This window comes from Varanus komodoensis, unplaced genomic scaffold, assembly GCF_004798865.1.
Source record: "Varanus komodoensis strain SLA01 unplaced genomic scaffold, ASM479886v1 scaffold18_3, whole genome shotgun sequence".
NCBI lineage: Eukaryota > Metazoa > Chordata > Lepidosauria > Squamata > Varanidae > Varanus > Varanus komodoensis.
The window spans coordinates 15,531,342-15,671,396 of NW_025335549.1; the positions used below are offsets into that span (position 1 = coordinate 15,531,342).

Sequence of the window (140,055 nt, forward strand, 5' to 3'; positions counted from 1 at the left end):
GAGATTAAACACCTTTGGCGGGGGAAAGCACCCCAGAGAGAAAGAAAGAGAATGTGCTTGAGGTGGATAGATATGGAGATGTATGCAGATTCATGGAGGTAGTCAGATAAATCGCTTTCCGCGGGGTGTGAGGAAGTCAGTGAGAGACTAAAAGCATAACCTGTTTAAGACGTAGAAAAAGAAGAGGTGCGGGGACAGAGGAGGGGTGGCGCACAGCAGGGTGCGCAGAAAGCATTGCCTCCCCCCACCCTCGACTCAGATGGGGCAGAGGCCGCGAAGAGCCTCCAGAGCGAGACCTCTCCACAGCACCCTCCTGCGCAGCCCTGCCCTGGGAGACGCCGGCATCTCTCCCAGTTCCGGGTCCCCTCCATAAGCCCAGGAGTGGGGGTGCAGGGCGCCTCCTTACTGGGGAAATTCGGCGGGGGGGTGGGCGGTGGGCGGGCGGTCTGGGCCTCGACGAGGCACTGGCGTTGGTCCAGGCGTGCCACCTCCGAGGCGCAGCAGTAGGGCTGGCGGCAGCTCCCGCAGCAAAACCTGGCCACATCCTGGGCACCGGGGCGCGGGCAGACGAAGAGGTCGACCGGCGAGGCCCAGCCATGCGCCCAGACGCGGCACAGCTCGCCTGCACAGGCGTGCAGCAGCAGCAGCAGGAGGACCAGCGGGCACAGCAGGGGCCCCGCCATGGTGCGAGGCTGCCGCGCCAGCTCTCCAAGCTTTCCCTCGCCAAGAAATGCCCCCCAGGCCACGGAGAGCACGCAAAGGAGAGCCGCCTCTCTGGGTCACGTTTATATCCGTCCGGGGAAGGCAACCTGTCTCAGCTGGCCTGGCCCCGATCCGTGGGGTCCCTCCCACCATTCTCGCCTCCCCGGCGAGAGGGTCCCTGGTCCTGCCTCCTGACAGTTCCCCCGGATTTACCGAACCGGCCTACCACGCAGTTGTAGAAAGTTGGGTCGATGTTTGTACCTTGCCTTAGGAACAAACCCATGGTAGGATCATGACCGCATGTCTTGGGGATGTGGTTACGTTTCAGTGCACCTTACTTCTATGTAGCAACAATCAGAACCTCGCTCGGCAGTCTCATTTTCTTCAGTGGGACTTACCCTCAAGTAAGTGTGCGTTGAACTCGCAGCAATAAGGCGCAGAGAGCAAACATGGATCTACTTCAGAGGAAGCACACCTGCGGCAGCTCTGCTCCCCTTCTTCTCGGAGAGTAAGTGCCATAAAAGTCAGTGCTGGTCGGTGTAGTCCAGGACGGCCGGGGCTCTCCCTTCCGTCCACCCCTGCTCTACAGGTGTTTGGGTTTCCAATAGAAGCTTCTGGCTCCAGTATTTAGTCAATGTAGCTGAGGAATTGCATCTTCTAGTGCTTGTGGTAGGTGCTCATCAGATGTTAAACAAAATAGTCCAAGAAATCACTATCAATACAAACACTTTATTCATAATATGCATGCATTTTAATATGCATGCATTTGGAAACATGCATTCGTCTGTGCTTAAAAGTCTTGCCACGATACATTTACATCTCGATACATTTACATCTCGGAGGACCACTGTCCAGCTTGCCTTTTTTGCCTTTTCAGAGTTAAAATGCAGGTGTGATCTTCTTTAAAATGGCAGTTTTAAAGACTTGTTGTACCTTGCAGATCACTCCATGCATTATGTAATGTTTCTTGCTTGTCAACAAGTAAAGGTTAAGTCCCAAGTCAGAACAGTGAGGTTATCTATAGGTAAGACAACACGAAGTGTCTCCCACCCACCCACCCACCACTCCAAACATTCAAAAGTGAGGATACCCAGGCATTGCTACTTGGGCAGCTGAGAGGAATTTAATGGCAGTGTCTCCAGTGAAGTGACTCAAGACCCTCCAGATAATTTGGAGGCTTATGGGCAAAACTTCCCAGGTAAAGGAGCAGTGTGTGGGAATCAGGATGTACGGACATTATATTCCACACACCTGCTCCTCCCCGCACAAGATTCTCCCTTTAAGAGGGGGAAACGGATGAGAGGCTGACCGTGTTGGCCTCATGGCCTCCTTTCAATGAAGCTATGGATCGAGCGTATGTGATGTACTTAAGTTCTCATTACTGATCCTTACGGTACAAGTTCCAGAAAGATTCACAGCTTTGCTGGCTGTGGTTCCACCCTGGGTAGCCGCAGGCCCGTGAAGGACATGAGAAATATGTTCTGTTTGAGCCAGCTGAAGCTGATCATTCAGGGTTCTCAGCAATTTCCGGAATCTCAACCAGTCCCGGATACGGAACACGGTGTAGGGCACACAAAAGCTGCAGATGAAAGCAGCAGCCATTGCTGGGATGCCGACCCAGATGTAGTCCAGAGGAACTGAAAAACAGACAAGAGACCAGTCGGTAGCTGCCAGACCCAAACCCTACAGACCCTGGTTCTTCACAAACCTATCCCTGCTCTTAAGATTTCCCTTCTCTGCACGAAATCAAGGTGCCAACCCTCTATGTCCTTAAGAATCTATCAGCCAATTGGTTTTACATGCCGGGCAAACTGGCATGTTGCATCAACCATGTGGAGTGCAGGCCAGGTGATATTTCAGATATGAACCCTGAGGAGGAGCTGCCATGCTGTGCAAGCCAACCTTTTGATCTGTCCAAAGGAAAGCAGCTCTGGAAGGCGGGGAGGAAGGACCTCTTAAGTTCACACAGTCTAAAACAGCTTTCCATGGAGCTTAGAGAGGGGCCAGGTTCCATGCCCCATGCACATGAGTTGGACCAGCCAGCCTCAGGATGCTGGCAGGGTCTCCGGGTGTTCCCTCTCAGAAAGCAGAACGTTGTCCGTCTTCAATATGTGTCCTTTATCTCGCTTTGATCTGGGGAGTTCTGCTTACAGGTTCTCTGGATCTCTGCAACTTATGTGCAACACATATGTCACCCAAAAAGTATTAGGAAACTTAGTTAGAAATGGCATGTTTTAGTCTGCAAAGTGCTTATCCTAAAACCATTCAATAAATTCTTGAAATAGAATCCTGGTGGTTATGAAATACATTTAGACTGATCATAAGGCATGTGTTGATTGCTTGTGTTTGAAGCTTAGCTCATTAATGGCTCTCCATGGCACACCTGGGTAATTTTAATCCTAGAATTAGTATGGTCTTGCTGAGATCACTTTCCGTGTTGCTTTCATTGTGAAGCACACAACTAGACTTCTCTTTGCCCTTCCAATTCTCATTGCAAACTTTAAACTGTCTTCTACATCCCTGATATTAGAAGTAGAATTAGATTAGAAAAACAGCAATGAAACCATTTGCTAACCCTGTTTCTGTTTGTTTTTTTTAATGCTCTGAGCATGTACACTTTTGCATTTAAAACCCAAACAAATCCTAACACCAGCACAATGATAGGAATAGTAAAATAGGAGTTTCTTCTTGCTAGTCCCTGAATGCCAGCGGAGTGGGTGGTATGGGGCTGGAAAGGACCCCCCCCCCTCGAACTTTGGCCCAAGAGACCTGCCTTCAGCATTTAAATTATCTGTCTGCAGCTTCAGAAGGCACGTAGGTGGGCAACCACACTGAAATATAAGCAGGGTAATGGACCCCCCATCTAGATTTGTGCTGTTCCCTCTTTTTTTATGGTCTGGTGGGCCTGCATCCTGGATCTGCTCAGAACCTAGCACCACCCGGGCCGGGGACAGGGCTGTTTAAATAAGGACAGAGCCCCCATAAAATGCAAAAGAGGAGTACAACAGGTTCCCCGCGCGCACACGGACACGTGCGTGCAGCCACCGCGACTAGAGAACCCAGCGCCTGGCAGGGCGCAATCCCAAAGGCAGACCTAGGATCGTGGAGGTCCCCCCGAAACCGCCCTGCAGCCGGTGATGGATACGCGCATCTTACCCACTCTGTAGGGTGTGTGCTGCGCGGTCGTCTGGCCGGCTGGGCACTCCCTGAGCGACGCCTCCGGCTCTCCGGCGGCGCGCCGGGCGCCCCGCTGCGGCCGCGTCTCTCTCGCCCGGCCAGCGGGCGACTTCCCCGAAGGGCCCGTCGGGGACTCCGGCGCGTCCAGCAGCGGCTCGGCCGCCGCGGCCAGGAGCAGCGCCAGGGCGCACAGCGCGGCCCGTCCCATGCCGCGCGCTTGTCCTTGCCGGGGACCCTGCGAGGGAAGGAAGGGGAGGGAAGGTCTGCATTGCGCTCGGCTAGTGCGCCCAGCCGATCCCGTCCGGCTTCAGTTGGCTCTGCGGCGCCCTGAGGAAGCGCCTTCCCCGCCTCCTTCCCATCTTGCCAAAACTCACCTTGCGGGCGCCAGGAAACGCGCCTCGGCACGGCTCCGTCCGTCCCCCGCCCCGAGCCCAACCAACCGTTCCGACCTGCTCCGCTGGGAAGGGGCCAAGGTAGCGCTCGCTCCAAGGGCGCGATCGACGGGCAGGCCTCTCGCGCGGACCGGGCGCCGGTGGCCCTGTGTCCGAAGGCCGCAGCGCCTGGGCACGCTGCTCTGCGGGGGCTGGCGAGGACCCCAGCGCTTCCCCCGGCTGCGTCCCCTCCTCTGAGAGATCCTTCAACAAGGCGCAGGTAAGGCTTGGCAGGCGCCCCACCCCTCCAAATTTGCATCTCTGTAGTCCAAGCACCTTTCCTTAACTGTGCTGTGCCACCTCCTACCCCACAGACGTGATAAGGACAAGGGTCATTCAGAGAGCACATGCCCCTGCTCTCCATGCCTGCACTAAACTAATTAACACATTTCCTTGATGAAATTAAAAAACATTGTGTCCCTATTCAAGCCTCTGGGGATAGGATGGAGCCTGTTGATGGATGCTAATTTGCAGTTTGATGGATGCTAATTTCCTCTCAGCTCCTTCGCTCCATCAGGGCCACTTGGGAACCTCTTTAGAGCGACCCCCTCTCTGTTTAGACAGAAAAAGTCCCACAATTCCCAGCAAACCAGTCATGAGGACTTGCCTGGGAGAGAATTTCAGCATCTGGGCCCAAATGGAGAGATCCCAAGAGAGGCCTTGGTGGATCTTTCTTGACCAGTGGGATGGTATGGGTGCAGGAAGTATTAGGCTGTGCCTGTTTAGGGCGGGGGTCTCTGCTCTTTTTGGGGTGGAGGTCATAGCTGGAATTTCGAGGGTCCCATGGGCACTTTTACGAATTGCCTGAGCATGGAATGATGAGCATGGTGAGCCACGACACACCCATTTCTCAGAAGATAAACTGCTGATAGACCTAAGTTGCCCATGAATCTAAGTACAAGGTGAAGATGGGTCTGACCTCCAGAACAGAAGCCCTCTCTTCTGAACCCAAAAGGAGAGATGTTGCAGGTTGCTTCAAAACATCTCAACGAAGCAAGAAGCAGGTGAGGCAGGGATCCTGGGGGCACCAAGAAAAGTGTCCGGGGAGAGCATGTTGGAGACCCAACATAAACGAGGAACGTGTGGCCCACCAGAAATTCTTGGATGAAGAAGCCCAGCCAATGGTGAGGGGAAACGGTGCTTGGCAGTCCAAAAGAACCTGGAAGACCATAAGTTCCCACCATTTCTTATTTCCCAAATGGTTGTTGGCTCCCAGACTCCTGTGAAGGCCCCTGTCCTGTTCTGAAAGGTGGAAAGGGCTTTCCTGAAGTTTTCTTCTTGAGAACATTCAGCTAAAATAGGTGGACATTTCGGCCGCAGGCCTGTGAGCCCTGCCTCCTACTGTTATGTAGCACTTGAGGAGTTTCTCTAGACCCAGATTTGGTCCAGGCCCCAGCTTGGTGATTATCACTCTTAGCAAAGCCATTGCCAAGCTGAAGCTGAACTGGCTGTTTTAAACAAAAAATTGACCACTGTGAGGAAACCTAGCAAGGGGGCAAACTACACTCAAAAGGAAGGAGAGCCAGTGTGGTGTAGTGGTTAAGAGTGCCAGACTGGGACTCAGGAGACCTGGGTTCGAGTCCCCGCTCTGCCATGGAACCAATGGGGTGACTTTGGGCCAGTCACAGACTCCCAGCCCAACCTACCTCACAGGGTTGTTTGTGCAGGGATAAGATTGAGAGGAGGAAAAGGAGAATTAGGCAAGCTGCTTTTCAGTGGGACGGAAATCTAACAAACAAACAAAATAAAGGCTATTCTCAGCAGATAATCCAGAACTAAGCTCATCTGCCTTGCAAACCAGCCTCCTCCTCTACCTCAGAAGAGTAACAAGCAAAGTTTCCCAGGTACACTTTGACCTGGGAAGGTGGAATCCTAATTTCAGTCAGCCCCGGAGGTTGCAAAGAAGTCAAAACCGAGCAGCCAAGGATGCCAAGTTGCAGCAGCTGAATTGCATTAGATGCTGAACAAATCATTCTGAAACCCAAATGCAACATGCATGTTTTCTTTATTAGTCAACAAATTACTCTTGGAAATATTTGACAGTTTTCTATGCTAAATCAAAACTGGTTCTTGCATCCCAGCAGGATTTAGATTTAAAAAGCAGATGCAGCTGCTTTAGACTTGCTCTTCAAGGTTCATATGCTGATGGGATGCTCCAAAACTCCAGTTAAAAATTCATGGGGTACCATGGAGCAGAACCCTGCCCCTTAAGCAGGTGATCTGCTGCCCTGTGTTAAAAAGTGGAGGATAAATTGCAAGTGAGAAAAAGAACAAAGGTCAAGTTGTACAGGTAAAAGCTTCCGACACGCCCCCACCCGTCACCAAGAGTGAAGACACCAGGGTGCTCCCGGCCCAAGTGTTCATCAAGGCCTGCAGAAATGCTTGCCACATCTTTGCTAGCAGTTTCCAGAGTTTACTAATGGGACGGTTCAGCTATGCAGGAACCTCTGTGCAGAGCTGCAGGGCAACAGCTCTGCCAATTTAGAGGGAAGCTCGGGGGCTTTGCAACGCCCTCAGCACTATCTCAGCATCTGCTCCTTCTCCCCTTCCAACCAACCATTTGGACATGCCAAATACACGCAAGTCATTTTCCGTTATAGACTGTCTTACAGCTCAGAGGCAGGGAAGCCCTCCCAGCTGTTCTCCTGAAAGGGTGGCCTGAATGGCACATCCCTGTTTCCCAGAGAAGGAAGCATTTATTACACTGCTGGGTGAAGGAGCGCTCTGCAGGGGTCCAGACCAGCTTGGAAGGCAATTTCATGTAGCAGTTTCGCCCCAACCCCAGCACGGGAACCCCTCGTTCTTGGGAAGTAATAGTACGAGTGGTGGATCCATTTCTATTCCATGACCTCTCCTGACCAAAGGTCTTGACTGGGTGTCCAGAGAATCACTTGTCCTTACAGGACAGCATTCTGTTCTTGCAACCAGGTGAGGAACGCTCTGGGGAGAATGACCTCCTATAGAGAAGTCAGTCTAGGGGATACATACATGTTAAAAGCATTATCAGAAGGGTAGCTCATTTCCTTGATCCTAAAAGTGTGGCTACAGAGCACGGAGCTGTGCCTGGAGGGCTGGCCCAGGCTCCCCGTCAGGGAGGACCACCAGCGACTTCAGTCACTAAAGTGACGATTCCGCTTCCGAGGCTGGTGGCAAGGCAAGTCCCCAGTGCGCGCTGGAAGAGCCGCTGCGTCCCCTGCCTTGTCCTTGGAGGAAGACAGGTGTCTCAACTTCAATGCAGGGGGCTTGTCTGACGCAGACTGTGCCTCACAGGGACCTGGAGGGTCTTCAGCCCCTGGAGGTGCTGCATCTGTTCCCGTGGAAGCACCAGCTGAGTTGGGAGAGCCGTCGAGAGAGGGATTCGAGGAAACGTGGGCGAATTCTGGGGGCAGCTCCTCAGCAAGGGTTCTCTGAGTTCTCCTCCGGATTCTCAGTGGGTTTTTGATACGGAATGCAATGCAGAGGACACAGACACAAATGAATGATGCAGTAATTGCCAGGAGAGTGGCCCAGACGTATTGCACCCAAGCTGACAAACAAAGAAACAGAAACAGAGCGAGTCAGAAAGGGTCTCCTGAGCCATCTAGTCTGACCCCCAGCTCCAGCCAGCTGTACTCATGACATGACTATCATGTGCATGTCCACCCTCACCGACGGGGCCTCACCCACCACCTGTGGAAGCCCATTCCACACCCTCGGGGTCCTGACATCCAAAGTGAATGTCACCACCTGCACCTCCCTGAATCGTTCTGCCCGAAGCCCCACCCTCCCACACCTGAGCCTCCTGAGTTACCTTCCCTGCGAGGAGGCAGGTGCTTGGTGGTCACGTCCACCTGGTGGCCACTGGGGGTGGTTTTCCACTGGCCAGTGGGGGCACATTGCTGCTGGTCCAGGCGGGCCGCTCGAGACGGACAGCAGAAAGGCAGCCGGCAGGTCCCACAGCAGAATGTGGCATCCGCCCTGTCGCTGGCCCTCGGGCACTGGAAGGGCCCAGCGGGCGGTTCTGTCCCATGCATCCAAACGCGGCACATTTCGCCCTTCCTCAGCCCAGTTGTCCACCCTGGAAGCAGCAGCAGCAGCAGCGAGAACAGTCCGTGAAGCAGCGCCCGCTCCATGGCACGAGCTTGCCTGATGCCAGGCACACTTTCCGCAGTTCCTCCTCCTTACTCTTAGGTAGGCCCACGTGGCTGAACTGCAAGTACCTTAAAGTCCTGCTTCCTGGCCAGGCACCTAGCCTGCCTTTATACTCCCTGATGAGGCCGGGAAATGCAACTCCTTTCAGCTGGCCTGGCCGGGCCTGATCTGCCCGCAACTCCCCTCCAGACATTTCTCCTCCCCAGCCTGGAATGGGCTCAAACGACTGCACCTGCAAGGGAAAACTGAGTGTGCCAGGGCCCAGAATTCAGGCCCGGAATTGCTTCAGCCTGTCCGTACATTCTCGGAAGTGAGACTCAGTCTGGTCAATTTTCTTAGGAACATCCTTGGAATCTGCAGTTGGTTATAAATGCACCCCATTACATTTGGTGGAAGGAAATCAACCCTGACCGCTCCTTAGAAGGCCAGATCCTGAAGCTGAAACTCAAATACTTTGGCCACCGAATGAGAAGGAAGGACTCCCTGGAGAAGAGCCTGATGCTGGGAACAATAGATGGCAAAAGAAGGAGGGGACGGCAGAGGATGAGGTGGCTGGATGGGGTCACTGGGGTGGTGGGTGTGGGCTTGGGTGGACTCCAAGGATGGTGGAGGAATGTTGTCCATGGGGTTGTGATGGGTTGGGCATGACTTTGCAACTAAACAAAAACAACCTTTGGTGGAGTTAACTCCACAGTATGGATGGATGCTGCAGATGGCATTTATTGGCAGGCAGAGCGGACCCTCCACTGAGAACCAACCTCGTTCATTTGTTTGGGCCCTGAAGTTGCTGTCCGGAGCGGGGGTGGTGAAAAGGGGCTGGGGGGGGGGGGGGGGAAGAAGCACATTTTTGCATCTCTCTCTCTGGGTGGCTGTGAAGGGCCCTGCCCCCTACCTGCTTGCAGAAAGGGGTGCATTGGTGGGGCAAAGGAGGGCAATCTGTTTCAAAAAGAAACTTGAGGAGAGCGGTTTCAAGGGCAGAGCAGCAACCCTTTTCCCCTTCACTAGAATTTAGGGGAGGGTATGCCTCAGGCAGGCAGCCTCATCAGGCAGAGATTTAAACTTGTATCCCCCCTGCAGGGAGTAAAGCCCCCCCCCCGGGGGGGGACTTGTCTGCAGTATGCAAAAAACACCCACCTTGATGGCTTTATCTAATCTAGAGGCAAAGCTTTTGCAAGTTCCTTTACTTAAGAAAGCATCTTTAAGAGTCTTTAAGCAACTTTAAGAGAAAGCATCTTTAAGAGTCTTTAAGCAACCCATAAAATGCCATTTTATTCCCCTTTGCAAATTCCTCCCAGATAATTGGGATTTGGCTTTTTCCGGTGGGGTCACTCAAGGCCATATCCAGGGGAACCAGATTACTGAGTTTCTTTTAGGAATAAAGGGCTTGTTTTAGGGACAGTAGTTAAAGGTTCGAGGTGGGGCAGCATTTACCACTGGCAAGATCTCGTGGTGCAGTTGTGAGTTCCATCAACCTAAGCCTCAAGATTTGCTGTTGCTTTTAAAGAACTCGTATATATGAAATAATCCACACCTATGGTTTTCTTTCACATCTGGGTTTTTGAAGTCTATTGTTTGGCCAGAACAGTATCTAGGCCCAGCCAGCCCAGAATCCCGTACAACAAGCCATGGAAAGCTAGGGAGGCATGGCTTTGCCATATATTGCGACGTGGCAAGCTCTCGTTACCACTGGGACACTGAGCAGGACTGGAAACTTTCTTAAATGTCCATCACTGCAAGATGCATTGCATCCAATATTGGAGACAGATGCACAGAATATCTTATAAGGCAGGGTTTAAAAAAAACCAAACATTTGTTTGCCTGTGGCCTAAAGAATTCCAGAAAAGTTCCTTCTCCAGGCTTAGAGAACATTACTCTTAGGAATGATTTGGACCAGGTAACAATACACAACCTCTTTGTCTTAAATACTGGATTCATCATGCAAATTATCTGGAAATTGTTCCCCCTTTTTTGCATGGACCACCCTCCCTCCCCAAAAGGAATCTATAGGAAAAAATAATCGAATACATGTTGGAAAATTTACCAAAAGAAAAAAGAATAAAAGACATTTTGCCTCATGGCTTAATTTTACAAATCCAGAAAGTCCATGTCAATTTCTCATCAACCTTAGAAATCCATTTTGGGGACGGAGTACTGAGAAGCAGCCCACGAGCACCATGTTTAAACCTTCTATTCATCATTCTAAAAGAAAATATTGTACTGTTCAATGTCTCTTGGTGGCTTTTTTGTGCTTGTTTGTTTTGTCAGGGGGGGTGGAAAAGGAAACTATTTGTTCCCTTGGTTTCCCCAGATTTCACAGTTGTATTATTATTATAGATGATGATGATGATGGTGAATACAGTGTATGACCTTAAGCACAGGGTCAGACAGCTCCCTCTTTTCTATCTCAGCCCCATTACATACTTTGTACGTGTCAAGTCACCCATGAACTCCACAGCACCCATTCAGTTAAACCTACAGTCGCCAGCTGTGGTCTAAAAACTGAACCTGCATTTAACCTTGGCCCTAAAGAGAAGATTTCACAACCAAGTTATTTAAAACACCACTTAGCACCTCTCTGGGATTTGGCCACTCTCACAGGAAATTTGGTGGAGGAGACACCTCTCTATCCCTTTGCACAGAATCAACTGGGAAGACGTATTTTACCTTGCTGACTTTGATCGGCATCGGAGGAGGCAGAGGAGTTCAAGCCATGGACTGGGAATGCCAAGGAGCAGCAAATCCGGCTGGATTTTTAACGGAACTTGAATAAACGACTCCGGGAAAAGAGCTTAAAAACGCCACACACACATTTTTTTTATTGATGATTTGATACATACATTTGGAAACACACGCTGGACGAGAGTTCTTTGCATAACAAAACAGCATCTTGCATTTGCCATCAGGAAGAATGTAAGGCTGCTTGCCTGCTTTTTCCTGTTGGGCTCCTTAGACAGACCGTGGTCCTATCTTTACAAAGTTTTTAAAGCCTTGTTTGAAACATGCCTTTGGATGCCTTGTGGTGTAGCCCCATCAGTTAAGCAGGAATGCTGCTGCACTGTGTTAAACGTGAGAGGTAAGATCACAAGGGAGAAAAAACACACAAATTCCTAGAATCACAGAACATCCCTGCCTCTCATCCCAAACACCAAGACAAGGTGTCCACCTTGCAGCTCAACACTACTTCATCAAGCCTTCACTGGCATGCTCAGGACCTCAGGGTCAGCTGCTTTGCCCTGGCTATTCTCTGCGGGGCTGCAAGATGGCCACTCTGCCCACCAGGAGGAATGGCAGATCTCTCTCATTCCATGACCTCTCCTGAACAAAGACCTTGACTGGGTGCAGGGGGTGTCCTGAGCACTTCAGTCCTTACAGCACAGCACTCTATTGTTTGGGACCAGGTGAGGAACATTTTGGGCAAGAAGAGAATGATCATCTATAGAGAAGTCAGGCTAGGAGCTACGGACATATTAAAAACATAATCATCATAGGGTTCCTTGATTCTAAAAGCAAGTGTGATCAAATAGCCTAGGGCAGAGCCTTGGGCTCTTCCTGATCAGAGGAGAATTTCATGCTAGGTTACCAGCTAGACTACTGATTCCTGTTCTGAGGCTAGCTGTACCCTGGGATCCGGAGGATGAGTTGGAAGAGCCGCAGGAGACAAGATGATCCCCGGGTCTTCAGGGGCCCTGGAGCCTGGAGGAGCAAACTCCTTATCATCTGGGTTGTCCAAAGTAGAGTTCGAGCTGGAGGAACTATGCAAGGAAGGAGCATCGATGACCGCGATTTCTGGAGATGAGGCAGAGGGCTCCAGTTGTCCTTCTCCAACCATGTCTCTCAGCCACTTCTGGATTCTCCTCATTCTCCGCTTCTTCATTCGCTCCTTGATCTTCCCCTTGCACAGCATAAGGAAGATCATGTAGATGCTGATAGGAAAGCCCATCGCAGTCACGGCTTGGAAGACGTACCAGATATGAGGCATCTCCACTGAAAAGACAGGCAGAGATCAGGTTCTAGGGGTCAAAAGCTACACTCAAGAGAGTGAGGTTTCGCATCTTCAACCCCACCTTTTAAAAAATAGTTGCTCTGACTGCTGCTGCTGCTGGTGGTAATAGAGCCTGCCTTTCAAGTCCCTCCAACCTCCCAGGTTACAGGGCTGGTCGAATAAGAAGAATACAAGGAAAGGCCTGAGGTCGGACCAGCCCAAGGGGCCACTGAGTCCAGCAGTCTGGCCATCCAGTGGCCAACTAGCTGCACTTGTGAAACCGCAAGCAGGAGAGCAGTGCAGGAGCTGCCTTCCACCCTTGTTCCCAGCAACTGGTGTATGTGGACCTACTGGCCAGAGGCTTCACATGGCCATCAGGACTAGCAGCTTTTGAACCCCTTCTCTCCCATTTCTTTGTCCAGGCTCCTAATAAGATCTATTATGAAGTTTGCCTTTTCACAGAAACTGCATGCTAGGTGGATGTTTTCACCAAGCTGTCCTCCACAACCCCAAGATCTCTTTCTCGGCCAGTTCCTACTTGCTCTAAACCCATCAGTTTGGGATGGAGTTTCGGGAATAGGTGGCAGAGGAGGTTGGAAAAACCAGGTCTGCAAAAATGCTATTGGGAGCTTTTCAGCTGGGAAAAACCTCACTGAGCTGTTAGGATTCGTAAGCAAGCATATTTAAGAGCTTTGAAGCAATTACGACTCATGCTGTGCCGAATTTTTCGGCTCCCATTCTCATTCAATGTAATAGAAATGAAATTGCTTTGGAAAAGAAATTCAAATGAGAAGTAAATCTCCAAGAAATCCTCATAGCTTGTGTTCCCGTGCCTCTATTACTCACGAGGTGGCTGAGGAGCATGCCTGAGTCCCCAGGCTTTTGTTTAACCCTCATCCCTCTGGCAGCCCACAGCATGGTCGTCCTCTCCCTTTGGCGAAAGAACAGGGGAAGACATATGTGGTTCCACCCATTTTGAGAGGAGAAAACACCGGAAACCTTAGAAGTTGCATTGCATGCAGAGATATGGAATAAAAGAAACAACGCTCCTGCTGCACTCCTATTACAGGCATTATGGGTGGGAAGGACAACGCCCTCCCGGGACATGGTGGAGAAATGTCCCCCAAAGGGAGAACCCTGGCAGCCCTCTTGAATGGAAGACGGAAATACCCTCCCAGCAACTGGGAAGCACATGGAGAGCAGCAAAGGGTTCCTGAGGCCTTCCCCCTCTTTGGGACTCCTGCTCCCATCTCCCTGTTCCATGGGCCATGCTGGCTGGGGCTGATGGGAGTTTCAGTCTGAAACATTTGGATGAGGCCAAGTTCAGGAATGCTTCGGGCTCAGGCTCAATGCTGAGAGAGACCTGGATTCCCAAAGCTGTGAAGGCTCGTCACAGGCCAGCAGTGGGAGACGGGAGACAGGAGGGTCCCACCCCACCCTCACACATTACCCTGGGTGTTAGGTGGGCGCCTGGCAGTCACAGCCGCTTGGCGGTGGGTGATGGTTGGCTCCGGCGGGTTGTCGAGGGCACACTGCTGCTGGTCCAGGCGGGCCGCACGAGACGAGCAACAGAAGGGCCGCCAGCAGATCCCACAGCAGAACGTGGCGCTCTGCTCATCGCTCGCTCTCGGGCACTGGAAAGTTCCAACGGGCCACTGCAGCCCGTCCTCCCAGGCATGGCACGTGTCGCCCTTCCTCAGCACGGCCGCCCTTCTGGGGGCCAAGAGCAGCAGCAGGGCAACCAGCAGGGCCCCCTCCATGGCAGATGCTCCTCGCAGCCCCTCCCCCCCGGCCTGGCCCACCCCTCCTGCTCCACTCAGCCCAGGCGGCCCTTTAATATCCCGCCCAGACACTCCCCTTGATTGGACCAGGAAGCAAAAGTCCCCTCAGCTGGCTTGGCCCTGATCCTGCAGCACCCAGATCCCATCTTCCGAGCAATCCTTCTGCATGGCCTTCCGTTTTTCAATCCTTTTTCTAGTTTGCCACTAGGAGGAACACAATTCCTTAGATTGATTCTGTTGTTGTTGTTGTTGTGCTGCCAAAGCATTCAAAGATGTGCATGCAATGTTGTCTACTTTGGAGAATATCATCTCCCGTCATGGCGCCACAGTTAGAAGTGACCACCACAACAGGAGATATTCACCCTGCTGATTGCAAATTTCCCCAATATGTTGTTCTGTTTTTATTCCCTGCTTTTGTCTGGCATCATGCTGGTGCCAGAGCATCAGTTTAAGGGTTGTTCCAAGCCATGTCAGTGATTGTTTATATTGCTTTTTCATTTTTTCACCCATAACTTATCCCATAGGTTTCGTTTATTTGATCCATTTATAGCCTGGTTTTTCCTCCAAGAAGCCCAAGCCAGTGCATAAAATCCTTTTCCTCTCCATTTTATCCTCACAACAAGACTGAGAGTCTTTATGGCCAGGTGTGGACTAGGACATTAGCCTTGCCGTATTTTCGTCTTGCCTTATTTTCAATCCATCTAAGACACAAAATAAATTTACTTGTAAGTGGAAAATCGATCAGGCTTGTGCTCCTGAATCATGGGGGTGAATAGGCAGGCCTTTCTTGTGTTTACTCAGAAGTAAGACTTGGTCTGCTCAAAGGGACTTCTTCATTAGGAAGACCCAGGGCCTAGAAAGTTGGGTCATTTGGTGGTGCGAACTCCAAGATGCTACAAATTGCGGTCTTTTGCTCAGAGGCCCGGGCATTTACTGGAAGGCAAAGATCCACATACCCGGATCGGATCAGAATCAGCCCAGCCGAGCAGACCTTTTCCTTAGCTTGGGCCCTGAAGCGGCTGCCCTGGGCAGGGGTGGTGCTTGGTACTGAGAAGGCCCAGGCCCAGTTAAGAAGCACGAATTTGCATTTGCTGATTGTTATGGAGAGAGGGAGCAAGCATGTCTTTCTTTGAGGGAGCTGCCTCTTCAGGACAAGGCTATCTGGAAAAAGGGAAAGGAGGACCGCAGTGATATGGGGGGAAACCCTCATGCGGAAAGGTTCAAAGGGGGGATCGGCATGGGGCACATAAGGGTGAAGGGGCAGATAATCTTTGGGGTGCAGTGAGATCCTCCCAGGGCCTGTGCCTTCATTTCAGCAAATGCCTATGGAAAGCAGGGTGGCCGGGTAGAAGTCCCCCCCCCCCAGAGATTCGGGGCTCCAAATGGAAGAGGAAAGATTCAAGGCTCCAGTCCTAGCTGGCCATCCCTTTCACACTGGTTCTGGCTCAGAGAAGCACTGGGCAACTTCTATTGCTTCATTAAATCCAGGCTGGGGAAAAATGGATAAGGAGCAGCAAACACACTTCATTGGAGCCCATTTTCTCCCCTGGGCAAGAGCACAGCACCCCTTTCAGCCCAACACCTTGAGCAATTTCACCCATGTTGCAGGTAGCTTCCTGCCCCCAGTTTTCAATTCCGCATTTCTGTTGTGTGGGCATATTTTCTGTCAGTATTATTATTGCATGGCATTTAGATCCTGCTTAATTTCCTCTGGTGAGGAACCCAAGAGCTAACTGAGCTCCATTTTGTCCTCACAACAACCGCCCTGCCCTGTGAGCACCCAGGGAGCCTCGTGACCGAGTGGGGATTACAGTTCAGGGTTCGTTCTCCCAGGGCTTAATGTTCCACACTCTAAACAGCACCAGCAGCTGTCTGGCCACATTTCCAAATGATGCAGACTAAACTTGAAACCCACGATGCACAGTATCTTTTTAAAGTGAGTTTCTTTCTTCTGTCTTTAGGATGTAGAAACGATTATTGCTTGTTTGGATTTGGTGAGAATAGAAAAAAGAGTATTGCTTTTTCCTTTGTCTTCAGCCTCTGAAGCATTACGTGAAAACTCAGCTGGGCTTTTCTATTAGCAAGGAAGAACCTTCATGAGGTGGATCCTATTCCCTGCCTTTGAAGGGAAGGGAATTGTTCCTACCAAGCAAAAGAGGTCTACTGCCTTGGCAAGAGAAACAATTTGCCTTAAAATTCCTGCAACATACCACAATATGTCACACACACACATGGGGGGGGGTGTTGCAAATTCATTAAAAGTATCTGATGTTGAACTCCCCTTAAAAGCATTTATTTAAACCTGGCCCACAGAACCATCCAGCTGCTTGTACCTAGAATTGTACCTAGACCTTTACAAGGTAGGAAAGCTACAGACCTCAGAGAAAGGATATCAAATCTCAGAAGTTTAGGAGAGCATTTCAAGAGACCAGGTCAGAAGTAACACAAACATCTTTTATTGGGGATTCGATTTGAACATGTGGAAACCTGCACTCCACCATATTTGCACAAGACAATGATAAAAACATTTTTAAAAGCTTCTTGCAGCCCAGAATCATTCCAGCTCGGGAAGTCTGCCTTGCTGTTCTTCTGGGTTAATGAGCAGAAGCAGCCACACACGCACAAACACAATAATCACATTTTAAAAAGGTGTTAGAGATATTGCCTAGCCTATTACCCTAAGATAGCCATGCAAACATTTTCTGGTATATGCCACTGAGTCAAAAGAACAAGTCAAAACAATCCCACAGAGAGAAAATTGCATAGATAAACCGACTCCAGCAAAAGCCTCGTGGAATCTAGAGAATAAGATGCTGCCAACCTGAGCTTTTTTTGCGGCTGCCCTCGGGCAAGCCTGGATCATGACATTTTTACGCAGTTCCTCCCTCCACAGGGACGGCCTCATGCCTGCTTAGGGCTCTCGCTTGGAACGGTAATCTGAGGATGCAGGGCTTGTTCTGCGCAGAGAGAGAACCGCTGGACAGCTGTGCGAGGCAACGGGCTGCAGCCCTCCAAACCTCGCCTCCTTGCCAATGTTTCTCTCTGGCCAAAAAGCCATTCCTTTTTGACATGGCGCTCTCCTTTGGAACCTCCTCTGCTTCCTCTAAGACAACCTTCTCCCAGCCGGGGCCCTCCAGCCGTGCTGCACTATAATCCCATCATCCCCATCCAGAACAGCGGTCAGGGATTACGGGAGCTGCAGTATAAAACTTCTAGAGGCTGGGGAAGACGCTCCAAAGAAACGCACTGGCAAGGGGCGGCTGCAATGCGCCAGCGACTCGTTTTCAAGAAAGTGAGGGGCAGGTCGGGGAGGCGAATCCCTTGCGTTTAAAATCATTTATCAGGCAAATTAAAACCACAGCCACGCCGCCCGAAGGGACGCCTCCGATCCTGCCGGCGAGCCTCGCGCGATGCACCCCGGGCCCCCTCTCTGGAGAGCCTCTCCTAGCTCAGGTCCTCGATCTCGAAGATCACCTCCGAAGAGGAGCTCCCTCGGCCGCGGAGGCTCCCCGAGGAGAAGACCACGGCGGTGCTCCGCGCAGGCTCGGCCCTCCGGGGCGGCCCGTGGCGCGCGTACCCCAGGGGCTCCGCGGCGGACCAGTCGTACCCGTAGGGCTCGGGGCGGTCGATGATCTTGGGGGTGGTGGCGATATTCAGGAAGTCGCCCCCGGCGTCGTCGTCGTCCTCCTGCCGAACGCGGGCGATCACCCAGTTTTGGAATCGGAGGTAGTAGCAGAACAGGCACATGGAGAAGAGCGCGGCCAGCAGCCCCGCGGCCAGCACGGAGCATACGCTCCACTCCACTGGGAGGGAGGGAAGGAAGGAAGGCACACAGAGATCATTTTCCAGCACGACCCTCTCCCGCACCTGTCTTCGGGGCTCCCCCAGCCCCCCCCCCATCCCACCCCAGCAAGCCGCGTGCCTCCCACCCCCGGGAAAATCTTGCAGGCGCATCCCAGGCTCCGGTTGTGTTGCCCATAGCGCAGCGGCCTTGGCGCAATGGGGGGGGGGGGATTTAAGTGGGGCGATTTTCCATGGGGGCTGCAGCTGGGGGGACGTTGGTTTCTTTCCCACACGTGGGAACACTCCCCCACCGCTTTGGACAGCCTCCCCCTCTCGCACAGGGCAAAAAAGATTAAAGGGGTTTGGGCTTGGGCAGGCAGCCTGAGAGTGGATCGCCAAGTTTCTTTTGCCAGTGGAGATCACGGATGCAACCACGGCCAGGCAAGGCAGCTGCGCGCCCATGCGCCACCCCAGTGCCTTGAGTGCACCCTGGTGCCTGAGGGGGAAGGCACGCCCGCCTCGCCAGCACCAGCCTTCAGGCACCAGGCAAGGGGCGCCGGGGCTGCTCTGCGGGTTCCCTAACAGACCAACTCCCGGGAGGGGGCCCAAGTACCGAAGTCGGGGAATACATGCAGCACCGAGCATCTGCCGGGCCCCACGGTCCAGGTGCTGCCCGAGTCGTTTGTCACCATCACCGGGAGGGCCGGGGTGCTCGGCGAGGCCAGCTCCATGGGGCACGCGCTTGTCCAGGTGGCGAAAGGTGGGGGGTAGTCAGGTCCGTGGGGTGATGCCTCCTTTCCGAAGCGACCAGCACAGCTGCAGCGAGGTGCCCTCGTGGTCCGACAAGCCTGGCCGGGGAGCCTTTGCAAGCGGGCCGTCCACCCCAGCCAGCTTTTAGGGAAGGGCTTCGCCTTGATGAGGCTGAATTTGACCCAGCTGGCTGGTCCCAATCCCTGCCTGCAAGGCCTCCCCACCTAGGGCTTCCTGCTTCGGTGCTGCTATGCCTTTCCGATCTTTAGCTGCACCTGTAGGTTCTATATCATATTGTTTCATGGAGTTTATCTATTTTAATGTTGGTTTTGTAGTGGAACTATACACCACCCAGAGAGTCCATGTAGGGCTATAGGTGCAGTTTATACATTAAAAAATTAAAAAATGGGCAACTGACACTGGCCCATGTCCGGATACGTGGCCACTTCATTCCCATAGCAGCAGAACACAGCTGAGTTTGCTTCTTGGAACATGCAGCTCACTGAGCATAAGGAAATGTATTGAGACCCGCCATATCCTGCTGGTTTCCTCCTAAGTGAGCGTGGATGGAATGCCAGTTGAATTTCCCAGGGAAGAGCGTTCCAGCCCCGTGGGGCAGCCACCAAGAAGGCCTCCTCCCACATTCCCACCAACCATCCCTGTTAATGAGATGGAACCAAGAAGGCCTCCCCTGAAGATCTTGGGGTACAGGCAGGCAAGTCATAATCAAATGTGTGTCATCTGCACAGCCTCCTCAGGATGTCTGTCTACAAGCAATACCAAAACAGATCAATGGGATCAAAATGAAAATATCAAAACATGGCAGGCCATCAAGATCCATCTCCCATGGCAGCGGTGGCAGATGGTCCTGTGTGTATGCAGGAGACTCGATGCTGCCTGCTGCCGCCGGTTGTGAGGTGATGCTGACGGACACGTCTTAATGACTGGTGCAAAGCCATCAGAGCTCCCAGCTGGTTCTCAGGACCACCTGTTTTCACCCATCTTTTCATATTATTTATCTCATCCGGCTGGATCTGCTGATTAACACAACAGCCCTCAGGACAGATCAACAGACTCCAGTCAGAAAAATGCCAGCCTGCTCCTCTTCAGTAATTTGATTGCCAGAAACCAGATGATTAATATATCTGAATTGCTGTTAGAGCAGCAGCTACAAGGGCAGGGTTGAAAAGTTGGCAAGCCCAGCTGGGACTGGAAGGGTCTCTCAGATGTTGCTGGAAGGGGGCCTCACCAGCACGGCTTGGGTTAAAGTGGATGGTCTGGCCATGTGGCAGCAATTCAGGATGCTAAGCAGCGAGGACGAGAGAGGAGGAGAGTCGGGGGATTAATTGCCTGAACTACTTGGGGAGTTTGAAAATTAAAGGATCTGAGGGGAGCTTCGCTGTGCAGCTTTGGACAACCAAAGTAGAGAACAGATCTCCAAGAAAAAGAAAATCTGAGAGTTGCATTCTTTGTGGGATATTTATGGACCTTCTCTTTGTTAACCTGTTCTCCCCTCTTAGAGCACAGAGCAATTCGCAGTTTAGTGATAGGAACTGCCAGGTTCCACTTTTATAGGGGAGGGTGCAAGGACGAAACCCAGCCCGAAGTGCTGCAGAGTTGAATCGCCTTGCAAAGAGTAACACTGTGCTGGAATCCACTATGGCCAGTGATGGAGGGAAGGGCCACACCCCCAGGGACTCTCTGACCATCGGGCAGTAGAATTCCCATTCCTGTACCTCTCCTTCACTGGCTCCTCTGACTAGGGCTGGTGAAACCTTGTCTCCAACACATCAAGAGGGCCTTAGATTAGGGGAATGTTCCAGAAATGCTGTCCTGCAGTGATAGCACATCACAGTGATGTTTGCAAACAGCACTAAAACGGTGCAAGGATATTAAACAGTAGAGCTGAACAAACCATTTCAAGAGAGCCAGGTAAAAATACGACATGCATTTCTTTATTGCTGATCAGGTACACATACATTTGGAGTCATGCATTTGAGGAGTGTTTGTGCGAAAAGCAGCTTCTTCCGTCTCAGAAGCACGTGATTCAGGAGGCAAAGGTTTCTGCTTGCCTGTTGTGCTCATTCTGGTGAATACATAGAAGTGGACATACAGTTCTTAGTTTTAAAAAGCCTGGGGTCAGGCTGAACCCCGAGAGGGATATGCAGACATTCCCTGGGCTTGTGCCAATATCTGGAGGTTAGAACTCCTTGTGCAGCAGGGTGATTCCTAGGTAAAGTCAGCCAGAGCACAGCAGCGAAGGCATGGCTGGAGTGTTTCAGAAGCACCCCTAAGATGTACTTAGTCACATCTTGGTGAACAACCTCTGCAGTTAAAGTCAGACCCAGAGTGGTCTGCTATGCTTCAGGCTACAGGGGGCTTTGAAATATCCCCCCCCCCCACCACCACCACCAGCATTTTGCATCCAGCAGAAGTCCAACCTATATAAGAGGCAGATTCTTCATCAAAACCCCATGGAACTCAGTGGTATCTGCCTCTTTAGCTGTCCAATTGAATGGAGTACTGCATCTAAATCTGCATTTTGGGCAGAAGATTCGGTGTTGTGTCACCCCCACCCAGCCAAAGATCAAAAATATATCAGGATCAGGTCTGGCTGGCTTGTGCCCAGGGAGCAGACATGGGAAGCAGTGGAAGATGGAACCACCTGCTGGTTCCGTCTTGGTCTTGGTCTTGCCCCCAGGAAGGGTTTGTCTAACCTATGGCATTGACTGGCTAGCCAGGGTGTCATGAGATGCTCATCCCGAGGATGTGCCATACAGAAAAATAATGTGGAACAAGTAGAACATGCATTTAAAAGGGGAAGTCTCATCCATGCATTCTATTAAAAGCATTTCCTTGGACCTAAAAGCAACTATGAGTACCAAGCGGGTTCTTCAGAGGGCTACCAAGCCTTAATTAGAAACACAGGTTCAGATACGTCTCCTCGTCTTCCCCTCCCAGACCAGCCTCTGGGTACTCCAGGTCTGCACCACCAGCTGCAGGCTTCAGCTGCTCCTCCACGTCCCCACGCATTCTGGGCCCCTCCACACAGGGCCCGGGCAGCTCTGAGTGCCCTGAGCCGGCCTCATCTCCCGCAATCTCCTTGGACTTCCCCCTGTTCATGCTGGACCGCAGAGGGGGCCCACAGCCACTGGCATCCCCCAGAGGAACTAGGAACTCCTCGAGGGCCTCGTCACCATGGGCAACATGGCTTGCACTTCCCAGCTGCACAGCCCCCATGTCCTCCAACGCAGGAGGAGCGGCCAAGGGTGCACGGGCGTCCTGCGCACCACAGGATGTGGGACCCACATCGGGAGGGGTAGGAGGGCCCCCGACACAGGACCCTCCCAGAAGGTAACTAGCATCTGTCTGGATTTCTTCATTCTGGAATCGGCAAAAGCACCAGCAGCCAATGATGGAGAGGAATATCGCGGCGACGACTGCATACAGGTAGGGGAGGAATTCCATCCAATCTGGAAGCAGAAGAAGATCAGGCACAAAATGTTACCTGGAATACCATCCCTCCCCCTTCCACTTTCTGCCCATCAAGGCTTCCTTCACTAGGACTCTGGCAGAAGGGCTCCCCTTTGCATAACCTTGGCTGACTCTTCCCCCCTCAGGAAATGTGTGCGGAAAGGAGTGAGCTGAAATGTGCGCTGAAAGGAGGGGAGCAGCCAGACTGGCCTATTCACTAGGAAGCCTGCAAAGCCCCCCGCCCCGTGTTTATTATCTGTGTGTTTGTTTAGCTAAAATTTGTGTATCCTGCCCTTTACAGTGTCTCAGGGTGGTGGTAACATCAATAAATAAGAAAAGCTGGGGAGAGGATTAACAAAGAGCAGGGAGTGTGCATTACAGTGCATTCACACACAGTGAGAGAGTGAAGGAGCCAGGAAGGGAGCAAGAGAGAGAGGGATTTAGGGAAAGTGAAAGGGAGACAGGAAAACTGCTTGCCCCATATCATTTCTGTGCAGGCACCGATGAACTTGCAGTCTGGCTTCCCACCCCCTCTACTGGGGTGGGGATGACCCTGGATATGAAAAGGAGCAGTGGCCCCAAAGCAGTGGGTTTACATTTGGGGTCTCAGAGCTCACTGCTGCCCTGTGCACAGGGTCATGAACGAATGACTGGTCTTTGGCCTCACCAGTGTGGCTTTCTGTGAAATGGGTCTTTTTGGAGCTAGATTCATCCCCCGTGCCAGCCATTTTGGGAGTGGGCACCCCTGAACCTCCTCAAACCACAAAAGTTGCCCCACAGTCCAAAAAGGTTGGGGAGCTCTGACCTAAAAGGCTACAGGGCAGAGCAGAAACAAGGAGATATCCAGCTTGCCCAGTCATTTCCAGTCAGTACAAAGCAGTGCTGTTTCTATGCCTCTTAATAGCCAGCAGTGCCATTTCCGTGTCGCTTAATTTACGCTGCAGGGGCAGGAGGGTTGAGGAGAGGAGAGGAGAGGGGCAGGCAGAGCGGTAGCTCTTTGGCAAGCGAAAATGGCCGATGGCTACGATGCCGGAGTTCTCTCTGACAACATCCCCTGCTAAACCAGCCTGGCCAGAATGAATGCTGGTGGACTCACAGGGGCTCACTTCAGCCCAGGGCTCAGTGTTCGTCACAGCTCGCACAGGTCTCCCATCCTCCTTCGGCTGGGCCCCCGTGAGGCATTTCTCCTGGTCCAGACGCTCTTCCCTGGACGAGCAGCAGCGAGGCGACCTGCAGGTCCCGCAGCAGAAGGTGACATCCGCACTCTCAAGCCCGGCTGGGCACCGGAGAGGCCGGGTGGCCGGCGCCACCCCCAAGCCACACATTTCGCCCCCCTTCTCCACAGAGGTGCCCCCCAGAGCCAGCAGCAGTGCGACAGTGCTCGCCAGGGCCCACTGCAAGATGTGACGTTGCCCCAAGTGGGGGATCGGCTCCAAGGCCATTTTCTGCTCAGCACCTCTGAACCTGCGCTTGAAACAAGCACAGCCCAGAGCAGCCTAATCTGTCTCCCCTGATGAGGCTGGGAAACACGACTCGCCCCAGCTGGCCTGGCCCCAAACCCCACCCACCCAGCACCGAGGCCCTGCCCACTCCCCCCCACCCCACCCTGCAAGGAAGGAACCCAAACAAGCCGCTTTCCAAGTCGGCCCCCTTCGTGCTCTCAATTCATGGCTCGCTTGCTTCTCACTCAGCAGGAAAATCCAGAGGGTTCCATGGGGATTTCTCTCAGGTGAGCTCAGCTTGGTAGGAATTCCTTGCCACGTGGCGTCCGGCCAGGATGTCAACATGCATGGGAACGAGAGGTGGGTGGAGAAGAGGACAGGTGTTGATCTTTCTGCGTAACTGAAGAGGAGTTGCATCAGGTGTGACATGTCAAGCAAACTGCCGTCTGCACCTGCCGATACTCCCTCTGCCGCAGAGCTCTCCGGTGGGATTCTAATGCCAGATGATTCTGCAGGGCCCAACATCACACCGCAAGTGCTTTGAGCTGTTAACACTGGTAGCCTGTATGTTAAAGATTTTGTATTACATTTTGCGTTCCTGAAGAGTATAGGCTACGAGGCTGCATAGAAATAAAATAAATGGGAAAGGTGCACGAACCCTGTTTTTGATGCATTTGGCCTTCCTAAATCCATGCTCCCTTCACCTCAAGAATATATCCTTGCAGGACTGAGAGAACTGGGCATGTTCCACCTGGAGAAGAGAAGACTGAGGCGGGACATGGTATCCCTCTAGAAGTTCCTCAAAGGCTGTCACAAAGAGGAAGGTCAAGATCTCTTCTGGCTGATGCCAGAGTGCCGGACACGGAATAGTTAATTCAAGTTGCGACAACCCAGATTCAGGCTGGACATCAGGAAAAGCTTCCTCACTGTCAGAGCAATGAGACAGTGGAACCAGCTGCCTAGAGGGGGGTGGTGGGCTCTCCCACAGTGGAGACATTCAGAAAGAAACTGGACAGCCATCTGAGTGGGGTGGGGTAAATTGGTGTCCTGCAACAGCAGGGGGGTGGACTTGATGGCCTTCATGGCCCCTTCCAACTCTACTCTTCTATGATTCTACGAAATGCCTCTTTTTCAAATGACATTGACACCTAAATAAATACACCAAGACACTGTAGCTTAAGTTGAAAAAGGAATTAATGGAATTCCATTTTAAAAATGGAATCAAAGCTCATGCACGAAAAAGCATGTGGAAGAGAAACCCCAGGGAGAGCATTCGAAACTGTTGGCACCACTACCAAAAAGGCCCCTTGTTTGTTCTCACATGTCAGAGGATGAGCAAGCTCACGTGCGTGGGCAGAACACTGAAAACCGGCAGTTGAACGTGTGGGCTCTGCTGATCCAATTCATCTTGGTAATGTTTTCATGTTTATGTTGCTTAAATCTACTCTTCTGAGACCATGGGCCTATTTTCTTAATCGAGGAGGTAAACCTGCATCTACAGCACACTCCTAGGGGAAGGGGTGATTTGCAAGGATGCAGCACCAGTTGGATGATGAAAGTATGTTTTCCTCAACCCTCCAGCCCTGCCGCGTTCCTCCACATTTTAACCGTGCGATGGCCCAGCCCTTTGCCTCAGAAAAGCATCATCCAAGATTCCCAGACAAAGAAGGCGGTGACCCTTTTTGACCTACCCTTTCCCGCTCACTGAAGCTACGAGAACTGGTGATGCCAACACATTCTTGGGCCGCAGAAATAGCTCCTACAATTGAATGGAAAGGAATGAAACACCCTTCCAAGATGCCAGGATAAAATGCCACAAACATTTTTTATTGGTGATTTGGTACACATACATTTGGAAACATACATTTGACAAGTGTTCATGCTTAAAAAGCGGATCGGTGCAGATTGGAACTATGCAATCTAGGAAGCGGACATGACTGCTTGCCTCGTTATGGTTCGTACGCGGAAGCAGTCCCGCAAATCCCAATGTTAAAAAGCCTCGGGTCGGAGTTTTACCTGCATTGCCTGTGCAAGCAACCCCGTCACTCAGGCTGATACTGAGAAGTTAAAAGTCTTGTGGAAACATCACACAGCAGAGCTACCCATAGGAACCCTGGCTCAGAGAGTGTTCTCCCTGAGAGAAAAGGTGCACACATGTTCCATACAGAGCAGTTTTACGCATGGTTAGTGCTCAGAGAGCTGGCTTTGGGAACAGCCTCCCTGCCAAGGTATGGACTGACCCTGAAGAACTACTTTGACCAGAGATGGAGGTGGGAGCCCCCTAATGGCATGCAGAGGAGCTGGTCCCATCTCCAAGGGGGATCCTCTAAATTGCTGCATTGGCTGGAAGAACAAGGCATTGTGGGAGTCTCTGCAGGACATCTGAGTACCTAGATTTCTAAAAGAAGGGGGATATCTCTGAGTACGGAGGTAACTTGGAGCAGTGCATTTAAAGAGAAGAGCTTCTAATCTATGCATACTATTAAAAACCAGATGGGGTCATTTATTGCCTTAAACGAAAACCAAATGTGATGATTTCATGCCCAGTCCTGCTTTGGCACATGTTCCAAGCCTGCATACGTTCAACTACATCTCCGAGTCTTCCTCACCTACCCTAAGCCCTGGCTGCATCAGGTCAGGCTTTTCTGTGCTGGGTCTCAGCTGGCCGGCACCTTCCCTAAGCATGCCCGGCTCAGTCAGGTCAAGGTTGACCCCATCCATCCTGGGCTCCATCTGGTCCAAGTCCCCACTTTCTGGGCCAGATTCGGTCTGCCCAGTGTCCTCCAAAGCCATGCGAGGCACCACTTGGTCTGAGTCATCACCCTCCAAGCCTGGCACCATCTGGTCCAAGTCTCCTCCATCCATATCAGATCCCGTCTGGTCCAACTTATCACCTTCCAGGCCAGGCACGCTCTGCTCTGAGACCTCCCCATCCATGCCAGGCCCCATTTGGTCTGAGCTATCCCGTTCTGCACCAGGCCCTGTCTGGTCTGAGCTGTCGCCCTGTATCTCAGACACTTTCGAGTCCACATCCTCCTCATCCAAGCTGAAGTCTTCACCTTCTGCTCCAGACCCCACCTGCACCAAGCTTTCCCCACCTGTCCTGGGGCCCACCTCCTCTGAATCTGCCACATCTGCCTCAGGCTGTCCCTGCCCTATGCCCACCGCATCCCAACAGGGCAACCTCCATGCTGAGTCTTCTGCATCCAGGACAGGCCCTGGCGTGGATCCACAGCCCAGCTTTTCCCCCAGCAGAGGTGCAGACAGGATGGCTGGCTCATCCTCAGGGCTTTCCAAACTTCCACCATCAGGCGTCCCATCCAGTTCAGTCGAGGAGTCACCAGGGTCTGCGGCGGGAAGGATAAGAGGCACCATCTCAATTTCTGGGTTCACCTCTTCCGGCTCCTCAGTTGAACGGGACAGATAGCAGAAGAAGCAACCAAGGGAGGTCACTGTTGCAATGATGGTTCCGAAGAAATACAGGAGGAATTGCTTGATATCTGGAAGCAGAAAGAAGTCCATCACTTAAGGTCATCCCAGAGATTCTGTCTCCTCATGCCTTCCATTTTGGGCTCCTCAACCCTCCCTGTGTTGAGCCTCCCCTCTTGCTCCCAAAGCATCTTCTCCGCCCTCCTAAAACAGGCACTGCGAGGCAGAGGAACATGATCACCTCACACTTAGCCACTCTTTTCTACTTGTGGCAAAGGGCACCTGCGCGAATAGACACCCCCGGCAAACCCTCGATTCGAAGAACGGCATGCGGGGCGGTTGCCTGCTGGAGCCTCCACCGCCACCCTTCACATCTCCATCGGAGGAGGCAGGGCCGAGACTGAGGCCTCTGCCCCCCAGATGGTGTGGGGCTTCTTCCCCACACTGAAGCCCTCGAGGTGTGATGGACCACAGTGACAATCAGCCGCAGGAGTCCAGCACTCTGAAGGAAGTTCCTAGGGGAAGGCCAGCGGAGAGTCAGGATCGGGGCAGGCTGGGAACGGAGAGGGGTGGCAGCCAGGAAGAGCGCCTGGGCACGCTGTGGACTCGCAGAGGGAAGGCCATGTGCTGCCTTGCTCGAGGGGGAGAAAGTGGGGAAGGATCTGCATGCGTGTCTGGAGTGAGGGGTGGGCGTTTTGCGGGGGAGAGCTCAGGGCTGGGAAGCCTTCGGTGTGCAGAAAGTGAAGGGTGAGGAGGAGGGGCGTCCAGGCAGGAGCCAAAGAATGCAGGAGCTCCAAAGCAGTGGATTCGCCTTTGGGGTCAGGGCCGTGGGCAGGTGAGCAGCCCTTCGGCCTCACCGGGTTGTGAAATGGGTCTTGCTGTGAGTGAGCACTCCTTTTGTGAGCGAGTACCCCGAAACACCCTCCAAATCCCAGGGTCACCCACCAGCCCAAATGCACTGCAGACCAGACCCCTGGCCTGAGGGGGCCCCGGCAGGCTGAAGACAAGGAGACGTTCCCTTGGCGCAGCCGTTTCATGGCAGTGCCATTTCGGCGCTCGCCCAACAGCCAGCGCGGCAGCGGAGGGACGAGAAAGCGGGGAAGGTGGCTGCTGATGGCCTGGTTTTCCCCGGATGCTGTAGGGTGTTTCTCCCTCGGTTTTGCTGCTGCTTGTGTCAAACCCCTCCCCAAACCACCCTTGAGTTGGATGTTGGCAGTCCCGACTCACACGGCATCAGTTCAACATGGGGTTCCCCATGTCGCTTTGGCTGCTCACTCTCTGGGCACTTCTCCTGGTCCAGGCGGTCTTCCTTAGAGGAGCAGCAGGAAGGCGAGGTGCAGGTCCCACAGCAAAAGGTGGCATCCTCACTGTCCCGTTCCTCCGGGCACTGGAAAGGCCCGAGGGTCGACTCGCTCACATGTGTCCAGGCACGGCATATTTCACCCTCCTTCTGCATGGACGAGCTGCTCGGGGCCAGCAGAAGCAGCAGCGCGCCCAGGAGTGGCCACTCCATGCTGCAAGCTCGCCCTAAAGGGGGACCTGCTTCTAAAGACCCTGAAACTCTCGAATGGGGCTCGGCCAGCCAGATCTCTCCCTCCACCCCCAGCAGCCCAAGCAGCCAAGCACGGTCTTCACACAAGCCTCCTGCTGGGGTGGCCTTTATACCTGGCCAAGAGCATCTCCTTGATGAGGCCGGGGGAAGCAACTCGTCCCAGCTGGCCTGGCCCCAATCCCCACCCATCTGGCCCCTTCTGGCCGTTCCTGCCCCCTCTTCCAGGAATGGGCCAACCAGGGTCACACTGGGAACCCACTCAAGGGCCGAGCGATGGCAAGTGTCTGCCAGGCTTTACTCAGAAGTAAGGTGATCCTGTGGGATCTTCTTTCAAGCAAGCCTGCAAAGCATTATGGGGGTGCGCCCCACTGAACGCCACTGGGCTGACTTCAGAAGGCGCGGGGGCTTTGCAGCAGTTAGAACACGGGATAGGTGATGGGGTCCCAGTTCCCACGGAGACATGCCACCCCACAGGCTGACTTTTGGCCGTCCTGAACTCTCAGCCTAGCCCACCTCCCGGGGCTCTTATCAGGATAAAATAGAGCGGAGGAGAGACTCATGTTCTTTGCAAGAAAAGAAAAGGGTAAGGTCCGTCTGTAAAGAAATAGCTATGCACATGACTGCATTTCAGCTGAAAAGGGGATATTGAACTCAGTGGGAGCTACTTCTGAGGAAACATGAACGGAACAGGCTGCACGGCTGCAGTCCTAGGTATGCGTCTCTGGAAGGGTTACTTCTGAGCATGCCTATGATCAGGATGCAAACACTCAGGTGCAAGTTGGAAAAGAGGATGCGCTGGGAACTGTGTGGTAGGACAGGGAATTTCGGCAGCTGAAGCATGTCAGGAAAGCCAAGAGCACCTGCATTACATTCCGTGAGTCACTTAAAGGTAGATGCCCTTCTCCGCTTTCCTTGGCCGCCGGATTCCGTGTGAGACATGAGCACGGCCCCAGTTTCCCGATAACCCTGCCAAATGCCCCAGTTATGAATGTACAAGCCGACCAGGCTTCTAAATACCATGGGATGAAGCCGTGCACCCCAGTGCATCCATGCACACACTAGCAAAAAGCAGTTGTGTGGCAGTCGTGTTCACAGCATGCACTAATCGGAGCCGCGTACGCGTACGGTGCAAGACTGCCCGATGTCTGGCTCCGGCAGCCATGGCCAGAGGCAACCCTCTGCCACTCCCATTCCGGCCTCTGTGCCGAAGTAGCCAGCCGCCTCAGCTCTGCCCGAGGTGAGGACACAGCTGCTGGAGGACCTGGATCCCCTTAGGCTTTGCCCAATATTTTAGGATGTGTGCGTGATGCCCTGGCAAAGCACGGATGCTCCTCAAACAGGGGAAGTGGTAGGGGACGGTCGAGCGGGGCTGAGGTCCCCAGGCCTCAGGGATGCCGTGTGCCCCACTGTGCTGTTTTCCAGGGGGCTGACCCTAAAGAAAGGTCCAGGGGCCCTGGACCCCTTGGAGGAGGAGGGTTTTTGTGCACCTGTGCTTCATCACCTGCTGCCCGGCCTTGGCTCTTTCTCTCCCAGGCTTTTTCCCTGAAATTAAATTACCCCAGATTAACTGGGGTTTGGAGGGCCACAGAGGGTAAAAGCCTCAATTTTGCTGGTTAAATTATCCCATTTATGCATTTCTTGGAACAGATGCGAACGCGTGCAGCTTTTTCCAGAGCTAACCACTGGATGATACCTGCAGCCACATAGGGAGCGGAGGAACTAGTGGGTTTTACATAAATCAGCCCTTTGTTTTTTTCCAGTTCAGAGGTAACCGTGTAATCAGGGGACACAATTTGCAAGGAAGAAGCTGTTTTCTTGACACCTCACTGCTTTCCCAAGCATCTGAGAATCCAGAGTGATGCTCTGCAACTGTTTGGGGAATGATTGGGATGTTGAGGGGTGCGGAAACCAAGCCCTATGAGGAATGGATGAAAGGGCGTGGAATATCTAGCCTGGGGAAGCTGAGAGAGACATCATGGCAGTTTTCAAAAGTCTGAAGAGCTATCAGGCAAACAAAGCGGCTCCGTTGCTCCAGAGGGCAGACCTAGAATGACAGGGGAGGAATCGCACAGTAGATTCTGGCTAAAAATTTGGAGGACTTTCCCAACACCAAGAGCTGTTCAACAATGAACCAGAGGTGGTGGGTTCTCCTTCTCCAAAAGTGGTTAAGAGGTTGGGTGGCTGAGATGCTGCCTTCTCCACTACCGATCTTGTACTGACCAGGGCATACAACTTGTTGATTTCCGAAGTTCTGTGGATCATTTACACTGCAAGCTGTTTATGTCTCCTGTTTGTCTTGTTATCTCACCACTCTGCAATATGTTTGTGTACTATGTATACACTATTAAAGAGCAAGGCGCTCTTAAAAAGCAATAGACTGTTCCTGGCCCCCTCTGCCAACTCAGAGGCCAACTCAGACCACTCCAGCTGGGACAGGAGATGATATCAAAATACTGATTTTTATTAATTTGGTACCAAGACATGTGGACACATGCTTTTAACAACTGGCTGCTAAAAACGGCCTCCTGCATCCCAGGAGCATTGCATTCGGGAGGCAAACAAGGAAGCTTCCCTGTTTTGCCTTTGAGGGTTACTACGCAGAGCGTTCCAAAGAATAACCAAATTTGTAAGGCTTTTGACATATTATGTAGCATATGAGCCCATGCAGAGCTCTGCAAACATTCCCTGACTTGTGTGGCTCTGGAGACAGTTGCTCCCAAGTAGGAACAGTCCTGCCAGCAGGACTATTCGTAGCTGTGCTAGAAGCAAAGGCGCCAAGGTGTTCCGATGGATGCCCAGTAGTGTTGTCTGGCCACCGAGGCACCTTGAGGGCAGCTATCTGCAGCACTCACCAAGGATCTGCCTGGCAAACGCAGCAAGAGGTGTTTTCTCCTCTTGCCAAGCAGCTCATTTGTAACTGGAATTGACCCACGGTGCAATTGGTTGTCTGGGTTCAGATGAAACGATACCCTTTGTGGGTCAAAGAGCCCCGAGAGCAAGCCATGAATCGGCAGGATGGTTTAGAAGCCGAGAATAATACATGTGGGAAAACTCCCTCCCACGTTTGCATGCTGTGGCACTTTGGCTTGCAAGCAACTGTGGGTTGTCAGGTCCTGTGAATCCAAGAGTCCTCCAGCTCAGAGCTAGAGAAGTCCACTCAGGTGTGTTTTTTCTTTCTTCCTTTTTTGGGGGGGGGGCGGGGGCTGCTCATCTGCACACTTTAAGGCAAAGAGGCGAATTTCCTGTCATGCAGTGCCCAAATGCATGAAAAGACAGCATGATGAAGCTCAAGGGAGACAGCTTCCTTCCAGGTATAGGATGCTCAGCATTGCAACCCAGAGCATCTCACCTGAGCCACTTTGGGAAAGACTAAATGAATCAGTACATATTACAGGAAAACTTTCATATCCATTGGGAAAGCAGGCAGTCTAGTTAATACTGAGTCTGAAAAGATTCAGTGTATGGGACGGAGTCTGCTCCAAGATCCTAAGAACAAGCCCCCGTGTTCAACAAGGGATCCTCTTGCAGGGACAACTAGACTTGGGTCTGGACCGCTCCCCCTCTGGGCGTCTCCACCAAGGAGACAGGCTGCAAGGCAAGACCGGGCACATTTCTGTCCTCAGCCAGCCCGGCCGGGTTCCCAGCATTTCCCCGCTGGGAGAGGAAAGCAAGCAGCCGCTGCTGCAGATCACCGTTGTCTTCCTTGACCTCGACCACTCGGGGTGGCGGATCGTCCATTTGGTGATAGAAGTCAGCCGCCGAAAATGCATGAGGTGCCGCCGGGCGCTCTGCGGTGTTGACGGGAGCCCAGAAGGGCCAGGACCAGTATTTCTTCTTCCAACAGCGGACCATCACCCAAAGGAGCACCGTGACAGGGAGCAGGATGAGAAACACAAATTCAGGGCCCCATCCTGGAAAAAGAAGGAGAGGACACTCAGTGGCCAGCACTGACAGCCCCCCATCGCTTCCGCACGCCCTTGCTTGCAAACTGGGCTGGACACACACCTTGTGATCCAGAGTATTTAAGCTACTCCTCTCCCTTCTCTGTTCCAAACACCACCACAAACAGGGACTGGAAACATTACAGGCAATTCACTTGCTACACTGAGCTATTATTTCCCTTTTACATGTTCAGGACTGCAAACAAAGGGTTTGTAGATAGAGAGACACACATAGTGGGAAGGATTCTGCACTGAGATGGGAAACCAAGCCCAGGGGCTGGCATGGTGGGCATTCCCAGGGCATAGCACAGGAACCGAGATGCCCAAATGACTGAGCAGGTCGGTGGAGGAAGGTCCCTGGATGACAGCCTGTTTCCAAGGGAAATGTGTCCAGATTTCTGCCTCAAGAAGAGGGAAACTTGGAAGGACAAACCAGGTGAGGGAAGTTAGGTGGCCAGTCAAGTTAGTCCCCTGTGATTCCGGCTGTGCTCAGTCCCCAGAAAGCACTGCAACCGGTGACCGAGCTGACTTACGGAGAGGTCTTTGGAGCGGTTTCCTAGTGGAGGGCTGGGTCATTGTGGGGGCATCCACGATACTGGCCTTCCGGGGACCCACATGGGGGCACCGCTGCTGGTTGAGGCGGGCTTCTCTGTCGGTGCAACAATATGGTGCATCGCAAGTCCCACAACAGAACTTGGTGTCTGCCCTGTCTCGCAGCTGCAGACAGGAGAAAGCTGCCAGCGAAGAGTCTTCCTGGGAGATCCAGTCACCACACATTTCACCCTCAGCCCTGGTGAAGGCAGCTCCCTGCGGCCAAAGCAGAAGAAACGTGCACAAGATAGCCCTGTGCATGGCAAGCCTTTCTTCAGGTGGGTCACCCTTTGGGGTGACTGGTCTCTCTTTCCGAAGGTTTACGGTGCCCCCTCTTGGTTCCTTGGACCATGCGCATCTAACTAGACTGCCAGACTTTGCAAACAGCCACACACACCCTCCCCACCAGGCCTTTTTATGCCTCTAAGATACTCCCCCTGATGAGACCAAGAATGCAACCTGACTCAGCTGGTCTGGCCCCAATCCACACCCATCCATGAATAACAAAGCTTCTGGCCTGGCTCATCATTTGGGAATGAACCAAATTCCTCCAGCTGCAAAATAGCCATTAACCCAATTATGATGCTTCCGCTTTGTGGCCTCTAACCATCTCCGAACTCAGCCTCGGTGCTTTAAATGAGAGATCCTTCAGTTACAGCCCAGTCCTATTGACTTCAAAGCGGGCTCTACTGGCTGTCATGCACGAAAGGGGGCCTGGCTAGACATGCCATTCAAGAAGGGGGCAACCCCAGGCGAGTTTAGACTGAAAAATGGCCTACAGATCCGAGAGTGTTGTGGCTGGAGGCTCTTTTCGGTCCACACTTGCTTAGGATTGTGCAGTTACAGACTGTCTAAGTTACAAAGTGTTTCTTCTTCTTGTTGTTGTTAGTCGCAAAGTCGTGCCCGATTGTAGTGAATGAACTGGTGACATTGAGTTTCTTAGGCGTGCCAGTCACTGGATTTCTATTAGGCCCTGGAAGCTCCCTTCTGTAGCAGGGGCCAGCAACTCATGGCCCTCCATGGCCTTCAGCTCCCATCATCCCTTACCTCTGGCTGTGCTGGCTGAGGTCATTGGGAGTTAGAAGGAGAGACATCCAAACGGCCACAGGCTGGCTAAGCCCATTCTATATTATGCATTAAAGAAAATTCGTCAAATCATCTGGCAGGAGTTATATCAAGCTTATGAAGGTATTGCATGTTATCATTTGCTTGCCATGATTTTAACTTTGGTGATCTTCACAAATTTTTGGCTGTTGGATGATATAGAAATATAATAGCAAGCATAAATATTAGACTCTGCTGAGATGGAAACATTTGTGAACCTAGTCAGAGGCAGTAGCAGATTGGTATTAACCTACGTATCTTTATCATTGTGCGTGTTTGTTACATTTATATCCTGCCTTGGGTCTAAGGAGGAGGCCAAAGTAGCATACTAGATCCTCATTCTCACAACAGCCCTGAGAGGCAGGTCAGGTTGAGCATCCATGACTGACCCTAACTCACCCAGCGAGCTCCATGGGCAATGCCTCCTTCCTCTTTCTGCTTTGAAGGCTTCCTCCAGATCCTGGACTGCTGTGCAATTAAGGCTAATGTTGTCTGAACTGTCCGGATAACATTGAAAACACCTTGAGGCAAGTCCAGGCTGTGACACAAGGGTGTCCTATCTGTGCGGAGGGAAGGGACAGGTGCTGTGAGCATAGCAGCTTGGGACACTCTCACACCTACACTCGAGTTACCCCTCCCACCCTGGTGAAAGAGGAGGACCTGTCTTGAAAAGATAGAGGAACTCTTGGCAGAGGCAGCACATAATGATGCTCCTTGTGCTTGACTAATGCAGCCTGATTGTACTACAGATCTTAGCATACAAAACAAGAGTGCTTTTTATCCTGCTCTTGTTGATCTGAAGGAATTTATGGAAGAGACAGCGCCGCTTTATCACAGGAACCTGCATCTCACAGGGTAGACCCTGGCTCAGTACCACCATCTAGTCCTGTTCTGTTGATGCTGTCCAGGGTAGGGGTTTCCTGCCCTGCCTGGAGACACCGGGATTGCCTTGGCAAAGGATAACGTAGGCTCAACTAAATCCAATAAAATGGAACAATGACCACCGGTAGAACACCCAGCATATTCATTTTTCACTTGCTTACAGATCTGACAATGCGCAAAGCTTTGGCTTATGCCCGCAACTTCTGTCAGCTTTTATCTATATGCTGAGGAACTTGAAGCATGATGGGGGATCGTTTGTTTGGGAGCGATGCATCACACCCATCAAGTCGCCTCCATATCTGTCTGAAAAATGCATAGCACAAGTGTGGGCACGACGAGGGAGACAGGCCCACATGCCCCCCCCCGTTTGATTAGAGCAATGCAAAGACCACCAGCAGCCCCTGTGAGTCCAGGATGCCAGCCCTGCTGCATAATGTGTGGCCATCCAGGGCCCCTCTGGGCTGGCAGTCCAAAGCCCAGCTCAAGCTGTGCCATCTCATTCTCTCTGGCCGGGCCGCAGAGCAGGAAAGCCCCAGGTGAGCGATGACTGCAGTGACCCCCTCTCTGTACCCAGCCGATTCTCCACAGAACAGACCCGGACAGGGAATGAGTTGCTCCAACCCAGGGGAGAGTTTTGAAAGGGCCCCAGATGGAGGTTAGCATTGCCCCACATCTTTGGAGCTGCCTCAGCTGCGTCCATCGTTCTTAATACAACTTCTCCCTAGTGCCAGAAGTGAGGCCAGGACCTGAAGAGCAGCCCCCCTGCGTAGAGACTTATCAGATGGCGCTCAGCAGAAAGTGAATTAACTGATGCAAGAAGGCCAAATACAAACTCAAAACATTCCATAGCTTTTATTGAGGACTGGTCACACACATTTGTAAGCATGAATTTGACAGGAGTCTGTGCTTTCTTTAAAAACAGTTTCGTGTGTCCCGAGGCATTGGATTCAGGAGGTAGCAGTGGCAACCTCCTGCTTTGCCCCTTCTGGGTGAACACAGAGAAGCAATCGAACATTTAAAAAGCCGCTGGGGACTCTGCAGTGCAGAAGCACCCCAGGAAGGATGCAGACATGTCTGGCTCGGGCCCACAGAGGTTAATGCGCCAACGGAAGCAGGCAGATTCCCAGTTAAGCTGGCCCAAAGTGCTGCCTTGGAGAAGCAAAGGCGCTGAGGCATCGACTTCCCAAATACTTCAGACAGCTTCTGCCCGTCTTTCCTGGCAGCGTGTCAGTGTGGTGTGCAAGGGGAGAGGAACTGCTGTGCTTTCAGCATGTTTGCTCGTTCTAATATCTCTACCCAGCACTGCTGATCAAGGGAAAGGCCTAGCAGCTGCGCAATGCAACAGTTTGCCCCCTTTTCCTCCCCACACTGTGCATCCTGGGGGTGATATGAAAGGCCCTGCCTGCCCACGGATCTGTGCACTGTGCTCCCCCTGAAGTGCAGAACCTTCCAGCTCAGTCGGAGAATCCCTCCAGAGCAAGCAACTGGTGTCATCTGTGCACTTTTCTGCTTTAAGGGGAAAACCCTGAACAGCCTGGCATGACATCCCGAAACAGGTGAACGCCCAGCATGTGGAGGATCAAAGCCGGCCACCTTGAGCCAGTGGGTAAAAGAGGAAGGCACGGAAAGGAACATCTCCAACATTCATTGAGGCAGCCTTCTCTCAGATCAAGACAGACAGGCATCTTGTGCCTCCAACAGCACATGGGTGGGAAAGGTGGTTGTGAGTCTCTCTGCCTCATTCCTCAGCAGCCCTGTGCCCTCCAGATGTGCTGGGAGGACTGGGAATCATAGCCCAGCACATCTGGAGTGCATCAGGTTGGGGAAGAATGGTGTGCCCCGCTCTTTATCTCAATTGTCATCTTAGAAGATAACTTATCTATGGGACAATAGTCACTCTCACTCATACCTTTCCTTAAAAGCTTCAGCATATGGGATTGATGTGTTCATGTCCTGGGCCCTAAAAGCAAGCCATGTCTCTTCAGGGTGGGATCACACTGTGGGAGGATAATTAGTGCCAGAAGCTGCTCCCTCCTTTTCCAGGCTCCCCTGGTCTGCTGAAGATTCCACGTCCAAGGCAGGCTGCAAAACACGGCCAGGAATATTCCCGGGCACGAGCGGGAGGACAACGGGCTCCTTCTCCAGGGCCCCGGAGGCATGCACTGGGGCCCTCTCCCTCTGGTCTTCAGCCTCCACAGCACCGTACCGTGGTGCAGCACGGGCCCTGGATCGGCGGAGAGTCCTCAGCCTGACCGACTCACTGGTCTCCTCCCGGCTGAGTAAGTTTCCATACGACCAGTGGCAGTACCTCTCCTTGCAGTAGTAGGCGAGGAACCAAAGCACGGTGCCAGCAGCCACCACGATGAAAACCACAAATCCAGGCCTTTCTCCTGGGAAAAGAGAAGAAAAGATAAGCGGCGGTCCCTGACTGTTACATGCAACTTTAACCCCTTTCCTCCCTCACTTTTTTCCACCTCCTCTTTCATGAGACGCGGCCTCGCAGCCCTTCCAACTAGCCAGGGGAGCTTTGTGCATGCACGAAGCCCTCTCACCCTCCAAATTATTTAGCTGCAATTTTGTTTCTCTATTTACGAATTTATGGGCTGGGGAATTTATAGGGAAAGATTTGGGGCTTCAGCCCTAGATGGCTTCTCTGGGCGTTCAGGACTGGAAAGGGAGGGACAGACTGAAAGATAAGGATACCCTGCGGGAGACCAGATCTGGAAGCTTGAGCAAAATACGCCTGCTACTGCCTTCCCGAGATGCAGAAAACCGGGATTGGCGGGATGGGAGACCATGGAGAGCTTAACTCTCCCGCAGAAGCCCAGCTAGGGAGACCCCCTCCCGGCCCACCCTGCCCTTCGGAAGGGGGATGGGGCCGACTTACTCCAGCGGGGGTCCCCAGTGGAGGGCTGGGGGGCTCGCGGCTCGCTGAGCGGGGTGGTCTCCTGGGGATCTGCGCGGGCAGCGGTGTCCGCCCCATCGAGGGCCTGCGGGCAGCGGAAAGGCGCGGGGGCCCAGCCCTGGCACAGCTCGCCCCGCGGGCTGGCCGAGGCCTCTCCCCGGCGGAGCAGCAGCAGCAGCAGCAGCAGCAGGGCGCTCGGCAGCCGGTGAGCGCACCCCATCTCCTCAGGCGGGGGCCCCGTCGAGCGCCTGCCCACCTGGCTGAGGCTTCCCTGGGTCCGCGTCCGGGAGCCACGCACGAGCACTGCTGCCCTCCAGCCCCCCGATGCCCCTAAAAGCCCTCCTTGACAACCCGAGGGCGCGATTTGCCCCAGCTGGCGACCCGCCTCCCCGCCTCCCTCCCTCCCCGCCGAGGGAGGGCCAAAAAGCCCCACCCAGGAACGGGCGGCTGGCCCACGGGATCCCGGATAGCCTGTCCACGTTTACTCCGAAGCAAACCACCGCTTCCTCCTTAGGGACGGCTTGATCCTGTTGCTTGGCACAGCTCGAAGTTTACTGAGAAATCGAGCTTTCTCCCGAGGTTATAAAAGAAACTGCGTGAATGTATGATGGGCTGGCGGGGCCAAGGCCCGCTTGAGTGCGACTGGACTCACTCCATCCGGGGGGCGCGCGTGCAGCGTGAGAGAAACTGCCGCTCATACCTGCCTTCACGGTGGTAACGGAATAGATACCAGACACGACCATCCCTCTTGGAAAGGGATTTCCAAAATCTTTTGGGAAGAGTTCAGGAAGTGACTTGGTACCTTAATGATTTATTTATTGTAAGCCGTCTCGAGAGACGTTCTGTAGGGGACGGGATAGAAAAGCTTTTAGTAAATGAATAAAATGAATGAATGAATGAATGACTGGAAAAAAGAATAACAGAGAGCTTTGTGTTTGTTGCTTTAATTCTTTGTCTTCTGCGGGAGGAGGGATAGTTTTGTAATTGTTCGCTTTTGGGAGCAAATCCTGCGCATGTGTTCGGGAGCAGAGTGTCCCTAAGCCACACCTGGTTGAATGCGGAGGAACTTATTTTTGAATGAGCGTGCAAAGATTCGGACAGGCATCAGAGCCTGATCATGAGGCCATCAAGAAGCCGGGTGCGGAAGACCCCCTGCTTCTGGGCCTGGTCACCAAGGCCTGCCGTCCCAGCTTAATTGCCGGGAAGGAGCACAGGAGGCAAGCACACCTGTCACTGCTCACCTGCTGGGTGAGGGCAGGTGAACAGAGGAGGCGCAGCTGCACAGGAGTCATTCCCTCGCCCCAGCCCTCCCCAGGTGCCTCGCATTCCCGCCCCTTGGCCCATCCCATGGGTCCCTTAAAGCACAATCCTGTGCCAGCTGAGACAGAAGGAAGGCTCCAAATTCCTGCAAAAAATATTATTAGAATAATATTTTATCTTGATGGCTGTGTCCGTCCCTCTCGATTTACGGTATGAAGGCAAGCATGGCAGTGACAAAAGATCCGGGATGCCAGAAGCGGCGACAGCAGGAACGATGAGCGGCCAAACGTCACGTGGGACAGCAAGAGGGATGCGTCATGCTTTCTGCAGCTACATCCGCATCGAGGTTCTGTTCGGAAAGATTTGCTAGCCTTCTTCTTGGCGTTTACCGTAATCACCTCTCATTCAGGGAGATAAAAGAAGTATGTTCCGCACATAACTGGTGGGGGAAATGTCTTGGAAGAGGACTCTAAATACAGCTTGGATATTCCCATTTCAGGCGAGCTGGTGTACTGGGCAAGTCATTCAGCAAAGGTTGCTTGCCATGGCGATTGGGTGAACCAGGCCATGGTTCTTCCGGTCTTTCATTTTGTGACTGAATTATTATGATCACACGGTTGATTGCTGTCTGCAAAGTCCGCGGTTGTGTCTCGGTGAAGTAGCTCTCATCTGCAAAACCCCTTTCTGCACCAAACACACTGTTTTTGCGGTTCAGATAACCTGCAGGGAGGGTTATAAGGGTATATATATCCCCCAACATATGCAGACTAAGTGGAAATTGGATAGAATGGTGATGAAAAATAAAAACCCTTCCACAGAATCTTTCTCTCCTTCCAAATGAGTTATTCCAAAGGACCACAGCCCTGTTTGAAAGTAAGATTGTTTCCAAAACCAGTATTTCTAGGGGATAGATCGAGTAGCTGAAAGTCACAGACATGGCCTGAAGGTGCATAAGCTTCCACCTTGTTGAAGTTAAAAAGGCTGGATCTGCTAGGACAGGAAACTTTTTGGAGCCATGCGCAGCTGCCTTGAGTTCCACTCTGGAGACAAGCAGAATAAAAATGCAGCTTAAACAGCATAATATAAGCTCAGACTTCAGCTGGCTGCCATGAAAATGGACCACAAAATCTGAGACTCAGGGGCCACAGATGGAGAGCTGGAAAACCTCATCTCAGCTGACTGGCATCCTCCGTCGGTGGTCAAGGTAGGTGGGTTACAGGAGGAAACACCTGTACCATCGGCCGTGGTGTACCAGGCATTGGCCACACAAGGAACTCGGTAGAGATAAGAAAAACACCTACAAAGAGGCCAAATCTCAAAACATTCCATAACTTTTATTGAGGACTAGTCACACACATTTCTAAGCATGAATCTGACAAGTGTCTTTGCTGTCTTTAAAAACAGCTTCTTGCGTCTGAGGCACTGGATTCAGGAGGTAGCTGTGGCAACTTCCTGCTTTGCCCCTTTTGGGTGGACACAGAGAAGCAATTGTGCATTTTAAAAAGCCGCTGGGGGCTCTGCAGTGCAGAAGCGCCCCAGGAAGGATGCAGACACGTCTGGCTCAGGCCCACAGAGGTTAATGCGCCAACGGGAACAGCCCTGGAAGCAGAAAGGTTCCCAGTGAAGCAGGCCTGAAGTGCTGCCTTGGAGGAGGCACTGAGGCGCCATCCTCATCTGCTCATCAGCACTTCAGCCCTGTCTTCCCTGGGAACATGTCAGTGCGGTGTGCATAAGTGTGTGTCCACGTGCAGGGGGAGAAGAATCTGTGCACTTTGCCTGTGTGGTGGTTTCCTTATAGATCCTTAAACGGGCAGCACAGAACTAGCTCTGCCCACCCAGGCAAAGGAGCAAGCAGCAGGTAGCTCTTCTCCCCATCAGCATCCAGAAGGAAAATGCAGGCGTCTTCCTATCTATATTGTGCTTTCCTTTACCCACAGCGCCTTCCAGCTCAGAGTGAGAGAGCAGGAGGGTTGTTACTGGTGCGTTTGTGCTCGTTAAGGCAAAATGTTGAGTTTCCTGTCCCAGAGCCCCAAAATAAGCTAAAACACAGCTTGAGATCAGAGCAAGCCAGTTTGTTCCCAGTGACTAGAGAGGAAAGGGCCAGACAGCGATGCTTCCAGTCGTTCTTTGTATTTTCCCACCCGCCAGAAGACGTCAACAGTCCATGAGCGGACCCTGTGCCCCCTTAGCTGATAGCAAGTGGGGAAGGGGGCTGAGAATGCCTTTACAGCAGCCTTCCCAGGTTGTCCCACACATCCCGAGGACACGCCACCAAGAAAGGGCTGCATGTACTCGTCCTCATCAGAATCTGCCAACGTCTTGAAACAACTTACAAGTTGGGCAAGCCAACAGTCTCGTCCCTACAGAGTCTTAAAATCTTGAGCCATACAAAGTGTGTTGTGGATCCTAAAAGTCAGCCAGCAATGATTGTTCAGAGTGGGCTTTTGCCCATGGAGACATAACCAGGCTGGAGTGGATGCCTCCCTCTCTTGGCATCACTGGTCTGCTCTGGATGATGTTTCCCGGGCCGGGCCGGGCATGTTCTGGTGCACCACCGGCCCAATGAAGCACACATCTTCTTGGTTCCCGGCACTTGCACGCTGAAAGGTCACGGCTGGAGATGGTGGGGCACACAAGCTGTCGCTCTCCTCGCTCTCCTCCGGAATAGGTGGCAAGGGACCACATTCCTCGTAGCTGGGAGGTGGACCCAGGATGCGGGGCGGCGGGTGTCTGCGCCGAGCCGCTGAGTGGATCGCGACCCAGGTCTGGTCGCTGGTGAACCCCGGGGGCCTTCGCCGGTGCCACCCCCTTTCCTTGCAGTAGCAGAGAGCAAAGAAAGCGAAGCCACCCACAGAGACGGCAACCACGATGATCAAGACAGCCTCCCATTCTGGAAGAAAAAGAAGCGAGGGCAGGGTCAGCTATGGGTACACGCCCCCTTCCACCCCTGGCCCCACCTGCCTTGGTGTCCCTTGATGAAGCCCCCCCCCCCCACGGCTGGTTCTTCTTCCCTTTAAACAAGCCTTCTTATTCTCGAGTGTCAGCGGAGGAGAAAAACATGGTGACACAGATGGATGCAGGTTTGACAATCCAGCTAGGCATGTGCTTCAAGAAAAGCAAACCTGTGTCCATTTGCAGGCGGCTTCTATGGCAAGGTGGGGAGAGAGTTAACCCAGGTTCTAGTTCCACACAGCCACTGCGTGACTCTGGGCCAGTCACTTACTCTGGGCCTAACCTACCTCACAGGGTTGTTGTGGAGATATAATGCAGTGCAGGAACGCCATGAAGCTGTCCGGGGTTCCTCACAAGAGGAAGAAAGGTGGGATGTAAATAAAGCGGCGGTGGCGTCATAATCACCCATTTGAACACTGAAGACATTAAAGGTCACCAGGAGGGAGTCCAGCGTTATCGACTGGCCCAGATTTCTACTGCAATAAGAGGGGCGTGGAGGGGGGCGTTCAGGGAGGAAGCTCAGCGGACTTGAAGTCCGTGGGCCAAAGGACACCCCATGCTCAAGGCGCGCTGCTGGAGGAAACTCCCTCTGCCCAAGCAGGCACAGGCCTGGGGATGCGTGCCCAGCAAGGGCCCTTTGCACCCGGTGGCGTGCTGCTCTCTTACCTCGATCCGGCTTGGGAGTGGGGGGCTGGCTGGTCTGCGGGGCGCTCGTGGTGCCGAGCCTTGCGGGGCTGGCGCGGGCGCAGCGCCGCGGGTCCAGGCGGGCCCCCCGGGGCAAGCGGCAGCTCCCGCAGCAGGAGGCGGCGTCCGCCCCGTCGCCGCTCCGCGGGCACGGGAAGGCGGCGGTCGCGGAGCCCTTCTCGGGGGCCCGGCGCCCGCACAGTGCGCCTTCGGCCCCGTCAGAGGGAAGCCCCCGGGGGAAAAGCAGGAGAAAGGCGCACAGCAGCGTGCGCGGCATGGCCCGAGCGCCTGCGGGGACCCGTCGGGCTTCCTTCCGAAGTGCCTCTGCGCCCCTCACGCGGCCCGCAGCCAGCTGCTCTCGCCTGTCCCACGAGTCAAACGCAAGTACGCACCTCCAGACCTTTTATTTCCTCCCGAATGTCTCTCCCGGCAGGGCGAGAAGGCAATTTGGCCCACCTGGCCCCGACCTACGCCTGTCCATGCGCAAAGATGCCTCGCATCATTTTCGCCTGCCGGCCGGGAGCAAACCACACCAGCCCCACCTGTGCATGGACAGCAGCTGGCAAAGGTGCCCCGAAACGCTCCCCAACCATCCGCAAGTGCAGCTCGGAGACCACCCGAGCAGATGCAGTAGCGCCCCATCGAGCCCCAGCTCTTGGTCACTTGCAGCCAAGTCCCCCTGGATGCCTTTTGTGTGTGTGTTTACTCAGAAGTAGACCTTTCTCCGCTCAGTGGTGCCCTTCCTCATGGGCAAGTGCCCCTAAGCATGAAGAAAGCCTGGGGACCCTTTTCAGTAAAGAGAAGACTGCTTCGGGAAGTGGCACAAATGCTACACATGGATAAACTCCAGTCACCAGAAATTCCCCACTTTCTTTTCTGTTAAATGAATTTTCTAAAACAATCAGGCCGGTGTTTCTCATGTTCACGGGTCTTGAAATGTCATTGTTCCTTCGGAACATTTGGTTTTGAATCTGACTTTTACAAGCAAAGATGGTATTTTTCTGATGCTTTTATTGTAATGGTGTACGCTATATTTTATCAGCAGTTGTGACCCACTCAGCTATTGCAAGGCACAGAAATCTCACTATTAATAGTAGGTATTGCCAAGATGTCTACGTTTGTGAATATCGTGTTTGCAGCAACAGACATGCAGCTTTTTCTGCAGATCTTGCGTTCTGACAATAACAGGCGGACTTGATTTGCCAGAATGTCAATTGTAACAGGGATTCTCTTCCCTTAGGAATGTTCATGAGTAGATATTTAATTCTGTGTTTTCTTGTTTGGGGCTTCTTCTATTTGGGGGAGCTTGTGCCCTATTTCTGTGCTTTATCTAAACCACAATACTAAAATGCTCCTGGCCCCCTTGTTAGTCTGGAGGCCTTGTAATATAGTGATTAAACTTTGAAGTTAGGTTCCCTCTGGCATCCCCAAGCAGAGCCCACACTCATGTCCCAGGGTGCCTTTCTTGAGCTCCTCCGCTCTTCCTTCTCATCTGAACAGTGACAGGGATCTGGAACATCATTCCCAGGTGGCACATTCCCCTATTCAAGCCACCCACATAAGGTAGTATTTTCAGCACAAAATGGCTGGTTTGTGTTTCGCAAGCCATGACAAGTTTGTGCAGCTGGGTCCAGACAACATAATAATCCACAGTTCAACAACAAGCCCCATTCAACCCTTGACTGTGAATTACACCTGAGAAAGAGGTTCTAATCACCCACTGTGCTCCATCCCTGGCCTTGGTGAGTAGTGGTGGGAAGAGGCCATAGTCCCAAACACCTGAAGGGTCCCACATAGGGGAGGGCAGACTAAAGCCCGTTCACTCCTTCCCCTCCTCTCCCCGGGATAAGTTTCCCTTCCCTTGCACAGCTGCTTGGAATCCCCGCTAGGAGTTGAGGTGGGAAGGCACCAGGTGGCGCTGCCCAGTGCTCTGGATGTTGACCTGAACTGCATCTTCAGGTTTGAATTGCAGTGCTGGAGGAGACGCCTGTGAGTCCCCTGGACCGCAAAACGATCAAACTGGTCAGTCCTAGAGGAGATCAACCCTGACTGCTCTTTGGAAGGCCAGATCCTGAAGATGAAACTCAAATACTTTGGCCACCGAATGAGAAGGAAGGACTCCCTGGAGACAAGCCTAATGCTGGGAACAATAGATGGCAAAAGAAGGAGGGGACGCAGAGGATGAGGTGGCTGGATGGAGTCACTGAAGCAGTCGGTGTGAGCTTAGGTGGACTCCGGGGGATGGTGGAGGACAGGAAGGCCTGGAGGAATGTTGTCCATGGGGTCGCGATGGGTCGGACATGACTTCCCGACTAACAACAACAACATCTTCAAGTGCTGATCAGTCTCAAAGAGGGGGCCACGCCCCCCATGGCACAACCAGCCTTAGTTTTCAGAGCCACCATTTTGAGAAGTCCAAATATCAACGTACTTTTATTAATGACAAGATAACGCATGTAGAGAGTGCAGCATTAGACAAGTGTCTCAGATAAAAAGAGTTCTGTGCATCCAAGAAGCGCACATGGCAACAGGCCTATGTTGCTGCTTCGTGGGGAATGCACAGATGTGCCCGTACGAATTCTCACATTTTAAAAAGCTCTCAGGGACCATCTGGCATGAAACCTCCATGGAAATATGAAGATTTGCCCCTGGCTTATGCCCATAGGGATGAGCGCTCCAACAGGAACAGTCAGACAAACAGAATTTCTCTGCAAAGACACCAAGGCCTGGTTTTCCCAAGCGTTTTGCATGACTCTGATCAATATTTTTGCTGTTGTCACTGGCAGTGGTTAAGGAACAGCTTTTGAGGGAGGGGCAGCCTGGGCTTTACCTATTAGGGGGTTTCATTGCAGATCTGATAGCTGGCATCACAGAACAACTTCTGCTCCTGAAAGGAAAGGCCAGCAGGGCCTATGCAAGGCCTTTGTCAACAGCTCCATGTCCATTTTTCTCCCCGGCAGCCTTTGGACCCAAAGCTCCATCCACCCCACGCACACATCTCGCATTCCTTGGGATGCAGAGTCATCCAGCTCAGAGTTAGAGACGTTCCTTCCAAGGTCCTTTTGGAGATTTAGCAGTGTGGCTAGTGAAATTTTCTGCTTTAAGTCTAAGTGTGGAATGGCTGGCCATGCCATTGATGCCCATCATGGCCAGCAAGCTAGATGCCAGTGACGAGAGGGGAAGGGCCGAGGGTCGGTGTCTCTGCCACGTCACCGAATGCCTGCCCTTAAGACCAAGTCCACACACAGTTATCTCACACTCCCCAACCACACGCCAGCTGAGGTTCCAAAGGCTGCCGTCCCCCCGAGGTCCCCAGCACGGTCCCAGTGCACCGCCCCCATGCGCCAGCGTCTTCACGGAGGGAACGCACACCCTGGGCAAACAGTCAGTCCAATTAATACACGCTGAAAAGCATCCGTGGATTGGGCCGTGTCGTTTCCCGGATCCCCAAGGCACGCCTGCCGTGTGAGTGATGGCTTCCTCCCCCTCCACGCATCATTGCTCTGGTTCTGTTTCCAAGGTGGGCTCCAGGTGACGGCCAGCAGGATCCCTCTGAGCTGCAGCCCCGGGAAGAGCCTCGTCACCTGGGTTCCTGGCATTTCCCCGGCGCAAGTGCATGACGGGTGATGGTGGGGGCAAATCCCTGTTGTCTTGAGGGTCCGCAGCACTTAGGATGTGGGGGTCCTCCTGGCTGTAAGGTGGAGCAGGTTCCCCGGAAAAGGGCTCCAGTTCAACATTAAATGGCCCTGGGTCCTCAGCGCTATAAGGCGGAGGCATCTCGTAGGGCGGCGGTGGAGGGCCCATGCAGCTCGGCAGGGGAGAACCCGCAAAGTCCAGCTCGATGTTCTCTGGGCCCCCAGCATTGGGGGCGTTCCAAACCCAGAGAGATCCTGGCATGTGCCAGTACCTCTCATTCAAGCAGGTGAAGGCAATCCACATTAAGCCCCAAGTGAAGAGCACGACCAGAGTCAGGATGGCGGGCCAGCCTGGGAAGAGAGGGAAAAACAGTCATTCCTTTCGGCACGTGTCCCATCCTCTCCTTCCTCATGGGCACGAGCCTCCCCCGCATGGTGGAAATGTTGTACGTTCACAGCACACATGCCTTTTGCCCCAGAGGCTGGCCAGGTGGGGCTGCTTTTGGGGGAGGGGTGCTCAGACGCCCACCCAGGGCCCCTGGATGGGCTGCGCAGGCCCCCCTTGCGGGCTGCTGGCTCCCCGGCCTCCCACTCTGCCCTAGGTGGGCGGCAGCAGCCACTGCCGCAGCCTTGCCGATCCCTGGCTCTCTGGAGCAAAGGGCAGCAACGCCGAGGAGGAGCCAAAGCAGCTGGTGGCAGTGGGGGTGGGCCCCCCTGGGGAAGCTCCTGGAGCCAGCACCCCAAGGAGCCCCCACCTCCCTGAGCCCCCTTCCACCCAGTGGGCCAGATTGCATGGGAAGGACTCAGGCTCTCCCAGCTTGTCTGCACTTGCGTTCTCCTTTCCAGACCCACCTTGCACAGTGCTTAAGCGAAGGGGTGGAAAAGCCGCTTCCAGTAACACCAGTGGGCACTCCAGGCCCTGGGAGACAGACCTGGGACCACAGACCATAGGTTTGGAAACAGCCAGGTGTGGGTCTGGAGCCCCATGAACCAGGGCTGGATTGGGCCCTTGCCAAGAACGGAAGAACTTCCAGCCTAAGGGCAAAATTCCGTTTTGGAGCAGCTGGAGGGAGGCTTTCCCGCAGTGAGCTTGGCAGAAGCTAAAAGGGGATCAAAACTACCACCCATTTTCACGTAGCTCTCTTACAGCTGGTAACTAACCCTTCGGAGGGATTTTGGGGGGGGGGGGGGGAGCACGAAATCCAGCAATCAGTGGCCAAGGGAAATAGGTTGAGCCGGGAGAAAGAGGTGGGACCACCTAAGCATTCCTGGCTGCACTAAAATTGTCCCCTGCACCCAGTGCAATGAGAGGGGTGCAGGGGCCAGTTGGAAGGAAACCCCAGAGATGTGGGAGGATTAGCACAGCCCTTCCCAACCTGGGTCCTGCCAGGTATGCTGGACGACACCCAGCTGGGGGGATCTGGGTGCTGTCTTCCAACACACCTGGAAGCAACCTGGGTTGGGAAAAGCTCTTCTAGCTAGTCCATATTGGAGAGGACAGACAGACCATGAAAGATGCCCAAGGAAAAGAAATATGTGCCTCGCCAGGATCCAGTAGAAACTGCCCCGGCTGGTTAGGCCAAGTTGTCTTACTCGCTTCATCTTGCTTGGGCGGAGGCTGAGTAGGTTCTGGTTGCTGGGTGCCTGAGGGAACCGCAGTCTGGTAGCCCAGGCCAATGCATTGCAGCTGGTCAAGACGGGCGTCTTCGGAGGAGCAGCAGTAAGGCGCGCTGCAGGTCCCGCAACAGAACTTGGTGTCCGCACCATCGTGCAGCTGCGGGCATCGGAAAGCAGCGTAGGTCCACCCACGGCACAATTCGCCCTCCATCCTGGCACATGCTTCTCCCCGAGAGGACCAGAGCAGGACACAGAGCAGGACACAGAGCTTACTTCCAAGCAGCAGGCACCTCCAAGGTTGCACTTTCATCTTTCAGAGTTGCATTGGTTGCTTGCTTATCTCCTTTCGCCCTCTGCTTCTTATCCCTAGCGAAGCCCAAAAGTAACTCCTCCTACTCCCAAGAAACCGTCTAGTGAGGCAGAGAAAGACGATTCACACTGGCTGGGCTGGCCCTTTTCTTCACCTTTCCATCAACAAAGACACCACCCATCCTTCTCACCTTAGAGAATGCTCTCAAATGGATCCACCTGGATTGGCCCAGTTTTGACTCCGATTTGTGGCCACTGAGAGCTACATTTACTCAGAAGTAAATCTCATTGTTTTTAATGGGATTCACACCACTTTTACAAGAAAGGGCTATTGGGTTCTGTGAGACCTCCTTGTTTGTAAGGAGACACTGCATGTTTATTCAGAAGCAGCGTTTTCCATTTTGGTGGTTCTTACTCCTGTAAGAGTGGCTTATTAGGAGAACAGACACTGTTGAAATGGATAACATATCAGATACTGTTTGGTGCCAAAATGTTATTTATCCTCAAATTCTATTGCTCAAGGAAAGGACACTGCAGGCAATACTGAAAATATATTGTAGTGTGGAGAGTTTGTGCAGAAGAATATGGTATTGTTTCTTCAGAGGGTACTCCAGTGAGCCTCAAGATGGAAGACCTGAAGCACCGCAAGGTATTTTGACTTTTCCTCGATGAATTTTCACTGGTTTAAAAAAAACCCGATGGAAATATCCACCGAGGAGGAGGTTACCCACAGCTGCTAGGCTGGCTAGTTATGAGCTACCTCCTTGACCAAAGGTGGCCTGCCTACCCATACCAGTTGCTGAGGGGCTTGGCCAGGAGGAAGCCTTCCACCCACCCTGTTGGAGGGATCCTGAGGGAGCTGGTTTGCCACCGTGTGTGCAGATTGTTGGACCGTTTGGACCCTGGGTCTGATCCAGCAGGGCTTTTCTTATGTTCCTGATCTGGGAAAGCCAGAATTAGGCCATCCAGGATCCCGTATCAAGTTGCATGGAAGGGAGAATACTAGCAAGTGAAAAATTCACTGTGCAGTTAAGCTGTGACAGCTGATGAGGTTTTTCAGTCCTTGCAAGTCTGCAAAAATATTGCTCCTACAGCATCCAGACCTAAGAATTCTCCATGCCTCACAGTGCATCTGGTTTCACTGAATACCAAGGTGATACATCTGCTTCTTGCAGATGCGATAAATGTGTGCACCTGCACAGCATGTGGGTAGGCAGATGGAGACTAATTTCACTTCCACTCCTTGGAGTTGAGGCATTTCCACCTGTCCACTTCTCCCTCCACATCCTGCTAAGTACCTAACTGGATACTTGAAGGAACACCTGCTTCCATATTTGCCATCCCACCCCTTGAGATCGGCAGCAGAGGCCCTCCTCCGGGAACCCTACGTGAAAGACCTCAGGAGGCAAAGTACCCGGAGGAGGGCCTTCTCTGCGGTGGCGCCCCATCTGTGGAATGTGCTTCCCAGAGAGGTCCACCTGGCACCGTCATTATTTGTTTTTCTGCACCAGGTTAAGACCTTTTTATTTCAACAATATTTAACAACGTTTAATATTATCTATAGGTTTTAACTTCCAGCCAGAATGAATCGGGGTTTTTAATTTGTGAAATTTGTATTTTTGTATTTGTATTGGGCACTATGTTGTCTATTTATGTTTATTTATGTAAGCTGTCCTGAGGCGTTAAGCGATGGGATGGCACATAAAAACTCCAGACAAATAAACACACTGAAGTCTACTCACATACCTTGCTTCAGAAGCACTAGCAAACTACTGAGTCACAATGTGGACTGGGACGCCACAGTGGCTCTTGTGTCCGGTTCCATTGCATCCTCCACTACTGACCAAGGCACAGCCTTGGGCTGAGCACACCCGGAATCAGCCTTCAGCAATGGCTGAACAAACCACATCAAGGAGGCCAAATCAAAACACACAGAGTATTTTTATTGATAATACAGGCACACACGTTTCTAAGCATGCATCCAAGTGCCTGCGATAAAAACATTCTGGGAACATTTTGTGCAGTGAACATAGCAATGCATTTCATGAGGTCAATACAAAAAGCCCTGGGGACCATCTGGCCGACGGCATCCATGGGAACGATGCACAGACCCCAGGTCTGTGACAGAGAGACCCAAAGCTTTAACAGGAGCAGGCACCCAGACTGAATTATTCCTGAGGTTGTAGGAAGGAGCAAAGACACCAAAGCACCGTCTTCCCCACCCTTTCAGTTCTGTGCTATTTTTGCTGTTTCTTCCCTTGCGATCTTTGTCCTGTGGTGCAGGACAACCTCATTCTTTGCCTGCTGGATGTATCTATAAAATGGGAGAATTAGCTCTGCCTATCAAAAGAAAGGCATACTTACTGCAAGGACAGTTCAGCACTTCACCATAAGTGGAGCAACGTGCTCAAGAAATACACAGCAATATTTCCATGCAATATTCGGTGGTGATGCACTTCCTCCGATTATGGAAACAAGATGATAAACTCAAAGGGTTATAAATATCCTATGCACAGCAGGCACGGGAGGGACAATCGTAGCCACAGCTTACCTGCATGTGTCATTGGACTGGCATTTTTCCCAGTCTAGTTGAGGCGTTTTGGAGGGGGAGGCGAGGAAGCGGAAGACGGTCCAGGGCAGTTCATCCAGGTCTCCTCTCCAGCCTCCTGCCTTCCCCATTCACCAGAACGCCTCCCTGTCCCCGCGCAGAGGTTTCAGCACCCTGGACAGCAGCCAACGTGGGTTCCCCCCCCCCCCCCCACACACACACAACTGCCGTGACTGAACAATGGTTGTCCTTCCTACAATGAACCTGTTGAAATCGATGGGGCTTAAGTTAGTCACCTATGTCATGTTGATTTCCTTGGGTCTACTCTAAATAAAACTAGTTGTTTCTGATGGAGATGGGACATCATTATGGCTAGAGCCCTTAGCGGTGTCCCTTCTAAGCCTTGATATTAGAATTGGCCCCAAATCGCGCTCTGAGGTTTGTCAGACGAGAACGTTTTCATCCCGCACTTCTTTTCCCATGCATTTTATCTCAATCCTGTATTTTTCATTTCTCATTACATGACCCAAATCGTCCATGAAATTCATCTATCGAAGCCAAACAAAAACGTGCATAAAGCGACCTTTGTCCCAATTCTCCCGGCGGCGGCTAGGGGACGAAAGTGAATTCAGCACTCGGCGAGGGCCGACTGTAGCTGCGCGAGGCGCCCTGCGGAGAGGGGGCGAGGCAACGGGCGGCTGCCCTGGCTTGAGATGGCGCGAGCGGCTTCGCGGCGCCGCGGGCTCGCCTCCGCTGCGACTCTCGCGGAGCCTCGCGATGTTTCGCGGCGAGCGGCGGGAGCGGGCCGCGGAGGAGGCCGGGCCTGCGCCCGGAGCGGGCCGGGCGGGAGGCGAGCGAGGCGGCCGGCGCGGGGAGGTCCGCCTCGGCCATGGAGCACATCACGACGCCGAAGGTACGCGGGGGCGGGCGGCCCCTTCCCCAGACGCCCCCCGCCCGCCACGCAGGGCGGACCTCCGCGCAGAAGCTGGCTCTGCGTGCGAGAGGCCGGGGCGCAGCGTATGCCCGGAAGGCGGTCGCCTCTGCTCATGTGCAGAGTGCATTTCCGCATCCCTCTGCCCCGAATCGGCCGTGCCGGGGCCAGGTCTCGCTTCGCCCCGGCAGCGGCTGCTCAGCTCGCTGCAGGAAGGAATCGCCCCGGGGGGTTGCTGGCCTCCTCCTCCTCCTCCTCCCCCCCCCACATTTCCGGCCATACCCACCCCGAGCCCTAGGCATAAGTTCGAGGGACTCTGCCTCTTTCTCGGACCCGGAGCCTAGTTGGGACTGGGGCGACTGGGGACGTAGAAGCTGGTGCGGTGTTCCTAATTCATCTCCGAGGGCAGCACTAGTAGGGGAATGCACTCTGCACGTGGTCAGAGAGGCTTGCCCTCCATTGCACAGGGTGTGCCCACAAGCCCTTGCATTCTGAAGCATTTTCAGGGCTGGAAACCTGCCTCTTGTACGAATGGTGGACTGCTGGGAATTTGGGGCAGGGAAGGCTAGGCAAGTCTCTCCGGAGGAGAGAGAGACTTTAAGGTGGCAGCTGACATTCTGCTGATAATTGCTGTAGAGCCTCTGAGCATATGGGGAGTGTATTTGTGCATGCTGAGTATACCTTGCACAGTTGCTGAACGTGTTAGGAAACTTAACAAGATGGAACATCATCATCATTATTGTAGTGCGTTTATGCCCCACGGATCTTCCTTTTGCAAGGACCCAAGGCAGCATAGAAGATTCTCCTCTCCATGTTATCCTCAGCCCTGTGAGGTGGGTTAGGCAGAGAATCTGAGACTGGTCCAAAGTCACCCAATCAACTTCATAGCTGTGGGAGAAGTAGATCCCGGATCTCTCAGTACAGCATTCTTAACCACACTGTCTCAAGAAGTCTTGGAAGTGCCTTAGCTTACCACAGAAAGCCTGTTCCTCCACAGGTAGCTTAGGTACCTCATGGCTTTGATTTCTGAGCTAAACCATTCAGGATGCTTGGATTGAGGGAGGGAGGGAAGGCTGTTTCTGTTGTGCAAGCATCGTGGCTTTTGTCCTGTAGAACGCTATAATCTTGCAATATTCTGAGATGCCCCAGGTAGACAGACAAAAATGCCTCTCGTTCCCCTTCCCCTCTGCATAGGATGCCTGCAGGCCTCCAAGATTGGGGGCTCACAAGCAACATGATAGGATTATGTTCCAAGGCTCTTTCTGGACTAGCTGGTGGTAGGAATGCCCAGGGTAAATTTGCTTGCCAAGGAGGAGCACAGGAATGATTAACTTAAGGAGCAAGTGTAATGCATGAATAATGCCAGGGCTGATCAGTTACTAAGGGGAGGCAGCAGAAAAGGAGATAGGTAGCCAGTAGCCTGGTGCACGGGATAAGGAGGGGCTGTGCCTGCAGGATGCTCCTGTCTGAGTCCCTGGTGTGTTGGATGGGCTCTGTTGGAAGAGTGGCCAGCAGATCGTCACGGTTCAGCAGGGAGTGTGGTGAAGCCATGCCAAGGAAGAGCCACATAGCAGATGGCCTGGGTGTGGCTTTCCCCAAGTCTGTTCTTTAGGCAAGAGCTGCTTTTAGGCGTGAGCACTGAAACTGTTTCTTTTACAGAAACCGCTTCTCCCGCACTGTCTTCCAGGAAGGGAAGTTAGAGCCTCTGTAGGTTGAAACAGTGGCAGAGGGGAACTTTATAAAAGTCATGGCAAGGGGTGTTGTGTTTGTTCTTGGCATGGGGAGAGGAATTCCTGTGTGCCTTGCCCAGGCAACCTGAAGCGAGGTTGAGGGGAGCATCTGCTTGTCCTTGTGGGTTCGTATGAATAGCTCTGTGCAAGGGGACCCTGCAACAGTGTTGCAGCAGAGAGTGTTGATGTTTAGGTTGCCAGCCAACTATTCCTTCTTGTGGTACATTTGCTTATCTTCCCCAGCAGACGGTCAGCATTCTGTGGCCACTGAGTGTACTCGGTTCTCGTTTGGCTTTTTTATTTATTTATTTTTTATTTTCTTGTGAGGTGGCTGATTCCTTAGTGTTTCCTAAACAGTCTTCTGCCTTGCCAATCCAGGGGTTCCATGACACCTCCCTTTTATCTCTGGGTTGGCTTATTTTGCCTGCAGTCTTGTGCACTACTCAAGGGACCAATTATTGTGTCCAGTGCCGGAGGGAAGGCTGAGGTCACCAGTAAATTCAGTGGCAGAGAGAGAAGGCAAGTCGGGGGGCTTCCTGATTCATGACAGTTGGTCAGCCGTTAGGATAACCCATCGCTCTGTTACTCTGTTTCCCAAAGACTTGGATTAAATCTCCACTAGAATTCTTTTTGCAAACTTTTGGATAAACATTAGGTCATCTGAAGCAAATATTTTGCTTAGCCAGCTTTGTACCTGTGGGAACACTCAAGCTTTGGATTCCGGTCGTTAATATGATTCTGGACACAATAACATTTTTTGAAGGAAAAATGGTCAGTGAGTAACATGAAGATGCTTCAGTATCAAGCTTTATTTTTAAAATACCTGTGAATTCTCTCTAACCTGAACATCAGAATCTTATCTGAAGATGAAAGAACCCGAATACCTTTTTTCCTCTAACTTCATTTCATCATATCTGAGTGATGTGGTTAAGGAAACCAAACACTTCACAAATTAGCAATAATCAAGCACTCAGATATCAGGGAAACTTGGGGCTTAGCCACCTTGCCCTGGCATCGTGTGCTTCGCTCTCTGGTTTCCTGTTTTGTTGGCAGTTGTCTTAACAGATGACACAGGAGCATGAGAATTTCTTCCCTTACTCTGTGCCGGAGAACTGAGCTAATGCATCGGTTGTCCATTACTTGTTCTGCGGTTTCTGCCCTGGCTTTAAAACTGCCCCCTGCAGATGTTGTTCCGTTTTAAGTTGAAAGCATGGAAGTGCTTTGCATTGGTTTACCGTGCAGGGAAATCTGAAGCTGATTTGCGGATTTACAGCCTGCCATGTCTGCAAAATAGCGAGGTGAGCAAACCTTCCCATCTTCAGTTACTGAAACTAACCTGTGCCCCCAAAGCCCACCTGAGCAGGTGGGCCTTTCAGAGACCGCCCACATTTGCCATCCAGAAATGATTCACTGGAAGGCTTTTTGCCAGTGAAATATGAGTAAGGGAGGTGATTGAGCTGCTTTCAGCTGCCATGTTGTCTTTTTGAAGGATATATAAGCTGACACTTAGCCCTTTTCTGCATGGATCCAAAGCCAGCTGTGCTCCAGTCCTCTCAGGTTTAGCATCTGCCACTGGCAAAACAGTGTCTGGGTCTGCACGACTCGATAAGCTACTGTGGGTTATAAGCCACAGTGCCTTATTGTGTCTGAACAGAGCAGTTTGAAAGGGGCTTGTAAACCACCCCACCTGGCCGCGGCATGGTGCAGAGTTTAATCCATCCCTGTTGCTTATTGTGTTCTCCAAAGTCAGACAACAAAATAAGCCATGGCCAGATTTAAAAAGCAGGGAGCCCCTTGGCAGGAACAGTGGAAAAGCTTGCCTCTAGCCAAAGGGCCAGTAACCAGCTGCCTTTTCCATGCACCCTAAAGTATCCAAGCAGGACTTGGGACAGCTGAGAAGGGGTCCCCACAAGGGGTGGTAAGCCATTCAGCGCTGGCTGTGACTTGGCTTTTTTCTTTTTTAAAAAAACATCATGAAAGCCACCATTAAAAGAGCTTTCCTGATCGGATTTTGGTTTATCTAGGAGCTGACTTGCCCAAGAATGCCCAGTGCGGGGGGGCTGCCCATGTTTGCACACTGATTTTTTTTTTAACATTAAAGTATTCCTCACTTCCCTACACATGGTGTGAACATGTAAAAATAGGAAATTTCAGCTCCTTGTCAAGCCACGGGAGACTGTGCTTCACAGAAAGGGTCTGTTTCCCCCTTTTTGCAGTGTGAGCCCCTTGGTTTCTTTGCGTACAGACCTCGTGCGCAAAACTGTTTTCTGTCCCAAAAATGAGTGTATTCTTGTGTACAAAAATCCAATCCCGTTTCCTTTGGGGCTGCCTAGCTTAAGTGATTTTTGCAAAGACATGGAGAATCTCAAAATGGCCATGGGTCAAGTAGCGAGCTTGTATGTAAAAAAAGCTCGGTCTCCTAGAAGTCATTTTTCCTCATCTCAGGTGACAGATGAGCGGCTCTTATTGATGCCTGGCAAGAACATTGAAGAACAAGGCTTTGTGCTTAATTATCATAACAGTTACATTGTTTACATTTGTCCAGTAACTGGAGCGCTCACTTCCAACCCAACACAAAGCATTCAGTGCAAAGAGTTTGCGTCCTACCTGGGTTCGCGGGTGGTTTTCAAGTGCTGTGTCTTAATCGGTGTGTTACTGCTCTTTCCAGTATGTTCTAATCGGTTCCTTTCTTCCCCCACTGCACTGCAGGTAGAAAATGTCAAATTATTAGATCGGTATACCAACCGAAAGACAGCAAATGGGACGCTGTATTTGACCGCAACTCATTTGATCTATGTGGATGCTTCAGCTGCAGTTCGAAAGGAGACATGGGTAATACCGGAGCACGCGGGCAGCCTGAGAACCTGGTTGGGGACATCTTGTGAGCAAAAGGGCTGTGCTGATTTCCGTGTTTCTGTGCAAACCGCTTAACCCCATTAGCGCCCAGTGATGCCATTTAGCTAATCCTGATAAACTTGGCACAAATGTGAGGACCTAGGAGGAGCCCTGGTGGATTGGACCAAGAGTCCAGGTCTCTCTTTCCAACCATGGTCGGCCAGGTATGTCCTGAAAGTCTGCAAACAGGGAATGAAGCCAACAGTGCCCTTCCTCTGTTCTCTCTAGAGCAGCTGGTGTTCAGCAGCACGTTCTGTTGCTTCTGCAGTGCCATTGTGGAAGTTTTGCATACAAGGGTAGCGTCGTTTAGAGATTCACATCTATTACGATCTAAGTTTGCACCTTTGAAAGTTCAGCCATACTTTGCTCACACAATTATATCTTGCCAGAATGGTGTCTGCACGCTAGGGAGATGAGAGAGGGAGATGAAGGTACCAATTAATCCTTGACTGTTTATTTTCTTCCTTGTATATTCGCACTGCATTAATTTTATTTCATGAAAAGGGAAATGTAAAAGCAGCCTGGAAAATAAGCCCCCTCTCAAGTTTTTCACCTGAAAGTTTTCTTCCTAGCTCTGCCTGCCCACACGCTCCTGTCTTAGTCATTTGTACCTTCAAAGAAAAAGAGAATCAAAGTCTATAAAGCATTCCTGCCTGGAGATATTTGCCTCGGGGAAGTGGCTGTTTACAAGCCTGATTCAAAGTACCTGCATCATCCCAGATTTAATTCATGCTCATGAAATGAATCGGCTTACTGAACACCATGGGTGCCTGCGGATCATGACGGCCCAACTCTGAGATTTCACGTTGTGGGAGTCAGATTACGACATCTTTCATGCCGAGTCACAATTCTCAATTCTGCCCTGGCTGTTCAGTGGTTCAAAAGCCTGAAGAGCTGCTGCTTGCAGTTAGGGTGACTCAGTTTCAGTTGTCAAGCCACTTCCTCCAGATTGGCACCAGGACTTATTTTGAGTTGCAGTCTGTGAGAAGAAAGTCCAAGCAACATCCTCATGGGCTCTCTTCCTGTTTTCGACAGATTCTTCACCACCACATCGCTGCTGTGGAGAAGCTGCCGCTGACGGCGTCTGGGTGTCCGCTGCTTATTCACTGCAAGGACTTCCGTGTGGCTCACTTCGTTGTTGGGCAGGAGAGGGACTGTCACGAAGTCTACATGTCCTTGCTGAAACTCTCACAGCCAGGTACCTGTGAAGTACCCCCTCTTTCAATACCCTGGCAGTGCAGTTCCAAGGAGGCAAAACGCCTCTTTCTGATCTTTCAATACCTCTTGAACCAGACACAGGGAAAGGAGGGCACTGATAAGAAACACCATTCCAGTCAGGAGAGGAAATATCCTCTCTTTTGTCCTGGCAGGATAATGGTAGTCATTCACAGACCCTCCCTTTGTCTTGTATACATTGAAGTAGCTGTCAGTGTTCCGACAATCTTACTTGTTTGACCTTCTGGAAATATTTTTAGTCAGCTTTGGGGACCTCTGCAGTAATAAGTCGGCAGTGCTAGGAAAAATCATGCTGATAAAAAGAGAAATTAAAGCACAAAGTATGACTCTTTAGCTGTGCTTATCAGCTGAAAGGTTGGGAAATCCAGTTTTCTGTACCTTGAATAAAATATTGGTACAGAGCACAACAGTTGGTGATGTGCAGAGATCTGGAACTTTTTTTTGCCTGAGGGGCCCAATTTTCTCCGTTTGGTATGAGGGGTGATATAGCCATAACATTTCAGTGGAAACATGCCAGTTTTATCTGACTTTGCTAATACCAGATTAGCAATTGCACCTTCAAGATCCACTAAAATGGGAAGAAGGGATTTGAAACCATTACTTGAAGGAACGCCTGCAGCCGTATTTGCCCTCCCACCCCTTGAGATTGGCAGCAGAGGCTCTCCTCCGGGAGCCTTCTGTAAGAGTTACCAGGAAGCAAAGTACCCGGAGGAGGGCCTTCTCAGCGGTGGCGCCCCATCTGTGGAATGCGCTCCCCAGAGAGGTCCACCTGGCGCCATCGTTATTTGTTTTTCGGCGCCAGGCCAAGACCTTTTTATTTAAACAGTATTTTAATAATCTTTAATATTTATAGTTTTAATTATGCAGCCAGTGTGTTTCCAAGTTTAAATTGTAATTTTATTTGTTTTATTTATTTGTGTTGTGAGCCGTCCCAAGGTTGTGTAGCAATGGGGACGGCATATAAAAACTTTAAATTAATTAATTAATTAATTAATTAATTGTAGTTTGGGTATGATAGTGCTATATTGTAATTATACTGCTATAGAAAGCTGCCACTGCATTCAGTGCAAAATGGAATTAATTAGTGGGGATGCTAATGTGTATAATTCTAACATTCTATTGTGATTATTCCATCTATATTGTTGGCCACCAGGAGCACTAATTTTAGCAGAAAATAAATGAATCCAATACATTTATCCATACAGAGTGCTTTAATGCATGTAGCAGCAACCTTCTGTCAGTTGGTGCCTTTCACATGGGGTACGGGAGAGCAATTCACATGGGGTACGGGAGGGGTTCTCCGGACTGCGGTGGGGACCTTCACAGGCCTAGTGAGGCTCCCAGACCTGGAGCTGACCTTGCTGATCTTAGAAGGAAGCCTCAAAGCAGTTTCTGTTTTCTTACCACTCGAGCTAATTGTAGCCTCTATCCTGCATGACTTCCCATAATTCTGTTATAGTTCAGTTGCTCCACAGAATCTATCTATCCTTGGCAGATAACATAATCACTCTTTATTTGCCAGTAGTTGAAGATCACCTGTTTGGCACCCTGACTATTTTATCAGATACCGGCAGCACTGGGTCTGTCCCTGGAGAGCTTCCTGCTTTGAGAGTGTCAGCAGGATGAGTTGTCAATCGGACCTGTATTTTTCAAAGGCAGGGAAGGAAGCCTGACAGTGGAGACAGTGAAGAGGGGCAGAGCAGAGCTTTCATTGGTCTGTTTGAATACGAATGCTGTCACAGGTTTGGACCACTGCTCCATTTCCCCAGCAAATTTGAGAGCAGGGCAGCGGGACGCTGATGAAATGAGTGCAGAGCTCTTCCATATCAAGCCCATAATGCTTTTCACTGTCTAACACGTGGTAAGTAATGACACAAATAACGAAGAGGAAGGAAGCGTGCCCTGGAGGAAGGACCACAGCCAGTTTGTTTATGTCTTTTCATGTCTTTCATACTTTCAAACAGTGTTGCACAGAAACTTTATGAAAGCTGGTTCCCTTTTATGACAAAATTGATTATCATGGGCATGTGTGGTTTAGCAGGAAAAGTTTCTAGTAAAATGCCTTGTTAGTAACTTTAGGCCTTATTTTCAGGGGATTGGAAAGTTGTTGAAAATGAATCTAAATGGTGGAACGAAAGAGGCAGCTCTGAGTTCCACCTTTCTTGCGGGCATGTGAGTCATTTTCTAAAAGACGCTGGCGGGAGCTCCGGACCAAAACGATTGATTTTTGCCTCTGTTCTAGTGAAACCAGAGGAGCTGTATGCATTCTCATACAACCCCAAAATGCCCAAGGACAACCGGGAGATGGGCTGGAAGCTGATAGATGTCAAAATGGACTACCAGCGGATGGGGATTCCAAATGCCTACTGGGAAATCTCGGATGCTAATAAAGACTATGAGGTAACTTTTGCCCAGTGGCAACTCAGCACAGTATTCTGTTCAGAGGACGTGTTGTGCGACTTTTTGCCATTTTGGTTTTACTTGGAAGCTCCCGTGGAAGTATTTATCATCCTTCAAGGGCAGGTACTAAAAATAATTTATTAGAACAGGGGTGCTGTCAGATGCCAAGGGAGCCCTGATTGATACTTCTTGCTTTGCGTTCCTCTTCTGAGAGCAAATTTAGAATGAATGCTTAGGTTTGAGGAGAGACCGCAGCTCAGTGGTAGGGCACCGCCTCGGCATACAGAAGGTTCCAAGTTCGATCTCTGTCATCTGCAGATAGGGCTAGGAGAGAACCTAATTGGCAACCCTAAGCGCCACTGCCGGTCAGTGTTGGAGCTGCTGGTGGAGCAAAGTCTGCATGCACAGCTTCCTGTATGCCTGTCTCATTTTACTTGTAACAGTAGAATTTTACACTCATTGCAAACAAACCCAATTAACATTCCTGGGCTCTTGAAGCTAATTTTGCTTTAATTTCAGTGGTGGGTAGATTATTGTCAGCAAGCACTAAGTTGCGTCTCTGCAATAAACACTTCAGCACGCTAATATCGCACTGATGAATAATTTAATGTCTGCGTGCTTGCTCCTTTCCGCTTCTTATTCCCAGGTCTGCAACACGTACGCTCCAGAACTAGTGGTGCCTAAAGCAGCAACTAGGGCGATGGTGCTGGGGAGCTCGAAGTTTCGAAGCCGAGGTCGGATACCGGTGCTTTCCTACTTCTACAAAGAGAATAATGTTAGTCATGCATGTTCTGCTCTCTATGGGGTTCGGCCTGCCTCCGAGGCCAGGTGGCGGCTGTCCAGCACAAGGAATGAGGCTTCACTGATTAGGGTCGTCCCTGGGGGTTGGTTCTGCTCAGTGAGCTGATGGAGGGTCCCCTGGGAAATGCACTTCGAGTGGGGAATCACGTTTCTGAAGCTCCGCCTTCAGAGAACCGTCTCTGGAAGGAAGAAAGCCCAGTAGGGAGGCAGCTTGGCACAAACTCTGCCCTTTCCATGTTTAGGTTTCTAACAAGTGTGCTCAAAACTATGATGTTTCCCCCCCACATGAGCACACACACGCACAGGTGCATGGACACGTACTGCAGAAATGGCCGAGGAAATAAGATGGGCTAAGATCAATCTTAAACTAGAGATTTATTGTTCTCAACATTAGGATGTCCTGGTTTGATTTTTCATTTAGATTCGAGGATTCACGTCCATGTTTTAAAGAAACTTTTGGAAGGTTAAACTGAACTCCTAAAATGTGTGTGTGTGTGGTGGGGGGGGGGGTGAGTTTCCGAGTTTCCAACCGAAGTATTTTCACTTGCTGTGAATAAAAGTGACACAAATTGGCCTGGATGGAGCAGCAGCTGCTTTGTGACGGCAGCCAGAGGGCTCTGAGCTCGCCGCAGCTGGCTTGCAGAAGGTCTGTCCCTCCGTTCCCTTGCTGCCCCACACCCTGATTGCCCCACTCTGTGTCTGCAGCCATGATGGGGCAGAACCAGCTCCTTGCTCGGCATGCAGGTGCTGCTCTTTGGTGCCTGCAGGTGTCTCGGTGAAACGTCCCTGGAGGTCCCAAGAGGACCAATTTCAGATAAAATCACATGTCTGTAAATTGGCGGAAGAGATAAATAGGCAGAGATGGGGTGTTTCTTCCGGTTGTCATGGACCAGTGTCCCACCGAGTTCCATTCAAGTGCTTGGTGGCAACTTTTCATAACAATCCACTTTAAGAGCGTCTCTTCCCGCCTTCGAACTATAGAGCCCATCACACTGGGAATCTTGAACTAATTGCATCATACCTGTTCCAGTCTCAGCCTCTTGGGCCTGGGGAAATAGCTTGGGCCAGATTCCGCTATCATCATCTTCATCATTAATGATCTGATTAAGCAAAACTGGTTCTCTTTGCAGAATAAAATGTGGTGTGCTTAGCTTTTAACTTTGCTGTGTCCGCAGTCCTCTAGTGAACTTGTTTACCTGGAAACTCCTTAACCAGGGGAGTGTGTCCTGTCAAACTTCCATTCTGGCTGCTCAGCATTGCTGCCAATGTGGAATTAAAGCTAAGTAGAGACAGAGTGAAGGATAAGTGAGGAATTATGACCTCATTTCCCAAAAGGACATTGACTTGGCAACATTTAAGTAGAGGCAGTTTCTTCTAAATCTCCTTATGCCTTTGGGGTTCAAATGAATTCCAAAGGGCTAGTAAACTTCCAGATTGTGTCTATACCAGTCTCCCCTAGCCTGGACTCCAACCCCCATCATTCCTAGCCAGTGCAGTGATGGTCACTGAGCCAAAGCAAGTCCTTCTGGAATTGCTGCAGCTCCATACAAATTATGAATGAGGGAGAATATGTTATTGGATAGTTATTTTAAAAACTCTCACCTGGTACTAGATACATAAGAGGAAGTAACTTGAGTTCAATTTTAACCAGAATTTACTGAGTTTGTACCTCTCAAATGTGACCCTGATCGCAGTCTGTGGTCGAAATCCATACATTTCCAAGCTTGCTACGGACCAAAAAAGTTGGAAAATTCGTGCATTGGAAAAAAGAACATGGAATAATGCATATAACTGAAAACACACACAAGCTTACCAGGAGAAAAGCATGCCAGCGTAACAGACACCTTTGGACAAATGTACACAGAAATGCACGTGAAGTTTCATGAAAAAGGGAAACAGTCCGAAGCAGAGATAAGTTGGAGCAAGGTTTGAATCCAAATTCAGAGAGAGTTGAGATTGCTTGCTGGTTTGCACATCGCTCCGTCTCTGCTACATCCTGCAAACGCTTTCTGTGTTTCAGGCTGCCATATGCCGATGCAGCCAGCCCTTGTCCGGATTTAGCGCTCGCTGCCTGGAGGACGAACAGCTGCTGCAGGAGATAAGGGAAGCCAACCCAGGGAGTCCATTCATGTATGTTGTTGACACAAGGCCCAAGGTATGACTCGCTGGAATCTCGGAGCACTTGCTGGATTCAGTGACTGACAGCATCTGTGAGTGTAAGAGCACCATCGACAACTTTTGCCGTTTGATTTTTCCAGCTGAATGCCATGGCCAACCGAGCGGCAGGGAAGGGCTATGAGAATGTTGACAATTACGACAACATCCGTTTTAAATTCATCGGTATCGAAAACATCCATGTGATGAGGAGCAGCCTGCAGAAGCTCTTAGAAGGTGTGCATTTTGCTTTTCTTCATGCTTTGCCTGTTGTGACCTCCCATTGCTCTCATTTACTGTAGAGTAGGCAGATCTTCCGACAGTGGGAACCCGTGGATTCTTTTGGTGTGGGACAGGAAGGAGAGGAGGCGAGTAAACATCTGCGATCTTAACTTGTTCCATCGCTCGATCTCCTTGCTGGTCTTAAGGCTTGCTTTGAGCCACTCCCTGGATGGATGGCCTTTCAGTTGTAATATTTACAACATCTGGGCGGGCACAATTGCTGCCATTCATTGAAAGATTGGCAGGAGCCTTATACACCTGCATATTCAGACAGAATCTAGAGTAGTGAGCAATGAAAAGATAAAGCTGATAAAAGAATGAAAACAATGCATTAAAAACAGACTAGCATTTAAACTATGGCTGGTCAGCAAGGAAGGTTTCCTGAAACAGGCTGTCAAAATTTAAAGCGCATCGGGGCCTCCTTGACCACCAGAGGCTCCGTAGCAGTGGAACTGTGACACTGAAGGCTCTTCTCTTCGTGGACTCCAGCTGGGTCGGAGGTCGTAGGATGTCCTCAGTGATTGGGCACATTGACAGAGGGAGGGTGCTCGGGAGTCCCTTGGGAGTCCTAGGCCCAAGTTGTTCAGGGTTTTGTCCACCAGTGGTTGGACCCTTAACCTAGCCTGATCCAGATAGGCACCCAGGGCAGTTCCTTCCGCAAGGGAGCCGCATGCTGAAAAGGGGCAGCTCCCAGCAGCATCCAAGTGTTCTGCCCAGCACGCTGCTCACCTCCCCACTCTTAGATAACTAAACCTGGGGTGGGGGGTGTTAATTGCAGCTTTTTGGAATGAGGAAAAGACTGCACAAAAGCTGGGAAACCACAGGGCGATGGGTGCAGGGGCAGCCAAGAAGAAGGAAGCGTGGCCATTGAGGGATCTCCAAGGGCTAGCTTGGAACCCCAGCTGGACTTGGCCACTGGCCTGACGCTTTCTTGGCTAGCGGTTTGTGAGTGGTGTTCTTGTCAAACTTTTCTCTGTTTGGGAATGACTTTCTGGTGGTACGGGGCAAAGCTGGCTGTTAATTCCCTTTGGAATCTTCTGCGTTTGTTGCTTTAGTGTGTGAAGCGAAGTCTCCTTCGATGAGCGATTTCCTTACTGGCCTCGAGAACTCCGGCTGGTTACGGCACATTAAGGCTGTAATGGATGCCAGTGTCTTCCTCGCAAAGGTAAATAGCGAAGGGGTTGGAGCAGTGGGCACACCCACGGTTCTTTGCGATGCATGAGAACCGGGAGAAGGACAGAGGTCGCCCCCTTTTGTGACCAAGGGCGATTAGGAGCAAATAGAGATGTACGCCAGGGTGTGTTTGGAGGCATGGCGAAATTTGCCTGCACTTCCGTTCCACTTGTGTGGGTTGGGCTCCTTACCCTCTGTCCAGACCAATATTGCATAACTTAGTACTTCAAGTATAACTGTCTGTTTTGATGTATGAGGATCGGCAAAGCTGCTTGCTTTTCTTCATCCATTTATTGTGGCACGGGCCTTCTCGCCACTTTGCAGGCAGTGACAGATGAGAAGGCCAGCGTCTTAGTCCATTGCTCGGACGGCTGGGACCGCACTGCCCAGGTCTGCTCCTTGGCCTGCCTCCTGCTGGATCCCTTCTATCGGACATTTAAAGGGTTCATGGTAAGAACATGGGGGCCGGGGGCTGCCGGCTTTTTTAATTATTGAAGTGTCACGATACATTGATGCCCCGCCTTTCTTCCTCATGCAAGGAACCAGGCTGGCTTACAAGGTTCTCCTGTCTCTTTTATCCTTAGGGGTATTGTGGGCAGGTTAAGCTGAGAGCGTGACCGGCCCAAGGTCACCCAGTGACTGCCACGGGTGAGTGGGGGCTAGAACCCAGATCCGCTGGGTCCCCAGTCCAACTCTCTAACCACCGTGCAATACTAATACAGAAAGGGAAATAATGACATAATGAAGTCTGCATAAAACATCCCATGCCGTAATCATTAGTGCAAACAGTTTATCTGAGGGTCGTGGCTGCTAACACTTTTGATGTCGCTTGTAAGTATCTGTAATCGTGCATGCATCAGAAGGAGAAAGGAATGCCTGGTTGCTGGGTCAGAGTTGTTGCTTAGAATCAGAGCTGATTTGGGCGTGCCGCTCTGCAGCCCAGTCTGGAGCCCCAGCTGAACGCATCAGGCTGCATCCGCTGAAGGCTTTATGACTCAGAAGAGCCGTGAGTTCGTACATAACAGAACTAATCGGTTTTAAAAGCCTGCAGCTGGAGGGCTTCGATAGTACGTATGACGTCCTTTGATCTTCTGGCACATTTTCAAGAGCTTGGGAGTCAGCATGTAGCATGGGAAGCACCCCAGGCAGGAGTGAGGTGGCTGATGGGCCCGGCAGAGGCATGGAATCCAGACTGCCCTGCAGCCTGCCGTTTCCACTGAGTTCCGGGGATGATGGGCACAGCCGTCGTGTGGGCCGGGCCAGGATTCTCTCCATACTAGAATGTGCCTCAGTCTCGTCGCTCCAATTAATAACAGGGACCGGGAGTTCTCAGCACCTAGATTGATTCTGGCCAGTTTGCACTGCCTGTCTGTGCATTTCCAAGCCTACTGCAGGCTGTCTGCTGTAGCCTGTAAAGTCCGGAGCACACTGCTGGATGGCGCCCCTCTCCTGGTACACCTTCCCAAACCCGAAAGGGACTCTGGTGAGAGGTTCAGGGGAAGGCAACGGGGAAGAGGGCCTCTTCACCTTGGACCCCTGCTCATTGGAAGGCTGTCCTGGGCAAGGGAGTCCTGGTGCCAGCATCATCGCCATCTGCGCGCCAGGTTCGGGCCTCTCTTGGTCCCTGTGCATTTGATGGCACAGGACGGGCTGTTCAATGCATCGGTCAAGTTCTTCATAGTTGTCAGTGAAGTTTCAGTTCTGTATTTTAGTGGTTAAGTGGGCTGTTTTTGGTCAAGTCGGTTTTGAGAACAGCATCTGAGAAATCCAGTGAATACTATTAGTAGTAATGTTTGGTGTTGTTATTACATGTTGTTTGTTTGTTATTGCCGCTGCTGCTGCAGTTGTTAAGAAAAACAAAAACAATAATAAGAGTAATCCTTTGGCACATTCGTTTCTGGAAGCATCTTAGGGCATCATGCCAAAAGCTTTAGTCTAACGAACCTTGAAATGGAAGAATTTCTATCATAAAGTCTGGATATGAATTATGAGGAAGGCCTTCTTCCTTTATTTCACTTAGCTGAAATTGATTTTCTTATTAAGGCCGCCCACTCTTGCACTAAATTAATCCTCTAAGTACAATGAGCAAAATCTCTCCATAAGCTTTACCTTTGTTTGGTCAGGCGGGGGTTAGAAGTGCCACGATGCATCAGTTTCCTGGGTTTTAACTGAGAATGCCATGTGATGTTGGAACTGTGTTCTTTTATTCCTTCCTTGCAAAATGAGCAGATCTGCCGCTGGATTTACTCCTCTTTCTGTAGGACCCAATACTTCTCTCCAGTCCAGATCAAGGGCTGCCTCCTACCCACCCCTGCCCTAAAGCCTCGTCAGCATCATTTTTCCTACACCTCCTACTCTTCTTTGCTAGTGTGGAATAATAATGAAAAACCACACGGCCCTGGCTGCAGTTTTGAATAAAACCAACAGCTGGCAAAAGGCGAACATGAGGAAGGGGCCCCGCAGATTTAAAATCTACCTGTGTAACTTGGAGTAGAGGATGGTTATTTTAAAATCAGAAAGCTGTGAAGTCTCGGGATATTTTGCTGCAGTTGCATCTCACAAACAACTCCAGCTCCGCTTAGAACATCCTATGTCCAATCATATATTACAGATACATACACTATTTGTAGAAAAATAATGCTGCCCAGAAGCAATCCCTATAATTAAGAAGATAAGCATATGTGCGTTGCATGATCTGATCCCTGGATGCCTCTGAATGTTTTCAAGCGCTTGGAAAATGTTCACTAGAGGAGGGGAAGGCTTCTGAAGGCTCCTCTATATACTCTTCCCCTTGAGTTTGGCACAGATTTGCCTTTGAGGATGCGAATTATGGTTTTCCGGCCATCACATGACTTTCCTTTACAGAAAGCTTCTGCAGCAATTCCTTTATAGAAATACTTGTGTTGGAAACCGAAAGGCATTTTTTAAAAAATTGCCAAGATTTGTGAGCATTTGCCTCCTCAGCTCTTTTTTGGGGGGAAAGGTTGGATTTTTCTCTTCGGAGGAAAATATTGCAAATGATGCGCTAAACGCAACTTGGTTTTGTTTGCGGTCCTTTAGCCATGCTGCTTTTTTAAAGAGCTGATCAACACATGCAGAATAGAGCAACCACATTGCGGCCCATACCTTCCAGAGTTCTGCAGGTGGGATGGCTCATATTTTGAATGTTACCCCGTATAAGCATGTCATGAAGAAGCATATTAAAAGGCTACATTAACCATTGCATTATTTTATTTTATTATTTATTTATTAAAACCTTTTTATGCCTGTTTTATTACCCTGTGCTGAGGAGAAAAACCTTACCAAGAGTGTGCTTGTGGGTAGCACTCTGAGTCATCTGCATTGCCTTCAGTAGAACCAGTTAATTTTTTCTCTAAGCTACTTGATAAACTCTCTCTCTCTCCCTCCCTCTCCTGATAGGTCCTGATAGAAAAGGAATGGATTGCAATGGGACACAAATTCTCACACAGGTAAAATCAGGTTTGTTTTTTATTTTCAGGAGGACTGGGAAAGAGGGATCTTTTAGCAAAGCTGCTTTCCTTTGTGCTTTCTGTGTTGAAGCTGTACAGAATATCAGGCCAGGAGGCCAAATCCAGTCCTTCAGGTGCTCCCTAGAGGGCCCCATGGCTTTGCCCTGATCACCAATTGTTTGGTGCTTTTGTACCTTCCCAAGTTTGAAACGCTTAATCAGAGCAAAAATGTGTGTACGACAGCATATCGGGGCATGGTGATCTGAGGTTAGAATTTGTCCAGGACAGGACAGGACAGGAGGTAGGAGGCCAGGAAGTGAAATCAGAAAGTCTTAATTGCTTTGGTTAAGAAATTCCAGGGAGGGCGCTAAGATCAAGTGCCTCCCCTGCCACTTTAGCACTGGGCCTTTTCTGTTCTCATTCACTTCAACGTGGGGGTGAATACGTATATTTATTGATATATATATCCTAACTAAGCCAAAGCATATCTCACTGGAATAATCAAACAATCTTCTACTTATGCACATGCCTTCCTCTGTCGTTCCTTTGTGAGTGTTTTGATTGTAAGCCTTGTGGGGCAGGGCCCCATCTTGCCTTTTTGTGTAAAGTGTACATGGGTGGCACTGCATAAATAGGTAGGTAGGTAGGTAAATAAGCAATCTGATTAAACCCCAACTGCAAAGCTACATAGGATTAGTTTCCATTTATTAGTTTTCTTCTCCCCAACTGTCAACTTTACTGTGCTAAACAGAAGTTTATTTCGTAAGAATCAGCAAGGAAAGGGATCTAGTCATAGTTCAGTTGCTTCTGAAGATGCTGGGAGAGGAAGGGAGGGAGTACCCAGTGGTGGTGCTGCAGTCAGGATGGTGCCATATAAATATTTATTTTATATGTTGCCTTTCCATGAGGGAACGTGCCTGGCAGGCTCTGGGTATGGCAGGACCTGCTTGGCTTCACCATCCTGCTGCTTTCCAGAACAATATCCTTTCTGAAGGGATTATTCCTGCTACTTTCCCCGTGTGGGATGTGGGCGGATTTTTTCGGGACAGGTGAGACTCCATCCCAGGCTAAACATGAAGGGTTTTCCTTTGAAGTTGCTACCTTATGCATTGCTGCATTGACTCGCTTTCTGCCTTTCCAGGTGTGGCCATCTAGAGGGTGACCCCAAGGAAGTGTCACCTGTCTTCACCCAATTTATTGAATGCACCTGGCAGCTGATGCAGCAGTTTCCCTGCGCGTTTGATTTCAATGAGCGCTTTCTTTTTGAAATTCACGATCACATCTACTCCTGCCAGTTTGGCAATTTCCTGGGGACCTGCCACAAGGAGCGGGAAGATTTGAAGTGAGTTGGCATTTCTCTGCAGGCTGAATGCAAGGGGTTTTCTTTGTTTCTTGGCAATACAGGTGGGGGGAGCGATTCTCTAAACCAGGGGTGAGTGTCCTGCAGTCCTCAGGCCACACACGGCCCTTGTCCCGATTGTGTGCACTCCTCATCCTCTGTCCTAATTCTTCTGAATTCAGTCCTCTGGGACCTCTAGCAAAGAGAGACAAAAAGAGAGAGTAGAAAGAGAACAAAAAAGGGAGGGAGGGAAGGAAGGACGGAATAAAGAGAAAAGAGGTTCATATCTGTATATTAGCCACGAGGTACACGGAGGTTGCAGCTTCAGACGCAGTGTGCCTCTGCATGGTATTTGCTGGCTCCGTGCCCCCCTTGAGAACTTCCCTGTAGCATCTGCTTGACAGCTGCGGGAAGCAAGATACGGGCTGGACAGACCTTCGACCTCGTCCGGGTCTTACATCATTCATCATGTCACTGCCACACCAGCTCCTGGTCCTGTGTTTGGAGCTCCACATCGACACTGCAGGGTTTGTAAGAGATCAGCATGGACTGGAAGGCAGTGACGTCCTCCTGTGGCTTATCTCGCCTTCTGTGCACCGGAGGTAAATTCCATTCCTGTGGATACACACAGCAAGTTGGATCCAACTGGGGTGTGATCGGAAGCTTTTGGTGGCAGTGCCATGCCTTTGTCACTTCGGGGTTCATCCCTTGACTGCTTAGATTATAGCTATACTCTTCTTCTCTAAGGCATATTCTAGAAAATACAAAGTCCCTTCATTTATATCTCTATAGTTAAAAGCTCTCCTGTAGCTCCGTTTGGTGAGTGCTGGAATCTCTTGTTTTTAACTGTAGAATCTTTGAGAAGACACATTCCCTTTGGCCTTTCCTTCTCCAGAAGAAGCAAGAGTTCAGAAATCCACTCTATAAAGGATTCACAGCTTACAAGGAACTTCAGCCCAACACTCTGCCATTCAGTTTTCAGTAAGTTGCATGCTGAAGAAGATAAACTGGGAAAATGGCAATTCTCATTACTGGCTTATACATGAATGATCTTATAATATCACACTTGCAGAAAAGGAGGCACTGTAAGGAAAAGCATATCCACCTCTTGTTTCATTTGACCTAAAAAGGGGGGGGAAATGTGTGTTTGAATTTTGTGATACTTTTGACACCAAAGCAGCCCGTATTCTATCAAAAAAGTTTTATATTTAAAACCCAAATTTAAATACAGCTGTGAGTATTGTGTTAAATTAACATTCTGCAGAAAGAGATCTATTTTGCACCTGATCAGTGCAGGTTTGCCTATTTAATAATATCAGGCTCCTTGGTGCATCTCTAATTCTGGATTTTCCAGCAATGGGACAACAGTGGTACAAACCACTGGAAACCTTACTTAGCCACCTCTCTGTGCAGGTCCGCACAGCCCAAAAAAGGATATCCTTCCTACCTTGCTTGTTTCACTTCTGTTTGGGAAGCATAGACCAGTGTATTGTAGTTAAAATCATAAGACTATCTTTTCTCTCTCTCTTTTCCTTTTAAAGGGGGACAGAGAGAGAGAAAAGATAGTTGCGTTCACCCTCCCATTTTTATGAATCTTAATGAATTAGAGGTCTCTAAATTATACTTTCTTCTTGAGGTTCTGGTGTGGCATGTATAACCGGTTTGATAAAGGGATGCACCCGAAGCAGTGTGTGTTGGACCATCTCCTCAGCTGCGTCAGCCAGAAATTGGAGTTGGAAGATGTTGCCACTGAACTGGAAAATGTGAGTATTGCACAGCAGTGAGACGATCCTTCCTCCTTGCCTTTAATTGCATAACTGGGGTAAGAATGGCCGAGTTGCTTTCCACTGGGAGGCAGGCGTGGAATTACCCAAGGTTGGGACTAGGGATGCCAGACACTTCTGTTAGTTGTTCCATGTTTTGTACCCCCACTGCCTACATTGGCATCCCGATTTCCAGAGCTGACAGTCCAGCTTTTCCTGCTGGTGAAATGGTGATGTCAGTGTTGTGCTCAGAAACCAGGATTGGCTCCCTCGCTTGGTTTGGACACTAGAGCCCCGCTTGGGAGGCGTGCGAATGCTGTTCTGGTTAGGCAGTCCAGCAGCAGTAGCGCGCCTATGAAACAGACACAGGTGCTGGGAGCAAACCAACCTCCCCTCTTCCAGCTCCAGCAGCAACTAGTCAGGTAGCCAAAATTTGCCTGCTTGTACAAAGGAGTGGGAAATGGGCATAGAGATTGCAATTAGTTTTTGTGACCAACTGATCGTCCCTGACTGAGTGATTGCCCCAAACATTTGAGATTTTATTTATACCTGACCTTTCTTCCTGGGAGCGCAAGATGGCCTCTTTCATCTCCCTCTTCCATGTTAGTCCCTCATAACTAACCTGCAAGGTAGGTGATTTTGATGGCCTTCATAATGCTACAGATTTTCCTGAGCTAGCATAACCCTAAAATTGCAAGGAATGTGTCAGAAGCCTTTGATTTTTTTCGTCATCTTGGGAAGCAGTGACAAGAGTTGGACACACCCGCTTACATGTAGCCACAGCCTCGATGTGTATCGAAAGACACACTGCTTTCCTCCCAGCCTCCCCAGCCGCTTCTCAAGATTAGCCAAGTGGCCCCAGGCTTTTCAGAATTGGACGCTCATAAAGCCAGCAGTGCTCAGCTCAACACCTGTGCATTCCGCTTCGCTTCTAACGGTTCATCCCTCTCTCCCAACACAGAAGTTGCCTCTCATGGACGGGCACCTGCCAGATGAGATTCCCATCTTAACCAAAATGGTGACCAGTTCCACCAGCTGCTCCAAATCGCCAATGCTCAACACTCCCCAGGACTATGAGGGCGAAGAAGCCCCTCCTCTCCTAGCCAACGGCACGATAGCAGGGAAAGATGGTGACGGGCCTGATCTGCAGCTGAAGAGGAAAGAGAGTCTCGGCAATCCCCTTGCCGTGCCGGAGGGTGACGGTGCCACTCCCACCAGCGGGACCCTCCAGTCCACCGCCCGGGCAGGAGATCTCCAGGACCATTGAACTGATCTGCGCCTCTGCCGTGGGAACCCCGGGGAAGCGGCAATAAAGCGCGTGAGACCTGCGGCCAGGTGCGGGGAGAGTCACTCCACCCGTGTGCGGCTGTTGTGTTCTTTTGTGTGCAGAAGTGTTCAGTTCTGTACTTTGAAGGCGGGAAGAAGAGACAACTTTTGAAACGCCCAGGAGCGATTCAGAGGGAGGGCACAGGGCTCTGGTTTGGGGCCCGGCAGGTTGGGACTGGGCATCCCTGCCAGAACAGTCAGAGACTCTTCTTTTCTGGTGACGATGCAGCCGAGTCCGTCCCCTACTCCATAAATCCTTTCCGTTACCGGCTTTTGAGGCAGGGGAGGGCATTTTAGGATGGGGGGAATGAAAATCTCAGTATACACAAAATCTAATCCGTAGGGACAGCTACAAATGTCAGTCCCTTAAAAAGAAAGGACTTTTCTTGGCTGGCTTGTGATACCTTGCATGGGAATTCCATTTTGTGGCAATACTGGGTTACATTTTGTTGGCCCTGCACATATTTTTGTAGTAGCTGGTGCCTTTTAACTTTGTTTTCAAGTGGGAGATCTCGTGATGTCCAACCCTTGGCAGTGTGGTACTTTATTACTGTGACATGTGGCTGTTACATGTGAGTGCCTAGTGAATGTTTTTGGATCCGTACTTTAAAAAAAAGATGCTTAGGACTTGTCTTTGTTGTCTTGCTAATAGTTATCTCTTTATCCACATTAACGGTTCTGAATGATTCCGCAGCGCCGAGACGACGCAGCAGTGCAGCTCGGTCGTAGCTCTTACAGCCTATGCAGGCAGTCGCGACTGCTCGGGAATGTCTGATTTGGCTTTCCTTCACTTCCCAGGGCCTGAGGAGGCCACGGAGCTTCTCTTTTTGCGTAGCTGGGCCACATTCCACTCTACCCTTTCCTCTCACAGAGACAAGATCAGGTGCAGCTCGGAGACCCAGCCACGGAAACCCAGGGTTTCCCATCGCACATCCTGGGAAGAGCCTTCTGCCAGTAACACAGCCCCTCTCAGAATGAACTTTGGGGAAATCCAAAGCTCATGTCTGCAGCACTCCCAGTTTCAGATGTATCAGGAGTAATGAATAGTATTTATGCTTCTTGGCACCTAATAAATTGCATGCCCTTTATCTGACTGCATTGACACCCTTTCGGAGAAACCCTTCCCTCCCCTTTAGAATTGTGTGAAATGAGAGGCAGTGTTTCATAGTGGTTAGAGTGCCGGACTGGGACACTGGGGATCCTGGTTCTAGTCCCTGCTCAACTATGAAGCTCACTGGGTGACTTTGGGCCAGCGGCTCTCAGCCTAATCCATCTCACAGGGTTCTTGTGAGCACTAAATGGACAGGAAAACCTTGCCAGCTGCCTTGGATTCCTCGCGAGAGGAAGGAGGGCAGGGTGTAAATACAATGCAATATGAATATTGTGGCGGTGGGCTTCAAAGTCATCAAGTGAAAATGGTCGTGGGTGAAACTTTCACTCCGGAGCATTCCTTATTGGAGCGAGTAGCACAGGTCTGGGCCAAGTCATTAGAGCTCGCACATGAGTGGGGATGCCTAAATGTGGTGGCCCAAAGGACGAAAAGGAAGCAAAAACAAGGAGTCCTTGCCCCTAAATCAGCCACAACCCGCATTGCTTTGTGCATGTCCGGTGTACGCTGCTCTTCCCTTCTTGGGTCCTTGCAGAGCAAATCAGAATGGTGGCCCTTGGATTTGTCTGAGCTTAAATGAGGCAATGAGGTTATGGTGATGTGAGCGTCTCTTTCACAGTCCTCCAGTTGCCATTTTGAGCTGATTGTCAAGATTATATTCTGCATAAACGGTACATCTGAAATACCATTCTGCATCGCGTCAGGGATCTGTCCTACTCCTTGCTGAATGAAAACTTTGGGACCACCCTGGCATTTTCTCAGCATGCAGAATCCACAGACTGGCACACACTGAACCAAGTCGGTCATCTCCGGTCTTCTAATACACATTCCTCTAAGAATTGCTCTTCCTGCTTTTCCCACCCACCCCCCTTAATGATTCATTAGCAGTTTGCTCTTAGATAAGACACAGACCTTCCCATATCACCGCATATCTTGCTTCTCGGTCTGCTGATTTAAAATTAATATCAAAATCATAGTTCTCAAAACGTGAAAAAGGGAAGAAAACTCAGGGTTTAAAATACTGTTAGGATAAGCACTTGTGCATGAATAGCACACACAGAATTACTAGCGAGTAAAGATATGACCAAATGTCTTGACATAAATCTATTTGTACTGAAGAGTCACACATACAGTTCTTTCCCTGTAAAGCTCTTAACTTTTTATTGTTACACCATTAAGAAGAAATACAAGCCTTTCTACAAATAACAGATTATGCATTTATATCTGGGAGAAGTAAAATATTCTAATCAGATGTAAATAGCAGGTAAAAAAATTAAGCAGTTATAACAACCCCCAACATAGGTACCAAAATCTTCCAACAGCAGAATATGGCATGCACCACTCTTTTCCACTGAATTCTCAACACTTGAGTTTGAAATGCTCCGTTGGCCCTTCTGGCTTTCTTATCAGCCCCAGCAGACTTCCACAGGTGCCCACCCGCCGTGCCCTGGTCCCACTCCTTTCTGTTTGCTCAGGAGTTTCCTGGCTTTCTCACCAGCCCATTCTGCGAGGTCGAAATACCCTCCCGGGGCTCACTTCCTGCCAGTACAAGCTTTATGCTCAAAGATGCTGCATGTTTTTTGCAGTTTGGCCTTGAGATCCACCAGAATGTAACCCCTGAACACTTCCCTGAGACAGACTTTGGCCCCCAGGCTGAAAAAGGTGCTACAGCCCCTGCTTAACACTTTCAAGGGGGATTCTTTGTCCTACTGCAAGGATGGGGTTTACTACCTGCCATTTCCTGGGCATGATTAATAGACATCTAGCTTAAAACTGGTTTGTTAATAAACATTTAATTTCTTGCTTATGTCCTGATTTTTTTGCTTAAGGCAGTCATTTAACTAGAACAGATAAAATTATGTACCCTTCCAAAGTCTGTCTTCCATTGCCACTGCTGAGGCTTTGAAACAAATGTTGTGTCTCAAGATTGCAACCGTGTGTGTGCTACCTTGGAAATGTGCTCCGTTTAGTTTGCTGGGACATATTCCTGAAGAACCATGCAGAGCAGGTGTGGGCAAAATGCAAGCTGCATGTTGCACCCCTTGCTGGACCCCAGGCATGTTTTTAAAACCCTACGGAGAGGTCAAAACAGAAAGGTTTTTGCTTGTTGTCTGGAGCTGCCCGTGTCTGAAACAGAAGCAGTCAGTCTGCCAATCCCATTTTCCAAAGCTGCCTCATTTCCTGACCAAAACATAATCAGTCGACCTGCTTTCACTTTGCCCAGTTCTTTTTCACGGGACTGTCATCCAAGATGCACGTATTTCTGGAGCATTCTTTGCCTGTAGGCAACTGTGCTTGTTCTGAAGGCGTAGCCTCTGTTCATTCAGAGCTCTATACCAGCTTGAAACGCTCAGATAACAAATATGCAAGCTGGCCTGTCCAGGCCAGCCTTAAGATGGGTGAAGCCCAAAGAAAAGCAGCGTTCCTTTATTTCGGTCTCTTATGTACCTCTGCCTTTCTTTGTAAGATCTTCATGGCGATGCTCTACATCTCTTTGAATGTACCTGTCCACGTACACGATGCACGTGATGCATTGACTAGCGAGGCAGATTATCTCTTGGGACTGAGTCATGCAGTTCTGTGCCGTGGCAGTCAGGTCTTTGGTGGGTTATCTGATCCAGAGCAGCATTCCTTGTGTCAAGAACAAAAAGCAAAAAGCCTCCGTCAGATATAATTGGCTTCCTGCTGTGGCACCAAGCAGTGCTTAGTTTTGTTCAAGCTCTTAACCTGCTGCTAAAAATAGTTCAAGACGAAATTCCTCATGGATCGTGTTTGCCCTGAGCTGGCGATGCACGCACTTCGTGGGACTCCTTTCCGCAGCGGGTGGGGCGGCGGCCTCTCGCCCACCAGGTGTCTTTTCAGGCTGTGACTCCTCGCACAAACACACACCCTTCCACCCTCCAGATGTTTTGAGTAGGACTCCCAGCATCCCTGAACCTTGAGCTGATGGGAGTTGGAAGTCCAGAGGGTTAGGGACAGAGCTCACTCTTCTCTCAAAATAATAGACGTCTCTCCTATCCTGCCACCATCCGGCTGCATCGTGAGCGCCAGGCAGGTGGAAGATCCGCCCGCAGACCTGCTGCTGCTGCTTCACACAGCCACAGCAAAGCAAGTGTCGATTGACCGGTTACTTGTGACCTGCAGCTGGATTTGGGTGATCAGGTACAGGGGAGCTGGTGGCCCTCTTGTTGGCGGGACAGCTGTGTCTGGGAAGAAGGTTGGCCACTCGGCAACATTAAGGGTGGCTTCGTTAGCGCAGATCCCACCCCTCGCATGTGGAACTGCTGCATGGTGCCGTTTGCCTCCGTGCGGTCAAGTCAGAGTATGCCTAACATAGACAAAGGAAGGCAGACCAGAATGTGCCTGGCAAGAAGGGCTCAAGGCCACGCTCCATCTCTCGCTGATGATTTCCTTTGGCAGGGACATGCAAAAAGGAGACGTGCATTTCCTTTTGGCTCGCACGGTCGTGTCACCACTGAGTTTTGTGGTACATGTTGCAGAAGTCAGTTTCCATGCATCTGTGGCAAACGAGGGATCCTCAAGCAAATTTACCCCCTCCTGTTCCATTCCAGCTTCGGTTTCCCAGCAAAGGTCCCGTCCCATGCAAAGTGGCCTCCGTCACATCCGCCTCCCTCTTTCTAAGAGGCCGCGTGCCTTACATGCATTCAGAGCAATGGCCTTCAGGCGCAGTCTACCTGGTCACAAACCCTCTGCGTGTTGCAGAGGATCCTGGGACTGTCATGGCAAGTGTTGGGCCAACCTCATGGTGTCACTCTCGCTTCGTGGATGAAGAGTGACTTAGCGTACCTGTTCTTCTGTGGCTGCACATCGCGGGGGCGGATCAGTAGCTTTGGGTGCGATCTCTCTGCCATCCCGGATCTTCCTGTGCAGCCGGGACTCCCCCGTGGATCAGTGCGCATCTCTTGAGCTGCCCTGGGGCGGTGGGCGCATGGCAGCAAATACCTGTAGCATTGTTGCTAACCGAGCCGATACTGTAGGTTTCCCAGAAAACAGCATCCCACAGTGTCTTTGAACTGCCAGAGCAGCACAGAATTGGAGAGGAACCCGAGCAGAGCCGCGGCCTGCTAGTTTTAGCCCATCTCTTCGTTTGCATATATGCTTAGGTGTGTCTGTTGGTGGGACAAAATCCGTATTCGGTTGTGTGGTGACGTTTTGTAGCTCTGAGCTTGACAATATATTGATGTGAGTGTGCAGAGATCGCTTCTGAAACCACTCCTTTTCCAGAAACTCAGATTGTGCCACATATTCAAGCTGAAATGCAAATGTAATTTCTGTAAGTTTGCGGCTGTGTTTTGTCTTGAAATATAGCTGCCTAAAACTGTTTGAGTAATTGCTCTCTAGATGTCATCCCAAGTACATGTTTTGAGTCGAGTTTCATTTGGTGCACTGCTAAAAAGAACCTACCACTCGGCACTGCCTCTTACAGAGGAGTGCGCATTCCGAGATAAACGGTTGTAAGTCTCATGGAGAGTTTAATTTGTAAGTTATGTTCTGTTTTGTTTTTTTCATACGAGAAAGAATAAATTTCTTGCATTTTTAAGACACGGCTTTTGTGTGTTGACTGCTTGGATCATCCTGGACCACTCTTTCTCCCTTGACCTGTTGGTGTAAGACCACTCCCGATTCCTAGGCTTTTAATTATGCCTGTCGCCTTTTTTGGGAGGTGATCTCTTATTAAAATGGCTGTTAACTATTTTGCTTGTTTTAAGCTTTCTATATTGGAATTTTGCATGGAGTTTTCCTGCCTGTATTTCAGGGTTTGTAATGTTTATGAACGGTTGTGAACTGCCCCGAAAGCTTCCGCTATGGGGTGGATAAGAATTGAAATGACATCATCTGTACACAGATGCCATGCACACATTTTTTTCCTGAAGTAGAAATAAGTGGTAGAGAAAAAGTCATTTGGCAAGCTGGCATTGCTGTGTCTAAAGGTACAGGAGCAAGGACAGTGAGAAAAGGTGGCAACTTACGCGTGAGTGGACTTGTGAAGTCTGGAATAAGGGGTGCGTGTCATTCCAGAGCTTCTGGTTCCACTGCACCCTCCCACTTTATGTTCTTGATTCATGCCCAGGCTTTTACCTCCCAGGATACGGAACAATGCGCTTAAACTACAGTACCCCAGGTGAGAAGGCTGAGCACCGAAGAATTGAGGCCATTGCATTGTGGTGCTGGAGGAGACTCCCGAGCGTCCCTTGAACTGCAAAGACAGCAAACCAGTCGATCTGGAAGGAAATCAACCCTGACTGCTCTTTATAAGGCCAGATCCTGAAGATGAAACTCAAATACGTTGGCCACCTAATGAGAAGGAAGGACTCCCTGGAGAAGACCCAGATGCTGGGGAACGATGGAAGGCAGAAGGAGAAGGGGACGGTGGAGGATAAGGTGGCTGGATGGTGTCACTGGGGCAGTGGGTGTGAGCTTGGGTGGACTCCGAGGGATGGTGGAGGACAGGAGAGCCTGGAGGAATGTTGCCCATGCGGTCGTGATAGGTCAGGCACGGCTTTGTAACTAAACAAACAACCCCAGGTGAAGGCTAGAAACAAGAATTTCATGACTGTGAGAGCAGTATTGCAATGAAACAAGCTGCCAAGAGAGGCTGTGCGCTCTTCCACACCAGAGTCTTTCAAGAAGCAATTGGACGGTTGTCTGAATGGGATGGTGTAACTGACATCCTGCAGTAGCAAGGGGCTGGACTTGAGGGCCTCCTTGGCTCCTTCTGACCCAACGATTCCGTGATCTGCCCAAAACGTTCTTCCACCTGCAGATGTCTTGCAGCACAGACTTTACAGCTCACACGTTATGATTCGTGGCTTGGAGCTTTGTAGCACATTTGTTCCATGGACTTGAATCAACGAGAAGGCAGATGGTAGCCCCCTGAATCATGCCTGGGCATCTTTGCTTTTCTTGCAAGAGCTGGCTCTCAGCCCCCCATTTGGCAAAGGAAGCAGTGGCTTGGCATTCCAGGGACTCGCAGGGTAAGGGGGAAAGTGGGAGGAGGAGGAGGAGGAGGAGAAGCAAAGCAGGCAAGAGTGAGAGTAAAGAGTGTGGAATTCAGGGTACTCGACCTGCTTGGTTGGTTTAACAGGTGGGCCCAGCCTAAATAGTTATTCTTATCTTTAGGTCTCAGTTTACTTGTGTTAGGCTAAACAGAAAACAATACAAACATTCAGAAAGCACTTGTAGGTTACATTTTAGTGAAGATAAACACACACCAAGAAATATACACTGAACAAGGCTCCAAAACACCTCAAACTCGCCCCTTAATGTTTGTTTATTGCACTTCTTGGTCTTGCGGTTTTACATCAAGTGATAGCTTAGACAAACCCCTAAGGGTTTGGTTAAATTCCTGAATAGGCAGCCCCTTTGATGAATTGTGTGTGCTGTAAACCAATTCAGCATCTCCAGTTAGGGTTGGAAAACCACCGGCCTGGATCCCCAGATGGCCATTGCCATCAGTGGCAAGGATACTCAGCAAAAGCAGTTCTGATGTTCCTGTTGTGTCCCCCCCCCCCCGCCCCCCGACAGCCATCCAGATGAGATGTGGCACGGACCGTTTCTGTCCCCAAGGTCCCCTTTGCCAGCCATCTGGGGCTACAATCTTGTGTCCAGATGAAACACCTATTAAAATCAGCATGGTTTCTCTCTGAAAAAAGATGCTTAGGATACAGTTATTATCATTTATTCCTCTCCAATCCTTCTAATCCCTTCCAGGTTTTCCTTCTCTCGTTTTCTGCCGTGGGCTTCTTGCAGCTTTACTGGGGCTGCTGCTTCTGTTGTCTTTGCAGGAATTAAAATACTCTACACATTTTTCCCCTGGGGTTTTGTGTTGGTTTGCCATTCAATAGATGCTGTTAACCAGCCACAACATGATGCTCCAATATAGCTGCACTATGTAACTTTTCCAGAAGCTTTTATTGCTTCTCTAAAAGACCCTCCAATGGCTAGAATTCATGGGGGCGGTCCTGGAGGACCTCAGCATTATGAAAAGGTCCCATCAACATCCATGAATGAGGGATCACCTGCATGCAATAAAGGCCTCATGTAGAGAAGCCCCGAACACGGTCCCCGAGTCAAGTTCAGCAGCCTCTGGGGGCTTGGAGAGCCACGAGGACTCCAAACAGATCTCCATGGTAGGCCCATGTCACAATAAGGCACACTTCCATCCCCTTGTGAGGTCACCAAGCTTCGGATTCAACTGCTCTTCTAGAAGTTCCTTTAAAATCTTCCATTTCCTAAAGTTTAGAGTGTGTGTTACAATCTACATCCTACAGACTTAAGGAAAATAAACAGTGATTTAGATTAAAAAAGATATTTCCTCCTATTTCAGAAAAAAAAACCCCTAGCATGTCATGAGTTTGAGCTGGCTGTTGTTCTTCGAGATTTCTTTTCTACATAAATCGTCCTTTGCCCGCCTCCCAAGTGAGCTTCCTAAAATGCTTAACATTGTGTGCCCATGCGGGTCCCTAAATGTATGCATTTTACTTCTATAGGATTGCATTTTTAGTATATATAAACCTTTTGGTACAGCAGCCTATAAATAACTACATAAATACATACAGTTCAAATAACTAAGTCCATATGCCACCTGGCACCCTTCAGATGGATAACTTCAACTCCTATCAGCCCCAGCCTGTAGGACCAATTGTCAGCAATGTTTGGCATCACAGTCTAAAAGATCAGGAGGGCCCCAAGTTAGAGAAGCTGCCTGAGGATCTCCTGTGTGTTTCTTTCTCCCATCTTAGGACATCTTTGTGTGTGGCTAATTTAGTCCACTCATTACCACGCCAAAGCTCTGATAAACCCCTTCAGCCTGTCAGATAAATTCCTCTGCCACTTTTTTTAAAAGGCTCCAGATTCATCTAATCCGGATGCAGGAATGCCTGCCTTCCCCAGGGAACAGGACTGGTTCGCGCTTGCTAAGTGAAAGTTGCTGAGCCAGGCCTGCTGTCCCAGAATAGCTAGGAACACTGCCGGGACACCTCCCCCCCCACCCCCAATGCTAGCACATTCTCTGAACAAGGAGCCCTGCTTCAGCCCAGGGGAGTGGAAGGACAAGTCCCACTGACTCCAGGTGGAAAGGTACGCCTGCCGCGCACGCTACAAGTCTCTCTCTCCTTATGTGCGACACACGATGCGCCTGTGAAAGCTGATAAAGCCGCGCAGGAAGCAGACGAGGCTCATTCTGGAAGCACAGGTGCATCCTCACCGGGGAGGCTTGCTACCTTTGGAAGTGGAGTTCTGGCAGAGTGTTGGAGAAGGTGCGGGAAGGGGCGGGAAATGTCACCAGGCCGAGAATATCCTCTGTATGTCGTTGCTGTCAAAACTCTGTCTGCCCTGCTAATGCTTGGAGCCATAGTCCATCAACGCCTGAAGGGCTGCCACTTTCCACCCGGGGAGAACATCCCGCAGGGGGTTCGTTCAGGAGAAATGATGGAGACAAGGCAGAGGGTCCCAGTGTTAGCACTGTGCAATGAAAGCTGCGAATGCTTTCTGTTCTGCCAGGAAGGCTCTCCTCAAGCACCACTGTGTGAAACTGGCCGGCAGAAGGTTCAGGAGCAAAAGAGCGAGCCGCTTTTCACACAACGGATACTTAAGACCAGAGGATGCTGAGGTGGCCCATCAGGTAACTCCAGCCATATTTCCATGACTGACAGCCTCGATAAATAACTGCATCGCGCTTGTGCGGAGACTGCATCCTTGCTTCGGGATAGTCCTGAGACAAGCGATAGAGGGACTGGTCCCCCAGCTCCCGCTACAGGGTTTCCTAGAAGAGTTATGAGGCTGGTGCTGGAGAGGGCTTTCTTGGTGGTGGTTTTGCTCCTGGCTGAGGGGTTTTGTTTCTTTGCCGCTCCTGTTTGGCCTGTGACTCCAGCCCAGCACTAGCAGGCAGCTGCTGACCCCCAGCTCCTTGCCCAAAGAGAATTCAGCCCTCCTGCTTTTATTCATTTTAAAATATATATATATATACTGAGAATCTGTTTTACTAGATTTGCCTTAAGTGTGCATTTACTGATTTGGTGATCTCCATTTGCTTTTAATCTTGTGTGCTGCCCTGAAAGGCAGCCGTAAGAAGCAGGAAGTTGAATTTGCTGAAGCCCCGATCCACCGCAGCGTCCCCTACTCCAAAAATGGGGGGACACGCCTCTCCATTTGGACTTCTTGACCCAGGCTCCACATGCTGATGAGCGGGGATCCCATCCTCCGGCATCCAAGCACACAAGTGAGCACAGCTGCCTCTTTAACCCCCCAGGAAGTCAAACGGACGCGCAAGCAGGAGCAGCTGGTGTCCCAAGACATTTTTTCCGAAAGACTAAGAATAAACCCCTCCAGCTCGGGAAGAACAGAGGACAGCGTGGCCCCGCGGCCTTGCTCCAGCCGATGGAAGGGGGAGACCCTCGCTGCTCCTGGGCTCATGCAGCTCCACCGTTGGCCACCTGGCCGGACCTGAGATATCCGTGGGGCAGCAGAAAGCGGGGAAAGGACCCGATGGAGAACCACCCGCCCGTGCGCCCGCAGCGTCCTCCGCCAGGCACGGAAATGGACGGCGCAAGGGGAGAGGCTCGACAGGAGCGCCTGGCGCCCCGGCGCTGGTCCCTGGCCGTGCCAACGGGTCCCGGGGCTGCGGCGGCGCCGCTGCAAGCGGCTCTCTCGCCGCGGCCCGAGCCTCGTCCGCCCGCCCGCCCTCCGCGCCCCGCCGACGGCCAGGCCTCCTCCGCGGGGGCCAGCCCAGAGCCCCTCCCGCGGCCGCCCGCCCGCCCGCCGAGAATGGAAGTCGCCCGATTAGGCGCCCGAGCGGGGCTAAAATTAGCGCCCGAGCCCTTATGAGAGCGGCGCGCTGGCGCAGCAGCTGCCCGCAGGCGCCCCCCCACCCGGCGCCTCTCCCTCCGGGTCGGACGGGACGCGCCCCTGCCCCGGCCGCCCCCGGCCACCTCACAGAGGCCGGCGGCGACGCAGCCGGGCGGGCCGCGGCTCGTCCCAGGCCGCTCCGTCGGGCCACGGCCAGGCCGCTCGCCACGCGCCCCGCCGGCCGCCAGCTCGTGAGTACCCCACCCCCCCGGCCCAGCCCCTGCGCCCCGGACGCGCGCGCTAGCGGGGGCACTGCCGCCCCGTCCGGCCCGGGGCCGCGTTCACACGTGCGCGCGTCGCGGGCGCGGTCCGCGGGCCACGCGCCGCCGGGACCCGACTGCGCGCCTGGCGCCCCCGGCGGAGGCGTCGGGACGGGCCGCCACGGCTTCGCGGAGAGAGCGGGACTGCTCGGCGGTCTGTCTCCCCGAGGCTCCTTCCTTGCGCCCGACGATCGAGCGATTCGCCCTCGCAGGGCGCTTGTTGGTTGGCGGAGGGAGCGGTTGGCGCGCCTGTTCCCACATTACGAAGGTCTACACTCAGTGAGGACAGACGGGGTTAGCATTGCGCCTCGGGTGGCGGAAAGCAGCTCTGGACTCCTCTTTAGGTGACTTGGAGCCAGCCGAGAAGGGGTTCCGACAGCCAGTTATGAACGCAACCTGCATACCGTCCTCCCACTTCCCAAATAACGGGGACATTTTGTATACGGGAACAGTAAATCCAGCTCAGTTTCCCTCCTCAGAACAAATGCTGGACTCAGGATTCTTCCCGACAAAGCTTTTTTGATCTGGCCTCATTCCCAGAATGGCACAGGGGACCTGGTAAATCTCTGCCTAGCTCCCGGCTTCTTCCATCTTCTTTTCTTCCTGGAGAAGATCTATTAAAAAGGTGCACAATATGTATTGATTTTATTTATCATTGCATTGATTTCCTGCTTTTTGCCCCACAAAGGAACCCAAGGCAGCTCATCCGATCCTCCTCTCCGTCGCATCCTCACAAAACCCGTTTTCACTCCTCAGGAAGGGTCTTTCAGATTGGAGGACTGCTTTTCAAAGGAAAAGCTGGAACACGAAGCAAGCTAACGGCCGAGACTCAGGAGCAGGTTCCCAGGTTCGATCCCCAGCATCTCCAGGTAGGGCTGGCACGTTCCCTGCCTCAAACGCTGGAGAGCTGTTGCTGCCAGTCCGTGTCAACAGCACTGGGCCACGTGGACAAGGGGCTGACCCACGATGAGGCGGCTTTCTATGTTCCCAAGACATCTGGCTGCCTCAGGTGAAGCCCAGCTCATGCCCTCCAAATCTTGGTGAAGCCAACACTTAGCAGAGCCATGCCGAACCGGGTGTCCACCAGATGTAAACCCCATATAATTCCCAGCCGGCAGGCTGGGGGTTCAGGTTCAGGGCAGCTGTGTTAGCAAGTCTTGCTGTGCCATTCAGCCTCCAGCTCCTGTCTTCATCCATCCCCCTCTTCCTCACTCGTCACACAGCCTCCTAGTGGATGTGCATGTGTGCCCCGTAACCGGTTTGCACGCTCAGAATGCAAAGAAGTGAACATTTTTTACTAGGTGCAAGTATCTCATTTCCCAGGAAAGGGACGGGCCCTGCTAACCAGGAGCTGGAAATCAATGCATCGTGGACATTTTAATTCCCATATTTCTGGGAATTGCTGGGTGCAGCACAAGTCCAGGTGAGGCTGTAGGTGGATCTCTCCAAACCTAGGCTGGGATCTCCCAGGCACAGAAGGCGCTGACCTCTCCTTTGGGGCCAGGAATGAAGGAGGGGGTGGGAATCTTTGGATGCCTCAGAGACAGGATGTAACTGAGATTCTTCCATCCCCCTTATAGCATTTCCTAGCTGGGCAGGCGGCATTCGGCATTCCTCTGCATAAAAAATGCCAGGAATTGACTTCCAAAGGGATTCCCTTTCTTTCAGTCCAGAGGGATTCTCTTTCTCCTACCTTCAGCTACATCCAGTGTAACTTTCCAGGCTGGTCCTGCCAATGGATTACTGAAATATGTGTGGTGTTTACATGGTCTGTGTAAAAGTAGGAGTTGCATAGCACTGTACCCTAAAAGAGGCAGCAGACGCTGCTTGCCCCTGGAAATTGATGATTCTTCTTCGATTCCACGTTGGGAATGACTCCACACTGCTAACACTTTCCTAGCTGGACTATGTCTCCGTACTTGAACTCTGAGTTCAACTATCCGGATGCTTAGAGTGCTGAACTGGGACTCAGGAGATCCAGGTTCTAGTCCGTATTCAGCCATGATTTTCACTCGGTGATTTTGAGCCAGTCCTGGGCTCCCAGCTTAACCTGCCTTGCAGGGTTGTTGTGAGGATCAAATGGAGAGGAGAAGGATCAGGTAAGCCACCTTGAGTTCCCTTGGGGGAAAAAGGCAGGGCATGAATGTATCGTTAAGAAAAGTAAAAATAATGGTAGCTCTCCAGGCTTTCTAGCATCTGGCCTCTAGTAAAAAGTTGTCTGGCCTCTTGTGGAGATTCTGGGAGTGCCCTTTTGAAATATTTTAGGGATGCAGGTTGCCCGAGATGCATTGTGTGCACAAGGACTATGAGACCAGTTAGTTAGGATGGCTATCTATGCAACACCAAAGCAGGCCCTGCCCTCAAGCTTGCAGAGCAACAGACATGGCACAAAAGGAAAAGCGATGGGAAGGGAGGAGGGAAAAGGTAGGCTTTTGCTCCCAAGGCTTGTGTCCTTTTGCTTTGCAGCTTTCCAGCCTCGCACAGTTCATAATGAAAGTCACCCTCAAGAGACAAATCAAGATGAGCCTGCTGGATATAAGCAAGATTTTCTCCATGCTGCAGCCCAGTGAAGATGAAGAAGGAGATGGAGAAAGAGAGGAGCTGAATCTCGCCGTGTCCCAGGACGACTACCAGCTGCTGGACGAAATGCTGCGCCAAGAGCGGTACGCGCGGTTCATCAACAGCAGGAGCGGCTGGGGCGTGCCAGGAACGCCACTCCGCCTGGCGGCTTCCAAGGGCCACGTGAGGTGTCTCAAAGTTCTCCTGGCCCACGGAGCCGAAGTGGACAGCCTGGACGTGAAGGCCCAGACGCCGCTCTTCATCGCCGTCAACAACGGCCACCTGACCTGCGTGGAAGCCCTCTTGCAAGCTGGGGCGAATCCCTCCGGAAGCGTGCACAACAATGGGACTCCTCTGCTCACCGCGGCCAGGGATGGGGACATCGACATTCTCCGGGTGCTCCTGGAGCACGGCGCCCAGGTCAACGTGAAGGCGAGACTCCCGGAGTGGGCAGCCAACTCGGTGGCCTGCTCCGGCCCGCTGTACCTCGCTGCGGTGTACGGCCACCTGGAGTGTTTCAAGACTCTCCTCCTGTACGGTGCTGATCCCAACTACAACTGCACCGAAGAGAAAATCGTGACCCGGATCAAATACCCCAAGACCCTCCTAGAAATCTGTTTGCAACACGGCTGTGGAGTGGAATTTGTCAAGCTTCTTATTGATTTTGGAGCCAACGTGTACTTACCGGGTATTGTGTTAGATAAGATCTCAGCAAACTCTGAGGTGCTAGAACTGTTGGCCAGAGAAAGAGGTAACTAAACACCCTATTTAACAGTGTTTTTACATGTATTGCTACCTCCACGGCTTATCCTTAGAAAGGACTAGAGGCATAACCCTATACATATTTTTCAAAAATGCGTCCCGTTGATTTCTATGGGACTTATGCCTGGGTAAGGGGGTCTAGGATTGCAGTCTTATTTGTTAAAGGGAACACAGTCTAATAAATTAAATATATGCAAGCATTTATAAATTAAGATGTACTCCTTGCTTAATACAAATTGATGAAGTCATGATTTAACTTTTCTGCAGAATGACAGCACAGCTTTTTTTGCAAGCCACAAATCAACAGGCAGTGCTTGACTTAGTTTCCTGTTTTCAGTAATTAATATTTTTGCAAAGGATTAAAACAATTTCCCTAGGTTCTCCCCAAATATGTTCCAGTATCTGCCAGTCTGTCCGTCTATCCCATCTTCTCCTTGAGGAGGCCTAGGCAGCATACATGATTTTTTCCTATTTTATCCTCACAACAACCCTGCGGGGTAGGTTTGGCTAGAATCAGGGTCTGGCCCAAAGTCACCCAATGAACTTCACATCCGAGTGTGATCAAGAACCTGCTTTGCCCCAGCCTCATATCTTTGAATTACTTTTAATGCATGTGTCGATCCAATGGAAGCATACCGATCAAATATAAACTGGTGGCTGAGCTTTTAAAGTTGTAGAAAGTGTGCTCACTAGTGAGCTGGAAGAGATCCTGGCGATCATGCCAGCTCCAGCTTAATGCAGGCTTTGCCTTTTTCTTCGTCTCAGTCCTTCAAGAGATAAATGTTAGAAGAAGCATAGAAGTGTGAAGGTTTGAGGCAGGGTCCTATCTTCTTACTTTAAACTCCTGCCTTCCCCGTTGCCGTTGGTACATCAGATGTTAGAGGCCATTATGGCTTCAAAGCGCAGCTCTTGCTAAGGCAGCCCCTGATGCCTCTGTTTCCTTTTTCTCTTCCCACTTCTCCAGCTGTCCCCAAGACCTTGATGTCTCAGTCCAGACTGGCAATCCGGAAGATCCTAAAACTGGCAAACCGGCCTTCCGCTGTGGATCAGCTGGAGATCCCGGCAGTGCTGCTCGGCTACCTCAAACACCAATCCAAAGTGAAGATCGAGGAGGAAACTCCACGGGGTTACCAAGTATTGTAACTGTATCAGAAAGTGGAAAAAACATTCTAAGAATTGACACAGGAGCTGTCTTGTTTGATCCAGTTTTGCTGTGGCTGTGCGTGATGTGGCTAAAAATATTGCAGTTTCTTTCTTTTTTAAGCTGAAGGGTGAACATGCAAAATGAAGACTGAAAACCTCATAGATGCTGGAAAGACCAGTCAGGTCATTATTTTTTGATGATGATGATGATGATGATAATGTGAGCCTTACAGCTCAATCCAGTGCATGTCTGCTCAAAAGTAAGTCCACCTGGGCTGAATAAGGTGTATTCTCAGGTAAGTCTAATATGAGATGACTGTGTTAAAGGGTATTTTTAAAATGGAATGGATGCTCAAGAAAGCTCAGGCTGTTAAATGGAAAAATCTAAAAGAACCTTTTGAAAATCAGCCCTAACTCTAACTTTTCTAAAATCAAATTCTAATGAATGTCACCTTTATTTGATTGATAGGATTAGGAAATGCAAATAAACATTGTGTTTTTTAAAAATAAATATTCTTAATTCTATCAAAAATGAAAGACACACACTTTTAAAAGCCAATTTCGAAGCAGCCACGCAGTAGTCATGTTTCACTCCCCCACACTTTTGGAATGAGTTTTGAATTGTTTATTTTCTTTTTTAGTAAAATTAAGTTAGTACAAAACTTTGGTATTTGAGCATTCATGATACATGAATGCTGTGCTGTGTTGACTTACAACAAAACAAAATTGACTGTAAGAGATTAGTTTGCATGTGTATAATTACACTGATACCCTTCACATACAGATATCCAAATTCCTGGAGCAACTCCAGAACTGTTGGTGAACAGTTTGCAGGATTACTTTTAAGATGATGGAGGAATAAACTGGTGGTGAACTTGCTGGCACATCTTTGTCCTGAAATCTGAAACACTGGCCTAATGCTGCATATTAAGACCCCACTGTGAGCTCTGGGCAAATATGATGCATTCCTTAACCAGTTAGCACAACCTGGAGATGAACTATCTGGAGTTTCATTTACTTTAAACTGGGTATAGGATCCCACCACTAGATGGCGCTATTGATCCAAACACAGAGCCAGATACACACACGGCTCCCCGAGGGTGGTATTTCTATTATTCTTGCTACTATTTTATTTGAAATAACAACGCCATGGTTTTGAATTCTCATTGAAAGTGTCATGGGTGAACGCAGGACTCTTTAAACGTACAGGAAATGTGTGAAGCATTTCAGCAGCGGCCAAAGGGACTGCAAAAACGGAGTCTGTATGGGATGATTTATTTACCTTTCAGTAGCATGCACAGCGGGGGGGGGGGGGCACAGGGAGTTTGCTAGATGCACCTGAGAGTAAAGCTAAAGGATTGAATGGATTAAGATGAACGAAACAAAGGAAGACCTTTCAGGACAGACACACCTGAGCATTTCTCAGGTGGACCTGGGGAACAAGGCTCTCAGCATGCCTCCTGATCAGGTCAGAACCCCTCCTGAAGTCCAAAGCTGTTCTTACAGGGCTGGGGTTCCAGCAGCCATAAGATGGCAGAACTTTTGCTCGTTTTGTCCGGGCAGGAGGAAGGCCACCTGGATCCCTGCTGTTGTGGGTCGTGGGGCAAACAAGCCACACCATGCAGCTCTCACAACAGCTTGGCTGGTTGTGTCCTGCGCCCTCTCCAGTGTGTCGTTTCGCCCTGATAGGCCTCTGTGGTGAAGTCAGAAGCGCAGCTAGGTGGACCTTTGGTGCAAGCCCCTAAGACTCTTCTTGTGCTCTCAGTAGGAACCTAATCTAGCCTCCCTCACAGCATGTTAATTTTGTGCGTGCCAGCCCTGTCTGTCTGTCTGTCTGTCTGTCTGTCTGTCTGTCTGTCATGGAGAAAACAGTTCTGATGTGATAGCATCCAAATATGGGATGGTGTAACTTGGTGTCCTGCAACAGCAGGGGTTGGACCCAGTGGCCTTCATGGCCCCTTCCAGCTCTACTCTTCTATGATTCCATGACTGATTCAATGAAATACAGATTTGCTACATCGCTGGGCCTTGTTCTCCGTTGAATTCATGCCCCAAAAGCCCCTCTGAGAGCATTTTGGTTATCTGGAAGCAGAAAGTTCTGCATTATTTAGCAACTCAAAATTGAATTATAACCTCAAGGGCGGTGAACTCTATTAAGCTGTGGCTGGGGCTCCTAAGGGAGAGGTTGGAAAGCGCTGTTGCCTGGAATTAGGACGGAGAAAATCTTAGAAAGCATTCAGGAAGAACAATGGTGAGCTGCCTTGGGGATTCAGATTGGACACTGAATTAGCCAGCCTTGCATCTTTGCATTGTCTGTTGATTTGAGCTTTGGGGAGCTGGAGATAGTTTCTTTGACCCCTGTGGGTTAACTCCCTGGTATTTCTCCCACCTTCAACTCCTTGCAGAATTCTAACAGCTCCGTAACACATTTTTCTTCATCAAAACTGAAGCACTTTTGAGGCTTCTCTCTCCCAAAGTTTTGCTTTTAGAGCATTCAGAGTAAGAATTAACTTGTTCCTCCCATGCAAAAGTAGCCTCTGCAAAAGGAATACAATGGAGAAGAATAAAACTTATTAAAAAAAAAGAAATTCAGTGGAGAAGAAAACATTGGAGACATCCTCATGAGATTGGGTTCAAGTTTCATGTGCTTACCATGCTTAGGAAATGACAAGCGTGTTCATCCATCCCATATTTCCTTATACAATTGCCTCGCTGTTGGCCTGTAACATCCTTGGATTCCTGTACTCCAGTTAAAGTTCAGGGGAAGACATCATGTGGTCTTTCTTGCACAGGGCTTTTTTGGATCCGGAAGTGTGGGCATCCTGGGAGGCTGCAGAGCAAAGAGTGATGTGCAATAAGAAGAAAACACACAACAACCTTCAGCTGCCTCACGTTAGGTACACTCAAAAATGCCAGCAAAGTGACTAAGATACCTGAAAACATGGCAGGACTATGGAAGTTCCTTTCTTGGGGGGGGGAAAGATCTCAAGATCCTGTCCTCTGCAGTTTGGCACAGAGCTAGTAGCTTCACTTCTTTCCTGGAAGAGAATGCAGCACTGCCTCTCCTTTTCACATCTGTGAAATGGACCAGCCTGGCAACATGGTGGATCTGTTTGTTGCCAATTACAGCTGCAGGACAAACGGGGAAGGGTGGGTGGGAAGAGCAGCTCTGCTCCCCGGCCAAAGTGGCCCAGAAGAGAGACATCTGCTGAGCTCCTCCTCCCTGCCACTGCCCATTTCTCTCGCCACGAATAAGGTGCAGGATTCCAAGGGCGCATCTGCGCGGAGCTCTGGTCTGATCAAAGTGAACGTGGAAGCAGGGGGACGGCTTGCCTTATCGGAGGCTTGATAGGAAGGAGGGCAAGACCTCCCTTAAGGACAGGTGTTTGTGCTGCATCCCCGCCTCACGATCGAGCCGCATCCCCATCCAAGACAAGCCCAGAACAGAAACTCATACCGAGATCCAGCAAGTAACTTCTCCACAGGTGGAGATTTCTGGCTTGGACAGCCTTTCCATACGCTGTTAAGGGAACAATCCTACGCAGGTTCAGCGGGGGGAAAATGCCTGTGCTGAAAAGTTCAGAAATAAAAGAAGGAATTGCAGACCCTTTTCCTTCCTGAACTTGCTCAAGATTGCGCCTTAGGTTATTGTACCTGGCGCATGAAACGTGTAGCACTGAGAATGGGAATGTGGCTGTACCATTTAAGGAGATGGTCCAGGGTATCGGCCCTGAAGTCACGGGGACTCTGGCTTTCACTGAATGGTTTTAGCACTTTCCACTGGTCTTTCATGCACTCGTGCTGTTATTTTCGGTGCCCTGCCTGGCTTGAAAGCTGCAGCGGCAACCAAGGCAACGCCATCTGTCCACTCTGCTAGTCATCCGCCTCCTCAAAGACCTTTCCAAACTCTTCCACTCCCCCTCTGCACTTCTGATTACTCTTGTGGAAATTGGATGAGTTTTACAAGGGATGAGAGCGATGCAAATGAAAGTGGACTTGAGGGTTGTGACTGTGGCAGCAGAAAGATTTACAGCAGTGTGGGTGGGGAGAATTATTGCTGAAAGCGTGGGTGGTGAGTAGCCTTTCTCAGAACAGCAGCCAGCTGCACCAGAGAACCATAGTGGCCGCCTCCTGGTTTTGGGCAGCACCATTCCAAAAGGAAACGGTTTTCTCCTGTACTGTACACAGCAAAGGACAGCTGGTCGCAAAGACGTTTTGCTGACAAAGACTGAAATTCACGGGTCCTTTGTTTCCAAGCAGTACCATTCGCAAAGGCTGGTACCAGCAGGATTGGATTGGTGAGTGGATCAATTCTAAGCCTTGATCTGCTTCTCCTGTATCATGAAAGCTGTGTGCCATTTAATCTGTTTTGTAAAAAGAAGAGCATATATATTTATGCATATCTGCATCTATCCTTTACCTTGCAAAGTAAGAACAGTTGGAGGAATTGGAAAAGACCGTGCGTTGATCACGACATGGGAGCCAGCCATGGGTGCTTATCTTAGCCATGGACCTGCACACACTTGGAAGGCCTGTTTCAAACACAGTGATGGAGTCTTCAAACCTCTCATTACCACCTACAATTTTCTAAGTACTGTACGAAGATTAAAAAACAAGCCGTTTTTGCCCAGCGGCTTTATAATCTCCGGTGTCTCCAAAGATGCGTCATCAGTGAGGTATGAGGCATTTCCAGACAATCCTGAGCTTGCTTTTAGTGCACTAATCATGGACTGCTGGACTCTGCATCCTTCTATCCCACCAGAGTGTTGCACTTCCGCCTCTCCAATTTTTAGTCCCTGGGAACACGCAATACACAGAAGTGCAGTCAGAAGAAACGTCACACACACACAGGCACAAGAATGCAGGTGGCAGCTTCTGGAAGTTCTGTACTGAACTGTCACAACATGCAGGCGAGGACACGGAAGGGCTGATCGGGCATGTCCAAAACTTACACGATGGTCTTGGGATGGTTCCTATCGATGCGTATTTATTGCTTATGGAGCAAATTTGTATTTGCATGTGGGTGTATGTTTTTCTTCTGCAGAAAAGGTGGGAGATAAGAGGCAATATAGGAATATTTGTTGCTTATGAGGGGCATAATTAGGCCTGGGCAAGGGGAAGTGAAGGGGAGGGTCCACATGCACAATTCACAAATGGGTCCCTCTTATATTGGCTTATCTGGGAGAGAATATTTTTATTGATTTAGCTATTGAGTATATCCCACACTTCCTCCAAGGAGCTCCCATGGTCCAATCCCATCTTTATCTTCACAACAACCCTGAGAGGGAGATCAGGCAAGAAGTAGCAAAGGGACGTGGCAGAGATTTCTGCACAGTCCAATCCAGGGAAACGACCCTGTGAATAAAGGATCCGTGCGAAAGGCTCCGCAGGGTCCTGCCTCTGATTAGGACCAAGGAGGGAAAGTCAAGGAAGGAGGAAGAGCAGCTATGGGCTTGGTTCCGTCAAGGAAGCCCCAGCCTGGAGTTAGAAGAGCTGAGCGGGGCTTCTGTGGAGGAGAGGGCCTCTTGCGGGAGGGGCACTCATTCGGGGGCCACCCTAAGTCAGCGAGGAGTTGCGGACGCAGGACCACAGCATTCTTCGGAGAACTGCAGCACGTTTTCCCGTTCGTGGGAACTCTTACTCGGGTTGTTGGTTAAGCAGTGCAAGGACAACGTCGATTTCTTGACGTCTTCCACGATCTTCGAAGCGGTGCAGAGCGCCCGTGCACACAGCGGGACTTCCTCAGACCCATCTGGAGCGCGCTCCGAATTCGGCGGCCCCGCGAGTCTCCCGATGGCACTCGAGCAAGCCCCGCCGAGTTCAGCCAGAGAAGCGCGGGCGCAATTGCAGGCGCACGGCGGGGCGATCCTAGCCATGCTTGCTCAGGAGTCGGCCCCGACGGGTCTGCGCGGGCCCAGGAGGCGTGCGCCGCCCAGCAGCGCGACCCTGGACAGGTCTACTCGGAAGCAGCCCCGCTGGGTTCCCCGGGGCGGAATCCCCAGAAAGACCGCACGGTCTCGCCGCCTACACGGGCACCCCTGGCCAGGTCTGCCAGGCTGGCTGCCGGGAAGGCTCGCACGGCGACCTGGCCCCGATCCTGCCGCCGGCCCGGGGGCCCCGCGGATCGCGCCTCTCCTGCATTTCAAAGAAAGTTGGGGGAGGGCCGGCGGAGGCCCCGCCCCGGCGCGCCTCACTGGCCCGGCCGGCCGTCGCTCAAGCGGCAGCCTCCCCGCCCGGCGCTGCCTGCCAGCCGCCGCCGAGCGCCCCCCGTCCGGTCTGCGCGCCGGGCTGGCGGAGGCGCGGGGCGCGCCGGGGCGACTGCGCTCGGAGGCCGCGCGGCGGGTGAGTGCGCGGCCGGAGGGAGGGAGGGAGGAAGGAGGGAGGGAGCGAGCGAGCGAGCCGCGGGCCCTCCGGCCTCCCCCGCCGCCAGCCTTCGGCCTGCTCGGGCGCCGCGTGAGAGAGCAGCAGCAGCAGGAGGAGGAGGGACGCCCGTGCATGGCCGTGCAGCGCCCCGGGAGCTGCCGAGCGGCCTGCCTGCCTGCCTGCCTGCCTGCCGTGCCTTTGCGAGGAGCGAGCGCGCCCGCCCGCCCGCGTGCATGCCTGCGCTCGCGTGTCGGCGCCGCGGCCGGTCGTGTGCACGCGTCTCTTTTGTGTCCGCCCCTGCCCTGCCCTGCCCTGCCCTGCCCTGCCCGGGCTCGCGCGGGACGTGCGGGGGCCCGCGCTCTCCCTGCCCCTCCGGGGGGCGAGTGCGGGGCAGCGAGCCGTCCGCAGGGCCGGGGGCTTCCGCCGTGCGCGCCGCCGCCGCCGCCCAGGGGGGTCCGCGGGGAGGCCGGGCGCGCGGCCGCCGGCTCTGCGCCTCCCGCTGCAAGCGCTGCGCTCCCGGGCGCCCCAGACCTGCGCGCCGGTCCCTGCGAGCGGGCGCGGCGCGGAAGGCCTCGGCCTCCGCCTCCGCCTCCGGCCCGGGCGCCTCTTCCTGAAAGGACGCGGCCGGTCGGGGAAGCGAGTGCGGGCCGGGCAGCTCCTGCAGCAGCGGGGCCCGACGGGGCGGCGGAATAGGCGCTCCGCATGCAGAAGCGCCTCGGGCCGATCTCTCCCTTTGAAAGAAAGCGAGCGCAGGTAACGGGCTGGGCAAGCTCCGTGCGCAGCGCAGCGCAGCGCAGCGCCGCCCGGCTCGGCTCGGCTCGGCTCTTTCTTGGGCCGAGTCAGATGCTTACGGTGGCAGGTGCTGCGGCGGGACCACCTCGGTGGTGGCCCCACGCCTTTGACGCATCCTTCCCCAGGTGGAAATAGAGTTCAGAAGAAGCCTTTGTGCTGCTCTGCGTTGGATTGAATTTGGATCATTGGAAGAAAGGTTGTAGCGGCTCTTGCTGGCTCGCTTGTTTAAAAACGCAAGTTGTTGTTTTAGAATTGAAAGTGTATTTTTATCCTGTTGTTTATTAAAGTTACATTCTAACTTTTTCCTGCAGGGAACTCTAGGCAGCTGGCACGATCTCCCTCTGTTCCATTGTATCCTCACAAAAACTCTGTGAAGTAAGTTAGCCCAAGAGTCAGTGCAGGCCTGCTGTGAGTTCATGGCTAAGTAGGAACTTGAACCTGCATAGGCCAAGGCTAAGTTACGCTACATTGGCTCGTCTTCCAGCGTTTTTTTAGAGTCACGAGGCTACTCTAGAAGGTTGGTTTGCAGTTCTTGCAGCGAATAGGTGAGCACAGAGGTTTGGAAGTGGCAGTGACCTAAATAGAGTCTGAGTCTCCTTGGAGTAGGTGCAGCTGCATGGTACCTCCAGTTTAAAAAGGCCAGGAAACAGGTAATAGGGACAAGTTTTGCCTAAGAGTTACTTCCAGTCCAAGTAAACAGTACGAATGTTACTAAATAAACGAACAGTCAGAGCAGTTTCTGTTTCAAGGTATATGCTTCCTCTTCTTTTTCCAATCTTATTTTGCTCACCATGAAAACAAAAGGGGCAAATTAAGGAGATGGCCTGTAGCCTTTTTTGGCTGGCTGGGTTTGTGCTTCATTGACACATCAATTCTCTGCAAGATGAAGTTTGCATCCCCCCCCCCCCCCGCCCTGCGTTTCTCTGTAAACCTAAAAGTGCAGCTTGGCAGCTTATGCCTCAGTGGCCTTTTAGCAGGCAATGTGGTATAAAAATGCTGACAGCAAAAGATGCCATAAGAAGTTTGTCTTCGTGAGACAAAGCATTGTCTGGAAAACTGTGTGCCCCTTTCGTCAAAATCTGTGCTAAGTTTGTTGCCAGGTGATGTGTATTTTGGGCCTTCCAAGGCTCGTGGATTCAGGCGGATTAGATCTCTCAAGCTGGGGTTGGAGTCTTCCACAGGCAGTTGGTTTTCTTGATCACTGAAAAAGCAGTGAAGTCTTCAGGCACCTTTCCGCACCAAGAAAGACATTCCTTGTGCCATAATTCTCAGCATGAGGTTTATGTCACCAAATGCATGGACTTTTTTCCTCCCTGGATAGAGGTGGTGGATGTGGAGAGGAAATATGTAAGCCATGGGGTCAAATGGCAATGAAATGCAAAATCTGAACCCCGTTCTGCTAAATTAAAGCTTAAATGTATGCTAACCAAGGCCATTCATGGGCTCATCAGGATGAATCTTTGGCTCGTTTTTGTTTTTGGGTTTTTTTGCATTTCTCCATGGGCAAAAGTGGTGTGGCACACCAGGAACATGGAGTCTCAGCACAAAACAGAACCTGAACACAGGTGGCCCTCGGTTGTATCTGCACTGTTTGTGCATGCAAGACAGGTGATCTGTCAAAGGGCCATAGCCATTCATACCTGTTAAAATAACATGACTGCACTCATGACGTCATGGGGCAGGTGACTTAATTAAGACGCCGTCTGCACATGGCATTTGTATGCCAGGCACGTAGGGAAATGGCACACCAGTCATGTCTGTCTGGTCATGGAATCATAAAACTGGAGAGGAGTTTTAGGCTGATCCAGGGTGGGCAGGCTTCGTTCTTTTACTAAAACGAAATAGTTATTCAGCCTGTCACTTAGCGTACCCCGTGAGACCAACTTGTGGAATAAATGGCACGTACAAGGCTTCATCTGCATATGAATTAGTGAAGTTCAGAGGTACCAACACAGTTCGAAAACTGCAAAAAACTTGGTCAAAGGCAGCAACTTTACTCATATTTTTGCAGGTGAGGAACACGGAGGCTGAGAACTAGCACAAGAGCAGTCTTAGAAACAGAACAAGTCAGAAGGGTCCCCCCAGGCCATATAGTCTGACCCCCGGCTCCAGCCGGCTCTGCTCACGACATGCCTACCATGTGCACGTCCAGCCTGTCTTTGAGCACCCTCACCGATGGGGCCTCAGCCACCTCCCGTGGAAGCCCATTCCACACCCTCGGGGTCCTGACTGTCCAGAAGTGCTTCCTGGCGTCCAAATGGAACCTTGGCTCCCTGAGCTTTGCTCCGTTGGAGTGCGTCCTGCCTTCCTCTGCAGTCTCTTTGCTACTTGCAGTTGTACTTGAGAGTCAAACGATCTGCTGATTGCCCGAGCTCTCAAGAGGTGAGCAACTTCTGCCCACCCTGATCTGGTCTGACTCCTTAAGAAATCCACCCCCCCCCCCCACCAGATGGCTCTTTCCTTAAGGATCTCCACACAGGGAGAATCCATCCCAGTGCTGAAAGTCTTATTAAGTTGCTTGCTGCGGATTCAAAGCAAGGCACTAGTGTTTGCATCCTGGAGCATCCCGTGAGTGACATGACCTCATTGATTGAGAACGTGTGTGTGTAGCTGATTGTGACTGTGGAGGTAATTGAGTGAAAGCGGTTCCATTGTGGCCGTGGCAAGTGCCAACCTCTGTGTGTGTGTGAGTGTCTGTGTGTATATGGGGGGGGGGGGGAGAGATTTGTTGTGCTGTCAAAGTTGGCTTATGGAGGGAAGGGGTTTCCGCTCAGTCCAAATGGATGATGCTATTCTGCACCTGCTTGAGAAGAAGTGCTTCTGCATGTGAAAGGACAGGTGAAGTCGTAAGAGGGGGAAATGGGGGATTCAGGGGGTTATTTTCCCAGCAGATGCAATGAAGAATGCTTCAGGCGGGAGGGGAATGCTTCTGCTCGCAGCATCAGCCATTCATTCTGGGATTCATTTTTATTTATTTATCATATTTATATCCCACCTTCTCCCATGGTGGAACTCAAGGTGGCTACATTTAGCTGCAGATGGTCTCCCCTCCAAGCTCAGGCCAGCATCAGACCTGCATGGAACAGCCCTTACGTGCCTTCAGACCATGTTCTGAGATCTTCTGGGAGGCCGCCTGGTGCAGGCATGGATGGTCTTCGAATAACTTGCTCCTGCATCTTGGATGCAGGTGCTTTTGGTGATAGACTGGTAGATCTTTGGGTAGATCTCCAGCTCAGCCTGGAAACAATCCCAAGCAACTCTTGAGACTCAGACAGAACAGCGCTGATGTTGCTTTTTGGTCAACCTGTAGGATTACTGAAGAAGATGGAAATTGAATTTGCAGTCGCTGCTTTCCAGATCTGATAGGGCTGCCATGGCAGGAATTGTCTGACCAGTCTCTTCCTAATGCTGAGGGGGATGGATTTACCTTCACCAGTAAATACCGGATCTCTTGGATTCCAACTATATACTGCTTACCAGATGGGCAACACGGGTTCCGTCCCATCTTTAGCTGGAACATGTGTTGGCTCTTGTAACAATATGGTACCTGGGACTGCACATTTGAGGGACTTTATTGGTTAAGTTAATGCCCTGCAGAATGGGTGGGGAAATCCTTCCAGCCTGAGGGTTGAATACAGTTTTGGAGAAACTCTCAGGACCTCCAGTGGAGGACGAGGACAGCGGTAAAAGGGGTGAGGACAGGATACAAAAAATACAAGCCATTTTTGCTTAAACCTCTTACTTCCTGTGACAAAGAGTTTGGAGAGGAATTTCACACTTTTGGAGTGGGGAAAACACATACCAAGGTAGGGAGACCACCAAAGGATTGGCAGCTGGGGGAAAGGCAGGTGGGGCTGGAGAAAGGGGATTTGGACCTCTGAAGAAGTCAGAAGGGCTTGAGTGAGCCCTCAACGGACCAGGCTGAGGCCCTGGTGCTGTAGTTCCCAATCCTTGGAGTAAGCAAACACCACATTCACCACATTCAGTTAAAATGCTTACATAAAATCTGTTCCTGGAGCATCATGGAATATTTTGGCGCCTTTCCTTGCTTTCTGTAACCAAGACTATTAAATTGCTTTTCTAATTGCCTGTTCCAAATAAAAATTAAGGGTTGTGCACAAATATGTTCTATTGTGTTAACTCTTGCTTTTGGCCTGCTGTTCTAGCTAAAATGCCAAATCTTGCCTGCTCAATGTCCCGGGAAGTTTTTCCTGTCAAAGTTCAGGAGGCAACATTCATGGACATTGACAAAGCAGGACTGTAAATTGGTTAATTTGATAATTTGCATTTTGCTTGCGGGGGAGGCATCTAGAAAAATAGCGATGCACAAAGGAGCCTTTCTCATGAAAAACATGCCAAATGCATCTCCCTCTTTTGGGCGCGATCCTCTAGCTTTTAAATATTGCCCTGACAGTTCTCAGTGCCCCCACCTTTTCCACACTTCTGCAGCCCCCTGAGAACCCCATCATGGGAGGTCCACGCCCTACCTCTCCTTCTGGGGGCATTTTCTTTTGACAGCTGGCAGCAAAGGGGGGTTTGTTTACAAAGGGTTGATTGGTCAGATTTCGTGGCTACATTCCACGAATCACCCACACTGTGGCTTATTCACAGGGTGGGTTGCCGTGTCCCACCCCCTAACCCAATATTGCATTTGCCTTTTGAAACTTTTCTTCCAAGGTGGATGGAATGCACTTACTGGCGAGTTGTTTTCCTGTGCTCAGTGAACTTCCCACCACCCATGCTTGGGTCTTGTCACTCTTTTGTTCTAGAAAAGCTGAAGCCTTCTTTGCTTCAAACGAGAAGAATGCAGATGGGCACTTACTGTAAATGTGGCATCAAAGGCTGGTATTAGCCGACTTGGCAGTCCGTTGACTTTCCTTGAGCTGGAAGCCTGTACTAGTCTCCAGATGAAATCGCTGCCAGTGTTAAGTCTTTCACTGGAAAGGGAAGGGAAGGAAAATAAAGCAGAGGAGAGGAGCAGAGCAGTGCAGTGCAGTGCAGTGGACTGGACGTCTGTGACTTAAATGGTGACTTCTTGTTAGGATTGCTTCTTTCTCAAGCACACTGCTGATAAGCTCAAGGCCAGCAGCTTTCCCATTAACTCAGGTCAGTGCAAAGCAGTGCAGAGGAAGGAGAGGTAGCTAGAATTGCAGTGGGGTGACGGAACAGCCAGTTTTGATTCTTCTGGAACGTATCTGAAAATCAAATGTTGGGAACATACGAGCTGTGCTGGATGATGCAAGGACCAGAGAGTCCTGTTTGCACCGTGACCAGCCAGCTGCCTGCAGGGACCCCCAGGCAGGATGGGAGTGCAGCAGCACCCCCTTGTTCATGCTCCCAGCAGCTGGTGTGCGCAGGGGTGCAAATGCGTGCCTGTGTGTCTTCTGGGGCACATACCCAGATTCCACACCCCCCCCCCCGAGGTTGCCAGCTCCTTTCCTGGCGAAGGCTCCTGTGCTTTTATCCACTGTGTGACTGGGAGACATGCCGTCGATGCACAAGTCCCTGCACTGCCCTATCTCTCCCAGCGGGCCCCTGGAGGTGTGGGGGTTTGGATTTGCTTTTCTTGGTTATGCTGCTATCACGGGATTCCAACCCCTGGTAATCCCGGCTCGTCTCAATGTACTCTCATGCTGCTGTCGTGTTTCTGCCCCCTTTCCCCTTCCTCTCCTTATTCTAGATCCACCGCGATGCTTTAGCTGCAGCATGTGGAGGAAGGCATGGCCGCGAGCGCCCTTTCTTCCGACTGAACGCGCACGCCAGGATGGCTGCCACCAGAGCCGCCTCCGTCGAGGAGAATGCTGGAGCCAAGCTGCTGTTGGTCCCGGACGGTAATCGGCGTTCGCTGGAGGAGAACGGGGCAGCTGACCAACTCTCTGAGCAGAGCGATGCTTTGTGTGCCATGCTGGAGCCAAATCGGCCTCAGGCCCCTGCGGGCAAGCTGAAGAAGACCGCCTTCAAGCTTTTCGGTGGGAAGCGGAGCATCTGTGCTCTGCCGAACTTCTTTGGGGGGAAAAGCAAAGGCCAAGAAAAGGGAGCCTCGAAAAAGGGGTTGAGTAAGAGCAAGACACACGATGGCATCAGTGATGTTGGGTATGAGGAGGCCAGCTCTGGGCGTCTTCGGAGCCCCTCAGATGGGGGGACGGACTTTCCTCCTCCACAGCTGTCCACCTCCCAGAGTGCTCACTTGGGAACAGTTGCTGGCCTGCGAGTCGGCTTTGTCCGGCAGTCAGCATCCCTCTCGGGGAGTTCTGAAGGCTTTGAGAAGAGGTCCAGCGGAGAGAAGTCCCTTTTTCTTCCCAGACCTAAGAAAGGGGGGCTGAGAGGCCTTTTCAGCAGCATCCGGCGCCACCGGAAGAGCAAAACTGCCGAGCCCGAGAGGACAGAGCTGCAGGAATGGGCTCTCAGAGACAGCGGGGCAGACGAGCAGGCCAGGCTGAACCAGCAGAATGGTGCCGAAACGCAGCCAGCCTCCAAGAAGGGGAGTCTGAAAAGTATCGCGCTCTGCTCAGAGCATCGGGAGGGGTGTCTCAGTGCTGCTTCCTCTGCTGTAGCATCAGGCGAGTTGACAGAGGGGGACCAAATGGCGTCCCCCAGAAGCAGTTTCTGTGCGGATGCAGCTGGAGGGACTGCTAGTTGTGAAGGTGCTGAAGGGATGGAGTTCGACACTGTCGATGGCGCCTGTGAAGACTCTGCTTTTTGTGACATTCCTGATGCTGTTGAGCCAGTTTTCCTGAGCAGCAGTCCTTCCTGCATCCCACCTGGGGACCCACTCAGCTTGATGTTTGGAGATGTCACTTCCCTTCAGAGCTTCGACTCCTTCACTGGCTGTGGAGACATCATTGCTGAACCAGATATGGACAGCATCACGGAGAGCTCCACCTCTGCAGAGCGCGGCAGGGATGCCACCAAGAGGAGTTCTTGCCTGGTGACTTACCAAGGTGGAGGGGAGGAAATGGCCATGCCTGATGAGATGGAGGAGTATCTTCAGCAGATGTGGGACGGTGCCATCAAAGCCGACGCCTCCTTTGAAACACACCTGCCAGAGCTCCTGGTGAACAGTGAGCTCCAAGGAGTGAGTGACACCAGGCCAGAAGGTCACCTCTATTCCGAAGGCACGAGGAACGATGTGGAGCTCTTAACCCCACACAGCGACCAACAAGAATCTGCTCCCAACAGCGACGAGGGTTACTATGACTCCACCACCCCGGGTCCTGAGGATGAAGCTGGCGATGGGCTGGATGAAATCCAAAGGGAACGTCTGCCACGGGACAGCTATAGTGGTGACGCACTGTATGAATTCTACGAACCCGATGATGCACTCATGAGCCCTTCTCATGGAGAGCAGTCCTGCTTTGACAGGGAAGTGACGTCTTCAGATATCTTCAGCCAGTTCTTGGACTTTACTGGCCCTGATGAGAAGGACTTGGTCCGGAAGTTGGGTCAGAAGAACGAAGTTATGGAAACAGAGGAGGAGCGAATGGCTGCCATTCAGAAGCAGCTGCTGTATTGGGAGCTGCAGAGAGAGCCGGCTGTGAAACACTTAGATAGGCGCAACAAAGACCAGCATCAGAGGGAAAAGGAGCACACGGAATGTAAAATGAGGGCAGCCAACACCGTTGGGAAGAGTCCGAGTTGCCTTGGTTGTGAGCAGATCGCCCCTCTTGCTTTGAACAGTGCCCTGAATTCTGGAATTCCAGCTGGAAACCAGGACTGGAAAGACCTCCAAGAGATGCTGTGCCCTGGAAAGCATTACAGTGGCAGTTGTGGTCCCAAACCATGTGAGGGTTGCCTTATTCGTCTTGTGGGAACCAGCTCTGTGGTAGATTCCGGCTTAGAGCACACGGTGCTTGAACCGTGTGCCTTAAGTGACTTGGCCCTGGAGAAGTCAGTGGCGTATCCTTTCTACCAAATGCGCAGCTGCCACAGCTGTCCCCCCGGTGAGCCGCTGGAGAGAACTGAAGCTGACTTTGTGGAAGCCCACCAGGAAAGCAAGCAGGAGCCAGAGCAGGTGGTCAACTTCTCCCAAGCGCTGGTGGAATTCACCAGCAGTGGGACTCTTTTCTCCAACCTCTCCGAAAGCCTCGGGAGCTCCGACTCAGGGTCTGCCTTCACTCAGAACCTTCCTGCCCTCCCAACCATGGTCACCTTTGACATCGTCGATGTCGAACAGGAGGGGGAAGGCGAATGTGAACAGCATCTGGAGATGAACACTGACGAGGACATCGCGGCGTCTTTCGAGGCCTTTGACGACAGCTCCGTTCCAAAAGAGTCCTTTGCCGAATGTGACGAGCGAATGTTCCCTGGGTTTTCCCAGAGTAATTTCCACAGCTGCAGCTGGGGTGTCGCCAGCTTGCCCCGCCGCCTTCGGCTTCAGGAGGTGAAGCTTCCCTTGCCGGAGCCACTGTCCACCTGCAGGAGAAGCCGGTCCCTGGACACCGAGAGTTTGGAGTTTGAGCTGGCAAGCTTGCAGTTGTCCAAGAATGGCTTTAAGCCGTGTGAGTTCTGGTCTCCATGGAGTGGCTGCAGGAAGGATCTGGATCCTCCTGGGTTGAATGTAGGCCAGGAAAGTTCTCCGTGTTCTCCAGAAGAAAGGGCAGGCAGTGTTGCCGTCCTCTCCTGGCCGGGACTATCGAATGTACCGTACGATGAGGAGTTCTCACAAGACATGAAACCACGGGGTCGTGATCCCATGGATGCCCCAGCCTTCCATAGCCCATGGGGTGTGTTGGCACAGCCAGATGGGGAGCCACCTTTCACCACCCTGGTGCAGAAGGAGCCTTCTGGGCAACCTCGCCCTGATGGAGGCAGCAGTCCGATGCCTCCAGCAGCAAGACCGGTGGCCAGGCCTTCCAATCTGCCTCTGCAGGGACCTCTTGCATCCCAAGAGCTTTGCGCCTCCCACAGGCCTGGCGGGGACAGTGCAGCTAAAAAGCTCGCTTGGATTCTCCCTTTGGGAGAGGACGGTGCCGGCTTGGCTCCGAACTTTGGGTTTGGTTGCTCTCCTGACAAGTCAGCAATATGTAAACCTGTGGATGCGATGCAAGGAATGTCGCAGCTTCACAACAAGCAGTGCTGAGGTCTTGGGGGTGGGGAGAAGGCTATGCATTGAGAGCCGCCGATTGGACGAAGCCCTTTTCCTGCAGTCAGAATGCCAGGATGAATGTACCAGTGGCCAAATAGCGGGGTGTGAAGGACTTGGGTCGGCTTTGAGAGGCAGAGAAGCCCGGCACGCAGATAATTTGATTTAGAAGTGTGAGCAGCAGTTTGGATTCTTGCTTCGGGGTGAGTGAGGCAGAGCATGTCTCATGGGACTTCTGTTCTGCTGCCCCTCGACACACTGGTTGCCCTTCCTCAAAAGTAATACAGAGTCAGCCTCCTGTGGCCAGAGCCATCATTACTGCCAGAGGCAAGACTGAAGCTAGGTCCTAGATAAAGAGGTCTCTGAAGTTTCCAGGTTGGTTTTCTAGTTCAAAGGGGCAAAAATAATTTCTGAACACCCAACTGGTTGGCCAGAGTTAAAGCTTTCTTTTGTTTTGAGGGTTCCTTTTTTTGCAGGGTAGTGGAAAAATGTAAATATTGCACCAACTTTGAAAACTGGAATGGATTGCCAACAGTAAAAATGGTTAAATGTTCTGTTTGTAATAGTACAACCCTGTGCAGGGCATCTAGGGCTTATTCTCAGACGTGTTTGTATAGCAGCCTTCCACAAGTTGGCGCCCTCCATATGGTTTGGACTTCAGCTCCCATCTGTCCCAGGTAGCAGGGCCAACAGTCACAGATTATGGGAGCTGTAGAGCAAAACATCTGGAAGGAACCAGGCTAAGGAAGGCCGGTGCATCAAATTTCAGCCACACTGTGCCGTTCTTTGAATGTTTACTTGGAAGTAAGTGCCACTGTGTTTTGTTGGGCTTACTCCCTGGTGAATTTATTGTAGGGTTGCCACTGCAATCCCTCGCTGGGTCGCATTTGTGGGGTGGTGTCCATGGCATTTGTGGTGTGTCGAGGGAGTCACTGGGAGTGGCAGAGCAAGAAGAAAGTGGGTAGGGGTTAAAATGGGGCCAAGGATGACCAAGGAGAAAGGGGTCTCCAAAAAGACCCTTGAGGATGCAGTCCAGTATATCTGCCCCACTGGAATTCCATAGGGCAGCCTCTGTATAGGCTTGTAAGTGGTATTGTGCATGTTAGGAACGGTGCTAGTGAGGAATCGAAGTGGCTGCAGAAATGCAAACTTTACCGGGATAAGGTTGAGTGCCTGTTTTAGAAAACTGGCTCTGCCTCAGTTTCCCCTTTTGAAAGACCGATATCTGTTCTTCCTGGTTGCGACTCCATTGCATTTGGTGGAATGTCAAATAGAATCATTTTGCCTTGAGTCCATCCATCGGTGGAAACGGGTGCAGAAGGAATCCCGGGCAAAGCCGGTTTTGACTGGATTGTGCGCTGCACCCTCCTTCTGTAGCCTGGTGCGAGAGAGCTGTCTGGGGATGATGGAAGTGGTAGTCTGAACACTTTGGGAGGCACGACGTTAGAAAGGGCTCCTGGACTGTCTGTCTGTCTGTCTGTCTGTCTGTCTTAGGGAAAAAGGTGCTATATGATGGTTTTGCACATTTTGATACGATGGAGTCTTGCTTTAATCTCGGTGGAAGGATTGGGCACTGTAATGTTACCCATCCTGGTATCTTTTAAATGTTTGGGGCATCAGTCCCATCTGGTAGATGGCCAGGGGTCAGGAACCTGGGGGTTGTAGTCCCAAACCTCTAGAAAGCACCAAGCTGAAGAAAGCTAAGATGCAACTTTGCCTGCACTGGGCAACTTCTCTCTCTTTTTCATGCATTTTGGGGGAAATTGAAACCCCCGTTGTCCCAAGCGCTGTGAGCAAATACAGCTTAACCTAACATAATCCAGCAGGAAGTTTTCCAGTTCGGAAGCCCCACTAGGAAGGAGCCTTGATCCGTTTAAAGCGAGGGTCCAGCTGAGTTTGACCAACATGCTTTCATCATTCCTGAGCATGCCAGGTGATGGCTGGGGTGATGGGAGTTCAGTCCAAGGCCGTTCTCCCTGGTATAAAGTATAGGCCTCTCTGTGGATTATCACTACCACGTTCCCAGGTGCGTGAATTCTGCAGGAAATATTCCTTGCTTTTAGTGGGGAAAAAAGAGCTATTTCTTTATATAGGCAAAAAATCTACTCGGATTTGCAACTGCAAAATGTCCATTGTTATCCACTCAGCCTGTAAAAGGGTGTGAAAAGATTCCCCTACAGCATTAACCCTCCTCTTTGAAGGGTTTTTCTTTGCAACCTGCTGGTTCCCTTCTGTCAGCTCACTGAAGAGTTGGAGGCTATGAATCCCACCTTGCTGGATGCTTACTGAAGTCTAATTTATGCTGTTTGGAGCATCATGTGCTAAAGCCACACCATTTCGGACTGCTGGTATGTGAAGGACTGTTTGCAAGCCTTCCTACTCCGAAACAAACCTCTTTCCTGCACAGAAAAATCGGCCAGGGATAAAGATCCGTGCTAGGCTTCTCCAGGAAATGGTACCTTTGTTTTTAATATATGGGGAGTACATTTTCTCTCTCTGTGGTGGATCATTGAAATATCCACTCCAGCTGCTCTCTTCTATCACCACCTCATCTGTCGAACTAATTTTCACTCAGGTTCTCATTTTTCCACTGCTTAAGTTTGTTCTGTCTTGTTTATTGGATTGCAGTTTTTAGATTTAACATAGCATTTCGTACATAGTTCCACGTGCATTTTTATTAAAAATACACTATTTTTGTACACATAGTTTCAGTGTGCACAGTTGCTCAAGCATAAAGTGTGTGTGTGTGTGTGTGTATTTCCCACAATGTGACCTCAGAGTCAAGCTACAGGCTCCAACCTGCTCTGCTGCAGAAACCGAGGCAGACCTGGTGAGTCCTCAGCAGGGCTGTTCATTGTCACAGTCCCTGTCCTGTTCTTCAGAGTACCTAGAACCTGGTCCTTCCAGAACACATCCCTGCAGGGCAGTTGTGCTTCGTTCTGCTCGGTCCAGAAGTATCCAAGCTTCGTGTCACCTTCCTCAAGCTGTTGGACCCTCTTCATCTGGGCTGGCTTCTGAATACTCGCCTAAAAGCTCAGTGGAGTTGCTTGCGGTGCATGGCCGGGTGAGACCCCACACGTCTTGGATCGCCAGCGTCGTGGTGTAGAGATCTTTCAGCTTCAGTTTTCGGTCTGTGCGTCTTGAAGACCCATCCGGCCAAGTGCAGCTTGGCGGCCATGTAAGGCAGTCCATCGGGATCGATTGGCCCCCTGTTTGGAGCTGTCGGAATACGAGGCTTGTGAAACGTTTGCCAAGCAAGTGCGTGCCGCCAGCGGGCTTCGTCTGAGCCGCGGGTTGTGGATGTGGTGACTTGGCCTGCGCTCCTCTCCATGTTCCATGGCTGCTGTTAACAAGCCCGAAATCTCGAGGATCACAGTGCCTGCACTTTGGACAGATATTCCCAGTCCGTAGCTTTATGCTTGCCTTCTCCGAACTGGTGTCTTCCCAGTATGCTGGACTAGAACCTCCTGCTTCCCCAGCTGGGAGGGCTGGCCTGAGGATTGGGGATTTCTAGTCCAGCACATATGGAGGGTACCAGGGTGGGGGAAGCCTGCGCTGGGTTAGGCGGGTGGGTGCGTGGAGGTGTTGCCAAGCAGTGTGACGTGTGCTGATTTGGCGGGTGGGCAATGTGTCTGCAAATGTGTGTGTGCTAGCATTTTGGTTCTACATATTTAATGGATTTTTTAAAAGAGAAAAAATTATCCTGTGTACAACATTTTGGCACTGCCTCGGTCACCGGACCTGTTTCCAAAGGGGTTTCTGATGTTTGTATCACTCCCTGTGTTTAAGAATAACTGTGTGATTTTCTGTGTGGGTGAAGACCAAGAATTGGCACATAGAAGTGATGGCGGGCCCAGGAGGTTGAAGAACCGTGGCAGGCTGGCTGGTTTTGACTGCTCGAGAGCTGAGTCTTGCCCTTTCCATGGCTCGGGTGCTTGGACTCTTCCACTTGGGTCATTTCAAGACATAGAAGGTAGACAGGCCCCTGGGTATCTGCCATGGGACATGAACTTGGTGGAGCTTAGTTGGAACAGGATTCTTCCTTCTGTCCCCAGAAAGGGTCCAGTCATCCTCTAATACCTCCCCGTCTTCCTTCTGCTTCCTCCCAGCCTTGCTCTTAACCTAAACACGTAGGTTGTAGCCATGAAAATGGCCCATGTGAAGAAACTGCTGTGTTTACTCAATTTCCTGACGCCAGCAGAATGTTGCAACGGTAAAGCTGAAACGACGTTTAGTAAAAATTCACCGGAGAAGCAGTCACAAAATCAGAGAGCAGCTTGGCAGCAGATCACAGAAACATGCAGAAGTCCTCCCTGGATTTTAGTGGCGGCTTGGAAGGAAGTAGAGCGACTTCTGTAGCATCCTTGCCAGTCGCTCGAGGATCTGTGTTCAATGCTGAGCTCTCCTGTAGCTGTTGGTGGGTGCATCGCATTCATAGCCTGTTGAACCGGTCCACGCACAAGATTCGTGGGCCATCACGTGCGTGCAAGGGGAGCTTCCTTTGGAGCCTCTTTGGGGCAAGGCATGGCACGCCCACCTCTGGTGCTGTGCCGTGGCGAACAGCAGCGTGCACTTCGGCTGCTTCTCCATGTGCAGGGCGCAGCCTGCATCCCCAACAGGGTCGCGCTGCTGTAACTTCCCCTGCCCAGGAGTCCTCATGCAGTGCAAGCTGGAGCATGCAGTTCCGCTCCGTTGCGAGCCTGAACATGCTGGGTAGTTTGGGCCGGGGCCCATGAAACATGCTCCTCGTTTGGATCCAGGAGCTGCCGCTTGTATTAACAAGGCTTAGAAAGGTGGCACCCTGCGGGCCGCTCCCTGCGCCACCATCCACGTCGTGTTTGCAGCTTCCGTTTGGCGCGTCAGCCACTGATAGGCCAGGTCATCGGGTGCTCTGCTTGTCCTGCGTTGTGGTTTCTTTTTCGATACATATAAGAAGTTCAGTGTTTATTTTTGTATGGGGTTTTTGTTGTTGTGTTTCATATACATTTATGGGAAGATCTTAAGGGCTGTTCTTTGACGAGTGTGAGGCGTTCTAAGAACTGCTTGATGAGGATGCAGTGGCTGCTAATTGCAATGGAGGAGAGGGGCTGGAATGCCCTGCCCGTCCTTGGAGATCCTCCATGACCTCTGAACTGAGGGCAGGTGTGCAAGACTCCCCAGCCCATGGCCCTTCGCTGTCACTTCCCCCTTTCCTGGACACTAAATAGATGGTGCTAATGGCAGTTTGCAACTTGTCCAGTGCTATTTGGAAAGTCGTCGGTTTTTGGGTGGTGCTGTCCCGTTTCCTGCTTTTGGTGGGTGAAGTGTCAGTTTTTGCTGTTGCTCCTTTGCAGATACTCTTGAGTGTTGCTTCAAACTTGGACAACTTGCGTGTAGCCTTTTTCCTTTTGCAAACTTGATCTGCTGCTAGGATCATTCTCCTCCTGAGTTTTAGAGAGCAGAAAAAGATCGTCTGCGCCAAAGTATTTTTCTGTTTGAACATGATGGGGAAACGCTTTTCCCGTCCTGTGGCTGGTGCCCCAAGGCATAATCCCATGCACAGCAAAACCGGTGGCTGCGTAGCCCTGTGCCCTTGGGCAGAACTTATCCTTGGAACGGATACAGCCTGGTCCTTGAGCACGGACCTCATTGTCTCTTGTTGGATGTTGCGTGGGGAGTGTTGTTGTGTGAAGCAGTGGAATGCAGCTTAGAACAGCAGCCTTGTCCTTTCTCTACTGAAGGACAAGAGGACTGGTGCTAGGACATGAAGGCATGGAGACATGCATTCCAGTAGTCCTGCTCTCTTGGCCAAGAGGCTCTCCAGATGTTCTGGCCTGCATCTCCAGCATCTTTCACCATTGGCTGTGCTGGCTGGAGCAGATGGGAGGTGTTGCTCAAAGCACCAGGAGTCCACAGGTCGCCCACCCTGAGATGTGGTAGTAGCCAACCCACCAGCCTGGTCTTGGAGCAGCTGCAGAGGACTCTGGTTGTTATTTCCCCGTCTCCGGTTAGCACAGGTGTATGAAGTAGGGTGAGGAGAAATGCAGCATTTTAAGGGAGGTGGACATGATCCAGGAGCATTTTCCGCTGGCCTCAGGACAATGCTGACCACTGTCTAGCCCTGCCCAGCATGTCTTCTAGATGTCCTTAAGGTTTCCAGCAGAAACTGGGGAAGGGCTGGTGTGGATTGTGTTACTGCTGTTCCTGTGACCAAGAAGCTTGTGAGGTCAGTAGCACATTGCTTTGTCTGGAAAAGAAGGATTGCATCGCAGGTCCGCATGTGTGTGCATATGTCTCCTTCAAAAAGTGGGGCTGCCCCCCTTGCCCATGGAAGTATCTGTCCCTCCACTGCAAGTCTGCGATGCACCGTGGCAACTGTTGCTTTGACTGGTGGGAGACCAGCAAAGCATCTCTTTTCACCTGCTGAAAGTGCATTTTATCTCAGATTTCATGGGTCCCCCACTAGCTGAAGGATTTTGGATGAAAGATGGGATCCTAATTCCTTAGCCTTGCCTTGTGCAGAAATTAGCATTTATAGGGGTCTCTTTGAAGGCCATGATGCCCATCATTTCTGCAAAACATTTGGTAAGGGAGCGAGAAAAAGGGTTTCCTTTGTGATGTTTACTTGCCTTGCCTTGCACTGAAGGCGTCTTTGTTGATTGCTCTTTCCCTGCTTCAGGTTAACAGAAATGGAATGCGCAAAGCCCATTCTTACCTATGTTGTAGAGTGGCTGAATGTGCAGGTAAAGGTAATGGAAGATGCTCACCTGTGCTCCCTGTCTGTCTAGGCTGCCCACTGCACATTCAGCACATCCTTTTGAACCCCAGGGGTTCCCAAGGAAAGGTTTGTCCCCCCTTCAGTCCCGTAAGGAGACCAAAGATGTGCAGCAGGCGCTTACTGCATAGGAACAAGAACCCAATCGCTGCCTCAGAGAGTGCTGAAGGCACTCCCGTGGTCATTAAGCTGAGCATACTTGCTAAGTGAACTGTGAACGGGCAAGTCCTTGGTCACAGCCTTCACTGGGAACTCATGTCATGGCTTTCACTGAAATCCCAGGCTCTCTTAGCTTCAACTTCTCATCTGCGAGATGGGGATGAAATTGCCTACCTTACAGGGCTGTTGTAAGGGCTGCTGATCTAATGCATGTGAGTTTCTCTGAACACGCAAGCGCTGGACCCAAATGCTACGTGCTCGCAAGGCCTCTTTAGGCGTAAACATTCCTCTGCACCACAAAACGCAGGGATTCGCCATATGGTGGGGCTTGTTCTGGCCAGTGGCAGCTGTGTTTGATCTGGATCCGGGTTTATTTACTAAGACCAAAGCAGGGGCTTGTCTCATCTGACCCAGTCCAGGGCAGGAGAGGCACAATATCGTTCCAGATCAGAAACAGCAGACGTCTCTGCAAATCCAGATGTTGCCCAGCTGCATCGCTTCGCTTGCAAGGGTTTGCCCACTCACATTCTGGTGGAACTGCTTGTGTGTGATTGTGCATGACCAGCTGGATCAAATAAATGAGACAGAAATAAAAACCTGTTACCAAATAGCCTCCTTCTGTCCTAAGAGAACTGAAGGCCCAATGAGCACTCAGACTTGCAAAGCAAGTAATTTTATTTATCATCCTGGAACTTTGAAACCATTCTTGTAGGCTCTTCCAGCCTACCCCGTAATCACTGCCAGAAGATGTTCTCTTGTTCTGCATAGTTCGATTTAAATGAAACAAGCAAGTGGCTTTGTTCTCACTTCTCCATCCCTCTTATTCCCTCAACTAGTTTGTTTGTTCTTCTTTTTTCTTTGGCTTTACTTTGGGTTTATTTTAATTTTCTTTCTATCTTAAAAGTTGTAATCTGGTCTGTGTTTTACAATGAATGTCCTTGCTAAAGTCTAATTAATAAATTTGAGAATTTTTTAAGAGACCATCTTTTTCCTTGGTGTTCTGTGACTTTTTAAAATAGCTGGTAACTGCAAACACCTTCCTTGCTTACACCATGCTCACAACCGCGAACTAAACAGAGGACGAGGCGCTAAGGCACAAAGGAGGCAAACCAATGTCATGGCAGCATCAAAGCTCTTGGTGCGAGGAGCAACTTTCAGTTCTAGAAGAGCTTTGGAACTGCTTAATCTGTAGCAAAAACAGCAAAAGCGTGATGGGTTGTACAGAGCCTAAAAACGAGGTGGACAACTTGTCGGTCCCCGGATATTTCTGCTTCCATCTCCCATGATTCTTCACCATTGACCATGTTGGCCAGAGCTGATGGGTATCCTTAGTATTTATGGATGGATGAGAATTTTATTCATTGTGCTTTTTGGTAAAACTTATCTGACATTGCTATTTTTTTGTAGCTTAAAATAATTCAGATGTCAAACAAAGCAAAACTGATGGACTCGTCCATCCAGAGCTTGGAGTGCTAAGCCATTAAAGGTCTGAGTTCGAGTTCAGCCACGTTTGTGGTGCTGAATGAGTGCTGCTGCTCTTCCTGCTGCTTTCTTCCTCCACAAGTTTAACAGTTCTACGGCTGGCAAGTAAAATGTACTCAATCTCACCAGTGCTGATGAATAAGAACTTTGCTCAGTTCCTTTTTTTGATAAGAATTGCGCCAAACTGGCGAATTCCTCCAGAAACAGGATGCACGGGAGCTGAGGTGAAGCAAACGGGATGCGCCCGGGAACATTCCTGCCCTTCCAGAATGGACTTCCCACTTCATGGGCTGTGGAGAGTGTCTTGGAGGGAAGTGTGGAAAAGCAGCAACCCAGTTCCTCTTGGACATGAAGTGTGTGAGGTTGAGTGGTGCATTTTCATTATGATAAGCAGGTTGCCTTAATAGCATTAAGGATGGAGCAAGGGCAGCCTATTTTGACCTTCCTGCCTCCCCAGTGGATTGATGTGAAGCAGTGGCGAAGAAGACGGCAGCTACAAGCAGTGCCTCGAGGGAGATGCTGAGGCCCACTCAGGAGCAGCCCCGTGAGGGGCAGGAGCCACCCCCGTGTCTCATGGGACCCGTGTCCCTCTCAGGCAATCTGTCTTGCTACATGATCTCATTAGACCTAATTCAATTTAAAAAGGTGACAGGAGGTGGGAGCGGTAAAGGAAAAAGGCTGGGGGTGGGTAGAAACAGACAAAGGGGGATTGACTTCCCATTACGGCTTGGGCTAAAGGCGCAGATGAGAAGGGCAACTCGCTGCAGAGCTTAAGTGCAAATCGAATTGGGACGAGGGCCAGCAGGGGAAGGATCTCAGCCATCCCCTTAACCACTGGGGGACGGTGGGAGACGGACATTGCGTTGTAACCGGTGTCCGCGGTTTCTTTTCCTTAGGAGGAAACCTTTGAAGAAATCTTTGATGAAGTCTTGCTTCAAAACTGGTAGACAACTGGGCATCACAGAAACTTCTTTCAAGGGCTGTTTCTGGTCCAGAGAGCATTTCTGATGTATGAGATCATTTGTGCTTCAAGCCAGAGATGGTCTCTTAAATATAGACCCTCCTGTAGCCATGACACAATCAAGAAACTGGAACATAGGACTGGAATTGAATCCAATCAAACCGATGAAATGAATTTGTGTATGGCTCTATTTAGTATCACTACACTAATGGAAAAATGAACACCCAGCTCAGTATTAATAAATATGTCTCTACATATGTACACTTAATGAAATCTCCAATACAGTTCAGATGCTGTGGATTTAAAACTAGTTTTTACTTTCGGAGGGGATTTGCACAAATTTGCGCTTGTGCAAATGCGAATTAGCCCAAGTGTGCATGGGTTCCTCACACATCCCTAAATTTTTTTTTTTTAAATCCTCTGTCAGTCAAGAGATGGTAGTACAAAAGATGCTGATCATCCAGAAACACAGATGGGGCGGATTTAACACAATCCCTGGCATAGAAACATCGCCTATCCTACTTAAAATACAGAAAATATCTGCAACTATAGTTCTTACATGGGAATCCATTTATACAATTGATTTTCCAGGAGCACATACTGACTTGGGAAAATGGAACCAGTGGTTCTCACACTATAGATTCCTGTGCAAGTTATAAGACTGATGGGAAAACTGCAGATTTTTTGATATCATTGACTTCAATTGCCAATACAGGACAAGCAGACTGGTAGGCACAAGAGACAGGGCCTTTTCGCAGTGGCACCATGCTTTCTGAAAGCATTGGCAGTTGAGGTATGTTGTGCCGCATTTTTTCAGACCTCTAGAAGAGCTCTAACATGTAGTGGTCTGTGAAGAGTTTTGGGGACTGCTGGAGGAAAATGGTTTTCAGGGTGTGATTGCTTGCAATGTTGTTGCTTGGTTTTGTTCATGATCCTTGTCTTTTATTATTCAGTCGTTATTTGGCTTTTAGTTGTGCTCTACAAATTTTGTTGGTCACTTTGAGAGGGATATAAGCCTATAAAGAAAAACGAATCGATGATTTCAGCTGCTCCACTGAGAACAAGAGCACCTCTGGGTAGAAAAGCTCCTTTCTGTTTGCATCTTGATTTGAGTACTGAGCAGCTTCATCTATTATTTTATGCCTGCATTTCCCAAAGTTTATGCTTTTCTGTGTGTGTGTGTGTGTGTGTGTGTGTGTGTGTGTGTGTGGCAGGGGGGAGAAGTCCCTCTCCCCACCACACCATGTACCCCAGTAATTCCTGCCCCCACATTTGCAAGAAAGGTGTCTGGATCGGGGATAAATCCAGACTGTCCACCTGGTTTCATAACTTCGCAGGAACTGTGATTATTGCCCAAGTGTAAATCTACTTATAAAAATGACCTTTCACTCTCTGGCATAGATGGATGTGACAGAAAGTTATTGCTGCCTACGTAGATAACACCCTTATCTAATTAGCCTGTGATGGATGCTCTTCGTGGGAGTTGTTTAGACTTGCTTTGGTGATTTAGCAGCCGTCGCAGGCCTGCAGTCTGTGCGCAGCAAGCAGACGGGATGGCGGGGCTTCTGTTGTGCCAACAAGAAGCCCACTGCGAGCACGCAGACAGCGTGGGGTCACGGTGACCTGTGCTTCGTCTGGGTTTGCGATGCTTGACTGGTCGATTCTCGTCCCTGTTTTGCCCTCCTCCTGGGTGATGGTCAGGGTTAGCGCCAGCAGCTTTGTGAGCCTTCAGGAATGTCAAGGGAGTCCGTGGCTCTTTCTTTGGGTCTCAGCCGCACCAGCTCCTAAGCAGCGTTCACAGCGCCTCTGCGCTCATCTCGCTTCTTGCTCAGGTGGGCGAGCAATGAGGACCAGGGGCTGGGCTGCTCAGCAGCATTGTTCTTGCAATTCTAACCTCTCAGGTGCACGGGATCAGTTGCAGTGCAGCACACAGAAACAGAGAAACAGTGAGAGTCGGAAGAGGTCTCCCGGGACATCTAGTCTGACCCCCGGCTCCAGCTGGGAGGTCATGTCAGTGGTGTGCTTCATAGACAAAGCAACACAAGTGGCTGCCAGGACCTCTTGCCTGCTCCAAGAGCCCAGGGATTAAAAGGGCCAAGCTGCAGCATGGCCTGCACTTCTGAGCCCAGTGGGTTGGTGCACAGTTTCCATGCCTAACCACCTGTCCTGATTCTGGTTCCCGAATTCCTGCTGACACTGCGTTCCCATTCGCATGCCCGGTCCGGCACCCCCTGAGCTGGGGCTCTGAAGAGTCCCGTGGTCCCGTGGATGCTGTCTCAGGCCCGACTGATGGTCCCGAGTGCCCCTTTCCTCCCAATCTTATCTTTCTCTGCCAGGGTCCCATTTGTAGAGACGCAGAGAAAGCCCGCTCTGGGGCAGTCGCACGGGAGCTGCCACTCCTCTTGATTTCAGGAGCTCTGGCACCTACAAGAGCCAGGTGTCCTACTTCGCAGAAGGCCATCCTCTGTTTAAACTAGAGCTGCCTGGTGCAACGGCAGCGGAGGCCACAGCCTGGGAGCTCAGCTACAGTTGGCTACTAAGGGCCACTTGGACAGTTTTCTTCTCTAGGGTGAGTCGTATTGAATTTCTTTTTAATGTATAGTTTTATTTTCCAATTGTACCTCTTATGCAGAACATATGCAAATATTATTTTCCTGCTTTCTCTTCTGGGTGATGCCTCTCTCTCTCTCCCTGCGTGGTGGGGATTCATGCCTAACACCCAGTGCATGAAACACTTCCTCGCAACTCCCCCAGAGGAGTAAGTTCTATTTCTGAGTAAGCATGGCTGAGTGGTAACACCCACTGGGGAAGGCCTTCTCGGGACTCAAGGGCCAAATGAACACACAGAGGTTTTAGCCTGTCTGTGGCATCACCTGCCGCATGAGCTCTTCACGTGGCCTTCCTAAACCTTTCTACCAAATCCGAGGAGCAAAACGGAAATTGCCATAGCAACAGCATCTCCTCGCATCTGAGAGCTTCTCTTCAAAGCAGCGTGTTCCTCGCTGCCTGCAGAGGATGACCGTTAAAAACAGAGAACCCAACAGCTTTTCTGGGGAATTAAAATGCACAGCATTCTCTGGGTTTATTTTTAATCTCTTTATTTTTAGTGCATTTCTGCAGAGACAGTCTCTTTGGGGATTCAGGGAGATTTGGTCAGGGTGAGGGGGATGCAAACTATTTCCAGGAGGCATTTTTGGTCTGAGAATGGAAAGAAAAGCGCCTGTGTCAACAGGGAGAGAGGATTAAGGGCCAAATTTTAATTATTTGGTGGGGAGGAAGATTCTGTCTGTGTCCGTTTGGGCGACATTCCTCTTGTTTTGCTGCTAATGAATTGCCCATCAGAGGGTGAGAAAGTAACTGTAAATAAGTCCTTAAGATGGAGAGGAACCCAAGAAGCTGCCCCTTGGTCCATCCAGGCCAGTATTGTCAACACTGACTGGCAGCTTCAGCTCTGTAGGGTTGCCAGAGCCTTTCCTAGCCCTAACGGGAGATGGAACTTGGGCCCTCCTGTTTGCAAATCAGGTGCTGTACCATTGGCCTCTTCCCCAAAAGTGCTCTTTTTGGGGCTGCTTCTACGTCTTGGAGGATTCCAAAAAACTAGGCTTCTCTTACCCGATATTCTGCCTGCACAGCGGCGAGCCAGTTGCCCCAATGGGAAGCCTACAAGCAGACTGTGGGGTGCAGCAGCCCCTCGCGCTCTCCTGTACCCCAGGAGTGGCCATGCGAAGGCTGGGCAGAGCCATCTTCGCTACCAACAGCCTCGTCCTCCGTGTGTCTAATCCTTGGAAAGTTCCCCGGCTGTTGCCAGCGCCAGACTGGTCGCGGTCAGCCCTAGAGCATAGATATGCATGGCAGGAAGGAGTGCATCCTTCTCTCTGGCCTGACTCTTCAGCCACTCATTCTAGCATGATGAGAAGGGGCAGAGAGGAGAAACTGTGGCGGGGACGCAGCTGTGCTCGGAGTACTCAAGCAAGGATCCTGGAGTCTGGGCATTACCCAAATCCCTTTCTTCTGCAGCCCACCTGAAAAGGAAACAGAAAAGTGCAAGGACTTGGAATTGGAATTGGAATTGGAATTGAAGCTTGGGAATCTCCAGTTGGTGCAGATATGCATGTGAACACTCCAAAGTTGCTGCTGCCATCGTCATCGTCGTCATCGTGATGAAAAACAAATCTGGAGAGAATAATTGGATCCACAGAGCCATGGCCTCTGTCTGAAGAGGTCCTTAACTTCCCCCACCCCGACACATTTATTTTGCTGCTCCAGAAATGCTCCCCAACAGCTTTTCTTCACAGGATTCTAGCTCTGCATTTGCCCTTGCAAACATGTCACTGGAACGGCTTGGGGCAATTTGGCAGAAGAAAGCAACAGGGTGGGAGAAGGATTCCCTCACTGTTTTGCAGGTTTTAATGGCCTTCTCCTGGATGCTGCTTTTCTAAAATGAAAATGGCACCCGTGTGCTAATATGTGCCCTTGCATGGGAGGTATTTTTAGCCCCTAATATTTAAGACATTCGCCCCTACCCAAAGCCCAAAGATAAAGCAGTCAGCTAAACAGCCTTGCTTCCCGGCAGACCAGGAATCCAACTTCTTGGTGTTAGGAGGACATCTAGTGGGGATTGGGTGTGATGCTTCTGTCTTTAACTGCTCTCCTGGAAGAAAATGGTTGCATTCAAAACATGGTGCTGGAGGAGAGCTTTGCAAATGCCCTGGACAGAAAGACAAACAGGTACCCCTAGATCCAGTCAAGCTCGGGCTTTCCGTAGAAGCAAAAACGTCAAAACTGTACTTTGGGCACATCACGAGGAGCTAAAACTCCTCGGAGAAGAGAATCATGCGATGGGAAGTCAAAGGCAGAAGGAAAGGAGGCAAAAGAAGAGATGGATGGAAGGAAGGAAGCCGCAGCCTGGAACTTGGGAGAGCTGAGCAGGGATGTCCTGAACAGAGCATTTTGAGGGTCCTTCATTCATTGAGTCACCACAAGTCAGAGATGACTCGATGGCACGGAGCAAGAACAGCTCTTGGAAAAGAGTAACCAGGTGGATAGATGATATTTAATTGCATGAAAGTAGGGTGCTTCTTTCCTGGCTTGCAACTCTGCATCTGCAGTAGCACATGCAGTTTTAGTGCAAAATGGTCTCCTCAGTTATTGGCATGCACTGTCACTTTGTGTTCACTCCAGAATGGGTCGCGCCATGTTTTGTCTGTCTCGTGCAGTTCCTCCACCTCATGGTGGAACCCAACCGCAGGACCGGCTCTCCTGGGGACAGTGTAAACTGCTGCGAGTCACTCCTTCTAAATGCACCTTTGTCGGGAGATTTCCTCCCTGCCCTTCACCCCACCGAGCACTGGAAATCCAGGGAGGGAGCACCCCTCGCGGCAACACCCTTCGGCCCTCATAGCCACAACAAGGCCGAGGTCAGCCGAGGTCAAGCAGGGCGAACAAAATGACGGCATTTTGAGCTCTCCCCGGTCCATTGTTGTTTGAGTGGAAGTGAGTCAGAAAGCGGAGAGAACTTCTCTGTCTGTGTTTTCTTGCTTCTTTCTGGACGCAGCTGATTCTTTTACATCCTACAATAGAAAATTCTGAAGGGGCTGCAGGCATTCAACAGAGGGGGCTGGCCATCCAACCTCTCTCTTTCTCATTTCTGGGAAGGGCCCAGATGCTTCAAGCCATATTCTGCACACTGGCCTTGTTTTGGAGATGTGACATCGAAAGCATCGTCTCATCCTAGGTTTGCTGTGGGCCATTGATGCTTCCCTGGGCCAGTGATGGCTTCCCTCTGTTCTACCTCTCCTCTTGCAAGCTTCTGGTCCCTAGGAACTGTTAACGGCTCTGGCTTTTGGAGATCCTGAGCTGTTCTCAAAGAATCCCTTTGCTCCAAGGAGATGCCCTGTGGCTATTCCTGAAAACCGAGGAATGCAGCGGCCCAGAGTAACTCCCACAGCAGGCACCTGTGGGATGGACTTCTCCATTGGAGTGTCTTGATTCCTGCACATTTTACACCCCGCTTGGTGCACATTGCTTCAAACAGTGCGAAGAAACTTAGTACACCTGCCCAGACTTGCACACTGGGAACCCTGTAGGGTTTGTGGGGAACCCGTCCGTCCTCCTGGGTCTTCCCCACCTCAGCCATCAGGTTCATGGCTAAGAGCTGCTGTTGCAGCTGGGGAAACCACCACATCCCTTGCTGCCACACTTCTTTGGGGACCCTGCCATGGGCATTCTGACGCCACCTCCACTGCCCAGCTTCTCCACTGGACAACCAAGCATTCCCCCTCCGAGTCCCACGCCATTGCTGTAGCTCCTGCGCCTGCTGAAGCGACCTCTGCACTCCACAGCTCCCCACTCCTTTGCTTCTCTGCCCCTGCCGTGCCAACACTGAGCAACAGGACAATTGTACCAGGAAAAATCTCCCCCAGAAGCCTCCACCACCCTTGGGTTAAGCGGTGCATCAAAATCCCATGCTGTCACCATGACCTACGCTCCGGTGTTTCCTCTGCCCAATTTCAGACTGAAGTTGGAGTTGAAAAGGGACCCCAGAGCAATAATACGGCACGTAGAAATTAAGCAGGCAAAACTTCTCTTGGTGGGAGGCTAAGAGAATGGGGAGGGGGGTCGCTGCCTGCATTTCAGCGCATCCAACTTCAGTGTTTCTGAGGTGCAAGAGTAAAAGGGATGTACCGTCTGTGTCTGTGCGTGTGGAGGTGACATAGAAGTTCCCTGGGCTCATGAGGGGATCCCAGAGTCGGCGGTATCCATTTTCCCTGGCCCTTCCTGATGCTGTTCCCACCTGCTCGGTGCCTTCCAAGAGTGAAGTTGCAGACTTTCCTGGCACGCGTGGATCCCGCAAATGCTTGGCACGCTCATTTCCATGGCTGCTGTTACAGATTCCAGAGAGGGGACTACGTGGCCTGCTGAATGGAAGGCAGTCCTCCAGCGGAGCTTCCTTCGAGCAGGGCAAACCCTGCCAGCGGGTGAGGATGGCGAAGCAAAGGTAAGCGAAGGGAGCAAGGGGCACTGGTTCCACAGATCGCAGCGGAGGGAGAGAAATTCCACCGCTGTCGCCAGGGACAGCTGCCACTGAAGCCGGCGGTGCCATTGGCTGGAGAGCTTCCTTTGATCAGGCTCAAGGGAGCGGGAGACGCCAGGTCCACACAGAACGGAAAGAGGACGGAGGTTGCTGTCTCGTAGGCACCAGCTTTTTGTAAATTTCCTCTTGCTTGATCATCTTATTTTCCCCTGTATTCAAAAAAGGTGGCAGGGGGATGGGAGAGGGGCCCTTTCCCTCCAAGGGAGTCTGCAGCAGGAGGTCGAGGTGGAGGCGAATTCTGCTGGGATGAACTGCACCTCAACTCAGCTTTGGGGCATTTATTTCCGCAGGGAGACTTGAGCTCCCTGCCCTGCGGGAAGTGGATCCGCATCACAACAAACTGGGAATGCACAGTCAGAAATTAACTCTCTGTAAGCAAAGATCTGTAAGATGTAGATACCAAAAGCGTCTCTTGTTCTGGGCAGAGAACCCCAAGTGGGTACCCCCAAACCTGGCATAGCTGTTCTGCTTCATCTGGCAGATGTTCTTCCTCTTCTAGAAGGTCTAGGCTGCAGCCCCGCCCTTCCTGACCATTGGTCTGGCTGGCTAATGGGAGTGGTAGTCCAAAATATCTGTGGCGTACCGGGCTGGGGATAGGTGTTAAAAACCTGGGAAGAAAGCAAGAAAGCTTTCCTTTGACAACCAGGAAGTCAGGCGTAGCTGGATGGAATTCACCATGAATTTCCCACGGGGGGTAGGATGGGTGCAACGCAAAGAAAATGCCGGGGTGGAGGGTGGGGAGGGGGAATGCTGGCCATGCAAGCTGTAAGGTCACACGTCCTTATTAGAACTACAGGATTACAAATCTAAAGCTCTCCAAAGTTCACATCCTGCACATAAATTCAAGGCTCAGCCTAGCATTTACACCTTTGTCTTAAGCACCATCCTTTAAAAATGCATCCCGCAGCACCGAGCCCCGGAAATCAGAGTTGCACCTAGGGGTGGTGTCCGAAGGTGGAAGTTGGAGGGTGGCGGGAGGCGAAGAACAGGCCGATGCATTTGGAGATGCTGAGAAGCGCCTGGCATCTGGAGCACCGAATGCTCGGTTGCCATGGTGAGGTGGGGGGTGCTTGCACCTGGGATGGGAGGGAGGGAAGAGCCAGCAGGTGGTACAGGCCAATGCAGGTGAACCTAATGAGCCTTGAAATGAAGCCACCATGGAGGGAGCGGCTCCTCCTGCGGGGCATTGTCAACGTCAGCAGGTTCGGCAAAAGCGAGGCAGGTTTTTGTGGGGACATGCGGATCCGATGGCGCTTTTGCAGGTTTGTGTGTTGGAAGATGCAACTCGGGCAGCTTTGACTGATGAAATCTGCAATTGCGATCCCCCTTTACTTCCTTGGTGCTTGGCCGTACGATTGCATCATGTTTCACTGGAATTGTGCCTCACTTTGGCTTTAATTCACAGTGCAAAGGAGTAGTGCATTTTATAAGAAATACGTAAAATCCCAAGCAGACTTAGTAGGCAGTAACTCCCATTCAGTGCAATTGCGAGTAGGCTTAAGGATGCTTGGCACAACATCTTGGGAGCCGGGATATCGAAAAATCACAGTCGTGCACGGGAACCTGCTTGAAATGCAAAATCTGTCACGTTCTCCATAGGCAGGGAGCCAAGCCAAAACAATTTTGCACAGAACTAGATTGCTATAGGTATTAGTAATACAACAACAAGAACAACAACAGTGATATTCATTATTCATAGGGAGGAAACTGTGTGCAATTCTTTCAAGAACTGCCAGTTATATCTAGTCTTCATTGCAGAGACCGGTAGCTGGACTACGAGGATCTTTGCACCAGGTTACGCTTGTTCTGGTTTGAGTATTAATTTATTTTAATGTTTTCTATACCACCGAAGAGAGGAATTTACCGAAGTAGTGCAGAATGGAAAGACAGTATAATGATATTGCATAATGATATGCATGACAGTATTTACACCTCTAAAAGAGTAGCAACCGCAGCCTCTCCGATCAGTAGAATCCTAGAAGAGCAGAGTTGCAAGGGGCCGTGCAGGCCATCGAGTCCAACCCCCTGCTGTTGCGGGAAATAGAAATGATGTTCAGGGGAGAATGGAGGCTAGAAGGTGCGGACTTAACAGACGCAGGCTGCTCAGCTCCTCCTCTTCCCTGCTGCTTCTAGCCTGACTGACAACACAAGGCCGGTCGGCAAGGAACTGGGAGCATCTGCTGCCCTCCCTGGTCACCGGCAACATGGTCTGGGCCAGAATGAGGGGCAAGGGACGAGGAGGAGCGGCGGTCCAGGGAGGTCTTGCCAGCCAGCCCCTGTTGGGGCAGGGGCGCAACCATGCTTGGCACACTGCCAGGCTAGTCCTAACCCCCCTAGCAGAAGTACTCTTCCCTGAGATGACAGAGGGAGCCACGCCTTCTTCCCGCGAAGCGAGATGCTGCAAAGGGGTGAAATTAGCCATTTAATTCTCCCCCATCCCGGTCTTCTTTTCCAACTGACAATCAACTTTCCTTGGCTTCTGGAAGCTGCTGATCTTGTTCCATCTTCCGTGGACTGAGCAGAAAACCACTCCGGATCTTGTCTCAGGTGATCTGCAGTCGATGGGCAAGGGTTTCTGACTCCCAACTGTTTTAAAATAGCAATCATATATTCATTTACCTGGGCGTAAAACTCGGAGTTTGGATGACTAAGAATCAGCCCACATCACAGGAGACCCACCCAGTTTTGCTTCCTGACTGGAAAGAGGAAGCACTGGATGGTGACTCATTCAGAGTTGCAAGCACCTTGGAAACATTTTGGTGTCGTTATAAAAATGGGCTCTGCTGTATTGACACTGGAAATAAAGAGCTGGGGAAATGAATAGGTCATGATGCTGCTGAGCCGCTCCATCAAACGTGATGAGATGATGCAACCATAGCTGAAACGGACACCTTTCAGAGCTACCCACTGCCAATGGAAGAAGATTAGAAGGAAGCATGGCCAGAGCAGTGACTCATACAGAGATGTGGCAGCTTTCCTCCTCTGGCAGCTTCTCTGCCGGAATAGTGCAACAGGCTGTTATGCTGGCCGGTCAAGCTTTCTGTCTTTAGTGAAGGATTCGCAGCTCTGTCTGTACTGTGACTCATACAGAGAGGCAGCACCAGCTTTCTCTGTGGACAGGTGCCTTAGGTCTCAGCGAAATTCTTGTGGGTCCTACATATCTGGCCTGGGTGGGGGTGGGGGGTCCCCTCTTAAGCATCCTTCCTGCTGCAATTATGTTTTATTTTTTATTTTAAAGAGGAACCCTAAGCCTAAGGCCATTCACAGCAGCAATAACCAGCAGCAAGGTCAAGCCTCATCATGGATATATATCTGCAGTGGAAAAGAAAACCGTTGCTCCATTGAAGCCTCAGCGGGTAGAAGCAACATCCTTTGGGCAACTTCGCGGCAAGCCCTCTCCGCCTTTGTTGGGATGGCTGCGTTCGTGAAACGTGAGTTGTGCCCATTAATGGACTCCGTGTCAATGTAGTCACACCCCCTAATTATTTGCATGGATGATAACTGGTTTATCCTATGGAGAAAGCAGGAGACCAGTTGATATTATGAGAATGGACCTGGGACAGAGCTGGCACTGGGGTTTGTCTCAGGGTCTGGGCCCTGCGGTTGTATGGCCATTGCATGACCCCGTTACTGGGGGGCAAGTCCCACTGTTCCTTTTGACAGTGGTGAGTCTGGGAGAGCCGCACGTTGCTTCCGATGACGGACGATCCATTGGAGAGGTTTTCACTAGGCACCCAAAGCAGCTGTTCTGTCACTTCCTTTTCTGCCCAAAGAAGGGATCAAATGAAACCGATAACAACAAACCGATTTACTTATTCCTCCATTTGTATCCTGCTTTTCCTCTCTGGCAAAGAACCCAAGGCAGCTGACCCCCTCCTCTGACCCCCACAACAACCACCCTGGGAGGCAGGCTAGGCCACCGAACCTGAAGTAGCACGTCCAGCTTTTAACTGCACCTTTTAGTGTCTAGATGTTAGAAAAGGTTCGAGCCTGGCGGATCCTGGTGACGGAGCAGATGCGAAGTGCCTCCCAATTGCTCCTCAGGCTGATCCTCCGGGGCAGGTGTCCCACTTGCCGTGGGGAAGGTCCTGGGTCAGTGCCTCCGTCTCCAGGACTGGAAAGCTGCTTGCCCCAAACCCGGACAGCCCTTGCTGCCAGTCCGTGACAGCAGCACTGGCCTGGACGGTGCAAGGCTGCAGGGCCAGGTGTTCCTGGCAGGGCGAGCAGCACCTTTCCTCGGTTTCTAGTGCGGGATGCAAGGGGTGCTCAGAGGAGCGGGAGGAAAGGCAAGCGGCACAGTGCGTTTGCCGGATCTCCGCATCTCCCTGGCGCATCGCAGCAAGTGGGCGGGAGCTGGGGAAGGGGGAAGCACCTGGCACCCCATGAAAGGTGCGCGACCCATGCTCCCCAGCATTGCATGCATGTGGCCACCCATGTCAGGAACAATACTTCTGAACGGCGCGGCAAACCCCTCTCTACTAATACATACACACACATCTCCTTTTCACATATTTTTAATGTTTTCTTTTCCTCTTCTTTGTTCTTTCCCCCCAGCTGCTCAGCAACCATATCGTTTTTGCCCCTGGGCTTCACTGGAAGGCAAAGGTGTTTTTGTTTGCTTTTTCTTTTCATAATTTTTTAACAGGCTCGGAGAGCCGTCCCGGTGAGGGCATTGTATCATGCCTATTTTTATGCTACTCTCTTATGATAACATTTCACGGAAGGAAAGAGAACTTAAAGAGCACATGGGCGTTCCAGAGAGGAACTGTGCAAGTGTGCGCGCACGCACACACTCCGCTCCCGACTCACAATTCCTTCGCACTCCCCGAGGGAAGCGGCCGGTGTTTTTCTTGCCAAGAACAGCGCTGACTTCGGAGCGGCTTCCTGCTTCAAGGTTAAAAAATAGATGACGTTTAATCTAGCCAAAGCCTAGTTCTCTCCATGGTGGAAAACCGGAGTTTTGGCTGAAAAGGCTGCAGCTGGGGCTGCGTGGCCTGGGTGGATGCTCCACCTTGCAGAGAGCGTTGGCTCTTTGCTGATGACCCTGTCAGAGAAGCAGATTTAGCCTGGCCGTCTCTCTGCGGCGCTGCACTCGCTGCATGGTGGCAAAGAGCATTCCGGTGCTTGGGTGACAGGAAGCTTTGGAGCGACTCAGAGTCAGGACCCCCGAAAGCTCTCTGCACCTTTTGAGCGACACCGCAATGGATCCCATCAGCAAAGGATTTCGAAACGGCCCCCGAGCCGTGATTTAAGACGAGAGCTTTGCACTCCCTCTGTGCAGCGATGGAAACGTGCAGCTTGGCCTGGGCAGGATGACTGTGGAGACGTGGCTGGCGTGGCTGGGTGGACGCAGGCCCAGGGCTGGCAGCCTAACTGGGCAAGGAACCCGGTGGGTGGGCCTGGGCCAGGCACAGGCTGTGCTCACACGTGTTGCTCAGGGATGCCGTGCGGTTAGCTGGTGGTCGGGTCCAGACAATCAGGTGGTGTCCGTGCTCGTGTGGTTTCCACCCTCCTCCCCCCCGCCCCCCATGGTGGGGGTACCCCATCAATCCCTATGGGGGGGGGATCAATCCCAGGATGCACTGCTCCTGACTACTGTGCATGCCCCTCTCTCATTGGCCTGCACTCTCCACTGGGCGTGTCCTCAGCGCACTTCTCCGGTGCCTCTTCCCACTGGTCAGCCAAAGCTGCCACTTATTTGTACTTGCGCTCGGAAGAGCACTTCCCTGTGTGGCCACGCTCCGCGCAAGGATGCACACTCCGCCCCCTCTGCCCCCTCCTTGCTGCAGGGGTGTCCATGCTCCCCTGTGCCCAGAACCCCCAATTCCACCCTGTAGCTGGGCGCACGGGGGGCATCGGCACAGATCCCCCCCTCACCCCCATGGGGCAGCCAGAGCCAGCCAGGTCCTTCCTATGGACTCAATAGGAACAAAAAGCAGCTGGCAAAGTTGTTTGAACTGCAGAATCCTGAGCAATGGCAGCCCGGCCTTCTCCAGAAAACTTGTTTGGGTTTCCAAAGGCCACACATTCCCCTTTATCTCCTGGGTTTGTTCCTTTCACTTCTAAGATATCAAAGGAACTGTGTTTTGACAGCAACAGAAAATGTTACTTCCTAGAATGGAATTTTAAGAGACGTTTTCTGTCTGGGAAAAAGCCAACTGGAGAAAGGAAAAAAAAAAGCTACAAAGAAAAAGGATAGGGTAAAATATTTGCTAGACGAGTTGTGCAAGAATTAAAGGTACTGAAAGAGGAACTCTGCTGGCAAATGTCTGGGTTGCTTAAACGCAAGGGAAAGTCTTGGTAATAGATTAGATGGGAGTGTGGCAACTTTTTAAAGCAAAACATTTATAGGAAGTTAATATTTTTGTAGATTTTTACTGATTTCTTACTGATCCTCAGTGGTATGCCCCACCTTTCTAAGCAAAGGCTAATACAAGGCAGCATACAGCTATGTAAAAAAAAAATAATTAAAAGTATTATCATTCCCAATACCAAACCCAGGTGGTGAGTGCCAACAGAAATGGGTTCCAGGCTGGGACCATCGCTTGGCAAAACAGCAGTGACAGCAAATGTCAGGAACTTGCACATTTGCAGAAGTACAAGACCAAAACTCTCTTTTAAAACCTTCCCCCTGAAGCAGCGATAGGTAGGTGTCATGCCTGTGGGATCTACTTGGGTTTGTTTCTTTGGTTTCTACTAGTGCTCTGGGATCCACCAACCGGACCTGATTGCAAAACAGGTGCACTTAGATTGCTTCCCTGCCACAGGTATGTTGCTGGCCACAGTATTATGGGATGCTAGCTTTGGTTCCGATCCAAGGAGCTCTCCACTGAAGAATTCCGAGCCCAAGAATTTCTTCTGCATACCAAAACTCATAGTCCTTCCACCCAAAATTCTAATCCTGGCTACTCCCTTCTCCAGCACAACCAGCTTTCGTAATTTCAACAGCACGATTTAGTGGGGTGTGTGTGTGAGAGAGAGAGAGTGTGTGTCATTCTATTGTTGCTGTGCTATACAATTAGAACCTGAGGGTTCTTGCCAATCCACTGCCAATCACCCAGAGATCTGCATTCTGCTCACCTGCCCTGAGAAAGCCAAACGTCCAAAGTAGGGCTGGTTGAGGAATCTGACGTAGATTTGACACTGGAACTCTGATGGATTTTTATGATTTGGCCCCTTGGATTTTAGTTTGTTAGCCCCAGACTGGATATTACTTGATCTTATGCAAGGTGAGTCATGGACCCTGCTGCCTACAGCTGACTGTAATTTGCATTTTTAAAAGAAGCATTAATGACATTTCTGCATATCCCATCATTCTAGCACAATCTGTGCAAACCACACTAGAACTCGGGAGCTTCTGACTTTCAGTCTGTGCGAATTGTGCTGTTCATGCAAACGGCATCAGGATGTTTTAAAGGTGGGAATCTGCAGTGCCAAGGAGAGGTTGCAGCATTGCCGAAGGGCCCAGGTAAAAGCCTGCACAGTTGCGTGTCATTTGCCGCTCATGAGACCACGGACAAACCGCCACAAGGAGCGGTGGCGGCAGGGGAAGCCAGGACCAGGCACTGGAGCCCAGGCCTGGCTTTGGCCACCTAATGAGAAGGAAGCACTGGAGAAGACCCTGATGCTGGGGATGATGGATGGCAAAAGGAGGAGGAGAAGCAGAGGATGAGGTGGCTGGATGGGGCCACTGGGGCGGTGGGGGTGGGCTTGGGTGGACTCCGGGGATGGTGGAGGACAGGAGAGCCTGGAGGAATGTTGTCCATGGGGTCGCGATGGGTCGGGCACGACATTGTGACTAACGTAACCTAATGCTCATTTCATCATTCTATTTTAAAATATTACCCTTTTCTACACCACCATGTGCTTACACCCATCCAGGCAGCGGAAGCAAACTCCATTGTATTCCAGTAGTTACAGAAGAACTATGATTTATGTGAGCTTAAAATATGAAATGGCCATGCTCAGAGTATTTCATTTTTCTCGGTGTTTGCAAATGGACACACACGTGTGAACATTTGCTGTAGCATCAGAAACAAAAAGCAGTGGGAGAGCATGGGGTGTTGGTGGCAGGGGAAGAAGAGGCCGGTCAGCTGAACTTCACAAAGGAAGTAGAAGACAAGCCCGTGCGATCGTTCAGTCCAGGGGCTGAAATGCCCTGGCTGCGCAAGAGCAGAAGGGGTCTGCTCACCCCTGGTGGAGCCCACCACATCCGAGGGTGCCCTGACTTTGTGCACAGGGTGGAAAGCAACGGGGCCGTGCGTTCCCAGTGCCGTCTCCATTAGAGACTCGGAGGGATTCATCTCGGAGCAAGCATCCTCTTCAGAGGACCAGGATATGTTTCTGATGGTGCCGCCAACTCGCCATTCTGATCAGTTTTATCGTTATAGTCGGCTACAAAGGTTGACAGGAATGTGAACAAAGGACGGGTCCCTACTAGGGGTGCCAATGGTAGAACCGGGCCCTGCAGCTGGCCCTCCAACAGCATTTCGATCTGTCGCATTTAGGTAATACGTTACAGCAGTCTTGGTGCCAGGAAAGCGCTGCTGGTGAATGTCTGCAGATCACACCTCTGTGACAGGAGAGGAACAGGCCAGGGCAGGTTTGGGTTGTTGTTGTTTGGTTTCTTTTCTCCTTTGGATGGTTGACAAGCTGAACTCCTGCTGCGGGAAGCAGGATTGTCTCTTTTACAGCCTCCTCTTCCCTTACCTGCGAGAGAGGCTTTATCTTCGGAAGTTCACGAGGGATTGTGGTTATCCTGCTGCTCTGAAGCGTCTCACCTGCTCATTCCTGCAAAGCAAGCTGGATTCTGCAGGGAGAAACCTTCTGCTGGCCGAGCATTTGCCTGCCTATTGGTCAATTAAGTTCAAATACAGCTGCAGATTTTTGAACTCTCCATAGTGTAAGTAGTGTGAGATCCCTTACAGTTTAATCCAGAAAGATGATCACTAGTAAGTAAGAAAGGTTCTCCGGAATGGTTCATATATCATTCCCTATTGCAGAGGGTTTTGGATGATAACTCCCATCCTCCTTTACCACTGGCTATATTGGCTGGGGCTGATGGAAGTTGTAGGCTAAAACCTCTGGAAGCCACAAATTGCCCACTGTTGCTCTAGCAGGCACCGGCTTATGCAAGCAGAGCCTGCAAGAAAACGTTGCGCAACCTCCCCCTCGCTACCTGGCAGGGCTGGTCCTACGCAGAGTGTCTGCCAGACGCTCGCCTCCTTGTCCTCTTCTCCTGGAGACTCTCAGCTGCAAGCAGCTCGGGCTTTGCAGATGAGCCCCTCCTTTCCCTGCTTGTCTTTCCCAGCTTTCCCATTTTGTGTCTGCTGCCCGGTCCTCCTTGGGCTGCCATTTTCCTGACTCCCGTTTCTCCTTGCTCCTCTCATTCTGGAGGTCAGGCATCATCACGGCGAGAATATCTTTGGACCAAGCTCTAGCCATGATGAGCAGGAGCATCCCGTGGTGTTTTCCATTGCCTTCTGCACTGCAGTGGAATGCCCAGTTCTGATGGCTACCATCCTGCCCTCCGTTTTCCATATTGAAGCCCCAAAGGTATCCCTGGACCTTGGTTAGGACCACACAGCTGTGGTCCAGGATCTGGTGGAATTTAGAGGCAACTTCCTTGCTCACAGCTTCGCAAACCTCCTGGCTGAGGTCCTCCACCCAAAACTGTTGCTTTCCCAGGGGCCCAGTCGGTCACTTCCTAGTGCTTGGCATGGCTGGGACATGTGCAGGTGGTTCCCACCAATCTCAGCCCTTGGGCAACCACCCTGTGACATGCAGGGTTTCTTTAATTTCTTTAACAGGGGGATTGCTTTTGCAAATACCAGGTTTCCTTGAGGATCTGGATGCTTCCTCTTATTTTTAAGGGGCCTTGTCTAAGCTCCGTTTTCACTGGCACTCAGCACCCGAGTTTGCAATTAGAGGGAGCAAATAAGACACTTCTGTGTCTGCACCAGCCAGTTGAATTGGGTGGTGAAGTTGCTCTCGTTTAATTGTGCAGGGGAAAAAAGCCTTGCCTTGCCTTGCCTGATAGGCAGGCAGGCAGGCAGGCAGGCAGGTCTTAGGTAGATCCGGTTTTCCAGCACAACAAGGCTTGCATTTTGGAAAGGGGCATTGGAGGTCAGGGCACCCTGAGAGGCTCACTCCCTTTCCTTGGAAGTGTTTTACCCCAACACTAGTTATTAGAGGACGGAATGCACTTGTTCAGACCCATCATCTTATCTGATGCTGCACAGCAAAGCCCCGGACTGAGGAAGCCCTGGGGTTTCAGTCCACCACACTCAAGCTCTCCTGCTGGTTTTTGAGGTGTGGTTTGGTGAGAAAAGGTGCAATTCGGTAACACCTGCCCCACAGAGAACGTCTCTTGTGTGTTTCTCATGTCAAAGTGTGAACATAGCTAAGGGCCCCGCGAACGCTCTTTGGAAAGTCTCGTGGGTGACGAGTCAGTTTGCAAAGCAGAAAAAATGGACGGAGGGATGTGTGTTTTCAGTCTCTGGATCTGCAGCTGGCAACATCTGGCAGGATGTGCCAAATTTTGTGCGTTGCTGGAATCAGAGAGTTCGGAAGGGGGAGCAGCAGATTTGCAATTGTGCACGGGTGCAGTTCAAAGGCATCTCGAAACAGTGACGTGTACGCAAGCCCGAGCTTTGGACCGGCCTTGCAAAACCTGCTGCCCTCTGCGCGTTCCGGATGTCGGCTCCCACAAGCCCAGCCAGCATAGCCAATGGCCAGGAATGCTGGGAGTTTTCATCCAGAACATCTGGTGAGTATCAGGTGGGGGAAAGCTGCATTCCCAGAGACTGCAGCATCCTGCTGACTGTAATCCAAGGGCTGAGCAACCCGGTCTGGATTGCCAGGCAGGATTATTTTCTGGCTTGGCATTGCCCGGAGGGAAAGGGCTGCAGAGACAGGAGGTGCGTTACCTTGGGAGATTGAAGGCCCTTGATCTGGGGGAGAAAGGAGGAGGACTCAATGGCCTTGAAAAGAAGACGATCTGCCTGTGGTCCTTTTCTTTCCAGAATGCACCCAAAGCAGCCATTGCTGTGGAAAACTGATGGTCCACACATTTACCCTCTGGCCAGATGGAGAGGAGTGTGGGCTAGCAAGGAATGCTGGGAGGATGTTTACATGAAACACTATTCAAGTTCGTGTACAGCTGGTGATGCACATTAGTGAACCAAGTAGCCGAAGCACACCAACCAAAAGGTCACACATCCCACTTTAAACCAGCATGAAAAATTGCTTCTAACCAGTCCCGCTCAAGTGCAGGAAGCCTAATACTTGGCATAATTCCATGTTTGTTGCTATAGGCATCAAAAAGAAAGAAAACTTGGCATTTTCAGGATTGTCGTAAGTTTCTGTAAACAGCACAGATTCTTCAGATCTGTGCATTGCCCATTACGGGCGTCTGTGCTCATGACCCTGGAACACCTGGGCAGTCCTGTTGTGTCAGACTGAGACATCAGCACGGTTCTAGACTGCCAGGATCCATTGCAGGATGCTCCATGGCAGATATGTGGCCATATTGTAGTGTATTCATCCTACTGCTTGGATGAATATTATGAAGTATTCCTCAACTATTTGTTTGCAGATCCTCCTTCTGTTCCAAAAGCAGTTTTGTCACAGTTTGTAGGGCCTGATCATGGCTGGCCATTTGTTCCTCAATGTTATTTATTTAGGGAGACATTATACTAATTTTAAAAGCAGTTACAAAGAAATGCATTATATGGATGAATACAGTAGAAATGGTGCTATTAATAAGGTTGCTTATTTAGGCTGTTTGGAATCTCCAGTCTGAGTGCTCTGGTCACTGAGTAGGGACCTGAAGATGAAATTCCCCCACCACTAGTCCAGGAAGTACCATTCCAGCTGCCTCCAAAGTCAGAAAAGCACATTTGGAGAGGGAGAAAAGGGTGAAGAGGGGAGGGGAGTGCAGAGGCCAGGATAGCAGCAATCCTGATTCCTCTCCAGCCTCCTTCCTCACCCCCAAAATCCCCCAGTTGGAAGGGCAAAAAGCCCATCTTGTAAAAAAATTGCAGGGCAGGAGGTCGAGGAGGCAAGGTCACCTCATGCCACTCCTCCCAGCCTGGATAGACTGATTGAAGCCTTTGGATTCAGGGGCTTGTGGTCCTTGCAAGTTTCGCCTCAATGACTTTTGGCAGGAGAAATCTGCAGCATCCCTGGAAAAGCCTCACCTGTGCCTGCCATGGACTGAACGATCAGCCCCAGGGACACCTACCCATGGTGTGTGCCCACGAGAAAAAGCAGGGCGGGCAAGGGAGGAATTCCTCAGTGTGGGTGTGCCCACCCCACGGGTTTTAGCCATGTCCATAATCAGCCACATCTCCCATCACGGCTTTCAGCGAACACTTAGTCAGAAAGGTTGAGTGGTGGTGATGCTGACACAGGGCTGGATCCAGGCTTAGCTATGCTTCAGTTCACACTGCTGAAAGCCACGCAGCAGGTTAGCCATGACTAACTGAATCCCCAGCTCTCACAATGGGTCTACTCTGGACCCAATCCAGAATTGTTTCAGATTGGCTGCTTTGGTCCCTCCGGGTGACAGGAAGTGAGCAGAGGCCTGTTATGATTTCTTTGCAGTGGGGAGGAAGGAAAATGGGGTGGGGACTGCCAAACTGCTTGGCGGTCCTTCCTCTTGGGGGGGGGGGCACAGGCCACTTCATACCTGTTCTCTCCACTACCTGCACTGCTCCCGTGGTATCCCCTGGACACCTGGGCAGAAGAGGGAAAGCTGGTGCTCAGGACCCCAAATCTGTAGTTGGGCACCTCCGGCAACTCTGAGCTTAACATATAACCCGAACTTCCCTTGGTCTGAGGTTACATCTGGGTGTAGCCATGTAAACAGTCTCCATAAAGAAGAGGGTAGCCAGTCACAGTTCCTGGAGAGATCCCCAAAATTTGTAGAAATAAACATAAAATATAAACTTTAGGATGCCCCTGCACCAAAAAAGGGGGGTCTGTAAGGATTGAGAATGCACTGTGGGTACAGACTGCTGGCTGACATGTGGGTGATTATGGGGAACTGGGGAGGGTTCTGGAACAGAGTGTCTTGGGAAACGGCTTGGCTGGCTAGTACACCGGACAGGAATGCTGCGCACTGCAACATTTCACTGCAGGTCCTTAAGGGGACACCAGCACAAAGAGCAGATGCTTTCAGTGAAACAGCAACAGAAACAACCGCTTCTCTGGCAGCCTTGGCATTCCGGTGCCGTCAGGACAGACTTGAGAACCCATTTCCTGACTTGCAGGAATCTCTACCCAAAGTTCTTCTGGAGAAAAGGAAAGCGGTGTTTTCGTCGCCTGCACTTCCACGCAAGCACAGTGGGGGCGGAAGGGAGCCTGTGATTATAGTTCCACTGCCCAGCATCCAGTGCTTCTGAGTGGTTCACAGCTGTGCATAATCCGCAACCTAAGTACAAGATAAAAATGCAGGAAACTGTAAACACATCACAAACACTGCACCACGAAATGTGAAAGCGAGATTTCCAACAAACTTTAAAAGCTGCACTAGCTAACAGGAATGGTGCTTATGTTGTGGAACACAACAGTAGCTTTGGCAAGTTAAGCCTTGCCAAATCTTCAGGGACCTGCCAGTCTCTCCGCCGTTTTTCCTTCCTGATCAAAGGTGCTTACACCGGGCCGTCCGCAGGCGTTTAGTTACAAGCGCGCCTTTGGAGCTCAGCGGATTTTGGTTCCTTCCAGGAGAAGCGCGCAGGAGGCCCTGACTTTTGAGTAGACACGTGCAGGATCGCGCTGAAGGGGTCCGGAGCTGCGAAGTGCGCGCACCGGTGTGTCGCTTCCTTTGCTCGCCAGGAGACCGGCCGGAGGCAGGAAACTTGTCAGGGGGCCAAGTAGGAGGGAAGGGAGGAACCTGCCTCTCTCTAGCCCACCTTCCCCATCTCCGGGTTTCCTTTAAGAAACAAGTCCTGCGGGTCAGCCGGCGCTGCGTCCCGCTCCTCAAATCCACACGCGCGTCGCTCCTCCCTCCCTCCCTCCCTCCGCGCGTTTGCGTGGAAATTGCGCCCCGCTTCCTCGGCGTGTCTCCGCAAGCCCGGAGCAACCGCCTGGCTTTCCAACGCTTCGCTTTTCCCCGCAGCCGCAGCCGGGGCTGTGCGTCAGCTCGGCCTGGGAAACACGTGCCAGGGGAAGAGACGCGGCGCTGGAAATAACAACAAAAGCACGTCGGAGAAGGGGCGGAAAGCGGACCGGGGCGTGTGCGCGGAGCTTCTCGGGCTGCGGAAAGTTCCTCGCGCTGGGCGCCTCCTGGCCGGGCAGGGCGAGCGGGAGCGCGTCTGGGCGAGGGACCTGGGGACGGGGGCGCTCGCGGCGCGCGACTGGGCGGCGGCGGCGGCGGCGGCGAGGAGCGGAAACCGGACGGCCGCCGGAGCCGCCCGCCCTGGCATGAGGACCCAGCCGGGCCCCTCGCCGACGCCAGCCCGACAGGCCGCGCAGGGACCGCGTGCGGCGGGGAAGCCGCTGCCGCGCAGCACTTGACGAGGTAAGCCGGCGCATGTCGTCTGCACGGGAGGAACCGCTGGGCTTCGGCAGCAGGAGTTTGCCCCCCCCCCCCGCTCCCCGCCTTTCTCTTAAAGGCCATTTCGGGGCCTGTCGGCATCCCGCGCCCCCGGGGCCGTTTCACAAGGGCTGGAGCCTGGAGGGAGGCGCAGGCGCTCGGTCGTGCGGGCGACCCCCGGGAACGCAGCCCGGGCTGCGCGGGGCGGACGCCGCGTTCGGCGCCCCGAGACTGGCTGCGCGCGCGCCTGCGCCGGCTTCCTCGGGAGTCGGACCCGCTGCGGTCCGCGGGGCTTCCTCCGGCGGGGCTGCGCGAGTTAGTCCCCGAGCGCAGTGGGCTTTCTTTGGCGCAGGCATCCCCGCTCGAGGTCAGTCTTACGCGCACTCCGGGTAGGGAGCGAGTGCCATTTGCTTCGCAGCGAACAAGCGTACAATCGTGCTGTTAGCCGGCCGAGGGAGGGTTTTTCTGTTGCTTTCCAGAGAGTTCAAGACAGTTTGACAGGGCAACAGACTGAGGCTTCCGATCTCCTCCTGCCCCTTCACTGGCTGTTGGGATCCGGGCAGCGCTCGGGACTACCTTCTCTTAAATGATGAAGCTCGCTGCCACCGAAGGCTTGGAAGGGTTTTGCAAAGGCTTAGATGAGCCTCCCCCAAGCTGGTGCCTTTCAGATACGCTGGACTACCATGCCCATCAGTCCCCACCAGCAGAGACTGTAGGGATGATGGGAGACACAGTCCAGTACATAGTCAAGGAGGTCCTTTTTGGGAGCCCTCCTAATTTTGGGAAAGAAATTGCGAGGGTGATTATCCGGAGAAGGGCCTTCTCTGTGGTGGCACCCCAATTGTGGAATTTGCTACCCAAGGAAGTTCACCTGGTGCCAATGCTTTGCTCTTTTCATGCCAGGCAAAAACCTTTTAATTCTCCCATTATTTTGAGGTCTAATTGGCTTTAATTGTGAATGTATTGTGAATTGCTGTATGCTGTGCCATTTTTATCTGTGCTTGTTATAAACCGTCCCAAGACAGTAATGGGATGGTCTATAAAAGCTTTCAATACAGAAAAATAAATCAATACACCCAGAAATAAATAAATAAATAAATATGTCTGGTGGGAAAAGGCTGGAAGGATGCTTGGTCTGATGCACGAGGGCACATCAACTGTTCTTACCCTTTGAACACCTGTGTATGCATTTGTGGGAGCGCCCCAAAAAGTCCCCCCAAATGGATACAAAATGCAGCTGCTAGGCTGTTGATCATACCGAATGGTTTATTGAGCTAGCTCGCTGATTCTCTGCTTATTTCTGGGCTTGGGTCAAGGGATGGCTTGGCCGCTGGTCCATGCAGGCTGGATTACTGCCAGGCTGCCCGTGCAGGGCTTCCCTGGATGCTGCTGCGGAAGGAGAGATGGGCTAGGAGAGATGCGCTGGCTGCCGGTTGAGCACCAAGCCACTTTCAAGGGCTGATTAAGCAACCAGGTTACACGAAGAGCATCTCCCTGCACATACAGTCTTCCTCAAGCTGTCCATAACACATCCCTTGGAGACCTATCCGTCAGCAACACGGCAGGCCTTTTCGGTGGAGGCACCCTCCTGGAATGGCTTCCCTTTTGCAAGTCACCACCCGGAGTCCACTTAAGCTCACACCGACTGCCTCAGTGACTCCATCCAGCCACCTCACCCTCTGCCGTTCCTTTCTTCTTTTGCCTTCCATTGTTCCCAGCATCAGGCTCTTCTCCAGGGAGCCCTTCCTTCTCATTAGGGGCCAAAGAATCTGAGCTTCATCTTCAGGACCTGGCCTTCTAGAGAGCAGTCAGGGTTGATCTCCTCTAGGACTGACCGGTTTGATCGCCTTGCTGTCCAAGGGACTCGCAGGAGTCTCCTCCAGCACCACAATTCAAAGGCCTCAATTCTTCGGCGCTCTTTATACTGATGCATTGCTATAATATTTACTCTAAGCTGCTCTGGGATATATTTTTTAAATGGTGGTGCTAAACAAATACTCTGAAACAGACATTAACAACCTGTCAGGACGAAAGAGATGGTAACTGTAACAAAGCACTAACTTGGTTGAATGCACAGGGATTCAGACTTTGGAGAGCAAAGTACTCAATGCCCTGGGCTTGGATAGGCAAATCTGTCAGTTTTGATTTCTTCCAAATCCATTATTAAAAAAAAACAACCTGGGAGGGGGCAGAGTTTTCTTGTTCCCACTTGTGAAAAATTCACCCATCCCTCCATGATCATCCCTCCAGGTTAATTTCGTACCCCCTTTTCTTCAACAGAGCAGTCTTCCTTTGGCTTCTGGACAGTTTTCAGGTAGTCCTAGGAATGGCTGGACTCCCGGGTGTAAGGCCAGAAAATGGCTCTGGACTAGAAGCGGGGGGCTTGGTGCCTCAGTCTTCCGCTCCCTGCTGCGGTGGATCACACCAGCTGCATCTCCAGAGTTGCCAGAAGGGCCTCTGAGAGAGGCTTCTGGGGTGCTCCGGGGCAAGATGCCAGGACTGCTGGGAGCTATCCTGGCAGTGCCCGCGCTGTCTTCCTTCTTCCTCAGTGCACGGCACTTAGCCTAAACTGGCCGCCTATGTCTCCTGCAGGTGGGAGGCGTGCAGAGGTGTCCTTTGCCTCCGTACTTCATCCTTCCTCTGCAGGATGCTCATAATTCTCCAAGTCTGGAAGATGACAGGCCACTGGATTGGATCGAGCTCTAAGAGTGCAGCCGTACAGGCAGGAAGAAGTTTTGAGATGGCCACCATCTATGTAGCTAGTCCTCATCACACTGTGCTACAAACTGCAGGATCTCTTTGCTGAAGCAAGCATTGGAGGGCATCCAGAATTAAAACTAGCCATTTCTGGCTTTCTGTCCTACACTAACAGCATTTCGGGTGTGTTCAGATCAAACTGGAGATGCTTGACAATTCTTTTAGTGTCCAGTTCCTGTATCGCTATTCCTTCAGAAGTGTGTGTTAAGAGACAAGTGCCTAGAAAGATCACTGTCACCATATTACTGCCATGTGTCCTAAATTTCAGGTGACACACGTACGTACAATGAGCATTTGTGAAATGACTCTTGACTTTTCCAGGTGTGGCAGGTACTCTGGATGGTTACCTAACCCTATTCCTTGTATAACCTATCAGCCCTTGGTGTTTTCTGCAGTAGAATTATGTCTCTTGGGAATCATAAAAATATAGCTAAGTATATAAATTGGACTTGGCAGTGAAGGTTTTCATCTTATTTTCATTTAATTATAGGATGCATCGCTTATGGTCACACAATAATGATAATAAATTGCATAATAGGCTCTTTGAGTGAAGAAGGGCTATAAAATTTGACCGGCTTGGTGAATTTTATGTAATCACAGGCCACCAGTTGGTGGATTGGCCAGTTCTCTCTTCCTTTAGTAAGACATCAGAGCCTTGGGTCAGCCTTCCCCATGCTGGTGGCTTCCGGACGAGTTGAATGAGACCTCCTGCCATCTCCAGCAGGCATGTCCATTGGCTGAGGGGCTTGGCTCCCCCCCCCCGATCTTTGGGTTAATCCCCAAATGGATTTTGGCCCTGGGGCTGAAAGAGATGCTGCGCCCCTGAGGTCAGGGAAGGCTGGCCTTAGCTTCTTTCACGGCATTATTCATACATCCTACATTTTCTTCCGACTTCACTGCTGTTCAGAGCCACGCCCCCAACCTTCTGAATGCACCTGAATGCACCTTTCCTTCAGAACAGGAATCTGATGAAGTCTACAGAAAGGCCACAGAGATCAGTATTCCGGGTGACTTCTTCTCTGCCTAAACATTCCTAGGATTGTGCCTTAAATAAACCTGCACAGGATGGCAGCGCATGACCTGCAGGTTGCAACAGCTTCTCAGGTTACTGGCCAGTTCCAGACAGAACCTAAAGTGCCAGGCATTGACCTCCAGTGCCTGATGGCTTAAGGCAAGGTTACCTGAAACATCAAGTTTTTATATCAATATGAGCCTAAGATCTTTGGAGGAAACCCTTCCTTCATTTGGAGGTCCCATTTGGTGGGATGTGAGAAAGGCCCTTTTTGCTCCCAGAAAATGAGGTGCTTTGAGATGTTTTATTTATTTATTTAAAACATTTTTATGCCGCCCCCATCTCAACAAAGCCTCAGGGCAGCTCACAACAAAAACAAAATACATAAATATAACAATTATATAAATAAAAATATTAAAACCTGGTGCATCTCAGCTTAAAAGATTTAAAATCCTATAAATACAAATAAATTAACAATTAAAATAAGTTTTAAATAAAAAGGTCTTAACCTGGCGCCGAAAAGCAAATAACGATGGCTCCAGGTGAACCTCTCTGGGGAGCACATTCCATAGATTGGGCGCCACTGCAGAGAAAGCCCTCCTCCGGGTACTCACCCTCCTAATTTCCTTCACGGAGGGCTCCCGGAGAAGGGCCTCTGCCGCCGATCTCAAGGGGCAGGAGGGCACATATGGACGTAACCGCTCCTTCAGGTAACCAGGACCCAAGCCGTTCAGGGCTTTGTAGGTGATAACCAGCACCTTGAATTGGGCCCGGACTTCAATGGGGAGCCAGTGGAGCTG

At 51.1% G+C, this 140,055-nt stretch overlaps 5 protein-coding genes across 9 annotated transcripts in view; 4 read left to right on the forward strand and 1 right to left on the reverse strand.

The window, feature by feature from the left end:
- Positions 1–45,357: 45,357 nt before the first annotated feature.
- LOC123021979 lies at positions 45,358–48,459 on the reverse strand. Its single transcript, XM_044427279.1, has 2 exons — positions 48,182–48,459; positions 45,358–46,939 (listed from the first exon to the last, which is right to left on the reverse strand). The coding sequence occupies exons 1-2, from the start codon at positions 48,414–48,416 to the stop codon at positions 46,449–46,451; spliced, it is 726 nt and encodes a 241-aa protein (XP_044283214.1). The 5' UTR covers positions 48,417–48,459; the 3' UTR covers positions 45,358–46,448.
- Positions 48,460–51,909: 3,450 nt separating this feature from the next.
- On the forward strand, positions 51,910–73,194 carry MTMR8 (myotubularin related protein 8). Of its 3 annotated transcripts, none has more exons than XM_044427274.1 (14): positions 51,910–51,975; positions 56,433–56,555; positions 57,654–57,816; positions 60,097–60,254; positions 60,901–61,029; positions 63,076–63,210; positions 63,314–63,446; positions 64,547–64,656; positions 64,989–65,114; positions 68,085–68,134; positions 69,276–69,476; positions 70,326–70,454; positions 71,110–71,236; positions 72,198–73,194. In XM_044427274.1, exons 1-14 carry the CDS (start codon positions 51,952–51,954, stop codon positions 72,501–72,503), a joined length of 1,914 nt encoding a protein of 637 aa, XP_044283209.1. In that variant the 5' UTR covers positions 51,910–51,951; the 3' UTR covers positions 72,504–73,194. The 3 variants fall into 3 exon arrangements, with proteins under 3 accessions (XP_044283209.1, XP_044283208.1, XP_044283210.1); XM_044427273.1 differs by lacking the exon at positions 51,910–51,975 and adding an exon at positions 52,328–55,021; XM_044427275.1 differs by lacking the exon at positions 51,910–51,975 and having other exon boundaries at positions 56,440–56,782.
- An 8,994-nt stretch (positions 73,195–82,188) lies between these two features.
- Positions 82,189–89,145, forward strand: ASB12 (ankyrin repeat and SOCS box containing 12). Of its 3 annotated transcripts, XM_044427276.1 has the most exons (4): positions 82,189–82,314; positions 82,751–82,911; positions 86,264–87,107; positions 88,083–89,145. In XM_044427276.1, exons 2-4 carry the CDS (start codon positions 82,867–82,869, stop codon positions 88,259–88,261), a joined length of 1,068 nt encoding a protein of 355 aa, XP_044283211.1. In that variant the 5' UTR covers positions 82,189–82,314; positions 82,751–82,866; the 3' UTR covers positions 88,262–89,145. The 3 variants fall into 3 exon arrangements, with proteins under 3 accessions (XP_044283211.1, XP_044283212.1, XP_044283213.1); XM_044427277.1 differs by lacking the exons at positions 82,189–82,314; positions 82,751–82,911 and adding an exon at positions 83,626–83,728; XM_044427278.1 differs by lacking the exons at positions 82,189–82,314; positions 82,751–82,911 and adding an exon at positions 84,007–84,091.
- Positions 89,146–101,122: 11,977 nt separating this feature from the next.
- On the forward strand, positions 101,123–104,569 carry AMER1 (APC membrane recruitment protein 1). The gene has a single exon (XM_044427482.1). The coding sequence runs from the start codon at positions 101,181–101,183 to the stop codon at positions 104,493–104,495; it is 3,315 nt and encodes a 1,104-aa protein (XP_044283417.1). The 5' UTR covers positions 101,123–101,180; the 3' UTR covers positions 104,496–104,569.
- A 30,801-nt stretch (positions 104,570–135,370) lies between these two features.
- ARHGEF9 (Cdc42 guanine nucleotide exchange factor 9) overlaps positions 135,371–140,055 on the forward strand; it is a 187,167-nt gene continuing 182,482 nt past the window's right edge. The window contains exon 1 of the mRNA XM_044427207.1: positions 135,371–135,471. The gene's annotated coding sequence lies outside the window, so the exon portion shown is untranslated. The remainder of the gene's footprint in view (positions 135,472–140,055) is intronic.

Bases quoted from the DNA above. Each gene is read 5' to 3' on its own strand.
- AMER1 (XM_044427482.1), top strand. From the start codon at position 101,181: ATGGCTGCCACCAGAGCCGCCTCCGTCGAGGAGAATGCTGGAGCCAAG.
- MTMR8 (XM_044427273.1), top strand. From the start codon at position 54,908: ATGTTGTTCCGTTTTAAGTTGAAAGCATGGAAGTGCTTTGCATTGGTT. The intron at 69,477-70,325 runs GTGAGTTGGCAT...TTTTAACTGTAG, and splicing joins AAGGAGCGGGAAGATTTGAA to AATCTTTGAGAAGACACATT. The intron at 71,237-72,197 runs GTGAGTATTGCA...CTCCCAACACAG, and splicing joins TTGCCACTGAACTGGAAAAT to AAGTTGCCTCTCATGGACGG.
- LOC123021979 (XM_044427279.1), bottom strand. From the start codon at position 48,416: ATGGAGGGCGAATTGTGCCGTGGGTGGACCTACGCTGCTTTCCGATGC. The intron at 46,940-48,181 runs GTAAGACAACTT...CTCTCTTCCCAG, and splicing joins GCCCAAGCAAGATGAAGCGA to GCTGGCCCGCCATCCTGACT.
- ASB12 (XM_044427276.1), top strand. From the start codon at position 82,867: ATGCTGATGAGCGGGGATCCCATCCTCCGGCATCCAAGCACACAA. The intron at 82,912-86,263 runs GTGAGCACAGCT...TTTGCTTTGCAG, and splicing joins TCCGGCATCCAAGCACACAA to CTTTCCAGCCTCGCACAGTT. The intron at 87,108-88,082 runs GTAACTAAACAC...CCACTTCTCCAG, and splicing joins ACTGTTGGCCAGAGAAAGAG to CTGTCCCCAAGACCTTGATG.